This window comes from Trachypithecus francoisi, unplaced genomic scaffold, assembly GCF_009764315.1.
Source record: "Trachypithecus francoisi isolate TF-2019V2 unplaced genomic scaffold, Tfra_2.0 Lachesis_group13, whole genome shotgun sequence".
In the NCBI taxonomy this organism is placed as follows: domain Eukaryota; kingdom Metazoa; phylum Chordata; class Mammalia; order Primates; family Cercopithecidae; genus Trachypithecus; species Trachypithecus francoisi.
In genome coordinates this window covers 24,441,282-24,558,357 of record NW_022681458.1, presented here as the reverse complement: position 1 = coordinate 24,558,357, position 117,076 = coordinate 24,441,282, and the positions used below count along the sequence as shown (strand labels likewise).

General features: G+C 48.5%; 4 protein-coding genes across 5 annotated transcripts; 1 reads left to right on the top strand and 3 right to left on the bottom strand.

The window, feature by feature from the left end:
* Positions 1 to 6,687: 6,687 nt before the first annotated feature.
* LOC117094167 lies at positions 6,688 to 14,968 on the bottom strand. The gene is made up of 4 exons (XM_033229397.1): positions 14,873 to 14,968; positions 11,513 to 11,647; positions 6,984 to 7,287; positions 6,688 to 6,764 (listed from the first exon to the last, which is right to left on the bottom strand). The coding sequence occupies exons 1-4, from the start codon at positions 14,966 to 14,968 to the stop codon at positions 6,688 to 6,690; spliced, it is 612 nt and encodes a 203-aa protein (XP_033085288.1).
* A 16,657-nt stretch (positions 14,969 to 31,625) lies between these two features.
* Positions 31,626 to 32,364, bottom strand: LOC117095317 (proteasome subunit beta type-3-like). The gene has a single exon (XM_033232098.1). The coding sequence runs from the start codon at positions 32,324 to 32,326 to the stop codon at positions 31,682 to 31,684; it is 645 nt and encodes a 214-aa protein (XP_033087989.1). The 5' UTR covers positions 32,327 to 32,364; the 3' UTR covers positions 31,626 to 31,681.
* A 22,366-nt stretch (positions 32,365 to 54,730) lies between these two features.
* Positions 54,731 to 85,774, top strand: IGFBP2 (insulin like growth factor binding protein 2). 2 transcript variants are annotated; one of them, XM_033230328.1, is made up of 4 exons: positions 54,731 to 55,288; positions 81,877 to 82,106; positions 83,177 to 83,317; positions 85,281 to 85,774. In XM_033230328.1, the coding sequence occupies exons 1-4, from the start codon at positions 54,847 to 54,849 to the stop codon at positions 85,443 to 85,445; spliced, it is 978 nt and encodes a 325-aa protein (XP_033086219.1). In that variant the 5' UTR covers positions 54,731 to 54,846; the 3' UTR covers positions 85,446 to 85,774. The 2 variants fall into 2 exon arrangements, with proteins under 2 accessions (XP_033086219.1, XP_033086220.1); XM_033230329.1 differs by lacking the exon at positions 54,731 to 55,288 and adding an exon at positions 80,812 to 81,065.
* Positions 85,775 to 93,436: 7,662 nt separating this feature from the next.
* Positions 93,437 to 115,210, bottom strand: IGFBP5 (insulin like growth factor binding protein 5). The gene is made up of 4 exons (XM_033230327.1): positions 114,066 to 115,210; positions 100,168 to 100,397; positions 99,434 to 99,553; positions 93,437 to 98,211 (listed from the first exon to the last, which is right to left on the bottom strand). The coding sequence occupies exons 1-4, from the start codon at positions 114,400 to 114,402 to the stop codon at positions 98,080 to 98,082; spliced, it is 819 nt and encodes a 272-aa protein (XP_033086218.1). The 5' UTR covers positions 114,403 to 115,210; the 3' UTR covers positions 93,437 to 98,079.
* Positions 115,211 to 117,076: the final 1,866 nt, after the last annotated feature.

Sequence of the window (117,076 nt, the reverse complement as noted above, 5' to 3'; positions counted from 1 at the left end):
GAAGGCCCTCTCAAGGTGCAGTCCTTTCATCTTTAAGAGGAGAGATTGTGTTTCTCATAAGATAATCTTGCTTTCTCTGATTTCTGCAGTAGGATGTTTTATGTGCTATGGAAAAAAAAAAGTAATACAATCAGGAACATATCAAGGTCATATCAAGACATACCAAGGTCATTCATACAGGCCCTCTTACCTTCAGTGGACTGGAGATGGACTGTCAGTAGGTGAACTCCTCAGAAAGTCTTCATGGACTCTATTCTGTTTCCTTTTGTGGGTCCTTAGGAAATACAGAATGCTAGAATAACTACATTCTAAACCTCATAGAATAGAGATTAGGGATAAAACAGAGAAGGAAAAGAAGGGAAGCAGAAAAAGACCAAGGTACAAATGATATCTTAGCAACAAGCAGATCACACATGTCACTATTCAGTATCTACAGTTTTCTTTCTTTCTTTCTTCTTTTTCTTTCTTTTTTCTTTCTTCTTTCTCTTTCTTTCTTTTCTTTTTTTCTTTCTTTCTTTTCTTTCTTCTTCCTTCTTTCTTTCTTTCTTTCTTTCTTTCTTTCTTTCTTTCTTTCTTTCTTTCTTTCTTTCTTCTTTCTCTTTCTTTCTTTCTTTCTTGCTTGCTTGCTTTCTTCTTTCTTTGTCTTCTTTCTGACAGGGTCTTACTCTATTACTCAGGCTGGAGTGCAGTGGCACAACTATGGCTTACTGCAGCCTCAACTTCTGGGCTCAAGTGAGTTCAAATGATCCTCCCACTTCACCCTCCCAAATAGCTGCATTGCAGGCATGACTCACCATGCCTGGTCATTTTTTTGTTGTTGACCATGCGGTCAAGAAAGGCATTCTCCTTCTTGAAGACATTTTCCTTAGCAGCCTAGACAAACTGAAATTTTTCCTGAGATGAAAGTTCTGTTTTTCTCAGGAGACACACCCCAACACACACACACTAGAGGCTGAAGGTGACTTTGCTCATGCCTTTATTATATCCCCACAGGTCCCAGCCCCAAGGATGGAAGAGAGCAAATGAATGTAGACATTTCCCCTTGGATAGAAAAAAAAGAGAAAAAAGGCTGAAAGTTTGTTCTAGTTTGAGAGAAAAAGAATTAACAGTAGGGGAAAGGAGGGGGTTTTGCTGGGATGTGGAGAACATGCAGGAGGTTGTTTATAAGGTGTTTCTTAAAAACGATCTTTCAACAAGCTGCTCATCTATTCTGTGTAACAACCCACTTCAAAACTTAACGGCGTCAAACAAGCACGATTTATTAGTTTTCCCAGTTCTGTGGGTTTACTGGACAGGCCTTCTGTTGACCTCATGGGGCTCCCTGTCCAGCTGCATGCAGCAGGCGGGTTTGTGCAGCCGACTGGGCCTCTGTCTCCTTTATCCTGAAGGAGGCTAGACCTCACCTCTAAACATGGCAATGGCAGTGTCCCAAGAGAGTGAAAGTAACATCTGCAATGCAAGGTCCCTTAAAGACTAGCTCAGAGATTCACACAGTGACATTTCCGCCATATTCTATTGATCAAAGCCAGTCACAAGGGCAACCCATGTCCAAGGGATGGAAAAATAGATTCCTTGTCTCAGTACATGCCCCCGTAAACTGACAGAGTGAAGACAGGAGGGCACAGGGGAAGCATGATTCATCAGTGGCCATTATTGTAACAACATATCACATGAGGCAGTTGTTAGATATTAGAATGTTGGAGCCAAAAGAGACCAGGACAGGAACCCAGGACTCTTGATTTCCAGTCCAAGCCTCTTCCCACCACGCGTTATTCCAAGCAATAATTAGCCCTCTCTCAACTGCCGCGAGATTCAAGCACATCATGCTGCTAGATATGGCTTCCAGCATCAGCTCAGTCAAATGTGGAGAGCCATCTTCTGCCCTAAGCAAGCCTGGCTTCTTCCCACCCTTCCCCAAGCTTCCCATACCATTTTTATACATGCCATAGACTCAAAACATTCTTCGTACATTTTAGCAAGTTGGTGAGGAATTTCTACAGTGGAAACTCTTTTTCCTTTTGCAGCAAAATGGAATAACAGCAAACAACATCGGAGGAGGACGTGTCTGGGAGAGCAGCCATTTTAAAGAAGAGCACGTTAAGTCACAAACAGTCGCAGCTGATCTAGTTTGCAGTGTCGCCATACATGCCTAACTAAATATTGAAATCCCAGGAAAAACTCACTGTGCATCGTGTTCCAGAAACTAGCTTTGCAAGCAGTCTTCAGATGTGTACATTTTGTGTATTTGAGGCACATAATACATATATTTTCCTCCATGCTTACCCAACCTTTACTCCTATATTTAATTCAGCTGCGATGCCATACAAGCATTTCTATAAAGTACTTAATTTCGGGTGAGGCAAAGCAAAGAGAAGCCCCCAGGCCCAGGCTCTCCCTCTAGGAGACTAGTTTACTATTGGGGGTGATTTTTCCTCCTCACCCCCACCCCACATCTTTGGGGACATTTGTCAATGTCTGCAGCACTTTTTATTGTCATGACTTGAAGGAGAGGTACTACAGGCATCCAATGGGTAGAATTCAGTGATGCTGCTAAACATCCTACAATGCATGAGACAGCCCCCAAAATGAAGAATGACCTAGCCCAAAATGTCACTAGTGCCTCTGTTGAGAAACTTGCTCTAGGAGCTTGCAGTTATGACACTGGGGCTGGCCTGATTTATGTTCAATGAAAACGTGGTTGCAGATCTCTATTTAAATCATTGCTTGGGCTGGGTGCAGGGGCTCACACCTGCAATCCCAACATTTTGGGAGGCAGGGGCAGGTGGATTCCCTGAGCTTAGGAGTTTGAGATCAGCCTTGGCAATATGGTGAAACCCCATTTCTACAAAAAATACAAAAATTATCCAGGCATGGTGGTACATGCCTGTGGTCCCAGCTACTCAGGAGGCTGAGGTCGGAGGACAGCTTGAGTCCAGGAGGTTGATGTTGCAGTGAGCTGAGATTGTGCCACTGCACTCCAGCCTGAGTGACACAGCGAGATCCTGTCTCAAACAAACAAACAACTCACTGTCTCCCTCTATTCAAGTGTATTTTAAACTCTAAAGAAGAAAAGGGACATGGAAATACATTTTTGGCAGGGGTTAAGTCATGAAATACACAGTTTAGAGAAGAGATTATTTTCCATAGTGATTAGGCATTCATCACAAAGGAGGGACAGCTGACTATGTTAAAATATAATTGCCAGGTAAATATTTTCTTGACTACAAAGTGATGTTATAGGGTATTACTCAGAGAGGGAGGCGTTCCAATTAGCGGCTAATTTTTCATCATTTTTCCAGTTCTGATCTGGAGACAGATGCAACTGTCACTGATGTAGAGCCAAGGTTTTTGGGACCTTTTCTTGTCACTGATAGGAAACTACCCTCTTCCCCCAAAGGGCCGAGACTGGCAGGTACAGTGAGCCCAGACAAGATTGGAACTCGTCAATTTCTCACATATGTAGTTCTGAAATCAAAACCTCTCTCCCAGAAGTCTCTCAGTGATGGAGAGCCCGGCAAAGTGATGGGTAGATAGTCTTCTTGTATTGCATGGACCAAGGGACTCAGGATCAGGGAATTTACATAATTTGCCTAACAACACACAACTGGTAAGAATTGGAACCAGGCTCTGAAGTCCCATCTTCTCTCTTCTAGATTGGATTGCTTTCTTATTGACTTGGTATGCTGAAAAGGGCACTTGATTGGGAATCAAAAATGGTATCAAGTTTTGTTTTGTTTTGTTTTCTTTCTTTTCTTTTCTCCTTTCTTTTCTTTTCTTTCCCTCCCTTCCTTCCTTCTTTCCTTCCTTTCTTTTCCTTTCCTTCCTTCCTTTCTCTCTCTCTCTCTTCCTTCCTTCCTCCCTCCCCACACTACTACCCTCCCCTCCCCCTCTCCCCTCCCCTCCCTTCCCCCCTCCCTCTCTCTCTCCCTCCCTCCCTCCCTTCTTTCCTTCCTTCCTTCCTTCCTTCCGCGTTAACTATATCAGCCCTTAGTTTATTCTGGACAAGTAAGAAATAGTTTGTTGCATTTTCTCCCCCAGATTCTAGTTATGATGCTAACTTTACATTCTTTTAAACATGTTTTTAACATCAAGTTCTCTGTGGTTTTGGGCAAGTATTTTAATATCTCTAGACCTAAGTCTAGAGATGTTAAAGGAGGATCTAAGTCCTCTTCTGTAAATTGGGATAGCAATGATGTCTGGTATGTCCACAGCCCCTCACAATTTCCATAATCTCGTTGGATCTGGACTTCCCTCACTAGGCTCCTAATAATTCCAGTGTCTTCCATTCACAAGGAGCCATGAGGCCATTGGTGAGTGGATGGAGGGTGAGGGATCGCAGGTGCTGTTGCTCAACTCAGGTTCTCCTGCCCCAGAGTAAAAGAGGCAGAGAACAGACAGGGTGTGGTGTGAGTATAGGCCATGCAGGATGGTGGGTAGATTGGGACTGTCATGGTAGCAATAGCAGCAGAGTCAAGCTAAAGAGAACTGGACAGAGCAGAGCCCTGAAGAGCATCTTCTTGCCTTTCCTTCGGTCTGTGTGAAGTGCCATTTACTCATTCATCCATCCATCCATCCATCCATCCATCCATCCATCCATCCATCCTTCACTGAGTCCAAACTGTGCTTCAAGCACACAGGAGAGAGTTAAAGTTAACTAAGATAAGATGGATCCCTCCCCTCCTAAGGTGTCAGAGTGGGTTAAGGGTGTAGATTTGGGTACCAACAACCTGAGTTTGTCCTCCAGGTCTGTCACTTCTTTGGGCAAACTCTTTAACCTCTCTGTGACTCAATTTCTCTCTGTGTAAAATTGGAATAATAGCAGTCCATATTAAAGGGATGCTCAGAGGATTAAGCGAACTAATTTAGGGAAAGCACTTAGCATAAGGCATGGCACAGAATCAGTATTCCGTAAGCGTTAGCTATTGTGTTACTGTTAAGTGATGAGGCAGATACGTCAATGATTCACTGTTAGCTGACCTGGAGCCCTGGTAGATGGAGTCCACTGAAGGAAGCTGGAACATTCAGGCAGGAAACAGGCACCAAAAAGGAAAGGAGAGAAGATGACCCAAAATGCCACCATAGCATGTGTATCTTTTTTTTTTTTGCCTTCTACTTGGGCAGAAAAATAAACATATAGAAAAATTCCCATGAGAGGAGAATTCAGATGCCATGAAAATGTAGAGGGTACTCACACAAAGCCAAGCAAGTCTACTTGTGACCTCCCTCCATCTTTCAAAGAAGCCTCTGAGATAGGTACTATCTACCACCTGTGCTCTAGCTTTCTGGGGCTGCAGCAACAAATACCACAAACTGGGGCTGGCGGGGGAACTTCAAACAACAGAGATGTATTTTCTTGCAGTTCTGAAGCCCAGAGGTCTGAAATCAGTATTGCCCAGCTGAAATCAAGGTGTGGGCAGGTGTATCTGTTTGTTAAGGTTACCATAACAAAGAACCACAGACTGGGCAGCTTAAAAGATGGAAATTTACTTTCTCACATTTCCTGAGGCTGGAAGTCCAAGATCAAGGTGTTGGTGGGGCTTTTCTCCTGAGGCTTGTCTCCTGGGCTTGCAGGGGGCTCCTGCTCACTTCTTTGTCCTCACATGGTCTTTCCTATGTGTATACACATCCCTGCTGTCTTTCTTTTCTTTCTTTCTTTCTTTCTTTCTTTCTTTCTTTCTTTCTCTTCTTTCTTTCTTTCTTTCTTCTTTCTTTCTTCTTTCTTCTTTCTCTTTCTTTCTCTTTCTTTCTTTTTCTGTCTTTCTCTTTCTTCTTTCTCTTTCTTTCTTTCTCTTTCTCTTTCCTACTTTTTTTCTTTCTCTTTTCTTTCTTCCTTTCTTTCTTTCCTTCTTTCTTTCTCTTTCTCTCTCTCTCTCTCTCTTTCCTTTCTTGCTCTCTCTCTCCTTCCTTCCTTCTTTTCTTTTCTTTCTGTTTTTTTTGTTTTTTGTTTTTCTTGAGATGGAGTCTTGCTCTGTCACCCAGGCTGGAGTGCAGTGGTACTATCTCAGCTCACTGCAACCTCTGCCTCCCAAGTTCAAGCGATTCTCCTGCCTCAGCCTCCAGTCCCTTCCTCTTCTTATAAGGACATTAGTCCTGTTGCAGCAGGGCCCCACCCTCACAGCCTCATTTTAACTCACACACTTCTTTAAAGACTTTATCTCCAAATATACCTACATTCTGAGGCACTGGGGGTTGGGACTTCAACATATTACTTTGGGGGTGGCAACACAATTCAGCCCATAACAGCAGGACCATCCTCCCTTGGGAGGCCCTGAGGGAAAATCAGTCCTGCTTCTTCCGTGACTGCTGGCATTCTTTGACTTGTGGCCACATCACTCCAATCTCTGTCTCAAGGGCCACTTTGACTCCTTCTTCTGTCTATGTAATTTCATTCTACCTCCCTCTTACAAGAACATTTGTGATGGCATTTGGGATCCACCAGGATAATCTTTTTATCTCAAGATCCTTAACTTAGTTATATCCACAGAGACCCTTTTTCCAAATAAGGTAACATTTGCATGTTCCAGAAATTTGGATTTGGATACCCTTTGGGGGGGCATTTTTCAGCCCCCCAAAGCTGAGGCTCTGCAGGATGAAAAACCTGCCAATGTTATGGAGAGAACAGAGGCAGAGGCAGGTTTCCAAACACAGGGGATGGAGCTCAGTCCATGGTTCCTTCCAGTCCATCTATTAATAGCTGCACACCATTGAAAGCAGGATGAGAGACATACCCTGGCTAAGGAGGACGCCCTCACCCAGAGTTTTTCCTGCAGAGAGGAGGAGCACAGAAGCTCAGCAGAGACCGTGGGACCACAGAATCATACTTGTGGTCAAGCAAGTTCCTAGAAGCAAGGAATGTGACATAAGTCTCAGATCCAGAGAAACAGAATTTATCTTGGAGAATGACTCAGGTGCAAAGGGCCAGGGCTGCCGGAAGAGCACCGGGGTGGTGACTCTGGGCAGGCTGCAGCTGAGCTGGTGTTTACTGTCTTCAGAGACCTGAGAGAGGAGAATGGGCATTGATGGCCGAGTCTGAGACAGGAGAAACATCTTCAGGTTGTTGTTCATGAGCAGGTAGTTTGAGCTGCATGGAGCTGCAGAGTGGAGCTTGGGTGGAAGCTGATTCATGGGCTCCTTAGTGGAGGCTCCACAGATGGGAGTGGACTCGGGCAGCAGGCAGGGCTGAGCTGGGTGAGGAGGGAGGTCCTCAGCAGATTGGCTAGAGGAAGCAGGGGTGAAGCCAGGAAGGGTCAGCAAAGGCCAAGCAGTGGAGCGGTCAGAAGATCCCGCCTGGATGTTGGAAAGAGGAGGGGAGAGCAGCAGAGTCAGTAAGGAGAGGTGAGAGACTCCTGGATGAAGAGGTAAGTCAGCACAGGGCACTAGTGAAAGTCCCAATTATGGGCTGATTTGTTTCCCCCCCGAAATTCATATGCTAAAGACTTAACCCCAGTACCTTAGAATGTCACTGTACTTAGAGACAAAAACCTTTAAAGAGGTGATTAAGTTAAAATGACGTCATTAAGTCAAGCCCTAATCCAATTAGACTGGTTTTTTTTTTTTTTATAAGAAGAAGAAATGAGCAGCCTGGCCAACATGGTGAAACCCCATGTCTACTAAAAATACAAAACTTATTGGGTGTGGTGGTGTGCTCCTGTAATCCCAGTTACTCGGGAGGTTGAGGCAGGAGAATTGTTTGAACCCAGGAGGCGGAGGTTGCAGTGAGTTGAGATTGCTCCATTGCACTCCAGCCTGGGTGACAGAGTGAGACTCTATCTCAGAAAAAAAAAAGAGAGAGAGAAAATGGGGACATAGAAATGTACAGAGGGAAGAAGCTGTGAAGACACAGGAAGGAGATGGTATCTACAAGCCAAGGAGAGAGACCTCAGAAGACAACAACTCTACTCATACCTTGATCTTGGACTTTCAGCTTCCAGAACTGTAAAAATAAATTTCTGTTGTTTATACAACAGTCTTCTGACCTCGGTCTGTGCTGTTTGTTACAGCAGCCCAAGCTGACTGATACAGTCCCTTACTTATCAGCATATGTTGAGTTCTTCCCAGCACCTATTTCTGGGAACATTTTGCCTGATCAAAGTTTTTTTCTTCTTTCTCTTTATTTTCTTTTACATATTAAAATTTATTCTTTTAAATAAAATTTAAATTTTATTTTCTTTTAAAAATGCATATAAAGACTATTAAATATAGATGTCCTTGGTATGCAGAATAAACTGTAAAACATTTTTCTCATTTGTTTCAAGCGTTTTTGATAAAATAATTAAACATTTCGATGATAGTTAAAGTTTGACCACAACCCTCAGCCCTTTCCTTTTCTCTCTTTCTTTGGAGGCAGTCACTATCAAGGAACTGATATGGATTCTTTCAATCCACGTGTCCATGAACAGCATTTGGTATTGGTTTGTGTGGGTTTTATTTTTTTGCATTCATGATACATATGTTGTGAACTTTGACTCTATCACTTTCAAACCTCATGTTTGGTACTTCCCAAAGTCTAGCAGGCAAATCATGGTACAAGAGATGTTAACTGGTACAGGACAGGCAAGGCATTAAAGAACACTGAATGGGTCAGGCACGGTGGCGCATGCCTGTAATCCCAGCACTTTGAGAGACCGAGGTGGGAGGATCACTTGAGGCCAGGGGTCTAAGACCAGTCTAGGCAACAAAGGGAGACTACATCTCTACAAAACACACAAAAATTAGCCGGGTATGGTGGCATGTGCCTGTAGTCTTAACTACTCAGGAGGCTGTGGTAGGAGGATTGCTGGAGCCTAGGAGTTGGATGTTATAGTGAGCCATGATCACCCACTGCACTGCAGCCTAGGTGATGGAGTAAGACCCTGTCACCAAACAAACAAACAGACAAAAAAACATTGAATTGAATAATGACATATTATTCCCTGCAGATTAAGTCTCAGGGGGACTAAGTATTAAACACTTGCTAATTTCCTTCCGTAACAAAGAGGAAGTACAGACTCTAAGCTAGCCAAGTTATCTGGCTAGATTTTCATGCCACTGTCATTTTCTATGTGTTTATTTATTTGTTTACTTATTTTTTGAGACAGAGTCTTGTTCTGTTGCCCAGGCTGGAGTGCAGTGGTGTGATCTTGGCTCACTGTAAACCCTACCTCCCAATTCAAGTAATTCTCGTGCCTCAGCCTCCCAAGTCACTGGGGCTACAGGTACCTGCCATCACACCTGGCTAATTTTTACATGTTTAGTAGTTGGTCAGGTTTATCTTGATCTCTTGGCCTAAATTGACCCACCCATCTTTCCTTTTCTTTTTCTTTTTTTGAGACAGAGTTTCGCTCTTGTTGCCCAGGCTGGAGTGCAATGGGGCAATCTCAGCTCACCGCAGCCTCCACCTCCCAGGTTCAAGCGATTCTCCTGCCTCAGCCTCCCGAGTAGCTGGGATTACAGGCACGTGCCACCACACCTGGCTAATTTCGTATTTTTAGTAGAGACCATGTTGGTCAGGTTGGTCTTGAACTCCCGACCTCAGGTGATCTGTCCACCTTGGCCTCCCAAAGTGCTGGGATTACAGGCATGAGCCACTGCACCCGGCACTGCCTTGGTCTTTCAAAGTGCTGGGATTATAGGCGTGAGCCACTGTGCCTGGCCCATGCATTTATTTTTATGATTACTTTCTACTTAAGATGAATAATATTTGTCTTTCATTTTTGACGCTAGAATAAAGCTACCCTATAAATGTATTAAAGCGTAAAAATTAGCTAGTTTTAAATTTAAAATATTAAGCCAATAATGGTATACATGGCAGGTGAATGTTGAAAATTAGTGAAGGGCATTCATGAATATGATTTTGGGAAAAGCTGATACCTACATTTATTGAGTACTCTGACTGCCACTGGCACTGTAGAATTCTATATGCAATTTGTTGTAATCACACAACAACCCTGAAGAAGGGATGATTAGTCCCCTTTGGCAAATTAGGAAACTGAGGCCCATGGGGGGTGATGTAAGTGGCTGAGCCCACGTTTGAACTCTCTGATCCGAGACTCCTGTGCCTAGGCTACGTGTAATGTCTGAACTCTTGTCTGTAAGATGAGGCTTAAGGCACACCTGATCCAATGACTTCAAAAGGCTGCCTAGGGGGGCGCATAAGGCAAGGATGCTGTCGTGCTTTGAAACATGTTAGAGTGGCTTCATGGCACATGCTAGTGCAGAAGGGTCCGTGCTTGGGTTTGATGCTCTGCTATTGCCTCCTTGAGAATCTTAGTACTTTTTCTTTAGCTGTGTTTGTATTTCAAGTCCAATGGGATAATGCACAGGAGACTTGAAGCCTCGTCTCACCTGCGGTCTACCCCCGACTGTCTCCCTGGGATGGGTTCTCTACAGCCCACTCTGGCCTCCCTCTCCCCACCCCCAACTCCATAGTGGTGGCTCCCCTCTGCCCAGAGTGTTGATAGGCCATGTTCCACTACTAGTCATCCTGGCCTGGGTGCAGCCACAGACAGGGCTGGAGTTGGGCATGTTCTGCAGTGTCACACATGTGGCGAGGTTATGTCCCTCCCCAGGGTTGCAATGCTGTGACTTTTGCAGTGGACATCTGTGTATGAGCCTCTCATTCACCCTCATGCCAGGGACCCTGGTACCCTGGCATCAAGGTTGCAACTCCTGGGGAGATCGCCTGTCCTCTACAGGTTGAGGCAGTGGCTCACCCCCAGGAAGGGGAGATCTACTTCCCCACACCCTGCCAGGCTCCACTTCCCATTTTGCTTTTGGCCTCACAAATGATGTAGTCAGCCCTGAATGCAGTACAAGTATAAGGAAGTGTGTCTGTGTGTGCACCATGTGTGTCCATGTGGAAAAGCAAGAAGACAAACGGTAAAGCTCAGGAGGAAGGAAAAGCCTTCTCTTCCCTCGGGACACCTCCAGGGCAGGGGAATCCACAGAGATATAGCAGAGCACACACGACAGATGCCCCAAACAGCAGCTCTCTTCTCCAATCCAGCAACTTGCTATGGGCCTCTGTTTATGCATCAGCAAAATGAGGGGTCTGGGAATGGGATGGAAATGGGAATCTATGGATTCTCTCCCCAGAAAAATGGAGATGTTACGTGTGACTTCAAACCATCACAGCTGCCCCACTGACGTGCCTGTGAAACTCAGTGGTGGGCCCCAGGGGCTCCAGGTTAGGAATCCTGGGACTGGAGGGTTTCTGACGTTCCTCCTGGCATCCAACTGGGCAGGAAGAAGCAAGCCATCTAAGAAGGCTGGCTGAGTGGGTGGGAGACAGGCTCAAGTGTCAAGGCCCCATCCGAGACAGAAGAGAAAAGCTGAGTGAGACCCGTGAAAAGGGCAGAATAATGAAGATGGCAGAGTGAGAAGGTTATAAAAGCCCCCTGGGAAACGAGGCAGTCAATTAAAAAGAAAGCAAATGAGGAAAGACAAAGAAAGTCCATCTCCATAGAGCAGAAAATGACAGGTTAGCAACGCTGGCTCATGAGATGTGCGCACTAACAGCCCCTGGGGACCTTACCTGAATTCCATGGCGGGAGTGACAGCTCTGCCAGCTTGCTCTCTGATGGGCCACTGGAAGATTTCTGGGGCCAGCTGGCCAAAGCTCTGGAGGGAGTGAGTGGACACCAGCTTCAAAGAAAGCCACTCCAGGGCCCTGGGGTAAAGTAGCGGAGAATAGAGATTTGAAGTGAGTGAAGAAACGGCATGACAAAATGCTTAAATTCAAGAAAGGAACCCCAGTGTCTGGGGAAATGAGCAGGTAAATGACCCAGACAGTGGAGGCACCAGACACAACATGAGAAGGGCCAGATGGAAAATCGGAGGAATTTCTGATATTCACAGAGATGTGATAAGTGGATGTTTTTGTTTGTGGGAGAAGACATGAAGGCCTGTGTTACACATTTCGTAATTTAATTGCATAATTTGTGCAAAATTTAAAACTCACACAAAACAGGACCAAATGTTATTCCCGGATACCTAGATTGCAAAAGAAGATTCTGCGAGGAGTGGACCAGGCTGAACACAGGAGTGGAATTATTTTTTCCAGAGCATAGGTCCCCGTGAGAGCCAGAACCACAGGTCGGGAAGAGTGTTTGGTCTCAGCCCTGGGTTTAAATCTGTCCTCTGCCACCCTGAGCACTGTGATTGTAGTTATTTAAGTTATTTAAATTGCAGTTTCATTGTTCATCAAAAGGGGAAAGTAATATTTGTCATGCCTGTGCCACAGGATAGTTTACAGGCTCTTATGGAAAAAATGTGTGTGTAATAGCTTTGTAAGCTGTAAATCACTTCAAATGTAAGACATTATTGCTTTGCTCATTTATTTGTTTATTACCAGTCCAAGTACTCCCATTATCCTAGCTAAACACAGTGTTTTCACAAAGTTAAACAAAGTTAAAGTACTGTAATAATTCAGTCCATTCTGTCCTTCATTTTATGACTGTTATCAGGGGAACATGGGCTGGAATGGGGCTTTATCCAGTCATTGTTTCACTTCTTTTTTCTTTTATTGGATCCATCATTCATTCAACACACAGTAACTGAGGCCCTGCTGAGGGACAGACATCCCACAGCTCACTAGGGCAATGGAGGCACGTGGCATTGTCTTTCTCGGGGGAGCTTGTTGGCTAGTGAGGGTTTTACATCCCATCAACGGAAAGGAAGGAACTCTCCCCACCTCCATTCACACTGAAGCTCATCTAAGTTCTATTTTAATTTTTGCCAAGCCAAAGCAGATTGTCCTCTGTTTCTAGAAATTAATTTGACGTCTGCCTGGGCCTCTGCTAGCTTTCCTCATTTTAGTTTTCCTGAGACCCGTCAGTTTTCTGCGTGGTGTGTAAATTGGCTTTCGAGACTCACAGGCTTCAGGCTTATTCTCAGAAGTATAGTCTTCGTCTTCAGTATGTCTAACCAAACAAATTCCTCACTCCTTACGGCTAAACTACTGAAACCATCCTTGGAAAGACTACTTTTAATTTTTTGATTTGTCACAGCTATGGAATATGATATCCTCTCCTTAAGCTGTAAACTCCTTAAAGACAAAGGCTTGTTTCTCCCAAATTGTCCTAGCCTCTAATTCCCACAGCTCAAAATATGTTGAAGTGCTGGTCATGGGGGTCTGTCTTCTCTCTGGGGGAACCGACACTCAGGAAGGATGCATTCACATTTCTCCTTAATCTGCTGCTTCCTTGGGGTGACTCCCCAAGCCAAAGCTGGGAACATGAAAAGCTGAGTCTCAGCCATGGTCATGCCCTCTGGAGGTCAATCACAGCCAGCTGGAGAAGTTCACCCAGGGGCTGTAGGAAGTACTGCCAAGAAGTGGAGGAGTGGAGCATCTGTCCGTGTGGGACGTGGGTACAGTTCCAGGGGAGGGTGTCGTGGGTTTCTTATGGCCACGTACTGTGGAGCACAGCAGAGATGATACTTAAAATGAGAGTTAGGTCTCGATGCCTTCTCTAAACTATTTGCTTAAAAAATAATAATTTCTTAGCAAGGCCCGGTGGCTCACTCCTATAATCCCAGCACTTTGGGAGGCTGAGGTGGGCAGATCACTTGAGGTCAGGAGTTCAAGACTGGCTTGGCCAACGTGGTGAAATCCTGTCTCTACCAATAATACAAAAATGAGCTGGGCATGGTGGCGGGTGCCTGTAGTCCCAGCTACTTGGGAGGCTGAGACAGGAGAGTCGCTTGAGCCTGGGAGGTAGAGGTTGCAGTGAGCCGAGATCACGCCACTGCACTCCAGCCTGGGCGACACAGTGAGGTTCTGTCTCAAATAAATACATAAATAAACAAACAAACTCACTCACTCACTTTCCTGGTAACATCCGCCATGCCAGCTCCACCCCAATGCATATCTCATCCAACTAAGCCCCTCCCCACAGCTCCCGCCCATGGTTTCCCCGCTTCTCTCTAATCCCTTCCATTGCTGACATCTTGAGGTTTCATTTTTTTTTTTTTTTTCTAAGCAAAGACTCTCCTGCAGCTGGTTCCTTTCCCATGCATGCTCAGGCCCATCTATCCTTCCACTTACCCCAAACACTTGTGCACCAGGAGCTGTTCTTCCCTGGAAAACTCTACCTCCCCATCTCCGGAGACAGAAGGGGCAGCCAGCTTATGGCTCCTCTGTGGTCCCAATTCTGTATTATTTTTCTGCTACCATCAACTAAATGCCTTTTCTTGGTGGTTGTTTCTTGTGGTAAAAATAAACATACCATAAAAATAAGTTGCAGTGGCCATTAACTTGGGTTAATGGCATGCTCGCTCCACAAATATCACAGAGGCTATAGGCAGGAGACCAACAGGGTCTCAGTCCTGGTCGTGGATGACTGGTTCATAGAGACCAAACTGAATTGATATACCATTTCTGAGCGTGACTCTCATGATCCCACGTGGGCAATGCCTCACTCTACCCTATTCCCAAACCCTGCCCCAACCCCAGGCAAGTGACAAACCATCAGAGAGTGAGCGTCTACCCCTCATGATGTCTTACCAATGTGGGAAATGGTGAAAAGGGGCACATGGGCTTCTGGGGTTCAGTGAAGCTCAGCAGATTGGCTTTCGAGACTCACAGGCTTTAGGCTTATTCTCAGAAGTATAGTCTTCATCTTCAGTATGTCTGACCAAACAAATTCCTCACTCCTTAGGGCTAAACTACTGAAACCAAATATTTCCTCCACACGCTATTCTTCTGCAACGTATCAATGACCCATCTGTTGTTTGGTAGGGTCGTCTTGCTTAACCACTCTCCCCATCACTCAGCTTTTTTTTTTTTTTTTTAATCGCCTTTATTTCTTTTCTCTACTGTCATGTTTCTTTCTGTCTTTAACTTGTTGGGAAGGAAAATACACCTTTCCTTGAACCTGTTCCATAACCTACTAACCTTCCCTCCACTCGGAAGCGTCTCCCTGGAATTGTGAAGGCTCTTCACCTTGGCATGACCTACCCATTCCTCTTTCCTTTGTGACCTGGTTTCCATTCATGTCACTCTGGTAGTGCCATGGCAAGATCATCACTGCACCTGATTTTCCAGATCCATTAGCCTTTTCTTGTCCTCATGATATTTTTCTTGACTGTTTGTCTTTTCCCTCACTTTAACCTGTTAGTTATACTTGGCATTGGGTAATATTGTGAAACTCCATTGCGATCACATCACTCTCCTGGTTACAATTTTTTGAGAGCTCCTACTGGTAAAGGGATTAAAGCTGTTTTCCTGATTCACACATTTCATCTTCCATGGATGACCTCTCGCTTTTCAGCTCGTTTTGCAAGCCCTCCACTACAGGTAGTTGGTCTACTAATGAGCCTCCAACTATCCAATAACCATTTTTGCCTCCTAGAGTTCCCTTAGGCCAAAATGCCCTCATTTCTTCTTCTTACTTTTTTTCATGTCCCCACCCAGGACAATTTTATCCTCATTGACAAAGTGTTTCCCATTTTCTCCCAACCCTGCTTCCTTTATCTAAGCCCTCATGGGCATTCATTGCCTTGGCCTATTCTTTTGTACTTTCATATTTCCTTCTTCAAGTGTGTGCCCTTTCTCTTCAATAAGACAAGGACTGTGTATAACCCTAGGGCCTGATCCATGGCATTCCATGTATGTTTGCTGATGATGACAAAGATAAAATAGAATGTATAAGTCGGCATCAAAGAAGTCATATACTGCCAGGTGCGGCGGCTCATGCCTGTAATCCCAGCACTTTGGGAGGCCGAGGCAGGTGGATCATGAGGTCAGGAGTTTGAGACCAGCCTGACCAATATGGTGAAACCCCAGCTCTCTACTAAAAATACAAAAATTAGCCAGGTGTGGTGGTGGACAACTGTAATCCCAGCTACTCGGGAGGCTGAGGTAGGAGAATCGCTTGAACCCAGGAGGTGGAGGTTGCAGTGAGCCAAGATCATGCCACTGCACTCCAGCCTGGGTGACAGAGCGAGACTCCGTCTCAAAAAAAAAAAAAAAAGGTCATATACTTGTCCTCCTGCAGCTTAGCCTCTGGCAGATGGAAGACTAAAGAGCTTCTCCCATTAGAGGTGGCTGGAACACAGTTGTGAGGGTGTTATCTTTGGAGCCTCCTCCCTCTTCCATCCTTGAGCATCACCCCAGGCTCCCACCCTAGGTTTCCTCTAGCAGAGCCTGGTCTCAGCCTATTGTTTATCAGTGGTCTCAGCCTATTATCTCTTTGGGGATTTTTGGGAAGGGTGAAAACCAAATTATCTTTTAAAAAACTTTATTTTTATTTTTATTTTTTGAGGCAGAGTCTCACTCTGTGGCCCAGGCTGGAGTGCAGTGGTGCGATCTTGGCTCACTGCAGCCTCTGCCTCCCAGGTTCAAGCAATTCTTGTCCCTCAACCTCCTGAGTATCTGGGATTACAAGTGCCCACCACAATGCCTGGCTAATTTTTAAATGTTTTTAGTAGAGATGGGGTTTCACCATGTTGGCCAGGCTGGTCTCGAACTCTTGGCCTCAAGTGATTCACCCACCTCAGCCTCTCAGAATGCTGGAATTACAGGTGTGAGCCACCGTGTCTGGCCCCAAATTATCTTTTGACAGATGTACCCCAAGACCCCAGGGGGGAAAGAAATTTGCCCAAGGCCACTGTGCTAATAAGTGGCAGAGTCAAGACTGGAATTCCCCCCTCTCTTATATCCCAATCCAGGCGGCGTTTTCACAGACCTGGGTGAAAATTGAACTTCACCCTGTGCGGGAGGAAATAGGAGTCTTCGCATTATCTAGGCAAAGACTACAGCTTTGGAGGCAGCTGGGCCTGTCACTTACTAACTCTTTGACTTTGGGATAATAATTTAATGTTTTAAATCCCAGTTTTCTCATGCATAAAAGTGGGCATAATAGCATCTATCTCAAAGAGTTATTGTGAGAATTAAATTAGATGGCATATAGAATTTTACATTGGGAGGAGATATGGCATTGTGTTGAGAAAAGACAGGCTTGCGTTTGATCCTTGGCTTTGTAATTTCTTGGTAGTATAACCTGGGGGAGTTATTTGACTTCTGAGAGCAGGACCTCAGTTTCTTTATAGGTAAAATGAGGATAATAATAACTATACTTCATGTATAGGAATAAAGGAGATAATGTGTATCCAGTGCTCAGCACAGTGCCTGGCACATGGGGAACCTTCTGCTCTTATGGATGATCACACTATGTCAGGCGCATGGCAGACTTCCAGAGAATGTTAGTTTCCGCTTTCCTTCGCAAGCAAATACTATAAACAGGATAATGGGAAACACATTTTAACAACGAGAGACAGAGACAGAGAGAGAGAAATGTTTTCTGGGACTTTAGGGCAACTTAGGCAACCACTGTTCCTAATTACCAGCCCTGTTGTGTTATTTGTGTTTGTGCTTCTCTCCTGCACTAACCTATGAGCACCCCCAGGGTGGAGTCATGGCTATTTATCTTTGCTTTCCCAGCAAGCAAAACAGTATCATGTACGTGGTGGGCGATCAAAAATGTTTGCCGAATCATTGTCATAATTGGCTTTTCAGGAAAAGTAATGGAAGCATGACATGAAAAAGGAAATGCAAAACAACATGAATATGTACTTGGTGGAATATAAATATAAAATAGTAACATCCTAGAGAGCTTTCTGTTTGTCAGGGACTGGGACAACTACCTATGGTTGATGTGTTCAGTCCTGGCCCAAAATCCTACAAGGTGTGTACTATTATTATCCCCATTTTATGAATGAAGAAATTGGGGCACAGAAAGGTTAAGAAGCTTGTTGGAGGTTATATAACTAGTGAGCAGTAGAACTGGACTGGAATCCGGGTGGCTTGGCTGCAGAGCCTGGTCTTCTAACCAGTATTCCGTACTCCCCTCCTTCTTGCGATTAAGCACTAAATTAGCCTCGGGCAGTTGTGAGGGTTAAATGAACGTAAACCACAGTGCTCATCACATAATAGATACCCGGTAACCATTAGCTCCTTACCAAAAAAGTCCCACCTACCCACATAGCTCAGGCCACCAGAGATCTGGCAAGCTTGTAAGGCCAGAGGGATTAATTCTGCACGAGTGTTTGCAATAGTAACAGGGATTCCTTTAAAAAGCAGTTTTGCTGACTAATTGATTAACTGAACTCCCCTTGCACCTTCTACTTCCGTCTCTGCGCCTGTAATCTACACCATCTGGCAGTATGGTTCTTTGTGTGGATATCTGTCTCCCCAACAGGACAGAAGAGATCCGATCATGTCTCATTAATTTTTCCATTTCCTGCCGTGCCTAGGACAGTGCTTGGCACAAAATAAGCATTCCATAAATAGTTGTGGAATTTTTGAGCTAAATTAAAACTTCACAGTGGAAAAACAGAAATGAAATAGTCCATGAAAAGGCAGAAAGTAATCTGTAGCATCACAGTGCCAATGATTTATAAGATTTGATGCCTCCTTTTCATCAGGCAAATAATATATGTCCATGGTAGGAAAATGAGAAAATACAGATAAGCAAAGAAGAAAATGTCGAAATTGCCAGATTCCTTTGTTAATACCTTAGTTCATTTCTTTCTAGTTCTCTTTAATGATAGGCAAACTCTTACAGGCTCGGGGTTCAAAGAACGATTCCCTTATAGGCAAATGCTTTTTCTTTTTAGAATAACTTTATGGAGGTGGACTTACATACCATTATGTTCACCCTTAGGGAGTATCCAGTTTGATGACTTTTATTATTTACTTATGTATTTATTTTTGAGACAGCGTCTCAGTCTGTCGCCCAGGCTGGAGTGCAGTGATGCAATCATAGCTCACTGCAGCATCAGACTCCTGGACTCAAGTGATTGTTCCATCTCAGCCTCCTGACTAGCTGGGACTATAGGCTCATACCTCCATGCCTGGCTGACTTAAAAAATTTTTTTTGTAGACAGCATCTCACTATGTTGCCAAGGCTGGTCTCAAACTCCTGGCCTCAAGTGACTCCAAAGTGCTGGGATTGGCTGGGCGCCATGGCTCACGCCTGTAATTCCAGGGCTTTGGGAAGCCAAGACGGGTGGATCATGAGGTCAGGAGTTTGAGACCATCCTGGCCAACATGACAAAACCCTGTCTCTACTAAAAATACGAAACTTAGCTGCGGGTGGTGGCACATGCCTCCAGTCCCAGCTACTCAGGAGGCTGAGGAAGGACAATGGCTTGCCCCGGGAGGTGGAGCTTGCAGTGAGCCGAGATCATGCCACTGCACTCTAGCCTGGGCAACAGAATGAGACTCCATTTCAAACAAACAAACAAAAAACAAAGTGCTAGGATTACAGATGTGAGCCCCTGTGCCTGGCTGACTTTTCGTATAATAAATTGATACATCTGTGCAACCATCAACGCGATTTAGTTTTCAAATATTTCCATGCCTCCTAATGGGCAAATTTTAAAATTTAAGCATTTTAGATAAGCTTAATAGAAGAGCGCCCTGTAAGCTGAAACCATCTTTCCGCAGATTCATATCTGACTTTCCCAGCAAGGTGGAGCACTGTGTGCCAAGACTGGGAGCCAGGAATCCTGGGCGGCTGCATGTTCTGAATTTCTCCGTGTCCATAGAAAGTGGCTTTACTTCTCTTCGTACATCTTCCTGGGTCCCCATTAGGGAGGCAGAACTTCCCATGTCCTGACTTACCAGGTAATTTTAATTTTTGCATTACATATTCTTTTCTCTCTACTCTTTTTTTTTTTTTCCCTTCTCCACTTTCTCTCCCATCCCCCATGGCTGAGACAGGTTGCAGCAGCTCATCCATTGGGCATCTTTGGGCATCTCTGGGCATACTGTCACTGAGACACCAGCTCCATTTTCTTCCACTCTGATCTTCCTCGATTCTGGTCTCTACCCTGCAATCAGAAGGAGCCTAGTCCAAACCTCATCAGAGCCTGTCACTCCCCTGCTCAAAGCCCTCCCATGGCTTCCCACCCCACCTAGCATAAAATGCAGACTCGTTGGCATGACCTTCAAGATACCTGCCCAGTTCACCAACCTCATCTGCTAGCACTCTCTTCTCTGTTCACTTTCCCTGTCACGCTGGTCTACTTGTAGGTCCTAGAACACGCCACACTTGTTTTCACCCACGGCCTTTGCACTTGCTGCTCTCCTTCATTTCCTTACTTTCTCGTTTCACTGGTCTCTGCTCAAATGTCAGCTCCTTGGTGGAGGCCTTCCTTGGCTACTGATGGAGTGCAGGACATGCTACCCTTGCAGGAAATGCGCGGTAGCTACAAATGCTACATCTTGTACATCTACACCCCCATGCTACAAATGCGGAACCTTGGAGGTCACTCTCTGACCTTCTACCCCCCCCCTTTTATTTTTCTGAGATGGAGTTTCACTCTGTCACCCAGGCTGGAGTGCAGTGGCGCGGTCTCGGCTCACTGCAACCTCCACCTCCCAGGTTCAAGTGATTATCCTGCTTCAGCCTTCTGAGTAGCTGGGACTACAGGCGCCCACGACCACGCCTGGCTAACTTTTTTATTTTCAGTAGAGATGGGGTTTCATCATGTTGGCCAGGCTGGTCTTGAACTCCTGACCTCATGATCTGCCCGCCTTGGCCTCACAAAGTGCTGGGATTATAGGCATGAGCCACCGTGACCAGCCTTTCCCACCTTTCTGTGTGAGAGCTGGCCATTAAATAATTCCCTGACCTACCTCCCCTGAAAGTAGGTCATAAGACCCTCATGTGATAGGTGTCCTGCCCTATACCCAGAGAAAAGGAATGAAGACAGAGAGATGCCAAGAAGAATCTGAACAAACCGGCCTTGCTAAGACTCCCCCACTTTCTCATCATTAGCCCACACCATCTTTGTCCAGTCATAATTTACACAACTGTCCATTCTTCATCAAACGTAAGCGTAAAAATACAGAGTTTTTTCTGTCTTTGGGTCTTCACTTCTGAAGACTCCTGTGTCACATAAATTTATATTAAATTGGTACAGTTTTCCCCTTGTTGATTGTTCTTCTGTTATAGGGGAGTCAGCCATGAACCTTGCAGAAGGTGAGGAAAAGCTCTTACTTTTCCTCCTCACACTACTCTGTCTTAGCATGGCCTAGTCCTCCTCCACCATCACTCCCTACCCATTTGCCTTACTTGCTATGTTCCTTTTTGTAGCAGGATCTGCAGTTATATCATAAGCTCAACATTCATTGAGTGAGTGAGTAATTGGTTAACACACAATTTGCTTTGACTTATGAAGATACACGCATTAAAAACCGTGACCCAGCTGGGTGAGGTGGCTCACGCCTGTAATCCTAGTACTTTGGGAGGCCGATGTCAGTGGATCACCTGAGGTCAAGAGTTCAAGACCAGCCTGGCTAACATGGTGAGCCCTCGTCTCTACCAAAAATACAAAAATTAGCCGGGCATGGTGGTGGGTGCCTGTAATCCCATCCCAGGTACTCAGGAGGTAGAGGCAGGAGAATTGCTTGAACCCAGGAGGCGGAGGTTGCAGTGAGCCAAGATCATGCTGTTGCACTCCAGCCTGGGCAACAGAGCAAAAATACTCCATCTCAAAAAGAAAAAACAAAGCATGACTTGAAGGATCTGAATATGTGACAGTGCTGTATTTAGAATGTTTGTGTCAGTGTTCATGTCCCTTCCAACACCCATGTTGAAACTTCATCCCCAATGCAACAGTATTAAAGAGGTGAGGCCTTCTGGAGATGGTTAGGCCCTGAGGGCTCTGACATTTGTATCTTGCAAAAGGGCTTGAGGGGGCAAGTTTGTCCCTTTCACCATGCGAGGACATCGCTTTTGTCCCCTTGGAGGATGCAGCAACAAGGTACCATCTTGGAAGCACAAACTTGGCCCTCACCAGGCACTGAATCTGCCAGTGCCTTGATCTCGGACTTCCCAGCTTCCAGAACTGCAGGAAATACATTTCTATTCTGTAAAAGTTACCCATCCTCAGATATTTTGTTAAAGTAGCACAAAAGGACTAAGACAGATATAGGGTGTAAGAAGAAGGCTTGCACAGGGGAGGTGGTTTCTGGGGTCTGTCTGCCTGGCTTCAGATCCACCACATAATAGCTATTTTCATCTAAAATAAGTGCCTACTTCATTCATTTATTATCATCATCATCACTCTGTCAAAATAGGGGCCTAGAATCTCAACGATGCCTCACGACAAGTGGCTTTGGCAGCATGTAAGGAATAACATGGCGGTGGTGTTGGTATTCCTATAGTATAGGGCAGTGGTTCTGAAAGTATGTTTCCTAGGTCAGCTTCATCAGAAGCTGATGCTCCATCAAGCAGAAACTCTGGGAGGGCCCAGCAATCTGGTTTTGTTTGTTTGTTTGTCTGTTTGTTTTTAGACAGAGTTTCACTGTCACCCAGGCTAGAGTGCGATGGTGTGATCTTGGCTCACCGCAACCTCTACCTCCTGGGTTCAAGCGATTCTCCTGTCTTAGCCTCTCAAATAGCTGGAATAACAGGCACGTGCCATCATGCCTGGCTAATTTTGTATTTTGAGTAGAGATGGGGTTTCACCTTGTTGGCCAGGCTAGTCACGAACTCCTGACCTCAAGTGATCCATCTACCTCGGCCTCCCAAAGTGCTGGGATTACAGGCATGAGTCATGGTGCCCGGCCACCAGCAGTCTGTTTTAACAAGCCGTTTTGGCTGATTCTGATGCACACTCATGTTTGAGAACCACTTGGATAAGGTAGAAAACTGGTACCTACAGGTCAAGTCAGACTCACAGACATTTTTGCTTGCCCTGCATGATGATTGGACATTTTGAAACTATGTGTCCACGTTTACAATTTTGGAGATTTCACATAAAATCACAGATTTTCAGCTTCTTTGTCTGGAATGTAGTAGTAGCTGCCCCTTGAGACACAGCAAGGATTCTCCAGTTTGCCATATCCCTGCTATGGCCTGTTGTTACACCTAGCAAGGTTTACTTGTTCCCTTTACCTGTCTGCCCCCCGCAACCTGTTACAGAACTCTTTATCATCAAGGTCAATGCTATTCCGTAGAAGCCCTTCTTTGCACAGATGAGGAAGCAGAATCCCCACTAGGGAGGTGGCTTGGTTGCCCGTCATGGCCAATTCCAGACAGAACCCAAAGCCAAGTGACTCCCAGATCTGCTTTCTTGAGGGAACTGAGGCCAAGATGGGCCGAGGCATTAGAGCCTCTCAGGGACCCAGTCCTGCCAACCCTGCCCAGGACTTCAGTGTGAAGCCACTGAGACACTTTCAAGGATAAGACTCTGGAGGATGCAGAAAATGTCCCTTTTGTCTTGGAGTTTGGGTGTGAGGAGAGGGCCGGTGAGCTGGTGGAGTGGTCTGTTCATTTTCTCAGCTCTCAGCCTGACAGAAGGGCAGAGGAGGTGCTGTGTACAGAGGGTCCTGGCTGTCTGCAAGGCCCCGCCCAGACACTGGGCTTTCTCCTGCAAAGCAAGCATCCCCCAGACACTGCCAGGGCAGAAGCTGCAAAGTTTGAAGCCAAGGGGTCCCCTGGCTACAGTGATGGTGGCCACAGCTAGGTTGGCTTAATCCTGAGCAAGCTATTCCTGATTTTGTGAGGTTCCAGAGAGTTCCCTCAGTGAGGAGGAGGGCCTTGCAGGGTGAGACGGCCATCCAGGAAAACCTCTTCCGCAGACTGAGCCAGCTGTGTTGCTGAGCTGAGCCCCTGCCTGCCCGAGACATCACTTCCAGCCTTTCCAGCCTTTCCTTCACCTGCACCCAGGCCGCTTCTCTTCCCCAGCTGGCTCCTGAAGAACATTCCTTGCCTCCTGTTTCGGGGACTCCTCTCCAGGTAGTCTTTCAGTTCTCTCTCTCCTCTTCATCCTCCCTCCAGCTTAATCCCTCTCTCCCCTCAGGAACGTCTTTCCCTCACAACTGACCCCAGGCCTCTGATTTTGCTTTGTACCTAACCCGGAGCATGCTCTGATGATAAAATGCCAAACCGCATCCCTTGGCCGCCAGCTCTTTTCCTGCCAGCCCCAGCCACCACCAGCATCTGTGGCAGCTCCCGGGCTCCCACCTTGTCTGGCACCCAAAGCACCTTTCTGGCACCCTACAGTGGGAGGGTTGGGGAGGAGAAGCTGGGCTTCCAGGGAGAGAAAGGCCGAGCAGTTCTGATTCTCAGAGGCAGGGAGGGTGAAGGAAGGGGTGAATATAGTGCGAGGAAGGGGAGGAGAGGAAGGGGAGGAGGAGGAGGTGGAGGAGGGGGAAGTGGTGTTTGCTCGAAGGTCAGAGAGGAACTGGAGTGTTGAAAAGCATGAAGGGCAGAATTATGGGGAATGGTGATTTAACCTAAAGCAGTGGTTTCAAATTTCTTGGACTATGACACCCGGTAAGAAACACATTTTACATCACAACCCAGCAAACTACACTATGTGTGTGCACACATGTGTACACACATACACCATACAGCCTGAAAAATCAAGTTTCACATGAAGATACTTATGCTTACTACATGTGATACACTAATATTTCTATTATATTCTTTTTTCCATATGCTTATCTTTTGTACATAATTATAAGTAGTCATTAAACACGAATATGATTATACCTATTAAAGTGATTTCATAATCCACTAATGATTCATAAACCACAGATTGAAAAACGATAAATATAGGCAGTGAGAATGAATTTATTATTGGCTTCTAAATCTATGAAGGGTGATTAAAAAATAATGATATTTATAATAATGAAAGCAAATAGACATAGTTCTCAGCAGTTTTACATGCATGATTTTATTCAGTCTTACAAATCTATTAGGTACTATTATTATTCCCATTTTACAAATGAAGGAACACACATGCCGGAGAGTTCATATAACTTTGCTCAAGATGGTAAGTGGCAGAACCAGGATTCAACCCTCCCAGCCTGATGCAACAGCCACGGTCCAATATTCGGACATTCCTGCTGTTAAAGAAAGACATTGGCTGGGCGCAGTGGCTCAAGCCTGTAATCTCAGCACTTTGGGAGGCCGAGGCGGGCGGATCACAAGGTCAGGAGATCAAGACCATCCTGGCTAACACGGTGAAACCCGGTCTCTACTAAAATAAAATACAAAAAAGAATTAGCCGGGCGAGGTGGCGGGCGCCTGCAGTCCCAGCTACTCGGGAGGCTGAGGCAGGAGAATGGCGTGAACCCGGGAGGCGGAGCTTGCAGTGAGCCGAGATCGCGCCACTGTACTCCAGCCTGGGCGACAGAGCGAGGCTCCGTCTCAAAAAAAATAAAAATAAAAATAAAAAAAAAAAAAGAAAGACATTATTCAATGATATTTGCTAAACCAGAGTAAGGAAGACTTTACTCAGGACTATCCCTATACGTTTAGGGACCACTGCAATAAGGTCTGACAGCAGGGACGAAAGACCAGGCTCACCTGGGCAAGTGGGGATTTGTAGCTAAGGAGCAGGGTGGGGGTCAGTGGATGGAAAATTACTGAGAGTAAACATTAGGGGTAAGGGGGAGTCTGGCCAAACAGAGCTAACAGGATTCTTGCTGAAGACAGGCCAGGGTGATCAGACAGCACCTGGGGGATGGTGGAGGATGAGGAACCTGATTAGCTAGAAACAGTGTCCAGATCACAAGGATCGGGGACCTTCTTGCTAAACTGATTTAGCAGGGCTCTTTGCTAATACTGGATTTTACAAGAAAGAATCTCCGAGGAGATTCAGAAGCCGAATTGAAGTTTGTCCCAGCAAAGAATCTTTGTCACTGCACAAGGTGACCTGTACACGTTCATCGAGTCATTCATTCAGAGCTTTGAGCTTGGTGCTCCAGAGTGACAAATGACTGATTGTAGCTCCTGCCACTTGGAGAGCTGTCAGCAGTAAAAGGGAAGCAGATTTGGAACACAGAAGTGCTGACATCACAGAACCTGAGGAATCACAGAGCAAGGGCAGAGATCATCAAAGCCACCCCTCACTTCACAGATGGGAAACTGAGGCCTCAGGACCCGCAGAGCTAGAGGCTGAGCCTGGCGTGAACCCAAGAGCTCTAGACAACCAAATCCGTTCTCTTCCCTCCAAGGGCCTCCCTGCAGGGTTATGAGAAGCCAAGAGAGTAAAGAGATATTTGTAGTTGCCATCTGGAGATTCTTGTGGGCAACATCATGAGTTCCTGGAAAGAGAGGTGAGCAAATGCCCAGTTCTGCCCTGCTGTTCCCCAGCACCTGGCACCATGCCAGGCACTCGTTACCTTCTCTGAGCATCACTTATACTGTCCATTTTCTCTTGGTCGTGTGCACCCTCCTCACTGTTCTGTGAGACTCTTCCTGAATTTACCATTCACATCTTATATTTTAGTTAATTCTCATTGCATTTGATAACTTCCCAACAGAGTAGATTCATAAGTACCTTGAGAATGTGGAATGTGTCTGCCTTCTATACTACCATCTACTCAATTGCCGAGGACCACGCCTGTCTCATAAGCAGATGTTGAATAAATAAATGAATGAATGAATGGGCATTGGGGAACCATATCCTGAACTTCCCAACTGAAGCACTTCTCCTGGATTCTTAGTGGGGAGCTTTGTGCACAGAAGCTGCTCCACACACGCATTCATGTCTGCGTCCTTGGCAGCAAGCAGTAACGACTTATTCATGGATCAGAGTAGGGAGAGCAAGAACCTCAGGGATAACACCACTGAACCTGCAGCTTCATTTCAGCCTGCACAGAAAATACAACTGCGGCGATTGGGCCAGGCAGGTCCAGCCTTCCTGGATCATCTAAAATGACTGCATGCTTGCTCTTCAGTCCTTTCCTTGCATCTGCATTTCTGAGGTGCCTTTGCCCTCTGGCTTCCAGGTAGCCATGGCTGATTGGAGGAACTGGTAGGTCACTGGAGGGCCACCAGAAGGAGGGGAGAAGCTGGCCATTCCTCCTCCTCCGGTCCCTCCACTTCCTGCCTTGTTGGGCAGCAGCTGTGTCTCCTTTATGGCCCCAGCTCCCTTGGGGGCAGCCCCCACCATTATTCTAGTGCCTGCTAGAATGTACAGCGGCTAAATTTTTAAAATAAAATACAGGCCACCAGTTAAATGTGAATTGCGGATAAACTGGATACTTTCTTTTCTTTTTTGGAGATGGAGTCTCACTCTGTCACCCAGGCTAGAGTGCAGTAGAGTGATCTCAGCTCACTGCAACCTCTGCTTCCCAGGTTCAAGCAATTCTCCTGTCTCAGCCTCCCTAGTAGCTGGGACAACAGGAGTGTGCCATCACACCTGGCTAATTTTTTTGTCTTTTTAGTAGAGACAGTGTTTCACGATGTTGGCCAGGCTGGTCTCGAACTCCTGACCTCAGGCGATCCACCCGTCTCTGCCTCCCAAAGTGTTGGGATTACAGGCGGGAGCCACCACGCCCGGCCCAACCAGATACATTTTTATATTACATTTTTGATTATGATAAAGTACACATAACATAAATCTTACCATTTTAATCTTTTTAAATTATACAATTCTGTGGCATTTAATGCATTCTATACTGGCTTTTAAAATACTAGCAATTATTTGTTATTCATTTGAAATTCAGATTTCACCGGTGTCCTGTATTTTATACGGTGACTGTTGCTCCTGGGCTCTGAAAAAGCACCTCTTCTTGTCACCCCTCCAGTCCAAGGAAGTTTTTCTAGTACCTCTGTAACCAATTCCCTCCATTAAAGTCTCTGAATAAGACTTAGCGAGCGAACTCCCTCCCTCCTGCTTCCCTGGCTGGACCCTGACTGTACAGACAATAAGAAGTACCCACCCTCCAATCACCAAGAGCCCAGATATCACAATAACGTCCTGGAGTAAGCTCCCATGTGATTCCATCCCGCCCAGCCTGCTCCATCATCAACCCCCTTCCTCAGCAGCTCTCAATCCTCCCCTACTTCAGAAAGCAGGCCAGGTGTTTCTGTAATTCTCAGGTGCACCTCCACCCCCTGCCTGGGGCGATTGGTTCCATGTGTTTGTCTGCGGGGCCACCCGGCCCCCTCCTGGCCCCCCTACCCACCTTCCGCCCACCTGCCTTCCTTCCTCACAGCTCCGCTCTCGCCTCGCTGAGCCCTTCCTGTCGCACGTCTGACACGTCCCCTGCGTCTGCGGGCTCTCCTGCTCCCTCCCTGCCCCCTTTCAGACAAGACAAAGGAAAGAAAAGGGTGGCTCTTGTTGCATTCACTACTTTTATTAATGAATCCAAGAACAAAAACAGCTGGCCCTGCAAACGTACTGCTGAACTGGGGTGCTGTAAAAGGAGATGGAATCCTAGCATTTTGGTTTTGAAAGGGACTTGAGGGGCTAATTAATCTCATTCTTGTACAATACGGGGTGGCTCTCCCAAAATCACAAAAACCAGAAACACGGCGCGAGAGTCATGAACCCATGGAGGTGAACAGTTCAGCCGCTGGAATATAGACAAGTGGTTCCCAAAAGTACTTCACATCTTGAGAGCCTGAGTGTGTCGTGAGATGGACTGGCACAGCGCTACCCCGGGTGCCTGTGGCTTGTGCTGCTGGGGTACTGTGTTGCTGAACCACAATGTGATAAGGATAGAGACAGAGAACATTCAGAAACTTCGGGAATAATCTGACATTGCTGCACCTTCCAATGCCTAATTGTTTTGCTAGTCATTCACTTTATGATTGTATTTTACAAAAGTGTCAGTCTGTGATGAACTAGGGTGCAAAAACGGGTTCTTTGCCAGAGGTGATTTGAAAGGCACTCTTTCGTAGCAGCACTCAGGAGTTGAGTCCAGTTTTGGAAAGAGGATAAATGTCTGGAGGCAAGTGACTTAACCTCTATGGATCTGAGTTTCTCCTCTGTAATAGGGGGACAATCTTGACTCTTACCTCATGGGACTGTTGCAAGAATTCTACAAGTTCACGACGTAAGCACCGTGGGGCACCAGACACACAGTCGGGGGGCGTGTGTGATTATTTCTAGATGCTTCTTGACTTGAGTCGACCGAACCAAAATCACTGTCCACTGACACTCTTTCTGGGAATCTCTGAGGACACAGCTTCTATTCCCACTCTTTGTTGGCTGTTATAATTACTGATCTTAAAGTTTGCTTCTTTCCATGGTGATATTTCCATCCTCTCCTCTGTCTTGACTCACGGGACCTATAAGATGAAACCTGGAATCTTTGCATTGGACCCGAGCACTGGGTCCACCCTGGGGCCAGGTTGGAGTTGATGAGGGAAGCCAAGGGCAGTTATGGGGGTCTGAAGAGAAGGTATTAAGCCATGAGAGGGAAGGGCCACAAAACCAGAGTCACAAAATAGGCATTAAAATGAGGACTCTACAAGGGCAGCAGAAGGCAGACCATGAGAGAGAAATGTGGGACAGTGGGGCGTCATTGTGTTACTGGTAAAGGAGTCCCAGTCCAGACCTCAAGAGAGGGTTCTTGGATTTCATGCAAGAAAGAATTCAGGGTGAGTTCACAGAGTAAAATGAAGGCAAGTTTATTAGAGAGATAAAGAAACAAAGGAATGGCTACTCCATAGGCAGAATAGCCCCAAGGCTGCTGGTTGGCTATTCTTATGATGATTATTGATCATATGCTAAACAAAGGGTGGATTGTTCATGAGTTTTCTGGGAAAACAGGGCAATTCCTGAAACTGAGGATTCCTCCCCTTTTTAGACCACATAGAGTAACTGCCACATACAATGAGCAGTGAGGACAACCAGAGGTCACTTTCCTTGCCATCTTGGATTCGGTGGATTATGCTGGCTTCTCTACTGCATCCTGTTTTATCAGCGGGGTCTTTATGACCTGTATCTTCTGACACCAGTCCTGTCAACCTCCTGTCTCATCCTGTGACTAAGAATGCCTAACCTGGGAATGCAGCTCAGTAGGTCTCAACCTTATTTTACCCAGCCCCTACTCAAGATAGAGTCACTCTGGTTCGAACGCCTCTGAAAACTGCAGCAAGCTGTTGGCTCACTCATAGCATCTTTTAAAAAAAAAAAAAATTATGTTTATTTATTTATTTATTTGATGGAATCTTGCTCTGTCACCCAGGCTGGAGCGCAATGGTGCGATCTTGGCTCACTGCAACCTCCACCTCCCGGGTTCAAACGATTCTCCTGCCTCAGCCTCCCGAGTAGCTGGGATTATAGGCATGTGCCACCACGCCCTGCTAAGTTTTGTATTTTTAGTAGGGATGGGTTTTCGCCATGTTGGCCAGGCTGGTTTCAAACTCCTGACCTTAGGTCATCTGCTTGCCTTGGCCTCCCAAAGTGCTAGTATTACAGGCTTGAGCCACCACATCTGGGCTACAGCATCCTTTAAAGTGTAGGACATGCTTCTTCCTGATATGTGTCTGGAAAGCTGAAGATATTCTCTGATGTCTGATAACCACTATTCATACCTTAACACATCTCCCTCACTCTCGGAGGGAATGTTGTTGCAGACCCTGTCACGTGGTGGACAGGAGACACCACACTTTGTCAGCAGGTAGGCAGCTGTGGTCCTCGTTGCACTGGTGTGCCCTGCCTGTGTCTCCCTTTCCTTCGTATACCTCTACTGTTAAAAAAAAAAAGTCTATGCAGAGGACTCAGTACCAATCCTATATTCACGTCTAGCTTATCAGCATGCTGGGTGTGCTTTATACTATGTTTTTCTTTTCTTTTTTGAATTTCGAATTACTCGCCAACACTTTCAATTTGAGAGAATTCATGGAAAAGTCAGAACTAATTTTGCTTTGAAATGAGCCCCTTTGGCCGGGCGCGGTGGCTCAAGCCTGTAATCCCAGCACTTTGGGAGGCCGAGACGGGCGGATCACAAGGTCAGGAGATCGAGACCATCCTGGCTAACACGGTGAAACCCCGTCTCTACTAAAAATACAAAAAATAGCCGGCGAGGTGGCGGGCGCCTGTAGTCCCAGCTACTCCAGAGGCTGAGGCAGGAGAATGGCGTGAACCCGGGAGGCGGAGCTTGCAGTGAGCTGAGATCCGGCCACTGCACTCCAGCCCGGGCTAGAGCGAGACTCCGTCTCAAAAAAAAAAAAAAAAAAAAAAAAAGAAATGAGCCCCTTTAGCTACCTTGGACCTTCATTCCTGCCAGGCCACAATCAGCTGGAGTTGAGCAGAAGCTGACCCCTTCAGATGTATATGGGCTCTCCCCTTGGCACAGTCCCCACCATTCCCGATGGTCAAGAAGCATCTATGTACGAATCATCACAGCTCTCTGCTTATCTAACTGATTAATACACCCTTTCTGGTATATATAGACATCTGAGTTTGCAAACCCTTGCCTAAACTTTGGACTCTTAAGAAGTTCCTAGGGCTAGGCACAGTGGCTCACGCCTGTAATCCCAACACTTTGGGAAGCCGATGCAGGTGGCTCTCCTGAGGTCAGCAGTTCAAGACCAGTCTGGCCAATATGGTGAAACCCCGTCTCTACTAAAAATACAAAAATTAGCTGGGTGTAGCACCTGTAATCCCAGCTACTCAGGACCTGAGGCAGGAAAGTCGCTTGAACCCAGGAGGCAGAGGTTACAGTAAGCTGAGATCGTGCCATTGCACTCCAGCCTGGGCGACAAGAGTGAAATACCATCTCAAAAAAAAAAAAAAGTCCCTAATACAATTATTCTCTTAACTAGCTGTTGGGATATGCTCTTTTTCATTTCCATCCTCTACTCCATCCCCTACTCCATTCCTCTGCCCCAATCTCAGCTCAGCTGGCATTACCATTTGTCCAACATTTTTCTTTTCTTTTCTTTTTTTCAAAGAAAGGCTATTTTATTTCCAAAAAAAGTATTCTCTGGGAACGGGGTTAGTCCATTTGGGCCTTCAGTGTCCTGGTGGTGATTTTGTCCTTCTCAGTGATGTGGATTATGACTCCCATGCCTGACCCTGCATCCCAGTCCACAGCATTCAGCATGGCTTGGGAGATGGTTTCAAACAGGTGTTCTGGATCCATGTTGGGCTCCCAGAGGGACTCACACATTCTGTACATTTGTTCAGCATAGGTGCCACTGACCACAAAGTCATCAGTCACCACGGGGCAGCTGATGAGGTCTAGAGAGCAACTGAAGGGCTTAAAGGTCTTCGGGTCCAAACCAGCAATGACTGGCTCAGTGTAGTAGGGGCCAAAATGTTTCTCATACAAGAGGTTGGCCATCACACTCGTGAAGGTATAAGGTTTGATCTGCTGACCTTCCTTTAACTCATACAAGTTCAGCTGGAACTTGAGGTACTGGGCAACTGTCTGGACATCAGTGACAAGCCCAGCCAGACCTATGTACAGCCGATCACCCATGGGAAAGATCTCCTGGAAGTCCGTGGTCACCATCTGGGCCTGAATCCCAAAGTGCCTGTCTTCAACAATGGCCACACAGTTCTTCTGCTTCATGGCCATGATGGCTTCTCCGTTATAGGACATAGTAGACATGATTGTGGTGTATGAGGACCCCTCCATTGCCGGAGCAATTCCAGTACTCTGGGTGTAGCCTTCATTCCTGCCCATCATTTCTGACATTTAGACTCTACATAGAGGGTCCTGGGATTTCAGGCCTTTACTCATCCTGCATCCCCTACTTACTTGGATGAATATTAAAATTTACAAAAACAGAGAAAAGTTCTCCAGAATGTCTGGCAGATGAAAGAAGTTAAATAAATGGAAGGTGTTGTTATTGTTTGTACCATACTCTAGTTCTTCCAAGGACTGCCTTCTAAACCTTTCCTGAACATCTCTCTTCTGATGTCTCCTCTACAACTCGAGATCATGCTCTTGCCACTTCTCCGTGAACATGGTAACTGCTTTCTAACTGGTTTCCCTGACCCTCCTTGGTCCCCTTCAGATCCTTTCTGCCAGCATGGTGATCTCCCTGAAATGCAGTTTTGTCCATGGTACTCTTCTGCTGAAAACCTCTGATGCTGCTCTATTGTTTCAACATGAGAGAGTCTGAGATTCTCAGTAGGACTTAAGGTTTCTCTGTGACTCACACCCTCCCTACTGCTCCAGCTCCATTTTTACCTGGACCAGTTTTACTCTGGACTTTCCCAGGAACACAAACTACTGGTGGCTCTGTTTGCCTCCATGCCCTTGGCTGTGCCATTCTGATGGCCTGGAAAGCCCTTCCCAGCCCGTGCAACGTCTTCCTCTAAACTCAGTTCCTGAGTCTCTACCACTTCCCATGCTGAGCAGCTGCCCTGCCACACTGCCCTGGGTGTCCTTAGCACTGCCCATGCCCTATAATCCTGCATGGCCTGCCTGCTTTGTTGGGGTGTCAGATTTTTGAAGATAAAACTGTATCAATCTAGCTCACTTTTACATCCTTAAAACTCAGCCCACAGTAGGCGCTTAATCAATGCTGATGAATAAATAAATCACATCTCTGATTAGACAGTAACTTTCCTGGTCCAGTACTATACCTTTCTTAAAAAGAGATGAGTAGGCGATATTGAGCAGAGCTCTCAGGTGTGCAACTCCAAGCTTTGTGAAGCTGGAGGGCTTCTGCTCGCTGTTTTCCTAGGGATAGGCTTGGCTAGAAACTCATTTTGCCCCATTCCAGGTTTGAGTGCAACGGCGCGATCTTGGCTTACTGCAACCTCTGCCTCCCGGGTTCAAGTGATTCTCCTGCCTCAGCCTCCTGAGTAGCTGGGATTACAGGCATGCATCACCACGTCCGGCTAATTTTTGTATTATTAGTAGAGACAGGGTTTCACCATATTTGACAGGCTGGCATTGAGCTCCCGACCTCAGGTGATCCACCCACCTTGGCTTCCCAAAGTGCTGGGATTACAGGCGAGATCCACAGTGCCTGGTCTGGGTTCTATTTTTCATCACAGTTGCAGTAACCATATGACCTGGACTTTCTGAGGTCAACCATTCTGTCTTTGGCCCTATTACATGCAGCTGCATTGTGAGACCACAGTCCTGATTGGAGGTTTAGGTGCTGTGGCTACCTTGCCCACAGCTCTGGATCCCCCGCCCTTTTCATTCTATGGAAAAGGGAGATTTGCACAGATCAGATGAGAAGACCATGGGCAGTATGGGGTGGAGAGAATGATGGTGTGTCAGGCATTTATTCAGCACATTGTGCTGTACCAGGCCCTGTGAGGTTCTGGACACACGGTGGGGAGTGCAGCAGACTCATTCCTTATGTGTAAGGAACTTACCGTTCAGTACAGAAGACACACATTCATCAGAAATTCGCACAAATCAATGTGAAGCTGTACCTATGAGAAGTGTGGCAGATCCATGGAGTTGGTAGGGAGAGTTTGATGCAGGGAGGACAGGTCTTCCATGAGAAGACAGTTGAAGGAGGAGTTGAACAGTAAAAGCGGAGGGACTGGAAGAGATTTTGATGGGGGAACTGGTTGTGGAATGAGGCTTGCCAGGGGCAGAGATCCTATGCAAGACCTTGAAGGCAGGTCTAAGGTGTGGGAGCTTTATCTTAAGAGCCATGGGAAGTCACCGAGGGCTTTGAGCAGGGGTACGAGTTGATCACATTTATGTTGGGAAAAGAATCTTCTCTGGCGACTATCTGGAAAGCAGATTGGGGCAAAGTTTTGCTTTCTCAATAAGAAAGCAGTGAGCAGAAACCTCTTAAGAGTGTTTGCTAGTCATTTCTGCTGCTCCCCTCCCCCTGTAAGCTACACCAGAGCATAGGGAATTGTCCGTTTGGTTCACTGATGTATCCCAAGCAACTAAAATTATGTCTGGCATGTAGCAATTGCTTCCAAAATGCATGCATGCTTCAAAAATTCCCAAGAGCTTCAGGACAGGTTTACATCAATCTCAGATCCTTGACTGACAGACTAAGGCATCAGTCATCTTGATTCATTTGACCAACTTGTACTGGGACCTAGCAAGTGCACAAGAGGAGGATACAAGGGATCCCATTGCCTCAAGGGGACGAGACAACAATCAAGGAAGTGGCAAGTGCAGGATAACAATAAGGGCTCAACTGTCCACAGTGCACAATAATGAGTTCATCAAAAATGGATTTGTTGGACATTCCTTGATCAAGGTCAGGAGAATCTCACTCAGTATCTGTATTAGTTCATTTTCACGCTGCTGATAAAGACATACCCAAGACTGGGAAAAAAAAGAGGTTTAATTGGACTTACAGTTCCACATGGCTGGGGAGTCCTCAGAATCATGGCAGGAGACAAAAGCTACTTCTAACATGGCGGCAGCAAGAGAAAATGATGAGGACACAGAAGTGGAAACCCCTGATAAACCCATCAGATCTCGTGAGACTTACTCACTATCACGAGAATAGCATGGGAAAGATCAGGCCCCCATGATTCAATTACCTTCCCCTGGGTTCCTCCCACAACACGTGGGAATTCTGGGAGATTCAATTGAAGTTGAGATTTGAATGGAGACACAGGCAAACCATATCAGTATCTGCTTTTGGTAAGCTGCATGACCTTGGGCAAGTAGTTGTAACTTCTCAGAGCATCACTTTCCTCACCTGAAAAGTGGAGATAATAAGAGCTGCTTTGTAGGGGTTTTGTGAAGATTAAATGAAGTAATTAAATGAGATCACTTTTCAAAATCACTTTGCTAAGAGGCTGGCACATAGTGGACTACCCAGCCATGCCACTGGTCTCTTCCTCCTCCTCCGTTCTCCTTCTCCTTACTATTCCTCCTCCACTTCCTCTCTTGTTGTTGCTATTATTATTATTATTATTAGCTAGCCAGGCTGCCTGTATTTCTCCAGAAAACCATTCGCCGCCTGTATTTCTCCAGAAAACCATTCCCTATGGTTAAAAAAATCCACCTTGGCCAGGCATAGTGGCTCACGCCTGTAATCCCAGCACTTTCAGAGGCCGAGGCAGGTGGATCACAAGATCAGGAGACCCAGACCATCCTGGCTGACATGGTGAAATCCCGTCTCTGCTAAAAATACAAAAACATTAGCTGGGCGTGGTGCTGTGCGCCTGTAGTCCCAGCTACTCGAGGTTGGAGAATGGCCTGAACCCAGCAGGTGGAGCTTGCAATGAGCCGAGATCAGGCCACTGCACTCCAGCCTGGGTGACAGAGAGAGACTCTGTCTCAAGAAAAAAAAAAAAAAGAAAAGAAAAAAAAGAAAAGAAAAGAAAAAAAGAAAGAAGGAAAAGAAAAGAGAAAAGAAAAAAAATCCACCCTTGCTTCTACTCTCTCAGAGGTATATAGAGTTGCCCACATGAGAAGCAGCTCAATTATGATTGTTTTGAGCTCACAGTTTTGAACTCACAGTTGAAACCATGTTTGTCATCTCTGTCCTCCATGGATTAATATGTGCAGCCTGTCTCTCCTAATCAGCTGTCACTGTGGCCTCTCATGGTATCCCCTGAGTAGTCACTCTTTCCAGAGAATGGCCACCCCTCCAGCCTTATGGCTACCCGCCTACGGGCCAATTCAAAGGGAGTTTTGCCTACTCCTCATAGCCTATATTTTAAGTCAAATCATTTGAAACAAGCCCTCCAAACTGTGTGGAAAATCTCTCTAGGCATTTTTATGTGAAGTGGAAACAGAAAATCTTACTTTTATAGAAAGATTCCTCTGGGATCTCACTATCTAGTAGAGAAGACTGGGGCAGCCCTGAGGTTTGTGTTACAGGAAAGGCTTAGGAGGGAAAGGCGTCTGCCAGCCTCCTGGGAAGGTCACCTAAATTCCTGCTTAGCATTCAGCGTAGGCTGAGGGCACACCTTCAGGAGACAGGAGCAAACAGACTCCCGCTCCTCTTCCATATTCTTCCAAAGCAGTTTTGGTGAGTACCAGGACCAACTGCTGTTGAAATGCACACCCGCTCACCTCACAATGTGGCCCAGAAGGAACCAGAACTCAATAGGATAAGGGCAGAGTTATAAACAACTCCACTGGCTCCATCACACTGTGCTTATCGCTGCAAATATTGACTCTGGAGGATCAAACAAGTGGCCAAAAAAACAATAATATTTTCCCCAGAGAGAAGGTCTTGTTCCAGACAGCCAGGATCAAGTCGAATGGGCAGGCAGTGACAGATGGCACAATGCAAGGTGAAGGTCTCCATGCAAGGGTGCTGCTGTCACGTGGTGGGTCCTCTTGGAACTGCTATGCCCAGGGAAGGAGAGGCCAGACTCAGGGTGCCATCAGATGGTCTTAAAGAACACAGGGCATCCCATATCGTGGATCAGATTTTTCAAAGTCAAGAGATTGCTCCAAGAGGCAAATATCCATGGCAAAGACCCAACTCCAGGTTTGGCAAACATTGACCTGAATCCCTTCTTTGGGTCAGACATCCTGCAAGAAACCTCCAAGAATAATTCCACATAATCCTTACAAAAGCCTCATGAACTAAGTGTTCTTATCCCATTTTGCAGATGCAGAAACTGAGGCTCCTAAAGGTGTGATGACTTGCAAAATAGGTCACATTGTAGGTTATCTGGCAGAGCTGGGACAAGGACTCCCCAGTAAGTGCCTCTAAAGTGTGCTGTGCTTGCTCTGGTTGTTTTGAGCTCTGAGTTCTTTTGTGTTACAACTCAAATGCCCCTTACACAGGGAAAGTCCAGAGAGCAGGATTCTGGACAAAGAGCAGGAACTGAGGTCATTGATTGGCTAAGCCTTGGGGTTGTTTACTATTTTGTAAAGATATGGATAGAAATAATTATTGATTCTGCATTCTGGCTCTTGGGCAGAAGGCACAGTTTTGAAAGTATCGGCAAGATGCCCAATGTTGCACCCTAGCCATGCAGCGTGTGTGTGTGTGTGGGTGGGTGGGTGTGTGGGTGGGTGTGGGTGTGTGTCTATTGCAATTGTGGTTGAGGTTTCATTGTGACCCTCTAAAACCTCCTTTCTGCCCAACCCCCAGACAATGATACCTTAGAGCAAGAGCAAGCTTGTCCAGCCTGCAGCCCAGGATGACTCTGAATGCAGTCCAACATACATTCGTAACCTTTCTTAAAGCGTTATATTTGTTTGCAATTTTTTTTTTTTTTTTTTTTTTTTTAGCTCACCAGCTATCATTAGTGTTAGTGTATTTTATGTGTGGCTGAAGACAATTCTTCTTCTTCCAATGTGGCTCAGGGAAGCCAAAAGATTGGGCACCCCTGCCTTAGAGTCCCTTGGCCACTGATTATTATTATATTATAGCAGAGTCACCTCAGACTCTGCTCTACAGAAGGAAAGGGCTGGGTCATAGAAGGAGGCCTTCAGTGGATCAGGCATTCAGGGGATTAGGAGGTGGTGGGAGGATGAAGATAATACCAATGGAGGAAAAAGAGCCATAGAACACAGAGAAAGAGAGAGAGAGGGAAAGAGAGAGAGACAGACCAACCCCAAGATAAGCTACAATGTGACAGGGAGAGACAGCAATGTAAGAGATAGAAATAGTTGCACTGTGACAAGTTGCTGAGAGGAGAGAAACACTTTACAGAAAGTGAGCAAGAGAAGTTTCACTGGAGGCGGCAGTGGGAAAGATTTCAAGTGGGAAGTCAGTGCACATGGAGAGCTGTGGATGAGAGGGGGTGATGGATGGCCGTAGAGAGGACTCGGAGAGACTGTGGGTGCTGGGCACTGTGGGGTACTGCAGAGACATGGTGCTGCTGCTACCCATAGCCCCGAGGCCCTGCCAACCACCAACAGCCTCCAGAAAAACCATTTCCAGCAGGCACCTGTTGTCCACGGCTGAAACCTAAGGGGAATGTGGAGTTCAGATGTGGGAAACAGAAAAAGGATCCCAGAAACACCTTCACGACCGAGGAGACAGAGCTCTGATTTCTAACACCACCTCCAGGAAGTCCTCCCAGCCCACAATTTAGGCTGCAAGACTGCAGAATTCCCCATGATTCATCTAGAGGCTCATCGTCCCTTAGCGTTGCCTTCATAGCTCTGTAGAATTATAATTAGGGTTATAATTCTCTATAGGCCTTTTTTATTTGTGTTTTTCCTGTGGGTGTGTATTGTTTCTTTTAATAGTCTGTACATTTCTCTACTATTTCTATCTCCTTAGCAGTATCTGGTGCAGGGCTTCTGTTCTTTTGGGTATGTATAACACTCCACTTCTTCCCCTTTAGCAATTTATTCGTTTACAAAATTCCCAGTTTATTACATCTTATGCCATTCTCCTGGCCATGTTCTTTGTTAAAAATCCCCTTCCTACTTGATAGCTCTTTATACTGTCCATTGCCCTCCATGAGGTATTTATTATCTCATGAAGGCAGAGCAGAAGTTATGATTCCTATTTTATAGATGAATGGACTGAGCCTCAGAGACATGTCTATCACTTAACTTGGCCAAAAGATTAAAATATTTTCCACATTGTGTAGCAACATACAGCATACAAGCTGATTTTAGGTGGGATTAGAAGGAAAATCTCTTATTTAAGTTATGTATTTTGTCTTTATGTGTAATAGGAAAACAATATATTAAAGCTGTGTTTTGGGGCATATTATTACTTGCAGTGTTTTTATTTCAATAAAATATGTGTGACCTTGTGTGGTGGTTCACGCCTGTAATCCCAACACTTTGGGAGTCCCTGGTGGGCGGATCACTTGAGCTCAGAAGTTGGAGACCAGCCTGGTTAACATGGTGAAACCCCGTCTCTACTAAAAATACAAAAAATTAGCCAGGTGTGGTGGTGGGCGCCTGTAATCCCATCTACTCGGTAGGTTGAGGCAGGAGAATCGCTTGAATCTGGGAGGTGGAGGTTGCAGAGAGCCGAGATCATGCCACTGTACTCCAGCCTGGGTGACAGTGCGAGATGCAGTCTCAGGAAAAAAAAAAAAGAAAAAAAAATTAGCCGGGCTTGGTGGCATGTGCCTGTAATCTCATTTACTCGGGAGGCTGAGACAAGAGAATCCCTTGAACACTGGGGGCAGAGGTTGCAGTGAGCCGAGATCACACCCCTGCACTCCAGCTTGGGTGACAGAGCAAGACTTTGTCTCTAAATAAATAAATAAATGAGTGATTTAAACATAAATGTTAGAGAAATAATAATCGAAAGATATTCGGTGGTTCAAAGATAACGCACGGAGTAGGAAGAAGTTCTTGAATGGCTGATGTTTGGGAAATACTGCTTGGTGTCAACCCTGAACACAATGGTGCTGAATTGTGTTTTCCTCCCTGGCCACAGTCAGGATGAAAAGGCGGGAATGCCAAATAGAATGGCTGTTGCTTTGGGAGTTACAGGATCCCAAATACAGTGGCCCTGAGGGGTGAGCTTCTTTTCCTCAGGCTGCGATTCTTCCACCTATGCAAAAGAGAATCACCAAGACTGCTCACTTGGTGGCATAGCAGGAGAATGAGAATACTGTAACCTCTCTACCATAGGCAACGCCAGGCAGGAGGGCTGTGGGGAGATGGATGAGACGGGTGAGAGGACGGGGGTACAGGAATCAGAGAATACCAGTCTCTGCCCTCACTGAGCTTTCAGTGTCATCAGGGAGAGGGAGGTAGGGCACAAAAAGAAACACAAAGCAACCTAAACTCAGATCTTAGGACAGCTTTGAGGGGGGCTCCACAGCTGGTGTTAGGAGCGAGAAACAGGCTAGATGAAGTTTGCCTCACCTTCAGGAAGGTGCTCTGCAAGGACTGAATCAGGAATCATTTTAGAAGAGAGTCTTCCTCCCACAAAGCATGTTTCTAATCCCCAAACTGCCCTATAAAGAGTCTCCAAATTGAGGGTTCTACTTCTCCCCTAGGGAGGGATTCTTTGCTACCTCCACCCCGCAATGGCTGTTTCCAAACTGGATTATTTCATCATTTCCCCCTATTCCTTCCCCTATTCTCCCTCTGTCTTGGTAGAGCAGTAACAGCCTCACCACCCGGCTTCTGATTAGAAACGAGAGGCAGCGGTTTAATCACAGAGCAACAGAGAAACAGAGAAACAAGGCCTGTCTGTGAAATTGCAGCGTGTAGTCTATACATCCTTCTCCCAGGCAGAAGAGTTGGGGAGGCAGAAGGGTGCAGTTCAAACTCATTTCTCACCACCATCCAGCAGCAATTTCATCAGAAATCAGATGTGCCTACAGCAACTTCTTGCTTTCCATGACGTGACTCTCTGCTGAGGCAAGAGATTTCCTGGAAAGGGGAGTTAGGACAATGAGCGTCTGCTGCATTGAGGGAAGGGAGTGAGGAGACTGGGAAGGGGAGAGGGCTGTGTGCACATCTGGGCACACAGGGTCTGTAGCCTGCATTGCAGTACGTCTCTGCGGGGTGTGTGTGTGTTGTGTGTGTGTGTGGTGTGTCTATGGGGCAGGCTGGTGTCTGTGGGGCGTAAAGACAAGCTGATCAGTGAGCTTGTAATTTCCCATTGCCAGGCCCTTGGAAATGCTGGCTGGGTGGCTTCCCATCCTTTATTTGTTTAGCTTTGCCTGCTACTCAGTGGCCTCAGGAGGGTGAGGGTGGGGGGTAATGGGGAGATGAGATAATTGTGGGGGCCTGGACGAGTTTGCTCAGACAGTATTGTGTGGCTGAGACCATTGAGCTAGTGAAAGAGAGAGAGAAACCACCAAGTACAATAATACCAAAAGTAAACATGAAGGCCGGGCACAGTGGCTCATGCCTGTAATCCCAACACTTTGAGAGGCCGAGGTGGGTGGATCACCTGAGGTCAGGAGTTCCAGACCAGCCTGGCCAACATGGGGAAATCCTGTCTCTACTAAAAATACAAAAATTAGCCCGCCATGATGGTGTGTGCCTGTAATCTCAGCTACTAGGGGGGTCTGTGGTAGGAGGATTGCTTGAACCTGGGAGGCGGAGGTTGCAGTGAGCCGAGATCGTGCCACTGCACTCCAGCCTGGGCAACAGAGCGAGACTCCATTTCAAAAAAAGAAATTAAATTAAATTAAATTAAAAAAAAAAAGTAAAAAAGTAGACACGAAGACTCCAAAACAAGGATCTGTTAGTGTTGAGAGGAGCCGAAGGTGGCAAATGTGCCGTCTTTGTCCAAGTCGCTGGCTAGGGAATGGGGTGAGCAGGGATTTGCTTGGAGGGGAGGGGGGAGCCAGCAGACAGATTTAGGATTAAGAAGTCTGCTGCGTTTCAGGAGCTCCCCCATTGGAATAAGATGGGCTGTTGTTTGCCAGGCCTGAAAGGTTTATTTAACGATTCCAGATAGAATATCGCCAAACAGATGTAGTCTTGTTCCTCGAAAGAAAAGCTGCAGCAGGAAGCGGGGGCGGGCCGTCCAGTGGAGGCCGCAGCGCCGCTCGCATTGTCCACAGACGCTGCACTCTGCTTGAAGCCTTTCCCAGGCCCGTTCTCGCGGCATCTGCTTTGCTTCCTTCTGCCGCCTGTCTCTCTTCCTTTCTCCAAGAATTCTCAGGGTGCACGTCTGAATCTTGTCCTGACTGAACAGAGAGGGCCTGCCAGGGCCTGGCCAGGGCTGGGCTGAGATTCTCCTCTGGGGACGCTGGGGACTGGGAACACCTCACCCTGGGATCCTGGGAGGGAGTGGGGACCCTGGTAAAAAACTTGACATTTGTGGAGCTGGCCTTTCTCACAGGCATTCTAGGGCTTTCTTGGTGTTACGCGGATGGCTGCTCTAATGGGGGTCAGTTGGATGCAGGCTGGGAAGTGATCCTTCAGGCCCTATGTTATCTCTTGGGCATGGACGCCTTTGAAAATCTGCTCTGTGAAACTGAGGAAGCCCTTGAGCAGGGGTGGACCAGCTACAGCCTGTAAGCTAATTCTGGCCGCCATCTGTTCTTGTAAATAAAATTTTATTGGAACACAGCCTGCTCATTTGTTTAAATATTGCCCTTAGCTGCTTTTGGGATATAATGGCAGAGCTGAGTCCTTGCGACCCCATGAAGCCTGCAAAGCTTAAAATATTTACCACAGTGCCCTTTACAGCAAAAGTTTGCCAACTTCTCATCTAGAAAATTCTGGCTGAGGGATGCTTTGCTCAACACCCCTTTCTGTCAGATACAAAAGCCCCCGTCCTGAGCCATCAAGGATTTCCACAACTCCTTGACCCCAATGCAACCGTCCAAAAGGGGAGGGAAAAAACTTCTATTTGTTTGTAATGTGTTTAATGGGAACCGCCTCTACCCAAGGCTTGGAGCTCTGTCTATAGTGCTCTTTGTAAAACTGTGAGCCCCAGAAGCTGTGCAGGACTCCTGGCCTGGTAGAGGGTTGACTCATTTATCCAAATTGGCCTGCCTCTGGAGAGCAGCAGTTGGCCCTTGCTTCCCAGGGAATGCCCAGCAGTCGGAGGAGACAAGGGTGAGTGGAGTTGCCCCTCAACTCCTTGGAACAAGGCCTGGCTTCTATGCAGATGTCCCGTCAGTGAGGAAGTGTGGCTGCTGTGCCAATTACGCTTTCCAAAGATGGCCTCCACAATATCTCTGTCTCACTCGTTATTTCTCCACCCCCTTGAACATGGGCTGACCTTCCGTGTGTCTAGTAGGATGTAGGGGAAGTGATGCTATGGGACTTCTCAATGCCAAAAGGACTTGTAACTTCTGGGGCCAAGGATGGTGGCTCACGCCTGTAATCCCAGCAACTTGGGAGACCGAGGAGGGTGGATCACCTGAGGTCAGGTGTTCAAGGCCAGCCTGGTCAATGTAGTGAAACCCTATCTCTACTAAAAATACAAAAATTAGCTGGGCATGATGGCACATACCTGTAATCCCAGCTACTCAGGAGGCTGAGGCAGGAGAATCACTTGAATCTGGGAGGCAGAGGTTGCAGTGAGCCGAGATTGTGCCACTGCACTCCAGCCTGGGTGAGACTCCATCTCAAAAAAAAAAAAAAGACTTGCAACTTCCATCTGGTCTCTTGGAGCACTCATTCTTGGGATACTCCCTCTCAAAACCCAGACCCAGCCACCATGCTCTGAGCCGCCTGAGCCACAGGAGAAGCCAGGTGCAGGTGCTGTCGTTGACCAGCCAGCTCAGCTCGCAGCCAGCAGCCGGCACCCACTGCCCCCAGGGGAGTGCGCAGCCCTCTTGGGTGTCAGCTGAGCTGGGCTTTCAGATGATGACTCCAGTCCCAGACACCGTCTGCTATAACCACATGAAAGAGCCCACATGAGAACAGCCCAGCTGAATCCAGTCAACTCACAGAACCACAAGAAGTAAAATAAATGGCTGTTTCAAGACTTGAACTTTGGGATGGTTTGTTATACGGGAAAGATCATGAGAACAAGGCAATGGCAGTGTGAGCTGTGAGTGGAATAGGGGATGAGGCTGGCCATCTGGTTAGTCCCAGGTGGGGTTCCATTGCTTTGGTCTGGAAAGCTTCTTCTAGTAGTAGAATATTTGGACTTTTCCCTTCCGTGCCTTGGTATCTCCTTTTTAAAGGGGAATCATCATAAACTCCCTACCTACAAAATATAAATCAAGAAGGGATTTTTTTTTTGAGCCTACAACATGCCAGGTGCTGAGCTCACAGTATCTTCACAACTACCCTTTGAGGTAGACATTATTGTTCGCATTAAAGATAAGGAAACAGAGGCTCAGAAAAGTCAGATGACTGGCTTGAACTCATCCAACAAGCAAGTGGCAACGTCAGGATGCAAACTCAGATCTATTGTTGCATGTTTGAATATTAATTGAAACTGACAATTTCTATTGCTACTGGAAAAACATCCTACAAAATAAATGTGATAAATAATACTTACATAGTACTTAAATATTTTAGATGTTGTTTTTAAGTCTTAAGTGCCTAAAATATTGTTATTTATATGCTCACAACAACCCTATGAGGTAGGGATTATCAGTGTCTCCATTTTATGGATGAGGAAACTAATACACAGAGAGGTTAAGAACCTTGGCCGGATGGGCCAGGCGGGGTGGCTCACGCCTGTAATCCCAGCACTTTGGGAGGCCAAGGTGGGCAGATCACCTTAGGTCAGGAGTTCAAGACCAGCCTGGCCAACTAGAAACACAAACATCAGTCAGGCATGGTGGCACACGCTTGTAGTCCCAGCTACTTGGGAGGCTGAGGCAGGAGAATCACTTGAACCCAGGTGGTGAAGGTTGCAGTGAGCCAAGATCACACCACTGTACTCCAGCCTGGGTGACAGAGCAGGACTCCATCTCAAAAAAAAAAAAAAAAACTTGCCCGAGTTTACACAGCTAGTAAATGGTTGCATTAGTCAGGATAGACTAGCCTATACTACAATAACAACCTTCTCAAATCTTAATGGCTTAAAACAACAGAGGTTTAATTCACACTCATTAGCTATTCAAGGCAGGAGGCTCTAATCTCTAATCCATACAGTCACTCAGGATCCAGGCTGGTGGAGACTCTGCCATATTGCAGCCTCACCATTTAAAACATGAAGAAGACAGAAACTGAGGAGTCATGTAGGTTTTGTTCCGTTGCCTCAGACTAGGACTGACACGTCACTTCATCTCACTCACAGCTCACTGCCCACAGCTAGTCACTTGTGACTGTGCGAGCTAAGCTTCTGTGTGTGAAGGAAGGAAAAGAGAATGGGATAAAGGTGAACATCAGCAGGCTCCACCGCAGTAGTGTGAACCAAGACTTGAGCTAGTCATGCGGCTTCAAAATCCTTGCTCTTAATCACACCAAACTGCCTCTGTGAATCATCATTTCCTTCATCCAGTGCCCAAGAACATGCAGTCCAATGCCCTCATCCTTCAGAAGAACTTGAGTAAACTCAAGAGAAATTGAGTAGAGTGCCACAGCATGCCCAAGGCCACACACCCTGAGGTTGGCAGTAGGTTCTGAGTTAGAGTTGCCATTTCTTGGCTCCCTTGGAAGTAGTGGAAAGGTAAGGTTTTGACATACTAGTTGGATGACCATGGGCAGGTCACTTAAATTGTCTAAGCATCATTTGACACTTGTAAGAATTAAATGAAATAGCACCTGTAAAAGTATCTGCATGGACTTAGCGGTGCTAGTTTTGTTCCTTTTTTCCTGTTGTCACTGCACTTCCCTGCCTGTTACCCAGGCCATGCAGACCAGCCAGGCCTTCGACTTAAGAGTGCGGATAAGATTCCAAACCCTGTGGCTGGTTTCCATGCTTTCTTCCAGGCTTCCGAGGACCCTTGTGCTCTGATTTCTTCTATTTCTTTTCTGTTACTTTTCTGCTACTCTTGAGCACACTTGCTGGAAGCAATATGCATCTACTTCTCCCTCTCTTTCCTCATTACACTTTGGGGAACAACTCCAATCCCTTCCAACCAAGTAGTCCTTTGAATTTCTCCTTCCTCTGCAAACATCTTCCCATCTTTACAGAGGGAGGGACGTAGTGCTTTCCTGACCTCACCCTAAGGAACTCTAAACATCATACCCTACTCCTGCAACATGCCAAAAGACATGGGCGCCTCTCATTTGCCTAACGCAATCATAATGGCAGGACTGTCTCTGGCTGAGGGTTGTATACCAGCAGTGGGTTAAGGATTTCACCTTGTTTTATTTACTCTTATTTAAAATTTTTGTTATTTTTTAAAATTAGAGGCTGGGCGCGGTGGCTCACTCCTGTAATCCCAGCACTTTAGGAGGCCAAGGCGGGTGGATTACAAGGTCAGGAGATCGAGACCATCCTGGCTAACACAGTGAGACCCCGTCTCTACTAAAGAATACAAAAAATTAGCTGGGTGTAGTGGCGAGCGCCTATAGTCCCAGCTACTTGGGAGGCTGAGGCAGGAGAATGGCGTGAATGCAGGAGGCAGAGGTTGCAGTGAGTCAAGATCATGCCACTGCACTCCAGCCTGGGCGACAGAGCGAGACTCCATCTCAAAAAAATAAAAATAAATAAAATAAAATAAAATAAATAAAATAAAATAAAATAAAATAAAATAAAATTAGAGACAGGGTCTCATTCTGTTACCCAAGATGGAGTACAGTGCTGCAATCCTAGCTCACCGTAACCTTGAATCCCCGGGCTCAAGCATCCTCCTACATCAGCCTCCTGCGTGGCTAGGACTGCAGGCACCCTCCACAATCCCTGGACAATTTTTTAATTTTAATTTTTTGTGGAGATGGGGTCTCGCTGTGTTGCCCAGGCTGATCTTGAACTCCTGGCCTCAAGCAATTCTGCCTTGGCCTCCAGGATTGTTGAGATTATTGGTTGAGCCATTGTGCCAAGCCTAATTTACTCTGTTTTGTTGTTGTTGTTGTTGTTGTTTTGAGACAGAGTTTTGCTCTTATTTCCCAGGCTGGAGTATAGTGGCACGATCTTGGCTCACTGCAACCTCTGCCTCCAGGGTTCAAGTGATTCTTCTGCCTCAGCCTCCCCAGTAGCTGGGATTACAGGCGTGCACCACCACGCCTGGCTAATTTTGTATTTTTAGTAGAGATGGGGTCTTATCATGTTGGTCAGGCCAGTCTTGAACTCATGACCTCAAGTGATCCACTTACCTCAACCTCCCAAACTGCTGGGATTACAGGCATGAACCACAGTGCCCAGCCTAATTTACTCTTTGCAACAAGTCTCTGAAACAGGTACTATTATCACCCCTTATTACAGATGAGGAAACTGGGGCTGAGAGAGGTTAAATAACTGGCTCCAAATTACATAGCCAGTAAGCAGAGGAGGTGGACATGAATCTAGGCAGCTTGGTCCCAAGGCCCTTTCTCTGCTTAACTCCTACCGGCCTCCAGGGCCCACATTCTATTCTGCTTCTTTTCTTTTGTGTCCTTTCCATTTGGTCGCTGTGGAGTCATCCCACCTGATCAGCAACTTCTAGATGGCAGGGCGATACAAAGCCTAACCTATCATCTGGGAGGAGGCACTTGGTTAAGATTTTCTGAAGACAAAGATGATGACTGTGATCGATTGCGTGGTTGACCTGCCACTTGATGCTTGTTCAGAAAATCACCACAAAGCACATTTTCCATTCTTCATCTTTTCCGTAATGATGTTCCCCAGATTTCCATTAGGGAGTTTCTTTCCAAGGATCTGGGCCAGAAAAGCCAGAGGTCCTCACCCCTGTTCATCTTGTTTCAGGGTTCACCAAGGAGGAGGCTATGCTGGTCTTTGGCAAATCCCAGGGGAATGTATAAAAACTAGAGGACATTTCCTCTGCTCAAGCAATGCTCTTATCCTTTTGTGCTTCTTCCCTTCCTCTCGAAACAACAAGTAAAACTCAAACTCAAAACTCCCCCATGAACAAAAAAGTATATGAGCCATCCATGGTGGCATGTGCCTGTAATCCCAGGTACTTGGGAGGCTGAGGCAGGGGGATCACTTGAGCCTAGGAGGTTGAGGCTACAAAGTGCTATGACTGTGCCTGTGAATAACCACTGCACTCCAGCCAGAGTGACATATAATAACCCCATCTTTAAAAACAAGTATGATGGCTGGGCATGGTGGCTCACACCTATAATCGTACCTAGACATGGAATTTCTGGGTCATAGGGTACACGTGTTCAGCTTTAGTAGACACAGCCAAAAAGTTTTACCAAGTAAATGTATGAACGTATACTCCTATCAGCAGTACCTGGGGTTCCACTTGCTTCCTATCCTTGCCAACAATTGGCACTTTTCATCTTTTTTTTTTTTTTTTTTTGAGACGGAGTCTCGTTCTGTCGCCCAGGCTGGAGTGCAGTGACGCAATCTCGGCTCACTGCAAGCTTCACCTCCCGGGTTCACGCCATTCTCCTGCCTCAGCCTCCCGAGTAGCTGGGACTACAGGCGCCTGCCACCACGCCCGGCTAATTTTTTGTATTTTTAGTAGAGACGGGGTTTCACTGAGTTAGCCAGGATGGTCTCGATCTCCTGACCTTGGGATCCACCTGCCTCGGCCTCCCAAAGTGCTGGGATTACAGGCGTGAGCACTTTCCATCTTTTCTCAATTTACCAGTTCTGGTTGAACACCTTCTTTATTCACAGTGGGCTATTCACAGTGGGGTTTATATATGTATGATAATATGGGAGGAATTTTTAAAATATAATTTCAACTTTTATTTTAGATTCACGGGGTGCATGTGCAGGTTTATTATATGTGTTGTGGCGTGATGCTGAGGTTTGAGGTATGAATGATTCCATCACCCAGGTAGTGAGCCTGGTAGCCAACAGTTAGTTTTTCAACCCTTTCCCCCTCTGTCCCTCTCCATCTAGTAGCCCCCATTGTCTGTTGTTGCCATCTTTACATCTATGAGTACCCAGTGTTTAGCTCCCACTTATAAGTGAGAACATGTGGTATTTTCTGTTTCTGTGTTAATTCACTTGGGATAAAGGCTTCCAGCTGCATCCATGTTGCTGAAAAGGGCATGATTTCATCCTTTTTTTTTTTTAATGGCTGCATAGTATTCCATGGTGCATATATACCACATTTTCTTTATTCAGTCCACCACTGATGGGCACCTAGGTCGACTCCATGTCTTTGCTATGGTGAATAGTGCTGCAGTGAACATATGAGTACATGTGTCTTTTTGGTAAGATAATTTATTTTCTTTTAGCTATATACCCAGTAATGTGATTGCTGGGTCGAATGGTAGTTCTGAGTACCTTGAGAAATCTCCAAACTGCTTTCTACAGTAGCTGACCTAATTTATATTCCCACCAACAGTGTGTAAGTGTTCCCTTTCCTTTGCAGCCTTGCCAACATCTGTTGTTTTGTTGACTTTTTAATAATAGCTATTCTGACTAGTGTGAAATGGTATCTCATTGTGGTTTTGATTTGCATTTCTCTGATGATTAGTGTTGTTAAGCATGTTTTCATATGTTTATTGGCCACTTGTATGTCTTCTTTTGAGAAGTGGCTGATCATGTTCTTTGCCCACTTTTTAATGGAGTTATTTGCTTTTTTGCTTGTTGAATTGTTTCTGGACATTAAACTTTTATCAGGTGCATAATTTGGAAATATTTTCTCCCATTCTGTAGGTTGTCTGTTTACTCTGCTGATAGCTTATTTTGCTTTGCCCAAGCTTTTCAGTTTAATTAGGTCCCACTTGTCAATTTTTGTTTTTGTTGCTGTTGCTTTTGAGGAGTCATAAATTCTTTCCCAAGGCTGACGTCCAGAATGGTGTTTCCTAGGCTTTCTTCTAGAATTGTTATAGTTGGAGGTCTTATACTTAAATATTTAATCTATCTTGAGTTCAATTTTGTATATGGTGAGATGTAAGGCTCCAGTTTCATTCTTCTGCATACGGCTAGCTAGCTATCCCAGCACTATTTACTGAATAGGTACTTTCCCCACTGCTTATTTTTCTCAACTTTGTAACATTACGTCTGGGTTTTCTACTCTGTTCCATTGGTCTATGTGTCTGTTTTTATATTAGTGTCATGCTGTTTTGGCTCCTGTAGCCTTATAGTATAGTTTGAAGTCAGGTAATGTGATGCCTCTGACTCTGTTCTTTTTGCTTTAGGATTGCTTTGTCTGTTTGCACTCTTTTTTGGTTCACGTGAAAAATACAACAATTAGCCGGCCATGGTGGCGGACACTTGTAATCCTAGCTACTCTGGAGGCTGAGGGAGGAGAAGTGCTTGAGCCTGGGAGGTGGAGGTTACAGTGAGCCGAGATCGCACCATTGCACTCCAGCCTGGGCAACAGAGCGAGACTCTGTCTCAAAAAACAAAACAAAACAAAAAACCCTGCTTATTGTAAGTTTTCATTTATGTGAAAACTCATCCACACCAGTAGAAGTCAGGACAATGTTTATTCTTGCAGGACATAGGAATAATAACCAGCAGGGGCATGAAAGGGTTTCCACATGCTGTTAATATTCTTTTCTTTATTATTAATTTATTTAGACAGCATCTCACTCTGTCATCCAGGCTGGAGTGCAGTGGCATAATTACAGCTCACTGCAGCCTTGACCTCCTGGGCTCAAATGACTTTCCCACCTCAGCCTCCTAAGTAGCTGTGACTACAGGCATGCACCACCAAGCCTGGCTTATTTATTTTTATTTTTATTTTTATTTTTTTGTAGAGACAGGGTTTCACCATGTTGCCTAGGCTGGTCTTGAACTCCTGGGCTCAAGTGATCTGCCTGCATCAGCCACCCAAAATGTTGAGATTACAGGCGTGAGCCACTGTGCCTGGCCAATGTTCTTTTTGATCTGGGAGCTGGTTATATGGTGCCGTCAATTTTTGGATATTTATCTAGTTTATCTACTTTTTTTTGCATGTGTATTTTAACAAAATATTTTTTAAAAACATTCCTCTCCTGATGACTTGGAGAAAATCTCAGCTTGGGTCGACTTAACTTGAATGCTTCTTTTAGATTGTCTCATCTTTCTTAACTTGGGGAGAGTTTACCAACTTCAGAAGTTTCAGCAGGCAACAGTATCCAGCTCAAATCAAATAACATTGTTTTGTTTTCATTGTGTTTATTTTTATGGTTACCATCTATAGATGACCATCAATACTGCATTTCCATTTATGGTAGTGATACAAAGTTTCTTTTAAAAACGATCGTAAGCAAAAAAAAAGTGAATTGCCTTACTTTAAAAAATTATGTAAATAATAGTACAGATGGTACCTAGTTACAGTAAACCATGTAAGGGTGGGGTTCATAAAACATGGTTGAGATGGAAAAAGGCAGGGATTAAGGGGAAGGGAGAAAACCAGTCTTAGCCTGTCCCCATCTCTCAGCCAGTCCTCACTGCTGGGCACAGACAGGCTCTGAAGCCTGAGGACATACCTTTGCAGAGGACTCATGAGAAATCTGAAGTGAAGAATGCTCCAGGAACAATGGGATGGGCAAAGCAAGAGACACGGAGCAGAGAACCTGGATTCACTCAACAAATATTCTTTGAGCATCTCTGTGCAGGCATTGTTCTAGCCCTGGGCCTACAGTAATAAGCAAAATGGTTAAGTTGTAGGCCAGCCAGTAACCAGCTCTGGGTCCTGGGCTGAGTCCTGCTACTTCTTTAGGCTTCAATGGATTGAGGATGCTCTATGATTCAAGCCTCCGTAGCAGCTGGCCTGGCTCAGGAGAGGTTAGGAAAAGCTTTAAAAAGATGGGATTATTTTGTTGTGTGTTTGTGTGTATTCAGGGTGGGGAAGGGTAAAACTGGCCATTAATCTGGGAACTAGGAGAAAAGAATTGGGTGTGGCCTTCAGGCTCATTAGAAAGTGAAATCTCATTGAGTACTTTGCATTTGTCAAGTCAGCATCACTTTGCCTGCTCATCTCCACTGCTCTTGGCTAAAAGATCAAGAACTTTAAAAGGAGGTGGAAAGAGAATGAATCTCAAAAGGTAAGTGAGCAGCTGCATGTGAATGAATGAATGAATGAATGAATGAATGCCAGCCACTCTTAGCCTCTTAATAGACTCATCACAGCCTTTCATCCCCAGCTCCTGAGCATTGCAATTAAGACAGAAAGAGAATGAGGGGCCCTGCCAGGAATATTTTGAGAGATTGTACTTTTCATTTACTCAACAAATATTTATTGAGTGCCTACCTAGTGCCAGGCAGTATTTAGAACTGTGGGCTGTCCAATTTGCTAGCTACCTGGCCACACACGGCTATCAAGCATTTGAACTTTGGCTACTTCAAACTGAAATGTACTGTATAGCATACACATCAGAACTTGAGGATTTAGTATAAGAAAAGGAATGTTAACTCTCATTAATTTTAGTGTTGATTACACACTGAAATGATAGTATTTTGGACATACCGCCAAATTAAGAATATTATTAAAATAAATATCACCTATTTCTTTTTACTATATTTTAATATGGCTACTAGAAATTTACAATTGCACGTGCTCAAGTTTGCGGTTTGCAGTAGATTTCTATTGGACAGTGCTGTTCTAGACCCTGTCCCTACTCTGCAGGAGCTCAGTGGGTGGGGCCAACAGAAACATCTTACAAAGCAGGCAGGAGACACCAGGGAGAATGAAGCTGGAATGATCACGATCCTTCCTGTGTCTTTTTCATTTTTATTTTTTTCAGATTGGTACTGTACATAGTGCTTTTTACTTTTTTACTTTTTTTTTTTTTTCAGATCGGCACTCTACATAGTGCTAATGATTTCCAGAAGTCCAGCTCCGTCCATGTCTTCCTCTGCTCAAACATGGATGCTGTATCCTTACTGCCCAGCATATTAAGCCAAACCTCCATACAGTCAACTGGATTTTCCTGTCACCCCGCTGCTCTCTGCAGGCATCCTGCACTCTGGCTGAAGTGGACTGACTTTCTGATCCCCAGCCTCATTTTCCCATTTGTGTGTGTGTGTGCGCGCGCACGTATGCGTGTGTGTGTGCGTGTGTGTGTACGTGTGTTTTGAAACTGATTCTCACTCTGTCGCCCAGGCTGGAGTGCAGTGGTGTGATATTGGCTCACTGCAACTTCCAGCTCTCAGGTTCAAGTGATTCTCCTGCCTCAGCCTCCCAAGTTGCTGGGACTACAGGCGTGCATCACCATGCCCAGCTAATGTTTGTATTTTTAGTTGAGATGGGGTTTCACCATGTTGGCCACGGTTGGCTAGCTGGTCTTGAACTCCTGATCTCAGGTGATCCACCCGCCTCGGCCTCCCAAAGTGCTGGAATTACAGGTGTGAGCCACCGCACCTGGCCCCATTTCTGTGTTTTTGCTTCAGGTGTTCCCTCTGCCTGTGCCCTTGCTAATGGTCCATTTCCTCTGGTAGAATTACAGGCTTCAATTTCAGTTCCCATTCACCCAAGAAACTCCCCTTTCCTCAACCACCGCATCACCTCTCTACCAAAATATTTCTTTTATTCAAAGCCTCTGATAAACATTTATTTATTTATTTATTTATTTTATCTTACCAAAGTCTTTCCCCATAACTCTTCCCAGCTTAGTGTCTTAAGACCAGGAACTTACCTTCCTGGAGGCATCTAGGTCACCTTCAGAGCCAGGTGGCCACTGGGTTAACTAGCTGTTGAATTGAATCAAACAGGCTCTGAGCCTTAAAGTTAGAAAGAGCCAGAGTGGAGGGGTCTGGTTGGGGAAGAGGGGCGCTGAGGTATAGGGAGATTAAACCTGTGGTGGAGGCAGCTTAATGGTCCATCTCTCACTCAGGGAATCTCTCTGACAGGGGTCTTTGTTAGGGTCACAACCCAGGAGATGGTTGATGATTATGGCTGAGTCCAGTCTGGAATGATGGGGGTTGGGGGTGGCTTGGGTAGATGACTCAGTAAATCAAACAGAACAATGAAAGGAGGTCATCCTTGTCCATCTGCATTATTGAAGACAGCCATAAATGGCCTTACCCCAGAGCAGGTCTCTCACACCTGGAGAGCTGATTGACCTCTCCAAGACCCCTGCAACTGGGTGTTCTGGGCTCTGTCCTGCAACAAGTGCCTCGAGATTTGTAGGTTGGGGCCCAGGGTGCTAAGGGATTATTTTAGCAGGCGGAGAAGGGAGGGGGTCTGGGGCAGAGGAAGGGGGCAGGTTTTGCGGGGCATTGCACTTAGGGTTCTCATAGGTTGTAGTCACGAGCTCCCAGGTTTGGAAAACTGCAACAGTCACTAAGACCATTCGGGGCTGTTTGGGTCTAGCCTGGTCTAGACGGGTCTGAAACTCCGCAGGAACCACCCAACAACAAGTCATTGTTCCAAGCCACGTGTCAGTGGCGGGTGACACCAAGGGATGGAAGGAGTTGGTGTGAACCGACTGAAATCTACTGGAAGGTCAAAACGGTGCCGTAATGTCCTTTGTGTTCCCCAGCGGTTAGCCCAGTGCCGGCTCCATGGGAAGTGCGCAAACGAAGTCCTAGCGAACTGAACTGAGAGCAGACAAAAGCACGCGCTCTTCTCCACCGCCACGCCGGTCCTACCCAAACCGGCGAGTTATCCGTATTCTCCTCCAGGAGTCAGAGTCAGGGCCAGAAGAGTGTGGAGGGACGTTGCCCGGGAAGAGTAGGCGACCCCCAGAGACAGCAGCCAACGCGGGGGTGGGCGAGTGGGCGTGCGCGCACACACTTGCCGGCGCGAGGGAGTGTCGGGGGGAAGGGAGTGGTCTCCAAAAGGGGGAGGGGAGAAGGCAGGGGGCGGGGAGAAGCCGGCCCTTTAGGACCCGGCTGCGGCGGCGAGGGAGGAGGAAGAAAAGGAGGAGGCGGCTCCCGCGCTCGCAGGGCCGTGCCACCTGCCCGCCCGCTCGCTCGCCGCGCCGCACTGCCGACCGCCAGCATGCTGCCGAGAGTGGGCTGCCCTGCGCTGCCGCTGCCGCCGCCGCCGCTGCTGCCGCTGCTGCTGCTTCTGCTGGGCGCAAGTGGCGGCGGCGGCGGGGCGCGCGCGGAGGTGCTGTTCCGCTGCCCTCCCTGCACACCCGAGCGCCTGGCCGCCTGCGGGCCCCCGCCGGTCGCGCCGCCCGCCGCGGTGGCCGCGGTGGCCGGAGGAGCCCGCATGCCATGCGCCGAGCTCGTCCGGGAGCCGGGCTGCGGCTGCTGCTCGGTGTGCGCCCGGCTGGAGGGCGAGGCGTGCGGCGTCTACACCCCGCGCTGCGGCCAGGGGCTGCGCTGCTATCCCCACCCGGGGTCCGAGCTGCCCCTGCAGGCGCTGGTTATGGGCGAGGGCACTTGTGAGAAGCGCCGGGACGCCGAGTATGGCGCCAGCCCGGAGCAGGTTGCAGGTAACGCGGGCTGGAACAAGTAGTTGGGAGAAACTTGGAGGGCAGCGGGGAAGCCCGACGGGCGGCTGGACCTCACGGACTGTTTTAAGGGCGGCAGAGCGGAGACCTTGGACCAGATCAAGGGGGACTGTTGCGAGCGGGACCCGGAAGTCAGGCCCAGGGAGGGGAACTGGAGTTAGAGCAAGTGGAAGAGCCGTGGCGACTCATTTGGTGGGGATGAATGGGGAGAGGAAAGGCATCCCTGTTGCCATAGTCTTACCCGCGTGGAACGGACCCAGACTTCTATTCTGGAGGAGGGATTTGCTGAGAAGGGGGACGGTGGTCAGATCCATGGGAGTAGGAACTCGAATCTTATTTGGGGCACTACTTGAGGACCCAAGGGTCCTGGTGGGATCGCTGCTGGGAGGCCGAGGCTGCGGGGTGCCAGTGACACCAGGAACCTTGGAAGAGGAGGTAAGCTAGGAGGAGGCACCGGCGTCCCAAGGGACCCTTCCTTAAACTGAGGTTGTGAGTTAGAAAGAAAGGACTTGGTACTTTGTAGGATGGGTCGCTTAGGAGAAAAATGAAAACGAACACTACTGTTTCTCCATAGGGAACGAGCAGGGCTCTTGCTACCACGTTGAATGGAAAAATAAAAGGGAGGCATTTGGTAGGCGAGGGGTCTCCTAGCAGCTGAATCAATGTAACTTAAGCCGGATCGCCGGCTGCATTCCCGGGACGGGGGCAGCCAGGTTGTGCAGTTTCGCATCTGGGCCCCAGATCGAAAGGCAAGAGAGATGCGTTGCCACCCCCACCCCCGCCCGTATCCTAAATTGAGGGACCCCTTCCTGTAGGATAGAATGGGGACCCGATATTCTTTGTTCGGGGGCCCTCATCCCTCCCAAAAAGTTATTTGAGGGACACAACCAGTCTCTAAGGAGGTCACTTTTTTTTTTTTTTTTTTTAATTACGAAAGTCTCCTGCCCCGGTGGTCGGGAGGAAGCTGTAATTATTTTCTTTCCTCTTGGAGACAGTGGTGAAATGTGTCCGCTGCCTGCTGCTGTTGCTGAAAAAGCAAGTGAGTCTAAGTTTATCAAACTTAAAAAGAAAAAGTGAAAACAAGAATCTTGCTTTTTAGCTTCTGAGGTCTTCGTAAGCCCCCCATCCCATGCACCAGCTCGCCTCCCTTCTCCTGGTCTGCTATTGTTTTTTCCCCTGTTCTCCTTGAGAATGGAATTAGGGGTCAAAGGTGAAATCTTTCTTCTGTTTCTTTAGCACATTTTGCTCTGGAGTACAGAGCAAGTTAGGGCTTCCTCTGAGTGGAGCCTCTCAGTCCCTTTCTTCTTCCTCGGCTCGTTTCCTTCCCTAGCCTGCCTGCAAGTTAACCCTTCCCTCCTGCTTCTCTTAGAAAGTAACAATGAAAGGAAAAAGCCCCCACGAAATCCTTTCACTGCGGGGTGCCTGTCCCCCAGTCCTGCGTTCCTCCTCATCAACCCCTCGTGGTCCACCGGGGAGGTGCTGTGCAGTTTCTGAGCTGAACTCTGACAAACTAAACATCTTCCTCAGCAGGGTGAACTTTTTGAAAGGCCTCGAAGTTCATAGGATGGTTAGGCTGCTGACGGTTTTAATAAAGTGTGTGATGCCTTTCCTTCTTTAACGTTTTACTTTTTTTTCTTCTACTCTTCCTTTCACTCTAGGCCTGAAAACCAATTCTACTTCCCAAATCCCTGAAGCCGGTTAGGGTCTTTAGCCAGGAACAGATGCGGCAGATTTTCTCCCATTCACTTTTCCCTGGAGCCTGAAGGGGGTGGGGGGGAGTTGTCAGGGGAGGCCAGGGACAATGGGGTGAGTTCATGGGAAGAATGTCACTCTGGATTTTCTGCCTGGTTATGGGACTCCCTTCCGCCAGCTTGCCCCAGCTGCCTTCTCCTCCCCAGTGCCCAGACGCCTTCCGCATTTTTGTGCACCAGCCTGGGAAGAGGGGATGTTAAGCAGGGGTGGAAGGTGGGGGGCGGGGCTGGAAGCTGAGTGGGTGCACTCAAAAGAAGTGACCAATGTCAGGGGTGCCTGAGAAGGAGTCGGGCTGGGGGAGGGGAGCACTTTGGGAAGGAGCCTGAGGGTGCAGGAGGAAAAGGGGTCAAGGTTGGAGGCTTTTGTGCGGGAGAGGGTCTTAGGCTGGGGCAGAGACTGGGGTCACTGGATGGAGAGTGCTGGGTCCGAGTTGGGTGGGGCCTGGCCCAGACAGAGATCTTAGCGCTGAATCCTCTGCCTCCCATTCTATCTCCTGTCCCCTCTTCTCTCCCCTCCGAAGAATGAGCACCCCCCTCCAGCCTGCATTCCTCTTTGAGCAGGTTGCTTTTGAGAATTTTAAACATACCCTCTTATTTCGAGGCAGCGAACCTCAGCAGTTCCGGCTTTGCTGTTAGCTCTTTTGTCTTTGTTCCCGGGACTCAGGGGCTGTGTTGCTGCTGGCTTCCTGGGGATGGCAAGGATGCAGGGGTGGGGGTGGGCACATCAGTGGGTGGAAGGAGTGGGTGGTGGTGAGCCTGTATCCCACGGGGATGGTGGGCTGGGGCTTGTTGGTTCAAAGAAACTGAGAAGTCAGACTTGGGGGAAGGGGTGGGTAGGCCTAGAAGAAAAACCGAAAGGAGACCCTGAGATCTGCTTGAAGTTGGGACTCTAAAAGCATGTGTATGTGTTTGGTGGTGGAGAGGACAGAAGTGCCTAGAAATGTCAGGGTCGAGGAGGGAGCAGGGTTGGGCCAGGCCAGGCCCTTTCAGAATTAAGGCTGGGCTAGACCGGTTCCCTCAGTATCTCCCCAGCCTCCTTCCCTACCGTGTACAATGCAGGGGATTATACTGAGGGGCGGGGCTGCCCGAGTGGCCGTCTGGCCCGCTGCACATATAAAGGTGCTATAGAAATGTGTAGTCATTCAAAGTCCCAGGGCGGGCAGACAGGCAGGCAGGCAGGCAGGCGGGCGGGCGGGCCTGGGGAGGCTCTGCATCTGCAGTTGCCTGGGAAGAATAAAGGGGGGAAGAGGCGAGCACTGATTTACAGTGGTTCAGTGCAGCTTCAAAAAAAAGGGGGAAAAAGCAACGGGACTTCTGGCTCAGAGTACTGCTTTGCATCTCGTCTTGCATAAATTTGCATACTGAGTTCAAAGTCGTAAAATAGACTAGGGAAATGAGTGGGATCTACTGTCACTGATTGTTAACACCACTACCTTCCACCTCCCCTCCCCCGATCTGGACAAAACTCCCAGCGCTAGTTCTGCTAAGCAGTGCTGCCTGAGTCACCAGTCACCACTGTTCATGAAAGAAGGAGATGGGGAAGCTCCTGTCTAGGAGACCAAGCAGGGTGTGGCAGTGTGCACCCTGGCCTTGGAGGCAGGGCCTCTCTGAAAGGTGTGGCCCGACAGATTCTGGACCAGTGAGGCAAGTGGCGTGCTTTCTGACGCCTGGGGCTGCCGTTGCCCATGGTGGACTGCAGTTTGAGGAAGCTGCAGAATCCGGGTCCTCTTTGTTTGAAATTTCCCTACTCGCCTTCCACATACGCCCAAAACATTTACTGTGATAGGTCCCTTTGTGTGGTCGTAATGACCCACTTCTTTAGACAAGATATTTGGGCTGGGTGCGGTGGCTCAAGTCTGTAATCCCAGCACTTTGGGAGGCCGAGACAGGCGGATCACGAGGTCAGGAGATCGAGACCATCCTGGCTAACCCGGCGAAACCCCGTCTCTACTAAAAAATACAAAAAACTAGCCGGGCGAGGTGGTGGTGCCTGTAGTCCCAGCTACTTGGGAGGCTGAGGCAGGAGAATGGCGTGAACCCGGGAGTCGGAGCTTGCAGTGAGCTGAGATCACGCCACTGCACTCCAGCCTGGGCGACAGAGCGAGACTCCGTCTCAAAAAAAAAAAAAAAAAAAATGATAGATATTTGAGGAAGGTTTGAGAACCGAAAAATTCTATGTAACATTGTTAAGGAATCTGGGAAAAATGGGGCACAGGAATCTCTGGGTTAGAATAGGTAGTAGAGCCTGGAAGCAGAGAAAAACCCATCTGTTGTATTCCCGAGGGTCTGTCTACACAATGGCTCTTGGCCAAGTGGACTATTGAGTTTCCTGTCAGGCAGAGGGAAGAGGGAGGCTTAGCTAGTACTCACTATTGGCCTACTTCAATACTGAGCTTTAAGACTTTCAGGCAAATCATTCCTTCAGGCTTGTGGGTGGAAATTAGTTCTATAAAAATGCCATGGGGCTGGGTGTGGTGGCTCACGCCTGTAATCCCAGCACTATGGGAGGCCGAGGCAGGTGGATCACTAGGTCAGGAGTTCGGAGACCAGCCTGGACAATATAGTGAAATCCCTTCTCTACTACAAATAGAAAAATTACCTGGGCGTGGTGGAGCATGCCTGTAGTCCCAGCTTCTTGGGAGGCTGAGGCAAGAGAATTGCTTGAACCCGGGAGGCGGAGGTTGCAGTGAGCTGGGATTGCACCACTGCTCTCCAGCCTGGGCAACAGAGCAAAAAAACTCCATCTCAAAAAAAAAAAAAAAGCCAGGTTGACCAGGCGTGGTGGCTCACGCCTGTAATTCCAGCACTTAGGGAGTCTGAGGTGGGCGGATCACCTGAGGTCAGGAGTTTAAGACCAGCCTGGTCAATATGGTGAAACCCTGTCTCTACTAAAAATGCACGTGCCTGTAGTCCCAGCTGCTTGGGACTCTGAGGTAGGAGAATCGCTTGAACACGGGAGATGGCGGTTGTGGTGAGCTGAGATGGCACCACTCCACTCCAGCCTGGGCAACAAGAGTGAAACTCCGTCTCAAAAAAAAAAAAGCCATGGGTTACCCGAAAGTAGGAGCGTATCCATTCACTCATTATCTGACCTTTGAGAGCTGACTTGGAGAGAACTGTTCTACAGTCATCAGGTGGCTTCCAGTTGGTTCTCAGCTGGGCTGTTCATTCTCATAGAAAATGGGAGGTACAACTGCTCAATTTTTTTTTTTTGAGATGGAGTCTCGCTCTGTTGCCCAGACTGGAGTGCAGTGGCACGATCTTGGTTCACTGCAGCCTCCACCTCCTAGGTTCAAGCGATTCTCCTGCCTCAGCCTCCTGAGTAGCTGGGAATTCACGTGTGCACCACCACCCACAGCTAACATTTTTGTATTTTTAGTAGAGGCAGGGTTTCACCATGTTGGTCAGGTTGGTCTCAAACTCCTGAACCTCAAGTGATCTGCCTGCCTTGGCCTCCCAAAGTGCTGGGATTACAGGCATGAGCCACCGCACCTGGCCACAACTGTTCGATTTTAATATGAGGAAGTTCTGAAAATTCTGCACCAAAGGGAATGGAGAACAGGTAAATACCTACGATGCCTAGCAGGACAGGACAGGGGGCTGCTGAAAGGAATGAAGGAGAGCAGAACAGAAAGGGGCTGTGAGGTCACGTCCACTTCTGTTTTTGTTGTTGGTCCTTCCCATGTACTAAAACACTGTACCCAAAAAAAAAAAGCTTAGTTTTTTTTTTGTTTTGTTGTTGTTGTTGTTGCAAAGAGTCTGTGTATCTGGGAATTGTTATTTTCATTTGTATTTTTCTTTATTTTTTTATTTTGAGATGGAGTTTTGCTTTGTCACCCAGGCTGGAGTGCAATGGCACCATCTCGGCTTACTGCAACCTCTGCCTCCAGAGAGTTCAAGTGATTCTCCTGCCTCAGCCTCCCAGGTAGCTGGGATTATAGACACCTGCCACCATGCCTGGCTAATTTTTGTATTTTTAGTAGAGACGGGGTTTCACCATGTTGGCCAAGGTGGTCTCGAACTCCGGACCTCAGGTTTTCCTCTCACCTTGGCCTCCCAAAGTGCTGTGAGTATAGGTGTGAGCCACTGCACCCGGCCTATTTTAATTTTTTAAGGAGCTCTGTATCCGGGGAGTACATTTTGTCTCAGCCTTTCTATGTTCCCGACTCCCTCTTCCCTCTCCTGCCTTCTCCATGCTGTCCTCTTGGTCCCTGCAGACCATTCTTTCCTGTCCCACACTTCTCCCTTCCATGCCTTTCCCACTCCAGCTCAGCTACAACACCTGCTTGCTAGGTAGGTGGGCGGGGCTCAAAAATGGTGTGGAAAATATAGTGGTCTCAACCTCAGAGATCCATCCAATCAGAGGGATATTATGTAGGTGACTGGAGACTATAATGCTTGAAAAAACTGGAATCCTTAAATGAGGAGGGTGGTTGACTGGCCTTTGAGGGAAAGGACTTCTATAGGCCAGGGAATGGGGATTCTCTCCGATAAGGGTTAGCACTAGCGTGGCTTCCGCTGAAACCAAGGCATAGAAGAGCAAGGTGATGCCTTGAATTCATGAGGGGAGTTGGTGACCTGGTTGGCAGATATTCTAGACCCCTCTGCTTCTCCTGTCCCTGGCCAGCATTTCACTGAGATGGCAGGCAGGTGCCAGGAGATTGGTGGTGCTCGCATTTGTCTTCACCCTATTATGAACTGGCTTCTGTGCCTACTTTGTCTCCTGTCTTCCACCTCCCTGCGAGGGAGGCCGTTCTACCTCCTTTTCACAGGTGTGGACACTGGGTGACTCAGTGATACCAAAGTGCTGAGAGGCTAACCTGGGTACCTTCCCATTGCACCCCTCTACCTCCATGGCTGGACAAGGAGTTGTGCTGTTGGCGGAGAAAAGCTTTTGACTGTATTGGCCAGCAGTTTTGTTCCTGGACAGCTGCCATGTGCAGGTGATGTATGGGGTACAGTAAATTTCTGTCAGATTTCAATTATGTAGATTCCCTTGACTCCATGGAGAGTCACAAGTCCTGGAGCTTGGGGACCTCACAGTTGTAAGTAGCCAGCATACAGAGGTCAGTCAAGAGGGACAAAAAAGTCACAGGGTGGGCCTCTTGAGAGAAAAGCTGCTGGGTAGCAGATGATGGCACAGGCAGCCTGGCCTTTGCTGTCATATTGACCTGGGTTCCATTGCAGACCCGTCTCTTAATACTTCAGTAGTTAGTAAGGCTCTTCCTCCAATGCCAGTTCCCTGTTGGTAAAATAGCAATGATTTTACCTCTTTCCCAGGGTGCGTGTTAGGGTGGCTGTGATAATGGCAAGTACCTGGCACATAGTAGGTTCTTGTACATGTTAGCTGCCTTAACAGTCTTGGCAAGCGATGTCTCCTCCTTGACAGTTAGCTAGCCTTTAAAATGAAAGCCAAACTGGAAAGGTCAGGCAGGCCACTCCTTTCTGGAGGTTCAAATCCCAGGTGGTCTACCATGTACTTATCACCCAAGGTAAGAGATTTCTTCTTGCTAAGCCTCAGTTTTCTTATTTGTAAATCAGAAATTGGTAGTACTTCATTGGGTCAACTACGCAGATGTGCGTAAAGCTATAAACTACATATAAAACCTAAGCTCTTGCATTTTGGTGATGAGTCACTTGATTTCTATCTCTTCACCTATGAATGGAAATATCCATACCTCTCCAACCTACTTTCACGGGGCTGTAGCGAGGCCGCCTGTGGAAAGGGCAATGAAACTGTGCTTTAAATGCAATATAAATGCAGTTGATAAATACAATAGAAATGCAGTTGAAAAATACAATATAAATGCAGTTGACAAATACAATAGAAATGCAGTGCATAAATGGTTGGAGGCCATCAGGCTTGCTTTTTTTTTTTTTTTTTTGAGATGGAGTCCTGCTCTGTCACCCAGGCTGGAGTGCAGTGGCACAATCTTGGCTCACTGCAAGCTCTGCCTCCTGGGTTCATGCCATTCTCCTGCCTCAGCCTCCCCAGCAGCTGGGACTACAGACGCCCGCCACCACCACACCTGGCTACTTTTTTTTTGTATTTTTAGTAGAGATGGGGTTTCACCGTGTTAGCCAGGATGGTCTTGATCTCCCGACCTCGTGATCCACCCGCCTCAGCCTCCCAAAGTGCTGGGGTTACAGGGGTGAGCCACTGTACCTGGCCAGGCTTGCATTTTTAATTGATTGGTTGGGCAGTGCTCTTTGGATCCCATGTCCTAAGGTCTAGGACTGACTGTTTCTGGTACGGGAGCTTCTCTCTGCAGTGTCTAGAATGGGGGTTGGAGGGACTATGGGGAACAGACGTGGCCCCAGAGCTTGGACACCTGGGTTCTCATGCTGGCCTTGCTGTTCATAAGCAGGTAACCCAGGACTGAGTTCCTCCTTCACCTGGCCAGCCAACCTGGAAGACCTAGGCTTCTGGCTATCAGTGTCCAGAGAGCTCTGGAGAATCCCTGAGACTAAATCTCCTGGTGGGGGAAGGTCCTCTCTGTATAGATGGCCCTCCAGGGGAAGTCTGCAAGGATCCAGACTTCAGAATAATAGGTTAAGTATTAGCGAATCCAAGTGGTCCTAGCACATTTAGCACATATGGCATGCTCAAGGGTGTGCAACTGTGCAGTCATCAAAGCCAGTGAGGACCCCCGATGCCACCCATTTCCTGCACCAGGAAAATGAACCTTTCACATCTCCGAACCTGGGAGGCCAGAATGCACTGAACTTGATCCTGGCAGAGAAACTGGAAGCTCTTTCCAAAAAAGTGATGTTTTCTTGCTACATTATCTCCAGAGTTTACTCCTGAGTTGGGGAGCAGCATCTCATTTTGCAAGCGGCTGATGGATTCTCCATAGAAACGCTGGGTTGGGGGAGTGTCTTCTGAGTACTGGGGTTCTACCTAACGTCTGATTCCATCTGTGGTACCAAAAAGCCCTCTGAATGGCAGCCTGTCTGTGCACAATGATGCCGAAGACTTTCTTTTCCAGCATCTAATGAGGCAAGGCCCCAGGAAAGCAGAGAAGGCAGATGCTTCAGTCTCTGAGGGTCAGAATACATGGTGAAATCAGGGCTGGGGACAAAGCACAGTACTGCCACTGGGAATCTGGGGTGGATGATCATGTTAGACCAGGGGTGTCCAACCTTTTGGCTTTCCTGGGCCACTTGGAAAAAGAATTATCTTGGGCCACACATAAAATACACTAACATTAACCATAGCTGATGAGCTAAAAAAAATTGCAAAAAAAATCTCATAATGTTTTAAGAAAGTTTATGAAACTGTGTTGGGCCACATTCAAAGCTCTCCTGGGCTGCATGTTGGACAAACTTGTCTTAGACTCTTGGAGGGCTTTCATGATGGAGGCAGGAAAGGAAAAGCCCCTTTTACAGATGGGATAGTAGGTCCAGAGAAATGTGTTGGTTTTCAGTTCCAGAGTAATTTCATCTGCTCCCACCCTCCACACTCACAAAGAGCAGGCTGGATGGGATGTCGATTTTTTTTCTTCTCCTGGAGAATGGACCATCTCCCTATGCCTCTCCTCCTCCTTGGCTACTAACCCCTGACTCTTCCCTCCTCCTTCTCTGGCCACTCCTGTTCCTTAACAAAGCCAGGGAAGATCTGGGCTGGCTCAGCCCCTGGGTGTCAGTCAAGACTCAGAGGGAGACTTTGCTCAAAAAGCCAGCTCTCCCGGAAAGAAATACAGAGCGACTGTAGTCAGGAATTTTTCTCTTTCCTTTTTTCTGTGGGCGGGGGGAGGGACACTTGGCAGTCCTTGGGGCCCTTCTGGCTGCCAGCCCCACATCTCTTCCTGGCTGTTGGGAGGCAGGGCAGGAGGGAAGATTGGGGAGAAGGGGGCAGGGGCTGGCAAACCACCAGCTGCTGGGCAGTGGAATTCGCCCATAGGCCCTGGTGGAGTTGGCCTCTAGTGAAGCCTGGGGAGGTTTCTAATTAGTGGAGGACTGTGAAGGTGTGGCAGCCTGTGTTCATTCAAGGAACTGAGCTATCTGAGCCAGGAAGTCAAAGGGAAGAGGGGGACTGAGCCCCGAAAGTCCTTGATAGGTTGGAGGTAGGGAGGAAGTGGTGCCTACTCAGTGTGTTCCATTCTATTAGAAGTTGAGAAGAGGGGGGTGTTTCAGCTGGAGGGATTCAGGTTGGTCTCTGGGGGTGGAGAGAGTCAGTCATTGGCACTAAACAAAGGGTGCCACCTCAAAGAATAAGTGATATAACAATGATAAACAAAATGACTTTTTTCTAAACATTGTGTTTCTACCAGAAAGCTCATTTTGGTTTTTTTGTTTGTTTGTTTTATATTGCTCCCCCCCAACTTCCTGCCCCAGCTCTGTTTTAGCCCCGATTCTCTCCACTTAACAAATGAAGAAATCAAGGCTACATTCAGGTTCAACTGCCAAGGCAAGCACAGACCAGATTGTAGTCTGGGTCTCTAGATTCTTCTTCCAGCTCTCCATTTCACCAGCCTCACACATGCAGAAAAGCAGTGAATTATATACTGCTTTCTCGAAAAGCTCCTTTTCCCTGGGAGGTAGTAATTAAGGCATATCTTCTCAAAAATGTTCCTTTATGCCACTCTCTAGGAAGTTTCTTTTAGGTCTATTGTCTTTACTTCTGGATGGAGGTGCCAAGTTGCCTCTGGGTGGTGAACTTGTTTTCTAAAATGCCCAAGGCCAAGAAAAAAATGAAAATGGCAATTCCCTTGTGCCCTGTGCCCTGCCCCTGTGACTTCCTGATAATGCTGAGCAGTTGCTATAGCAACAGTGGCAGGAGGTGTGTCAGGCAGGATAAAGGGGGTGGGGTAGGACGGGTTTACTGGATCAAAGAGGCTTTTGCGGTTGGGCAGGGCTGCTGACGTGACTGATAGCCTACTTCTGGGGAAAGATTGGGGTCCCATGGAGATGGGGAGGGGAAGAAATGAAGCCCTGGGGCTAAAAGGTCTTGCCTGAGAGTCTTTCCTTAGGTGATGCTAAGTGACCAGGTGCCATCTGGTTGGTTAACAACCTGGGCTTGGTTTTGGCCACTGGCTACATGACTTTGTGCAGTTGGCCTCCAGTTCTCTAGCTCATTTATCAAGTGTGAGGGGGATAAGAAATTATCAACCTCATGTGCCTGCTTGATAATAACGGTAAACATGCAAGCCACGTAGCACAGAAACTCGGATAATCAAATGAGGTAGTGCAGGTTCTGATTCTTGAAACACAGAATAGGAGAATGGCAGAAATCTGATTTTGGATGTTTTCTGATTGGTCATTTCAAGAATCCTGTTAGCAGGTGTGACTTATTCCCTTGAGTGTGACTTACCTGGACAGCTGCCACTTTGCTTTGGAAAGCCTTCAGTGAGTCCAGAGAGGAGTCAATATTTGAGTTTTCCAGGGAGCAGTCATGACCATTGTGCCTGTGGTTCTACCAACAGCTTAATGACCAACCATGTCCCATTTATACCCCAGAAGTTAGGACTCCCACTTGAGGCTCTGCTGGTTGTCTCTGGGTTGGTTCACTGCCTCTTAAACCATGAGAGCATAGCCAAGGAAGGTGATTGATGTGATATACTATCAGACAAAATTAGTGAACTTTAGTTGAAGACAGAGAAAAGCATGGTGACCTATTTAAAGACACTTATTTATATTCAAGACACTTCTTGTGCTGGTCTGAGAGTGGCCAGCAATCCTGGACATCTTTGCAGGTTTTACATTTCTTTTTGCATCCTGTGGGTTCAATTTGTCAGGCCTGGAATATCTGAGAGCAGAGTTATGGGGATGGAGAAGAGGACAGTGAAAGGGGAGGGTGATGGGAAATGTTGGTAGGATTCAGCCTTTGTTACACTATGGGAGTGGGGCTGTGGGACTGCATCATCGAAACTGAGTTGTTTGAATGTGGGTCTTGGGAGAGGCCTGTGTCCTTCCCATCCCATCTCATGGTTCTACTTGCTCACTGCCTTTCTTGACTCTTAACTACTCTTGCTGATATGGGCCCTAGGTGGTGAGGCAAACACCAGAAGAATGAGAAAAAAACTTAATGTAACAGGGTACTCTTGGGCAAGTGCTAGATGCTCTTTGATAGTGTATTAGCCTGTTTTCACACTGCTGATAAAGACATACCCAAGACTGGGAAATTTACAAAAGAAAGAGGTTTAATAGACTCACAGTTCCATGTGGCTGGGGAGGCTTCACAATCATGGCGGAAGGTGAAAGGCACATCTCACATGGCGGCAGACAAGAGAGCTTGTGCAGGGAAACTCCCCTTTATAAAACCATCAGATCTCATGAGACTTGTTCACTATCACGAGAACAGCATGGGAAAGACCTACCCCCATGATTCAGTTACCTCCCACTGGGTCCCTCCCACAACATGTAGGAATTGTGGGAGCTACAATTCATGATGAGATTTGGGTAGGGACACAGCCAAACCATATCAGATGGTCACCTTTTCTAATGTGTAAACATTAAGTATATGCTGTGTGTCAGCTGGGAGACCATATGATAAAGCAGTTGTCATACCACGTGTAACACATGCTTCTTCATGCTGGAAGGGGACAAGAAAAGCATTTTAGAAAGGTGAATAAAGAAGAAACCAAGTCAGTAGAGATGTATATACATCCTATGCAAATAAACAGGTAGCTCTTTTAGTCTTTTGACCAAGGCTGTTGGGAAGAGCTTGATGTTAAACAATGAAGTCCCTTCATGGTGAATAAAGTTACGAAAGTAGGAGAATCAAGTTGGACAGGCTTCTCCTTCTTCAGTCTTGGAAGAAAAAAGCACGGTGTCTTCCTTCCAAAAATGTAAATTGAGGACACGGAATGTCTTCTCTCCTGTCCTCCATTCACTAAGTATGGAAGGCTGTATGGAGGCTAAGATCAAGTTTATGTCTTCAGGAAGCTTCCATCCTTAGAAGGACTAAGAGAATGCACGGACCTACAGCTTTTTGGCATTGAATTCAGGCTAGAGTGCTGTGAAGAAAGTTGGGTCAAATTACCAGAAGACTTTATCCAGCAGTGCTTTTCTTTTTAAAAATTTTTTTAAAATTTTATTTATTTTATTTTATTTTATTTATTTATTTTTTTTGAGATGGAGTCTCCCTCTCATGCCCAGGCTGGAGTGCAGTGGTGCGATCTCGGCTTACTGTAAGCTCCGCCTCCCGGGTTCTCATCATTCTCCTGCCTCAGTCTCCCGATTAGCTGGGACTACAGGCGTCTGCCACCATGCCCAGCTAATTTTTTGTATTTTTTAGTAGAGACAGGGTTTCACCGTGTTAGCCAGGGTGAGACTCGTTAGCTTTGGCCTCCCAAAGTGCTGGGATTACAGGCGTGAGCCACCGTGCCAGGCCCTTATTTATTTGTTTTTTTGAGAGAAGGTCTGGCTCTGTCACCCAGGCTGGAATGCAGTTGCACCATCTCAGCTCACTGCAACCTCCACCTCCCAGGCTCAAGCCCATCCTCCCACCTACAGCAGTGCTTTTCATCAATGCAATCTAGTGGCTTTTGGCCACTTGGAGGCCATATTGTTCATCCTTCTTCCTCCTCAAAAGGTTTCTCCTAAGTTATACCAGAGGGAGTCTGTGCAATTTCTTCCCATCTGCAATTTATCACTTGTTTTGTTCTTTCTTATGAAATTCTTGGATGGCTTCTAACTTGGATCTCTCCTGTTTTAGTTTAAGGCTGTTTTCTCTCTCATCCTTGGGGAGACAGAACAGCTCTTTCCCTTCCCTTGGGTTTTCGTGGTCCTTGGACACCTCACCTCCACTACTCAGCACCCTCTGGCCGCACCGGGATGGACTTGTCCCTTGGCTTTCAGTTGTCAGGCCTGAGTCATCTTGATTACTTCATCTTCCCCTTCTTAATTCTGTGACCCTCTTCTGCTATCTTTGGGTCTTCTTTCTGACTCATTTCCAAGTTCTTCATGGCATAGAGAACTGGCCAGGAGCCCAGGGCTAGGTTCTGACTGGTGGACAAGTGACCCTGGTAACACCATTGCCCTGGCCAATGAGAGTGGTGGTGATGTCCACCATGTCACTATTGTTTGGTCCTCTTCCAGTAGGGCTTCAGGGACACTTGAGGTTACTGATAGCTCTGCTTGATGAGGAAGGTGAGGGGTGGTTGGTGTGAGAGGTGACTTTATTTTTTTGAGACAGAGTCTCACTCTGTCACCCAAGCTGGAGTCAGTGGTGCAATCTCGGCTCACTGCAACCTTCGCCTCCTGGGTTCAAGTGATTCCGAGTAGCTGGGATTACAGGCGTGCGCCACCACGCCTGTCTAATTTTTGTATTTTTAGTAGAGACAGGGTTTCACCATATTGGCCAGGCTGGTCTTGAACTCCTGACCTCGTGATCCACCTGCCTTGGCCTCCCAAAATGCTGGGATTACAGGCATGAGCCACTGTGCCCGGCCCTAAGAGGTGACTTTTTTAAAAGAAGATTTAAAAAATGCAGAAAAGTACAAAGAACAATGTAATAACACAAGTCTACCATCCAGAACTGGGAGTGGTTGATATTTAGCCCACTAGCCTGCAGTACTTCATGTTTATCTTTCTTAGCTAAGCACATTTGCATATGTATGATGGATGAGTAATATGCCTATGTTTCCATATATTGCATCTATATGCATATATGTGATAGAAGACCAATATTGTCCAATATTGTGAAAAAAATTGAAAATGTACATGGAGGTTTTCTTTTCCCTCTTTTTTTTTTTAATTTTTTTTTTTATTATACTTTAAGTTCTAGGGTACATGTGCATAACGTGCAGGTTTGTTACATATGTATACTTGTGCCATGTTGGTGTGCTGCACCCATCAACTCGTCGGCACCCATCAATTCATCATTTATATCAGGTATAACTCCCAATGCAATCCCTCCCCCCTCCCCCCTCCCCATGATAGGCCCCAGTGTGTGATGTTCCCCTTCCCGAGTCCAAGTGATCTAATTGTTCGGTTCCCACCTATGAGTGAGAACATGCGGTGTTTGTTTTTCTGTTCTTGTGATAGTTTGCTAAGAATGATGGTTTCCAGCTGCATCCATGTCCCTACAAAGGACGCAAACTCATCCTTTTTGATGGCTGCATAGTATTCCATGGTGTATATGTGCCACATTTTCTTAATCCAGTCTGTCACAGATGGACATTTGGGTTGATTCCAAGTCTTTGCTATTGTGAATAGTGCCGCAGTAAACATACGTGTGCATGTGTCTTTATAGCAGCATGATTTATAATCCTTTGGGTATATACCCAGTAGTGGGATGGCTGGGTCATATGGTACATCTAGTTCTAGATCCTTGAGGAATCGCCATACTGTTTTCCATAATGGTTGAACTAGTTTACAATCCCACCAACAGTGTAAAAGTGTTCCTATTTCTCCACGTCCTCTCCAACACCTGTTGTTTCCTTACTTTTTAATGATTGCCATTCTAACTGGTGTGAGATGGTATCTCATTGTGGTTTCGATTCTTTTCCCTCTTAATATTAGATGTCTGAGATCTAATGTTGACATCCATAGGTCAGAGATATTCTTTTTAACTGCCATATATTGTTCCTTTGTATTACCCTACTGATTTTATTTATCCATTCAGCCGTTGAAAGACTTTTGGATCTGGTTGCTAATAGTGTTTTTACAACTACAAATAATGCTGTAATGACCATTTTTGTATATGTGTCCCTGTGCACATGTAGAGAGAAGTAGAATTGCTGGGTCAGGCACATTCTTCCCATTCCCACAGTCCCTGGTTCAAGTTTGAATCAAAGCACAGTCTACTCACTTGGGCCTCAGCAGCTAGGTCACCTTGCCAGGTTCCTGGATGGCTTTAGTTGAACCCGAGGAGAGATGTCTGGGACCCGTGGAAAGGCGTGAAAGCTGATAGTGCTGTTTGCCATCTTGATATCAATTTCTCTGGCTCTTCAAGGACAGCGTGGCTTACAGGGCCCCAGAGGACCTTGGCTGAATTTGAGCATGTTTTTGTTTTCTCTAACTGTCTGCCTCAGCCCTGACCCTCCCCAGGTCTTTGCAATTCCAGGAATGACCCTGATGTTTATAAAGGAGCCCTTTGGAGAGTGCACACGCAGGGAGGCTCTGGAGAGGCTTGCTGTTTCTGCTCACTCAGGGGGAGCCCGAGATGAGATGGCAGCATGAGAGCATGCTCTAGAAACCTCCATGACGCCTGGCCAGGAGAGGCCCCTCTGCATGTATCCAAGCAAGCATATGTGTATGTTTACAAACCCATGAGTGGATGAGCTCACAAGGCTGTGTCTCTGCAAAGCGTGTACCTGAGACCACCTCTCTTGAAAAGAAGAGGCATTGTTCTCTCCTCACCAAGAAGTTCTTCAGGAAACCCAGACAGAACAGAGAGAATCACAAAGGCATGGGGGCCTGGCAATGCCAGAGCTTGAGAGGAGAGGTATCACTCAACATACAGATTCCTTAGTCCTTGCCTCTTTCTGGGGCTGGGGTCCAGGGCTCTTATTTTTAGCAAGGTCGTCAGATGATTTCTGATGAAGAGCTGTGTTTGGGAACCTCTGACCTGGTCTAATTCCCTGAATTTACACACGAGTACGCTGACACCTGCCCAAGTTCAACACCCTGCTTAGCATCACTCAGAATCCTAGGGGTGGTGGCCAAGTCAGGATGGAACCTCAGTCCTTTCTCCCACACTAGGACTGCTTGGCCAAGACTTCAAACCCAAAAGCTGGTGCCCCAGAGGAAATCCAAAAAGAGTTTGCAGAGTGGTTTGATGTGGAGGGGATTCATCAGCCCGGTGGGGCCTCTCTGCCCTCCCTTGGTGCTGCATCATCTCCTGTAGGTATTCTGTCTCCGTGGAAGGGCAGTGGCCAGTGCCTCTTAGGCTTGCCACTCAACACAGAGGTCACTGAGCTCTTCAGCACTCAGCTGGGTGATTGGCCTGTGGTAGCTCCAAGTGGAGGGAGATGATTCTCAGAAGAGAAAGGCCAGTTCTTGCACTCATTTAGTCTTCTAACCTAGGGGACTTGTGGATCTGAAACATCTGAAAAGGCTGTTTGCAGTCATTTACTACCACAAAGGAAACTGGGAGAGGAGGGACCACCTGTTGTTGGAAAACCATGCTCAGGAGTGACTGGCATCTTGCTGAAGGATGGAAGGATGTCAGGTGTTGCATGGCTGGCTCCCTTGCAGGAAGGAAGGGCTCAGGGGGTAAGAAGGAATAGGAAGGGAGTTTACAGTGAATGAAAGTGGGTATCCTCAGGAGATAGAAGGATCAATCGGGAGGATGTCATTAACCAAGCTGGAATGTGTCCTGGGTGCCAGCTTGTACCATGACAGACATCTGTGCACACTATTCAGAATTCCAGTGTGAGAGGCCACTGCTCCCTCTGACCTTTAAAAAAAGAGTCAGGGGAAGACACATGAACAGTGTTACTCACCCACAAAGTCTCAGGACCTCAGGTTAAACTTTAGCTAAAAAAGTAACAAATAGAACCCCCATTTTACTCTTCCTTTTTTCTAACTTCTGCCTCCCTCTCTACCTCTAGCATGGCCTGAATTACTAATCCCAGCCGGTTGGTGGGCTGTGCTATTGAACATAGTGGCCACATGATAGATGGAGTTTGATGACCACCATTAGCCATCCAAAGAGGACTGGCTTTGAATTCTCTCCAACAAAAGCTGTTTCCTGTATGTGCTGGTGTGTTTATGAGCCCTGTCTCAACTGAGCGTGCTTGGTGATAATGAGCCACTGCCTGGCCTCCTTCCCGTTATCCCTTCCCCTAAATTCTGTAAACAAAATTAAAGTAATTTAGGCAAATTCATTCTTGCTTAAGGACTTCCATCAAATGGCAGAGAGCTTTGATATTTAGCAATATATAGAATTTATGCAATCAAAACCAAGCTTTAGAAGAATTATGCAAATAGATCATATTGCAGAAATCTCTCGTAACTCATTTTTTCCATGCATTTGGCCATTCTGCGGATCAGACATCACCTAGCCTTCTAGCCTTCTGCTCACATGGCCGATATACCTTTTATTTACCCATTCAAGAAATTGATTGTCCACACATTTCTTTTTTTTTTTCTTTTTCTTGAGACAGGGTCTTGCTTTGTTGCTTAGGCTGGAGTGCAGTAGTGCAATCTTGGTTCACTGCAAGAAGTAAACTCCGCCTCCTGGGTTCAAGTGATTCTTCTGCCTCAGCCTCTCAAGTAGCTGGACCTCAGGCATGCGCCACCACACCCAGCTAATTTTTGTATTTTTGGCAGAGACGACAGGTTTTTGCTGTGTTGGCCAGGCTGGTCTTGAACTCCTGGCCTCAAATGACCTGCCCACCTCAGCCTCCCAAAGTGCTGGGATTATAGGCATGAGCCACCATGCCCGGCCACCACAGATTTTTTTCTAAAGCTTGGTTTTGCCCAAAATGAGAGTTTGAGGGGTAAAAATATTATGTCCTATTTAATAGCAGCCATCATTTTAGCAGAATTGTTAATATCATTTTTCAGACTTGAGAAATTAGAGCTCAGAGAGGTTAAAGGTTCTGACTCGTGAGTGAATCTCAAGGGGCAGCACTGGCATCAGGGTTCTTGATTGCTGGTGTTCACTGCTCATTCCAGTTTGTTAATGAATCGTCCACTGCTATGGATCTTAGTGGAGTCGTCTAGAGAGCAGGGGGAGGAGGATGGTGGTTAGTATTTATTCTATTGCCCAACATATGTCACGGCTAAGTGCCTTTTGGGAGAAATTAACGAAGACGGAGCCATATGAGTTTTCTGCCCAGCTAGGGTGGAACCAGGAAGCTGCCGCCAGCCTTCATTCCCCTGGCCCATTACTCAGAATTAACTCTTGAAAGGCTTGGAATGCTATTACCTGTTGCAAGAGGTGAACACCACTGGAGGAATGATAGGTTCAGGGTTGGCTTAGATCATCTCTGTGGTACTCCTCTTCCCCAACCCTGCTCTTTTTTTTTTTTTTTTTTTTTTTTGAGACGGAGTCTCGCTCTGTCGCCCAGGCTGGAGTGCAGTGGCCGGATCTCAGCTCGCTGCAAGCTCCGCCTCCCGGTTTACGCCATTCTCCTGCCTCAGCCTCCCGTGTAGCTGGGACTACAGGCACCCGCCACCTCGCCCGGCTAGTTTTTTGTATTTTTTAGTAGAGACGGGGTTTCACCATGTTAGCCAGGATGGTCTTGATCTCCTAACCTTGTGATCCACCCGTCTCGGCCTCCCAAAGTGCTAGGATTACAGGCTTGAGCCACCGCGCCCGGCCAACCCTGCTCTTAGATTTCAAGATAATGATGAGATAGGAGGAGAAAGTCATTCTTCAGAATAAAGAAAAGAAGAAAGAAGGGAGACACATTGAACTGTTAGGAAGATGTGATTGTTCTAGGTAGGGAAAAGCTCTCATTTCCTCACCAGGTCTGGATAAGGACTGAGGCCACACACTCTGAGCAGGAAGGACCAGGGAGATACTTTTAGATTCTTGGGGCTTAGTTTCCTAAGCAAGCTTTTTCAGGTCTCTCTTAGATCAGGAATCACCAATTTCCAAATACAGCACTGAGGTCAGAACGTTGTGCTAGGAGAAAATGAGATTTTATGGCAGTCAGTTTCTATCGAACACGAGTTGGATGAGTAAGATCATTGATGCAACAAACAGGATTACATTGGAAAAATGGGCTATGCCAAAATTAAGTCTGAAAACCTGGGTATGAATGCATGGAAGTGAACAACAAAGGCTCTTTCTCTTGGGCTGTCAGCTTCCAGCTGCTCTCCTTGGCTAAATTAGTAAGGGTGGGCCAAAAGACAATGTAGGGACCCCATGATAATTGTGAAGCACTGCTGATACGGCAGAGAGGTTGTGTTTGCTCCTGTGAATTCAGATGGTAGTCCATCTGGGCTCAGGTTTGCCATCTGTAAAATGGGACAACGGTCCATTTCTTTTCATCCCATCTGCCTTCCTCATTTCCAGCTCTCCTCTAGGGGTCTTAGGTAGAAAGGTATGGCAGTCTACCCAAGGCAGGGGTGGGAGTTCTCCCGTGCCCTTCAAGCCTCCAACTAATGGCTCTGGGGTTGTCTGTCATCTCCCTGACTTCTCTTTGGAAAAGCTTAACCTACTGTATGTGGAATCCCTTGCTTCTGTGTTGACCTGTTTCCCCAGATGCTATGTAGGGGAGAAGAGCTAATGCTTACTAATCTACAGGGAAAGTCTCTTCAGGGGCCTTGTAGGTTTCTATCAACCATTTCTAAGCCCGTGAACCTTTTCCATTGATGTCATTTGGGTTGCTAAGAACCATTTCTTATAGTGACCTTTGCACCATAGCCCATGGAGTTGCATACATAAGTGGTTGCTTAATAAATATTATTCTGAACTTAACTCTCTTAGGCAGAAAAAAAAATACAACTTGGTATTTTTGTTCTGAGGGCAAATTCCATCTCTAGCTGGAGTTCAACATCTGGAATGTTTTCCTGTGGATTGTTCCTGCAGCCTATAAGAGGATATATGGGAAGAACTTGGTAATGTGTGATGATGCCCTTGTCTGACTAGGGGGGTGGGGTGCTATGTGGGTACTTCCCTGGTAGGCAGGAAATGGAAGTGGCTAAGAGCTAACCCCATGCGTGCCTAACTGTGCGCCAGGCCCTCACTGTAGATGCAGGCAGCATCTCTTTGGATCCTCCCAGTGGCCTATAGGAGGCGCATCCTGTTTGTCCTCTTTTTACAGATGAACAATGGAAGCACAGAGAGCTTAGGGAACTTGTCTGGTGCTGCACAGCTCAGTAGTAAAAACTTGAATTCCAACTCAGGCAGTTAGATTTTGGAGTTTGAATCTCTTTGGCTAGGAACAGTAACAAGGAATGAAGACTTTTCTCAGCCTACAATGCTTTCTGATCTCTGCCCAGTCAAGTCTTTCATTTCCCTTCTCTGGACTTCTACTTCAAGATGTGGAGTTCAGATCTGGCCACTGAATTTGAGTCCAGAAGCCTTTTCCGGAGAAAGAAACAGATGCTGATGCATGGTCTTGTTAAACCATCTTTAAAAGACCTTGCATAAGCAAACCAGGCCTGTGGATTTCTTCATCTTATTGGCATGTTCATTGGCACTGCTGAGATCAATAAAGAAATGGAATGAAACATACCCTTGAATCTAGGTGGCCTCTGGGAGGGTGGACAGACTTGACCTTCACCTCAGAGAGGTTGGGACATCTCAGGACAGGAAATCAACTTTGTCCTCCTGGGGGAACACTGCCAAGTTGACCCCCTGCCTCCTGGGACCTGGAGCCAGGTTTGCATATGACATCTGTGGGTTATTTTTCATTTTTGAGACAGGGTCTCACTCTGTCACCCAGGCTGGAGTGCAGTGTCATGATCATGGCTCACTGTAGCCTCTAACTCCTGGGCTTCAGTGATTTCCCACCTCAGCCTCTCAGGTAGCTGGGACCACAGGTGGCACCACCATGCCTGGCTATTTTTTATTTTTAGCAGAGACAAGGTGATATAGTTAGGCTTTGTGTCCCCACCCAAATGTCATCTTGAATTGTAATCCCTGTAATCCCCACGTGTCAAAGGAGAGATCAGGTGGAGGTAACTGAGTCATGGGGGGCGGTTCCGCCATGTTGTTCTCATGATAGTGAGTGAGTTCTCATGAGATCTGATGGTTTTATAAGGGGCTCTTCCCCCCTTCGCTTGGCACTTCTTCCTGCCACCTTGTGAAGAAGGTGCCTGGCTTCTCCTTCGCCTTCTACCATGATTGTAAGTTTCCTGAGGCCTCCCCAGCCATGCTGAACTGTGAGTCAATTAAAGATCTTTCCTTTATAAATTACCCAGACTCGGGCAGTTCCTTATAGCAGTGTGAGAATGGACTAATACAGTCAGGCGTGGTGGCTCATCCCTGTAATCTCAGCGCTTTGGGAGACCGAGGTGGGCCTCCCGTGGCAAGGAGTTCGAGACCAGCCTGGCCAACATGGTGAAATCCCGTCTCTAGTATAAATACAGAAATTAGCCAGGCATGGTGATGCATGCCTGTAGTTCCAGCTACTTGAGAAGCTGAGGCAGGAGAATTGCTCAAACCCGGGAGGCAGAGGTTGCAGTGAGCCGAGATCATGCCACTGCACTCCAGCCTGGGCGACAGAGCAAGACTCTGTCTCAAAAAACAAAAAACCAACAAAAAACCACATTTTATAACTTGTTTAATAAGTGCAAATATATTCATATTATATATTAAGACTTTTTAACCTAAAAGTAATTTTTTTTCTGATGTTAATAGAAATAAAAATATGTCCTAGACACTGTGCCTCCAGAGCCTAATGGACAAGTTGGCCCTACCTGGCGCCTTCAGGCCCCAGTGCACATTTATCTGTGTGTGCCCCTCTCCTTTTTCAAATGTGTTTCCAGAGATTGCAGAGGGCCTTCTTCTGAGGATTAATGTTGGGTTGACCTCTAGGATGCAGCCAAGGGATGCTTCTTTGGCCACTGTCTGTGGTACAAGAGGGCTTAGTGAAGAGGGGGAGCTGCAGGCTGAAAGTCCTCTGGGAGGCCCAGGGAAGACCCTGTGCCCTGTCCTCAAGAAACTGTGGGCTAGTGTGGCTGCAGACGGAAGGGTAGCGGAGGGGTCTTAGCTGTGGATGCGGAATATAGTGGAGCTAGTCTTCCTTTTTATGGGGCCTGGAGCCATTTCAGCAATTGGCTATCAACTTCCAGATGTTGGGCTAAAAGCCTGACTCCAGAACAGTGATTCTCACCCTGGGCGATTTTGCCTCTCTGGGGCCATTTGGCAATGAATGAATACATAATTTTTGTTGTTCCAACCTGGGGAGGGTGCTGCTGGTTTCTGGTGGGTAGAGGCCAGGAATGCTGCTCAACATCTGGAGTAAACAGGTTAGCCCCCTGCAGCAAAGAATTATCTGGCCCACTATTAGTAGTGCTGAGGTGGAGACCCCGATCCCAGAGGATGTTCCAGGCATCGAGTTTGGGTGAGCAGAGCCTTCTCAGAAGCTCCTGGATAGAGCTACACATGAGCTACCTTTCCCTTCTCCAACCAAACAACATGTCATTCATTATAGCCATAATAGAGACTGGCTGCTTTCACCCAAGCCACTTCCCAAAAGGGTAGAGCCAGGTGAGCCTCTGAGCGTCACAGACTTCATGTCCCAGAGTGGAGAGTTCCAGAAATGGTGGCAGGGTGCAGTACCAGCAGACTCCCAGAGCCCCTGTCTTCTCTAACACCCTCTGAGCAGAATGTGGTATCCAGGTCTCCAGAAATCCTTCCTGCCGCTGTGGGCACAAAGCTGGGTAGGGTGCAGTAAGCAGGGTGACGCCAAGGGTGATCTCAGCTACCAAGGGCTCGGGTGACAGCGAACTGGAAGTTCCCACTTCATTTTGTCTTTCTCATTTTGATCCTGAGTAGCTGGGATGGAGGCAAAGGGCTCTTCTCTATGTTCGGATGCAGGTGTTGAGAGTGGGGAGACTTTCTAGCTACTTTACTCTCCTCCTGTGTTTTTGGTGCCTAAAGAGGGGAGGGGCAGGGAGCCTGAGATGGTCCCACTCAGGTCTGGGGACAGAACCCTGTCTGGGAAGGGCAGCAGAACAGAGGCAGGGAGGCTGGGGATGAGTGCGTGCGCTGCGCGGGCGTCTGTGTGCTGTGTTAGAGGTTAGTGTTGAGATGGAAAGTTGACTGAACCTGACCTCTTCTGTTTGTTGTCCAGGTTTGTCTGATCTCAGACTTTTCCCAGCCTTTCTCTTTCACCCTTTTGTTCCTGACCTCTGGGGTCCATCTGAAGAGGGAAGGGGGACTCTTCTCCATGGTTGCTCCCCCCAACACCACCCGTCTAGGAGGGTGTGGACCTGCTGGCACTGAAGAAATCTGTGCTGCACGATGGGGTGACTCAGTGTCCCTATTTTTGGGAACCTGGCAGGCAGCTGAGCAGGGGGACTCACTCAGCCTGCTTCTCTGGGCCCCTGGGTGTCTGCTGCTGTCCATGTGGAGGAGCACAGAGGGCAGGGCAGGATGGATGAGGAAAGCTGTGGGCTGGTGCCTGGGTCTGATTAGACATGGTGGGGCAGGACTCCAACCTAGCCTGAGGTGCACGCTAAATCGACCTTTTCCTGCTGGTGGGGCTGGGCTGCCGGGCTGCTGGAACAATTTAATCTGTGCTGGCTTCATTTATGGTGCAACCCAGGCTCCCCAGAGCCCCGGTGGGAATAGCCATTCTAAATAAAAGAATTTTCCAGGTTTCAGAGGTTTTTTATACGTTTAAACGTTTCGATTTTTTTTTCTGACGTTCAACAATTTTGGATAAAAGTCTTTTAAAATGATGAATAGGTAGACTTTTAATTCCCTCCCGCTTTTGATGTCCCAAGATCATCGTCATCAACATAATTCTTGTTTTGGGCTATAAGACATGGAAATCCCCAGGGGTCATTGAGGGGTGTGGCATTCATTGTTTGCCACGCATAAAATGTACCCGGAGCTTGTGTGTTTTGTTTTCTTAGTGTTCTCTTTCCTCTCTGCCATTTGATCCTTCTTGCCACCGTCCACATGCATTCCTTCTTTGTCCCTTCAATTTTGTTGACTTTCTTCCGCGGCAGCCGTGGAAAACAGACATCCAGAAGTCAGGCTTCCTGGAGCAGCACTGTTGTGAACTGTCAAGGCTCTTCACAGGATGATTCTCCCCTCGTCTTGAGTGGAGAATGCCAGCATTTAAACATGCCCAGCCACGGACACGGCTATGAGGATGTTCAGAGCTTACTTTCCTTGGTTTCCCTGTTCTCGGTTGGGTCCCAGGCTGCTGAAGTAGTAGATAACTGGGGCATTCGTCATCACCATCAGCGTAATAGCCACCAGCAGCATGCATATAAAATTTTTGTGTTCCAAGTCGTTATTTATTTATTTATTTTTGAGCAGTGTCTTGCTCTATTGCCCAGGCTGGAGTACAGTGGTGCGATCTCAGCTCACTGCAACCTCCACCTCCTGGATTCAAGCGATTATCCTGCCTCACCCTTCCGAGTAGCTGGGATTACAGATATGCGCCACCATGCCCGGCTAATTTTTTTGTATTTTTAGCAGAGGTGGGGTTTCACCATGTTGGCCAGGCTGGTCTTGAACTCCTGACCTCAAGTGATCCACCTGCCTCAGCCTCCCAAAGTGCTGGGATTACAGGTGTGAACCACCGCACCTGGCCTAAATCGTCTTTTAACTGCTTTTCTTTCGTCATAACTCTAAACAGCTCTGTGAAAAAAGAATTGTTATTATCCAGCATCCTACAGTTAAGAAAGTAGAGGCACAGAGAGGGTCTGTGCAGGGGAGAACATGTGCAGCTGATATAGAAAATGGCAGAGCTGGGAACCTAACTACACCCCTTTAACCAGTGCTGCTACCCTGGGGACGGCGTGCTGGCTTCTAAAGGATGCTGCTGCATTGCAAGTGAAGACCGATTAGTTATCAGGCTCGGAGGGAGGGGAAGGGACGGGGCAAACCTCCATCAAATGTTCCATATGCCGGGGCCTGTGCTGGACACGCCTTGACAGCAGGTGCTGCTGGAGTGCCAGCACCCGGTGCCATCCCCGGCATGGAAGAGGCGCCCCCTCCTTTAGTTGGTGAGTGAGTTAATACCCTCGTATAGAATAGGAGTTATTCATTTGTGTTCTCAGGGCTGTAAGTTTTTGAAGATGCATTAATGGGGAAGAGAAAATGTGCAAGATTGGTTGAAAAACACCCCTCTGCACCCACCCAGATCGTGTTGGGACCTGCAGGAGAGCAGCTGTGGGTGGGATGGTCTGGGGCTGTTTGCTGTGTTCCAAGGGGCTGGGGCTGGGGCTGGGCAGTGTGAGGCCCTGCCCTTCTGGAGCTTGCTGGGGCTTGTCACCCGGTTACAGCTCTGCTGTGCGATTCAGATCCCCTCTGCCTCCCTTGGCTGGACGTGCCTCAGCCAGAGTGAGACCGTGGCAGGCTGGAGCTACTTTCAAGGCCTCCTTCACCTGGGCTGTGCACATAAAAGGTTGAAGAAAGTCTAAGGGGACTTAATGGATGCTTCTTGGACAGACATCACGAAGCTTTGTGCCCTGTAGTAAGCTGAAGCTATGAAGTGGAAGGAGTCATAGTCCCTGTTCCTGGTGCTCTCAGTATAATGGGGTTGGGGTGGGCTGCATAGACAGACTTGGGAACAAGGGAACATCAGTGGGGCAGAGCTGTAGCTGCTTCGGAGCAGCACTATGGGACCTCACGCGGGGCCAGGTGGGCAAATGCAAAGTGACAGCAGGGAGGGTGCTGGGACCAGGTTCTGGGTGGCGACGTGGCCTTCCACCTTCTCACTTCTTTGCCATACATGCTGCAGCCCAGTGATGTCTGTGGCACAAGTTTTAAAAAAAATTCAACTAATTGGTGCTCTTCCAGACCAAAAACGAAGAACTTTAAACTGGGGGTTATGGTAGAATCTGGGGGGGGTCCCGAAAAGGACTTAAACCCATTCCATGGTCAGGGCCTTTCGAATACATTCGTCCCTCTGTGCGCCTCTGTTCTGCCCCAGCCTTGTAAGAGGGTCCCTGTCATTCTTCTAGAGCCAGACAGCCTGAGTTCAAATCCTGAATCCATCACTTTTCAGATTTGTGATCTTGGTCAAGTAACTGACCTCTGTGAACCTCAAATTCTCCGTCTCTGAAAGTTGGTGAGGCTGCTGGTAGTACCCACCTAAGAGTTAGGGTGAAGCTGAAATTGATCATCCGTGTAAATTGCTCAGCATGGGCCCTGACAGGCTATCAGCACTCATTAGCCGTGCATTATCTCCACCCTCATCATCGTTACAGTCCAGGTGGCTCCCGGAGGGCACGTCTCTCTGGGAAACTGGACCTGGAGCTCTTCTTCCCTTCCTGTCTCGGCAGACAATGGCGATGACCACTCGGAAGGAGGCCTGGTGGAGAACCACGTGGACAGCACCATGAACATGTTGGGCGGGGGAGGCAGTGCAGGCCGGAAGCCCCTCAAGTCGGGTATGAAGGAGCTGGCTGTGTTCCGGGAGAAGGTCACTGAGCAGCACCGGCAGATGGGCAAGGGTGGCAAACATCACCTCGGCCTGGAGGAGCCCAAGAAGCTGCGACCGCCCCCTGCGAGGGTCAGTGAGGGTCAGGCCTGGTGGGAGGGGTGGGAGGACAAGGAAAGTGGGGTCTCAGCTGGAGGAGGGCATCCCAATAGGACCCTCGTCTGGTGTGACCTGTAGGCAAAGCACTTTTCTTTCCACAAACATAGCTGTGGAACATAGTGACCTTTGGGGCAATCAGTATCTCTGGCTGTGAAATAGACTGGACGTGTGGTTTCTTGATGTTCTTTCCTTTTAAAACCTCCACATTTCTGTATGGTTTTGGAACATAGACAAAGAAAATGAATCCCAGAGATGAAGACAGAGTCCCTGAAACTTGCTTACTCTTTTTTTTTCCCCCTGAAGTGGGGTCTCACTCTCTTGCCCAGGCTGGAGTATAGTGGTGCCATCACGCCTCACTGCTGCCTCCAACTACTGGGCTCAAGTGATCCTCCTTCCTCAGCCTCCTGAGCAGCTGGGACTATAGGCGTGTACCACCACACCTGGCCAATTTTGTAATTTTTTTGTGGGAATGGGAGTCTCACTATGTTGTCCAGGCTGGTCTCAAACTCCTGGACTCAAGCAATCCTCCCACCTCAGCCTCCCAAAGTGCTGGGATTACAGGTGCCTGCCACTGCACCTGGCCTGAAACTTAGTCATTCTTGTTGCCATATGCTTCTCTCACTGAACTACCTCCTCTCTTCTTTCCTTCCCATCTCTGCCATCTTGGGTCCTGGCCCTGGTTGGTTTTATGGAAAGAAATGGAGCTGGGGCATGGGGTGGGGGCATAGAGACTCTGGAGACAGCCACTTGGATCGATATTTGGAGGTAGAGCCCATTCTGACACATGAAAGACACAGTCACAGAACAAGGAGAGGAGTGAACATTCTCATCCATACAACTTTCTTTAGGGGCTAGGGTTGGGCACCCAGCATGGCAGGGAGATTCCTGGGTAGGCTGTCAGAATCCCTGTGCCCCCTGCTGGCTGTGCGACCATGGGAAAGTCCCCTCCCCCTGCAGCACCTTCTCCCTGAGCTTGCGCCTGGCGCATGCTTCGTGGGCCTGCTGTCCTCACTCCAGGCGTTCCCTGCTGTCTGTGCGCGCAGACTCCCTGCCAACAGGAACTGGACCAGGTCCTGGAGCGGATCTCCACCATGCGCCTTCCGGATGAGCGGGGCCCTCTGGAGCACCTCTACTCCCTGCACATCCCCAACTGTGACAAGCATGGCCTGTACAACCTCAAACAGGTAAGTGTGGGGCCAGTCCATGCCAGGGCGTCTCCTCCTCAGCCCTGGGCCCCAGATGTGCCTTGTTTCTGCCCCACCCACCTATAATCCTCTGAGGTCTGAGCTGAGTGAGAGACTCAGACTCCTGTCACCATGGGAATTGGAGTGCCAGCTGCCAGGCCAGGGAGGGTGTGGCTTTTCTCCCTGCCTGCGATGGGTCAGTTGCTGGCTCCACTCGCCCAACCACCCACCGGCCTCACTTGGAGTCTGGGTTAGGAGGAGGCTTTTGGAGAAGGGAAGTGGCTTAAACCAAGCATCTTAGCTTTGATCGGACATTGGCATCACCTGGAGCTCTTCCTGGGCCTGCCCCCAAATTGCCATGTGGTAGGTCAGGTTTGCAGCTCTAACAAGCCTCAGGTGAGGCTGATAATCTGCGAGCCACACTCTCACCATCATTGATTTCAACCATTGGCCGAGTTGCCTTCATGGTTTCGAAGTATCTCAGGGAATGAAGAGTCAGGGATGGAGAAATGCTGTTGGAAAGATTTTGAAAAGCCATCTAGAACAACATTGTAAATACATTGGAGAAAATGAAGTTTAAGTAAACTACTCAGGAGCCCTTCTCCCTCCTCTTTCCACCTTCTGTTCATACACATTTTAATAGTCAAGTGTGCATATGCAATATTTTCCCTGTAACATACTTTTCTTTTTCTTTTTTTTTGAGATGGAGTCTTGCTCTTGTCTCCCAGGCTGGAGTGCAGTGGTGCGATCTCAGCTCACTGCAACCTCTGCCTGCCATGTTCAAGCAATTCTCTTGCCTCAGCCTCCTGAGTAGCTGGGATTACAGGTGCCCGCCACCACGCCTGGCTAATTTTTGTAGTTTTAGTAGAAATGGGGTTTACCATGTTGATCAGGCTGGTCTTGAACTCCTAACCTCAGGTGATCTGCCCACCTCGACCTCCCAAAGTGCTAGGGTTGCATTCATGAGTTGCCACACCTGGCTGGGCATTGGGACTTAATAAAGCTGCCCTGATGGTTCTCATGGCAGTCTGGGCTGACCTATAGTGTGGATGTGTGGAGCCAGAAGGTGGGAACCGGGCTCTGCTGATGGCCCAGGGGTCTCACCTCTCCACCCTCTTCACCATCCCGGCACCTTGACCCTCTAAATATTCGTTAGTATTAAAAGCTGTTTGTATACATGCCCTCTAAATGTAAGCCAGCTAACTCCATTTGCAGCTCAGAAGAAAAACATCTTGATCACTTCTCATGGAAAACAGGCTGTCTGCTGCGTCTTTGGGTAACTAATGTGATTTGCAGGAGTAGTTAGCTTATGCATCAAACACAGACCTTGGAGTGGGAATGCCTGGGGAATACCTGGCTTCCATCTCAGCTATGCTTCTTACCAGCTGTGTGACCCTGGGCAAGTTGCTTACCCCATCTGTGCTTCAGTTTTATCATCTGTAAACCAGGGATAATAATGGCATCTAATTCACAAAGTGGTTGTGAGGATTAAATGACTGTATTTGTTAGAAACTGAACGAGCGGTGTGTCTTTGCTCACACAGTGCCTTGCACACACTGATTTTGATCGCAACATGAGGGTTTTCACCTTACAGTGTGACTAAGCTTCAGCAGGCTGGGTTCCCTCCACTGGATAGGACCTCCCTTGAGACTGGGGACTGAGTCTTTTCGTCTTCGGGTGTCCTGAATGGCCTTGCTAATCAGAGGGGTCCCTGGGCGGGCAGCGTCAGCGTCACGTTGGAGCTCGCTAGCCATGCAGAATTTCCAGCCCTCCAGGGACCTCCTGAATGGGAATCTGCATTTCATCAAGGTTCCCTGGCGCTTATTTGAGGTTGCAAAGCTCCACCTGGCAGCGCAGCGTGTGGGTAGCTGCAAGGGGTGGCTGCTCAGTGGATGCTGGGTTGAGGGAGGGAAGGAAAATTGCTGGCTGCGGGCTCCTCCACGCTCTTCTCCTCTCTCCCCAGTGCAAGATGTCTCTGAACGGGCAGCGTGGGGAGTGCTGGTGTGTGAACCCCAACACCGGGAAGCTGATCCAGGGAGCCCCCACCATCCGGGGGGACCCTGAGTGTCATCTCTTCTACAATGAGCAGCAGGAGGCCCGCGGGGTGCACACCCAGCGGATGCAGTAGATCTCAGCCAGCCGGTGCCTGGCGCCCCCGCGCCCACCCGTCTCCAAACACCGGCAGAAAACGGAGAGTGCTTGGGTGGTGGGTGCTGGAGGATTTTCCAGTTCTGACACACGTATTTATATTTGGAAAGAGACCAGCACCGAGCTCGGCACCTCCCTGGCCTCTCTTCCCAGCTGCAGATGCCACACCTGCTCCTTCTTGCTTTCCCCAGGGGAGGAAGGGGGTTGTGGTGGGGGAGCTGGGGTACAGGTTTGGGGAGGGGGAAGAGAAATTTTTATTTTTGAACCCCTGTGTCCCTTTTGCATAAGATTAAAGGAAGGAAAAGTAAAGTGTGTGTCTTTTGCTTGAGTCTTTGGGGTCTTCTATGGAGAGATGCGGAGCCTGGCCTAGGTTGGCCTACCCACCAGCGTCCAGCTTTGCCCCTGGCTCCTAGGAAAATGGGAAAGGCCCTGTCTCCGTTTCTCATTCATGAAATGGCAATAAGAAAGAATGGGAACCTCATGAATCCAGATCAAACCCTCCAGTGCAGCCCTAGGACTCTCAGGTGAGGCGTCTGCCCCCATGCAGCCCCTGCCTGGCACTTTACAGGGGCGGCATGAGTCATGGGGAGACGTGGAGCATGGGTCCAGCTTCCTCCCTCCCACATTCAGATAACACTGCAGTGGGAGATAAGGAACAGGAAATGTTGGAATTGGGGTTGTCTGGCCCCTGAAATAAAGGAAGCTCCCTCCTGCCCAGGGTGAGATATTTCTGTTCAGCCCCTAAAGAAAGGGAGTTGGGCTGTGGTTAACTGGCTTATTCATAAAGACGACACCACTGAGAATTCAGGCGACCAAATGATTTGGTCTCCAGACCAGCAAATATCAATTGAAACAAAGTGCTGTGATTTGTCAAGGTGTGCAGGCTGAGGGACTGTGGAAGGAGACACAGAATGTGGCCTGTTTCCTTAGCAGAGTTCCACATCAGAGCTCACCTACCTCTGCCACTCTGTTCTGGCCTCTCAACTCAAGTGAATTCCAGGGGGCTTATGCACCCCCACCCCTGCCTTTGCAATGGGCCATGGGGGGAGAAAGCTCAGCATTCGAGGCCCACATTCCCTGCCCCCTAACCTTCCTCAGCACATGGCCCAGGGCCTGGCCTCTCCTGTCACTCCCCTCTCTTGTGGCTGGAGTCTGATCCCTTCCCACAGAGGAGGGGCTCCCCAGGGGCCTGGCCCAATCCACTACCTTCCAGACCTTCCATCTGGTGAGTGTGGAGAGGCGGAGGGATGGCCGGCCCTTTACCAGGTGTGACATAAGTGTAGCTGGAATGCAAGACAGCTTTCGGAAGTGGCACAAGATGAGCTTTCTTGGAGTGCGGGAAAACCAGATCCCCAAGAATAGATGGAGTCCTGCCAGGAGGGTGTGTTCTAGGCTGCACCGGGCCAAGGCCAGCACTTGGCCACTGCCCCAAAAGTATTCATTCAGCGGATCCTTGTGCATCCATGAAACAGGCACTATTGTTAGTTACACTTTACAGATGAGGAAAGGGTCCCCAGAAGTGCCCAAACTCTCCTGCCCTGGGTCTGGGGACCCCTAACTCCAGCGCGTGGCACCCACCCACCCCTGAATTATACTAGCAGGCGGGATGCTTGGAGAGGGCCTAGAGGGCTCTGGGCACTGGATGGACCTGGGGCCTGAAGCTCAGCAGTCCCTGCGTGGGGTCTGACTGGCTTTCATTCAGCTCATGCGTGCTGCTGCTGGCCCTTACCCCGGTCCTCTCAGTTGCTGCAAAGAGCAGTCAGCACCGTGGCTGCTGTCCCCGGGTGGAGCTGCTATCCCCGGGTGGAGCAGCCCGTGCCTGCTCTCCTGGGAAGCCTGGTGTTTCTCAATCTTGGTGAACATTTGACTCGACGGGGGCACTTAAACAAAAACAAAAACTCATGCCAGTACCTCAGCTTCAGACATTCTGATGTAACTGGTCTGCCACGGAGCCCAGGCAGGTTCCTTCTCCTTTCTTAGGTTCCATGGTGATTGTGGACCAGGGATAAGGCAAGAAGAATGCCGTAGTCAGGACACCTGGGCTTTACTTCGTTTTCCATCGCCTGGGGCTGTGCCATCCACCTTCTCACATCTGTCTGTTGGGGATGTTATCAGCCTCAAATAACAGGGTGGTATCAGTGTGAGACTAGATGTGAAGGTGCTTTGAAAACTATAGGACTGTATAAAATGGGAGGGGTTACTATGGGACCATTGTTGGGTCAGCTGTTTGCCAGACTTCACGCCCCACGGTTGCCACCTTGTCCATTCTTTGAACTTTTGCAGAGGGCTTCTGAGGATGCCTCAGCCTCCTTGCCCATTTCCCCTCCATTACCCTAACTGCTCTTGTACCCAACTCTCTGAAGAGGTAGCTTTTATGGGTGAGTGGGTGAGCAGCACCTCTGCTGTGGCTCTAGCTGCAGGAACCACACTAACTGATGTGCAGTGCGAGCTAGAAACCTCTGCCGAGAGGAAGCATCATTGCATCCATGTGGGCAGATGGCTGGCTGGGCAGGGATCTTGCAGATGTCAGGTACATCTGCCTCTTTAAAGGTTAAGCAAACACCGGGGCTATACTGCCACTGTGTGGCAAGATGCGGAACTGCAGCTGAGCATACATCGGGCCTTAGAGAGCCTGTGGCATTGAAGAGGAGTGGTCCAGAAGGAGTCAGCTGGAGACCTTGTTACCACTGGCCCTATCCCAGACCCCCTGAGTTAGAAGCTCGGGGAGGGGCCTGGGAGTCTGCATTGAAACTTGCTTCCTGTGTGGTTCTTATGGAGGACTGGTTGACTTCATTTATAGGATCCAGGGCAAAGTAAAAATACGGAGTCCCTTATTCAGAAATTATTAAGAATGTGAAGACATTAATAGCAGAACATTAAACCAAGTGCCAGCCCTGTGTGACTGCACAGGTCATGCCCATGGGGCTACCCCTCTTCTTATGCCCTCTATATTTGGACAGTCACCACTGTCGTCCCTGAATCTGTTCGATGTGTCCTGAATACTAGCTGCATAATAAGATGTGGTGGTTAAAAGCGTGACCGTGGAGGTGAGGTGGTCTTTGAACAGAATTGGACTCTCTTGAGTTATGTGCTTTTGGACATATTTCTAATCTCTGTGAATCTCATTTACTTCCTCTTTAAATATTGGGATAGTTTCTATCTCAAAGATTTGCTTTGAGAATATAAAATCATTTCTGTCACATGGTAAGTGCTGCCTAAATATAGCTCTCGACCTGGCGTGGTGGCTTACACCTGTAATCCCAGCACTTTGGGAGGCCAAGGTGAGTGCATCACCTGAGGTCAGGAGTTCAAGACCATCCTGGCCAACATGATGAAGCCCCATCTCTACTAAAAATACATACATACACACACACACACACACACACACACACACACACACACACACAAATTAGCTGGGTGTGGTGGCGGGCACCTGTAGTCCCAGCTACTTGGGAGGCTGAGGCAGGAGAATCACTTGAACCTGGGAGGTGGAGATTGTAGTGAGCTGAGATTGTACCACTGCACTCCAGCCTAGGCAACAGAGTGAGACTCCATCACACACACACATACATACACACACATACACACACACACACACAGTAGCTCTTACTGTATGCCAGGCTCAGTGTTAGGATGTCAGGCTATGAAGATGATGAAGATGAAGAAGATTATGGCCTTTGTCCTGAAGGACTGAGATTCTTGTGGAAGGAAACAGCCCTGAAACCCAGAGATGGCCCTGCATGGATGGTGGCACCCCTCCAGCAGGGGATGTGGGGCAGTTAGGAGGAATAGTTAAGTCTGGTGTCAGGGAAGGTGTCTCAGAGAGGGTGAAGGCAGAGTTGGAAGGAAGAAGCTGAGATTGGGGAGAGGAGCGGGAGGATGTGTGTGCATCACACATGCATGTGTGTGCAGGTGTGGGTGTTGGGGGCTGGGGTTCAGACAGAGGGAGCAGCATGTGCAGAGACTTTATCTTATTTTCATGTCCATATTTATTTATTTTTAGAGACAGGGTCTTACTCTGTTGCCCAGGTTAGAGTGCAGTGGCATGATCATAGCCCACTGCAGCTTTGAGCTCCTGGGCTAAAGCGATCCTCCCACGTACCTCATCCTCCCAAGTAGCTAGGACTACAGGTATGCACCACCATGCCTGGCTAATTTTTATTTTGTAGAGACAGGGGGGTCTCACTATGTTGCCCAGGCTGGTCTCAAACTCCTGGGTTCAAGTGATCCTCCCACTTTGGCCTCCTAAAATGCTGGGATTACAGGAGTGCACCACCATGCCTGGCCTGCAAAACCTTCAAGTCATGAGCTGGACGATGACCCTGGACACCAGTGCATGGCTGGGGATACGTGTGGTGAAGGGAGGCGACAGGTGGAAGAGGAACGAGAGGAAGAGGAAGCCAGGGCACATCAGGAGAGACTTGGGGTGTGTTGCTGAGGGATTTGAACTCTGGACCAAAGGTTAAGTACCAAGGAAGGAAGTTAGGCAGAGGATGGGCATGATTGGATTGGTGTTTAGAAAGTGAACTGGGCCGGGCACGGTGGCTCATGCCTATAATCCCAGCACTTTGGGAGGCCGAGATGGTGGATCACTTGAGGTCAGGAGTTCAAGACCAGCCCGACCAACATGGTAAAACCCCATCTCTACTAAAAATACAAAATTAGCTGGGCATGGTGGCACTTGCCTGTAATCCCAGCTACTTGGGAGGCTGAGGCAGGAGAATCGCTTGAACCCGGGAGGCGGAGGTTGCTGTGAACTGAGATTACACCATGGCACCCCAGCGCGAAACTCCATCTCAAAAAAAAAAAAAAAAAAAAAAAAGAAAGTGAACTGCAACTGTGATGTCCAGCGTGGAGGACAAGACATGGAGTGGGAGTGGGTGGAACATTCCTACAGGAGAAATTGCAAGGATCCAGGGGAGAAGTGAGCATGATTTGAATGAATCAGGGCCAGGGAGATGGAGAGAAGGCCCGAGGGTGAGGGTGGTCCGTGAGGTCACCGATTCCTGGCACCTGGTGGCTTATTGGATGGAAGGGGTAAATGAGGAGGCAGGACTGAGGCCGGGGGTTGGGCTTGGATAGCTGGGTGGATGCAGTGTCGTTCTCTGAGACAGCAAATAGGAGGAGGAGGAAGAACGGGGAAGAAGAGGAGGGGGCTAAAGAAGAATTAAGAGAAGGAAGAGGGATGGCTTAGTGGGGAAGATGATGAGTTCAAATTGTGTTGTTATTGAACCTCTACTTTATAAAGCATACGATAAAATGATAAGAGAGGCCAAGTGCCTGAGCTTATAGGATGAGTTCAACATGGAACAAATTGTATTTGAGTTGCTTGAGGGACACTGGGTGGAGAAGACACCCCCGACTTTTCCTCATTCTCATCCGATGTCAATTCTTGAGCAAGGTCCATCAGTTCTGTCTGCAGGCCATGGTTCATCTCTATTCCCTCCTCCCCCTTTCCTCTGTCACCAACACAGGGGAGATGGGATGGTTGGTGGGTGGGGGGCCAACCAGCAGGTGGGGAGCGCACAGGAAGCGGCTGTCTTTGGGAACAGAGGAGGACTGGCAGGGGAGGAGACAAGAGTGTGGTGGGTGGTTTTGTGGGTAGCTTTGTAGGGGTTGGGATGAGGGGATGGGAAGGTTCCCACCTGCTGGCCTTGGTTTTCTCTGATAGGGAGAAGGTAAGGGTGTTTGCTAGGAATGAGGGAAGGTGGTACAATGCATTGGAGAAATGAGGGCAAAGTGGGGGAAATCATCTGATTGGGGCCTCTAATAGGTTTCCCAGGCAGGATGTGGGGCCCTCTGAGCCTGGGGATTCTGGGGTGATGTCAGCTCACCCAATAGTGGCACTTTTCCCCGTGGGGCTCAGCAGTGCCGTGCAGGAGGGACAGTGCTGACCGGACAGGGCTGAGGTGCTGCAGGGCAGGGGAGCCCAAGACAAGCTGACACCGAGTGTGGAGCTGTGGGCTTCGGTCTCCTTAGGCAAAGCAGCAGAGCCAGAGAGGGCTGATGGATTGAAAACTCAAGCAGGGGCGAGCAAAGGCTCTCTGTCTCTCTTAGGTAAAACCGTCTCTTCTCTCTTGCCTCATTCTTCTCAGTCTCATAGTAGACTACGATTAGAATGGGAGAGTGGGGTTTTCAGATTTTAAATGTGGAACCTTGGGGGTCCCAGAGCTTAGAGTGTGGCTTAAGTGGATGGAGGGAAAGGCAGATGGTATGTGGCAGCGCTGGGACCAGCAGCATACCACTGGGGAGAGGGAGGGAGACAGAGTTTCTGGGCTGCTGAACCGCGGGGACCCCAGGGGAATGGTGCTGTCGCTAAGGGGCTCTGTGGGTTGTCCAGCTGAGCACAGGTGGTGCAGGGTGGTGGGGGGACAAGGGTGGAGTAGTCCGTCCAGAGCCTTAATCCTTGATGGCCATGGGCTGTGAGCAGGGATTCACAGATGTGGGTTACATGTGTAGGAGGAGATGAAAGGGGAAGAGAGGACCACAGTGGAGAGGGATAGGGTTGTGCGGGGGACGGGGTGTGACAGCCTCTGGGGAGGAGCAATGGGGAGAAGGATCCCGGCTGGCACCTGCTCCAGGCAGTGTGCGTGCAATGGTAGGGTGAGCAGCTTCCCCTGGAGAAGCCAGGAGACAGTCTGGGGGCAGGAGGTGCCACATGGGAGGCCTTCCTGTAGTTCCTCTTGCTGTCCCCCTACTCAAGGCACCCCTGGAAAGGAAAGCAGAGAAGGTGCCTGTTCCCTCTGTGCACCTCCCAATGCATCCTCCACCTCCTCCTCCTCTACCTCCACTGCTGGGCCCTGGTAGCCTGAGAGAGCGGCGTGGGAACCTCCCTGGCTTCCCAGGTGACTGCAGGGCGGGCTGAGTGACAGGCGTCCAAACGCCGTGTCTTTGGCTGGATAGACTACTCTGTGAACTTGAGGGACCTGGTGCTGACAGGTGTCAGGCAAGTGGCTCAGCCACCCCAGAAGGAGGTGTGCCTGGTGGCAAATCAGGCCACTGGCAAGGCAGGGACTTCCCGGTGACTCGCTTGTCCTGTGACTAGGACAGGACGGGACACATGGTTTCTGGGTGGCCTCAGCCATTGAGCTGGGCAGAGTGAGGATGCCACCGCCTCCGTCTCCCCTCTGTGCTCCTGGGCCTGAGGCTCTGGGGGGTGTGGTCAGTGGGGTGCCTAACGGGCAGTGTGCTATGCAGCTCTGGGAACTGCGAGGAGCCGTAGGGAAAGAGCCTCGGGACGAAGGGGCCTAGGAGGGAGGAAAGCAACAGGGTGAGGCAGCAGAAGGTCAGAGGGTGTAAGAACTGTGCTCTTCAGTGCCCAAGGGTTGACATCGTGGTGCCATCTTGGGTTTTCCTCTTCACTGGGCACAGACAGCGGTGGAGGTTGGGTAGGAACCAGAGGGAGAGTTTATCTTGGCCAGAGGTTCCCAGGAGTTATGAGTTTACAAGGCAGTGGGAGGAGGGATTGAGGAACATTCTGGAAATGCCTTCCTTAAAATCTTCTCCAAGGAGCAGAAACTTCTCAGTTGTCTAAGGGTGGATAAAGGCCACTTGACTTCATAGCAAGGGCTGAGCTGGAAAGATGGCGATAATCGTTAATAGAACAGTAGGGGAACACGTGCCGAATGTTTCCAGTTCTCAGGGCTTTGGGGACATTAACTGGCCGAATCCTCACAGCAGCCCTATGAGGTTTTACCCACAAGGAAATGGAGGCCTGAGGAGGTGATGTAGGCTGCCCTGGGTTCCACGACTGTGGTGGCTTTCCAACGGGTGGGGAAGGGGCCGCTGGAGCGCCAGTGGGTGGGCTTGTCTTGGGGGATGGGGGGTTCTCTCTGGACGGAGCAGTCCCTCAGCCCGGATCCCGCCGGGGGCCTTTCTCCATCCCCTCCCGGCTGTGGCCTGAGGAGAATCGGGGGCTCGCGTCCCCCACTGCCTGCCTTCCCTGAGCCCTCGGAGGAAGCTGACGTAGGCTAACTGAATGCATAACTTTATTAAATAAATGCTTTGTCATGACAAAAGACAAAGATCAAGGAGTAACATAAATTATAAGTTGAATAAATAGTATACAGCAATCTTCACTTTGTAAGAAAATGTGAGAGCCTTTGTTGGTTTTTTATTTCCTTAAGTACAAAATGCTAAACAGGAGCCGAGCTCAAGCTCTTCCGCATTCAGATGGTTTTTTCGTGTTTTTTTTTCTGCTTTTTTTTTTTCTTTCTCACAAACTGGTTGTATTTGTTGATTTATTTTTCCATCCTTTTCACCAGTAAAGATTATCATCATTTATTTTTGTTTTTAAAGTTGAAACCAAAAAAGAGGAGAGAACAGAGTTATGGTATGAATGTATGTAAAACTACAGAGAACTACAGTAATATGTACTGTGGTTATTGCTGTCTTCAAAAACAAAACAAAACAAAACAACAACAACAACAACAACAAACAACCGGTAGGCAACTCGGAATCTGAAGGAATCTTGTCTGACAACTGTGCTATCCATGTGGGCTACTGTGTGACAGTGGCAGTGGAGACTCTGGCTGGTGACTGGGGACCGGTGGAGTGGGGTGAGCGGGCACAGGGAGGCTGGGGTCCCCTTCCCCTCGGACCGCCCCCACCTTCCCTTTCCCCATCCAAAAGGATTTCAGGAGAGGAGGCCAGAGTCTGTGAAATGACTAAACTATATACTCCATTAGAAAACCAAGAAAGTATGTTTTAAAATAGAAACAAAAGCCTAAGAGAAAATAAAAAGCGGAGAAACAGTGCAACATAATTCTTGCACTTTAGTGGTTTTAAAAACACAGACAGTACAAGGCCCAGGTTGCTGGTTGGTGAAACCCCTGTCCCTCATCCCTCCTCCACTTTGCAAAACGGAGCCTCCTTTCTCTTGGAAGCCAGACGTGTCCTCTCTGACGCTATGGGGTTTCTTCTCCTTAGAGCTCTTCTCTGAGGTTCCCATCCTGGGCCGGAGCCCTCTCAGGGGTGAGTGGATGGGTCCGGGGTACTGTCCCACCTTCTGGGGGGCTTGGCGGTTGCCGTGGCAGCCCTGTCTCGCTAACCGCTGGGTGGTGGGAGCAGGGTGGTTGAGGCCCACCCTCTAGGGGAGGCCAGCCCTGTGGGGGTACCATGGAGGCCACAGAGGTGGTGGTGGGGAGACGGGGTGAGAGAGAAGAGCCATGATCAGAAAACGGCCTCCCTGGACCTCGTGCGCCTGCCTTTCTCCCCATATGGGGCCAGTGTCCCCAGGCCTGTCTGTCTAGGCCTGGCTGTCAGAAAAAGGTTCCAGTCTCTTCCTCCCCATGTGCCCTGCTTTGCCAGGTGGGTCGGGGCAGGCTGGAGGAAGGAGGGTGAGTCCTGGCTGGACTTCCCTATCTCCTAGCAGTCATGGGAAAGACAGAGGATCTTCACCACTGCTGGAGTGAGGCACGAGTCTAAAGGGGATGGGAGAGACCTTCTGTGGGTCTCTTCTGTGGGTGTGAGTGTGGGAGTGGGCAGCACTTAGACCCAGAGCCATGGATAGCCCGGAGTCCAAGGTCTCTGGGTCAGCAGGCAGTCGGCCAAAGGCCAGCCTGGAGTCAAAGAGAGCCCTGCTTAGATTGCCATGCCCACACCATTCCAAACCTGCCTACCTTGCACCCTGCCACGGGGGAAGAGGTGCTGTCTTCCTCCAGTGCCTCCCTTCCCAGGGTCTCCCCACCCTGGGCCCAGCCAGACCTCCCATTTGGGAGGCTTAGTTCCATGTGTCCACGAAGGCCCAGCTTCTCTAGGGAGTGACCAACTGCCCATGAGAATACCCTGCATGCAGAAGAGACTCACAGGTTTGGGTTACCAGGCACGAACTTTGGAAACCAGAAGAGTCTGGCACACTCACACCAGGCTCTAATCCCCCACCTGATGGCTGGCAGCAAAAAGCCAACGCGAGGGGCAGAAGCCCGCCCAAAGTCCAGACACAGTGGGCGAAGAGAGAGCCCCTCTCAGGTCCAGGCTGGGAGGAATGTAGGGGGAGATTGTAGTTCCTGGCTCAGTCTTTTCTTAGGGGAGTGGCACCCCAGTATCCACTTGGCAGATCCTAGTTGGATAACTGCTCAAGATGCAAAAGAAGAATAGGTGGAAAGAACAGTGACATGGAAGAGGTTTGGGATACTGGCCTAAGACACACAGAAACGTGAGTTGGGTTTAGGGGACAGCTGTGCAGAGAGATGGGGCGTGCTGACTTGGCAGGTCAAGTCCTTGTGGCTGCTGGCCCTATCGGGCCCCTTTGTCTCATGAAGATCGAGCATTTCTCCTGTCCCCAGTCCGCTGTCCTGTCCAGGGGCATAGGGGATAGCCCCCAAGTTCTATAGCTATAGGGTTCCCATCCGTTGAAACAGATTTGCTTTTCACTATTCCTCTTCGTAGCCCCAAATTCGTTGTTGGAGGCAGTCTCCACTGTGTCATGCCATGAGCAAAGAGTGAAGAGAGCTGTGTCCGCAGCACAAAGGGGTCTCCTTGGCCAGTGTCCAAGCCCCCTTTCCTGGATATCTTCAGCCTTAAAGAACAGTCACAAGGCTACCCACTGGTTGAGGAAGTCATTGGAGAATGGGAGTTCTCTTGGTTCAGAATATGGCTGCCGAGTGACAGCATCCCTGAATCATGCGTTCCCTGCTTGTTCCGGCCCTCCTTCCATCCTCCACCCCAGGGAGGACGCAGGGACTGGCCAGAATGGAGGAAGAGCCGGAAAGACTCGTGGGCCTCCATCCCTCCTTGCAGGCTGAAGGTGGGCAGCGGAGCGCATAGTCTTGTCCCTTCCAAAGCGTGGCCAGTTTCGACTGATTCTTCCTATCTGTCTGGCTTCTAAAGTCTAGCATCCTCCTAAAGTTACCCACCTTCCCTGGCTCTGTGGCCTGGATTAAGTTCATTTCTATTTTGCAACCCATTCCCCCATTTTCCTCTCTTTCCTCTCGAATCCCAGAAAACATACAGGGTGGGGAAGCTAAAGAAGTTTCTATCGGCTTTTTCCCCTTTCTGCTGCTTTGTGCCAAAGCTAGAATGGAACAGTCCCTTCAGCCCTCTGTTCCTCCCCACATCTACTCTGGCCGGAACCGTCAATCTTACTGTTCTCCTGCATCTAAACCTTTTTGCCACCATCTCCCTCTGCCATCTCTTACTTCAGTCTCCCTCCTGCTCTGCCAGTGTGGAGAGTGAGGGAGGCTTCCAAAAATGCACGTTCTGTTCAGACGAAAGGAAAAGGCTGGGGCGGGACTGGTGGATCCGTCATGGACCTGTTGGGCTCATGTGGTGTGATGTCCGGAGACTGTGATTTCCTGAGGGTTTAAAGACTAAAATGGGATGGACTGAGGCGCACGCTGTTTGCACCACGGAGGACTGGCCTCTGCCTGGCTCGGTGGGTGCAGAAGAATATATGTGGGGAATCACTGTCAAGTCCAGCACTGTGCCCCACAAAAAAGCTGAGTTTATTGCTCACGGGAAACTCTGCCTCGAGGCAGGCAAAAATGCTATTACAGGTTGTATTAGGAGAATATGGGTTTTCTCAGTTTTCCCAGCATGAGGAAGTCCTCAATGCCCCTATAGGAACTACTTTGAAAAGTTAATGCAAACTTTTGAAAGAAAAGAAGAAAGAAAAAAACAAAGAAAAAATAGATTTATATGCCTATATATGACTATATGGAGTCTTGTAGATTAATACAAGCCCACTTTTTTTTTCAGCCTATCCTCCCCCACAGAGGCTGCTGTGCTACTTGTAAATTGAATTAAATGAGGGCTGAAACCGTACGTATCAGCATGTACTGTAGTCACCCTGGAAGAACAAGTCTTTCCGATTTTGGGGCATGTATTGATTTCTAAAAAAGTCTGCCTGGGGAATGAAATATGCACATGAATTTCATATTCATAGTTCTGCTTCCAAAAACCTCTCTATCTAATATCACTCAATTATGAAGCTGTTTTGCTTTCAGAGGAATGGAATGCATTTTTGTTTTTATAAATCTGGGGAGAGACAACACTCTGCCCAGGTAAGAGGAGAGGAAGTTCAGGGGTCCAGGTGTCCATACTGCTGGCTAGAGGAGGAGACAGATCTGGGAGAGGTCCTGGCGTGGTTTGCCTTTTCCTTTCTCCCCCTGACCAATCCATACTGGGAAACCCCAAGAGTGTCATTGAATGCCACATCCTGGGCTGCATCTTCTAGCGCCCACCTCTCCCGACCCTAGGCCAGGGCTGGACGTGAACGTTGGGCCCCTCCCTGGTCTCGGTGCCTTTCCTTCCCGCCTACCTGCTTGTCCTTCTCTTCCTAACTCTATTTGTCTTTCTCTCTCCTCTACACAAACATTTCCTTCCCTTCTCTTCCTCTCGTTCTTCCTCTCTTCCCTTCTCTGTTCATCCAACTTGCCTCAAAAAGAAAACCATTTTAAAGGGGGGGTGTCTTTTTAGCTTTTTGCATCTCTGTTGTTGCCATTTCGAAGTTGAGCCCTTGCTAGAGATTCCGAGGTCCTCAGTTTCCTCAAATAGATAGATATATATTTCCCTTAAATGAGATGAAATGAGTGGCGTCCTGGGGTGGAGGGAGGCGCTGGCTGGAGTCGGGGCCGGGGGTGGGAGGGGGTGAGGGAAGGGTTCGGGGGGACGCATCACTCAACGTTGCTGCTGTCGAAGGTGTGACACTGAAAGTCCCCGTCGACATACTCCATGCCTGGCAGTTTCATTCCATACTTGTCCACGCACCAGCAGATGCCACGCTTGCGGCCACGGGAAGGTTTGCACTGGGGTGAGTAGAGCAACAGGCTGTGAGGACGCCGCACCCCGGGGCTCTGCTCCTCCCTGTCCTGCCTCTTCTCTGCCCCAAGACAAGACTCTCATCTCCAGAGAGTTGAGGGCGCTAGACCCGACCCTTGGGTTTCTAGTGTCCCCGTTTCACGGAAAGACCCAGGGAAAAATGTGAATGTAGGCAGCCTACCCTTGGCTAGCTCCTTCAATCCCTTTCTTTTCTTCTTTTTCAGAGATGGGATCTTGTTATGTTGCCCAGGTTGGTCTAGAACTCCTGAGCCCAAGTGATCTTCCTGCCTCAGCCTCTGGAGTAGCTGGGATTACAGGTGTGAGCCGCTGTGCCTGGCTTACAGTCCCTTTTAAAATATTACCCATTCGAGTCTCCCTCAGCCTGAAACTCTGCAGATTCTCAAGAGAGTTATGATCCAATAATAATGACAATGGTAATAATAATAACAGGAGGAGGCATCATTTGTGGTGTTATCCTGTACCCACCACTCAACATTTGGTATGCAGTAGGTACTGTTCTAAGTGCTTTACAAAGATCAATCACTTACTCCTCATTCTCCATTTTACACAAGGGTCTGGAGGCACAGAGATATTAAATGATGAGTAAGGGGACACAGCTAGTAAGTGGCAGAGCCACGATTTGCCCCAGTGTGGCCTGGCTCTTACATTTAGATTATGGGTGCCCTTAAAGCAACATCACGATCACCTGTCCACCCCAGAGTCCACCCCAGGTCTAATAATCAGAAACTGCAGGGGTGGGGCCCAGCCTTCAGCCATGCCCTCCAGGGATCGGATGCCCTTGGAAATCTGAGAACCATTGCCCAAAGGGGAGCCTGGCTGTGAAGGGACGCGAGCTGATTTCAGGTGGTACACAGAGAAAATACGGCTTAAACTCCTGAGTGTGTGGTACACCAATGATCCATGCTGTGCGATAGTGTTACAGAATTTCCTCTTGCAATGAATTCACCTAGCTAAGGTGACCCGTGGAAAGCATAGTGGATTACAGCATAAGAGGGAATGAGGGAATGGATTGCAGCCTAGTAGGGAATGTGGAAAGTCATGATCGTGGTATACGAATGGGTATCTGAGGCCTGGGAAACAGTAAGCGGTTAACGGTGGAAATCTTAGGCACTTGCCCAAGGTGGAGTTTCCTGGCAGGTGCCATTTTGAGAGCCATGTGAGCCTGGGAGCTCAGGGCAGGGGACGTACCTGCTTTCTTTTGTAGAATCCTTTGCGGTCACAATTGGGCAGGTACACGGCACGGGGCACCATGCGTGGGCTGGCTTTGAGCTCCTGCAGGGAAGCCTCCATGTGTCTGCGGCAGGGGCCCTGTGTGGACAGGAGGGTGAGAGCCATGGCGAGACCAAAGGAAAACCACCCAGCTGCGCTGACAAATGGCCCAGGGGGTGGGGGCTGAAGGGCCTCGGGAGGAAAGTCACCACCTTTGGTGCTAATCATCTACTGCCAAAGCTCTTTCCTCTCTGTCACCTGTCACGTGCGCTGGGATCACAAAGCCTGCCTTTGGCCAGGTATCCATACTTTCTCTTTTGTGTTCCAGGTCACTCCCTCCCCTGCAGCTTTTCTCTTCTGCTGAGTAACCATGTCCAGAGGTGCCCATGTCTAGATGCTCTAGGAGAATACTCAGTCTCTGCCTCAGACTGGACACAGCTGCAGGGCCCAGGTACCTGGCGCGTGGCCACTGGGCTGGCACACACTCTCCTCAAATGAGCACTGCCTCTATTCCCACTTACTAGCACAAGCCCTTGGCCCTGACAAGTGTATGCTCTGGAAACTCTCCTCCCACCTCCTAAGCTGAGCCACCATGGTTTGCTGCAGGTCCTCTGCTGGGTCTAGCCTAAGCACCTCCTGCTGCCATGAATGTCCATTTAGACGCAGGGAAAGGTCAAAAGCCGGGAGGGAATGAGGGAATCCCCGAGACGTACCTGCTCAGACTCCTGTCTCATCTCAGGTGCAGAGATGACCCGGGGGTGGGCAGTGTTCTCGGCTCCCCCTACAAACTTGGACTGGGTCAGCTTCTTTCTGCGGTCCTTCTTCACTGCTTCAGCCTTCAGCTCGGAGATGCGGGTGTGTTTGGGCCGGAAGATCTTGGGGGAGTAGGTCTCCTCGGCCATCTCAGAGGTGGTGGGCTCCTCGTGCTCACGGGAGTCTCTCTCTGCAGGAGAAGGAACCAGAGGGTCAGCCCCTGTGGGCCAAGGTGCACATGGCCAGAGCCCAGGGCTGGGCAGTTTGGGGTGAGGGGAGTAATAAAGGCTGAAGCAGATGTGTCTCTGCCCTCCTGGGGCACACCCTGAAAGCAGGGGGATAAGAACCAGGAAGCAGAGTGAATGCTCATGTTGGCGGGAAGTTTCTGACATGCTTGGAGTCACGCAGAGCGTGCAGGCAGACAGACTTCACAGAGGAGAACTGAGAGACTGACGGACGGATGGGTGAGTACAGAGTGGACCTGCTGGGGCAGGAAGGAGGAAGGGCAAGGAAAGTGGCCCCTGCAAGGATGAAGGTGGTAGTGAGTGGTTTGCTTGCTGGGGGATGGCCAAGTAGATGGGACATGGCTGGAGGTGGGGCTGAGAAGTAGGAACCTGGGAATCTGGGTCCACGGAGGAAGATGACACAGCCAGGGCGTGGACGAGAAGGGCCAAATCTGTCCTGTTAGTGAGATCTTTGCACTTTCAGAGCTGCTGGATGTCGAGGTCTCTTTGGACTTGGGGAACCTGGGAGGAGGGGTTCCTGGGGTCTGGAGCAGCAGGGTGGTGAGGACCTTCATACACAGCAGGAGGAAGGGAGGGGAGGGGAGAGCCAGAAATGTGGGCCCGGAGCGGACTGGCATGGGGCCAAGTAGAAGTCAGAGGCCTCGCTCCCGCTCTGGCTCAGAACTGGTGCCGTGCTCGGGGGCCTGGGAGGCTGGGACGTTACTCAGCTCCGGACTGAGAGAGGCTGACAGCTGGCTGAGACCAGGACAGTTATATATAGGAATGGCTTGGTGACAGTCTATACTTAGCTGACTTTTGACCTTTAGAGAAGTAAGACTTTGTTCATGTATTTGTTGATCCTTAATTCTACCCGTCTGGCCTTTTCTTGGTGCGCAGATTTCCCCTAAATTCTTATCTCATAGGCATCCATCCCTGGGTCCCCTTCTCCTCTCAGCTCCTTGACCTCACCCAGCCTCAGAGGAACCAGAGTGGGGGAACTTTAGATTGTTGTTTCCAGGCAGGCGGGGTGTGGCCACAATGCCCCACAGTGGGACCAGGTGCAGGGCTGAGTGGAGGTGGGGGTCCCTGTCTTCATTGCTTCCCTCTTTTTTCAAATACTGGAAAGAGAAAATAGAGCTTTGAGTGATATTAAATAACCAAAATGAGATGAAAGAAAATTCTGTTCTCCACCCACTCCATGATTGCTGGGATGCCCAGGAAGAGTGATCGCCAGACATCTGGGATGGGGAACAGAAGAAGTGGGTAGAATTCAAGGAAGGGGGGGTGGGGAAAAGAGAAGCTTTTTGAGAAGACACTGTTTTATGCCTCTGGACAGGTATAGAACCCGACTTCTGAGCTTGCAGCCCTGGGCAAGTTCCAGGTGTGAGTTAGGAAAGGCATTTGAACACCTGGCCTAACCTGGTCAGGATGGCAGGTGGCAGGAAGCAGCCAAGCATCTGTTTCTCTCTTGGCTCAGGATTTGTCAAGTCTCATGAAATAGGTATTTGATCTTTAAGGCCTTGGCAGAGAAGGTCCCTGCCCTAAAGAAACCTCCAAGGGTTTGCAGCATTCCTGGTGGTGAGTTGCTTTGGGTATTTATTCACAGGAAAGGAAGGGAGGTAATTACTGGAGAGGAAGATCATGACTCGGAGAAAACAAATAACAAGGTGGTGGGTGGACTCTCCCCGAACAAAATTCAACCTGAGATTCCTGGCACCCCTTCTGGCCTCTCACTCCCTCTTCCCAGTCGTGTCTTGATGTCCCAGTACCCCGATTCTCCTCTATCAAACACTGCTGTGACGACTCATCAATAGGGTGACATCCCTGGTGGGTGGAAGGCAGGATTTTAGGGATTAGTTACAAGGGTCATGTTCTGGGGTAAACTGACTTTTCTTGGTTGTAGAGCAAGTGAGATTGGCAGGAGGAAGGGAGAAGCAAGGCTGGTTTGGGGACTCTGTACAAATGGAAAGGCTGGGGTTCCGTTATCTAGTAACACAGATCTCGCCTGGAGGCTCAGATCTTGGAGAAGAGGGAGTAAGGAGAGGGAGCGCTAACCATCGCACAGAAGGGCTTTCGGGCCAGTCTTATTGAGGGACTGGAGCCGCACCACTCAACCTCAGCATCACCAAGCATTCTAATCCTCAAAAAGTAGTTGACTACTGTGGGGGGAGGAGCAGGCAGGAAATGGTGGCTACTGAAAGCCTGGGGGCACGGGTGTTCAGATTGGAGAAGCCCGGACCCCTTCCCCAAACAAGATTGTAACTGGATCAAGTGAGGGCAGGTGGGGGAGTGGGCTGGCTGCTGACCAGCGCACACACGAGTCTCTGCATCTCCTTCAGTGGGCTGCCCCAGCCCGGCCCAGAGAGCCAGCACATTGTCACCTCTTCAAGGGGAGAGAGCCTGGGAACCTGGCTCCTCTCCTGTGGCTGGTGTAGCAGCTCCTGGAATCCTTTCTGTAGGCCATTTAACCAATCTCTCCGTGTCCAAGCAGAAATAAGCATCTATCGTTCTAGTTCTTAAGGACATCTGAAATGGGGGTGCCATTCCATCCTCCTCTGGCTACCTGTTGGGGGAGGCTCTGTCCATTTGGTCAGAGGGTGCCCTTCTCCAGCTGTCATTGCAGCTTACTCTCTCTCTTTGGCCTTGGTGGACACAGAAGCATGCTGGCCCACAGCCTTCCCTCAACAGCTCTTCTCAAGACCCTTCACATTTTGGGACTTTTTCTAACTGCTGTGGGCTGTCCTTACCCTTGAGTCACCCTTTCTGGGAGGGGGATGGGGCTGTTGACAATGGTTTGACAAACCTTGGGGTAAATTTATTTTGACCTCTCTTACTCTTTTCTTTGAAAGTGTTCAAGTACTGCCCCGGGGCCAAGCAACCACGATACTGGCATACAACATGTAGATTCTGGTATCTCTCTTCATTTAAGGAACTAAAAACGCTTTTGCAAACTCTCTCCTTTACCCAGCCTCCCCAAGATGAGTCTCCTGAGGGCACACCTTCCCCAGCTTGCAAGCTTTTTGGCTGCTTCTGAAGAGCAGGCTTAACATTTTGATGTGCCTCCCGGTTTCTGGTGCCACTGAACCCCATGGGACCTATTCCTTAGGCAGCAGCAGAGTCCAGGGTCGAAGATACTAATCAGGGTCTTGTGGTCACCTGTAGGCTCCAGAGAGACAGCGGAAACTTGGAGGGGAGCCAGGGCAGAGCCACGGAGATTAAAGGGCTGGAAAGTAAGACCGGAGCTACGTGCCAGAAGCAGCTAGCCCGACTCAGCTGCTCTGTGGCTGAGTCATAAATAGGCTTTCAATTTTGGAAGGGTTTAAGTTTTAGATAAAACAAGAAGGAACAAGTAGACTGGCTACTCTTGAGCTATTTCATCAAGAGAAAACGAACTGAGGTTGCAGAAGGGATCTAGGCAGGATACCCAGGAGGACTTCCTGGTGAAGATTGTTCTGCACGTGAACAGCAAAAAAACTCAACAGTCAGCACTGGAACCTGTTTGACAAACAGGTCAATATCTCCATGTGGCCAGCAGAGGGCGTGGGAGACTGACACCCACACAGCATGGGCTCACTTCCAGGGACTGGAAGCGTTTTTAAAATCTGGAATTTGGAATTAAGCGTGGTGGCTCATCTCTAGTCCCAGCACTTTGGAAGGCCAAAGTGAGTGGATTGCCTGAGCCCAGGAGTTCGAGAACAGTCCGGGCAACATGGTAAAACCCCATATCTACCAAAAAAAAAAAAAAAAAAAAAATACAAAAATTAGCTGGGCCTAGAGGCGTGTGCCTGTAGTCTGAGAAACTCAGGAGGCTGAGACCAGAGGATTGCTTGAGCCTGGGAGGTTGGAGGTTGAGGTTGAGGCGAGCCATGATTGCTCCACTTTGATAGCTCCACTGCACTCTAGCCTGGGTGACACAGTGAGACCCTGTCTCGAAGAAAAAAAAAAAAATCTGGAATTTGGGTGCCTCCCTCTCCTACTTCTGTAATAATCACTCGAATCCCTTCCTTCATTTGTGTGTCTGCAGCATATATTTAAAGAGCCAGGGAGACAAACAAGCGAGGCCTGGAGAGAACCATGTGTGGGAGAGTGAAGGCAGGTGAGGGAGAGGGGAAACAGGGTTTCTTTCTGCATGGCATTCTGCTGTTTCTGTAACCTGCAACTGGAAAATGATCCAGGAAGGAAGAGAGACATATTCCAGGCTTCCCTGCCCATGAGATGCTGTTCTGAGAGGGTTTTGCAGAGCATGGGAAATGTGGAATGCTCAGCATCCATTTCTCCTGCTGGGAGCTATGGAGGCTGGACCTTTACCTTCATAATCCTATTCAGTGACTAAGGGAGGGGATGATGATAATATTATCTGGATACAGTATTTACCTTTGGGGTGGGATCTAAATCTCTGGCTTCTATATAATACCTCCAGTCCTTCCCACTGGCTCTCCAATGCCTCTAGCCCCTGCCACTTTTGGGTGGCCAACTCAGTTCCTCTTTCATTCGTAAGGCATTCCCCATTCACCCCAGTGCAGCAGCATCCACAGAGGCACACACGGTACATCGGCCTCTCCCCACGGTAACATGAACACGTGCTTAAGGACTGCACCATTCTCTATGTCCTGGCAAACACAGAGAGTGTCATGGTGCAAGTCCAGCTGCTACAGACCCAGAGGCGTCTTAGGGTGAGAAATACTACAGTCTGCACATTTGCACAATGCATGTACCGTGCCCAAGCTCAACCACTTTCTCCAAACCTGCCCTTTTGCCACGGCTGTTCTCTTTCAACAGAGGCAGGCACATGGTCTTCTGAAGGGTTCTGACTCCACCTTGCTTGCTAGTCATAGCAATGGATGGATCCAGGTGGAGACCTGCCTGCCTAAAATCTGAATCCCCCACCCCCGGACCTCTTAGTCACACCCCAGTGCCATTAACAGCCTGCTCCTGGGCTGGTGTTAGTTTATCACTCTATCTTGCTTGACCTAATAATCAATTGTAAGAGAAAACTAGGTGACCCAGATATTGTGCCTTAGCTTACAAAAATCGAAGAAACAGAGGCATCCTTGAAATTCACAGTCCAGGAAGAGTGTCGGGCTTTGCCAGGCCACCCAGACCTGGGGAGATTCTCCCATCTTTTCTAGACAGAAGATAAGATGAGGATGCCTAGAATCTCTCTACAAAGAATGGAAAAGGGATCTGAATTTCTTCTGGGTTTCATTCTAGTCCCCTCTGTGGAATTTAAATAGCCAACTTCTTAAGGGCAGAGCTTTGTCATTTCTCTTTGTCTCACCAGCATATAGTATTCAATAAATAATCTTTAAATGGAGAGATGTGTAAATCTGCCCAAGAGGCAAAGAGAAGTAGGTCTGAAAGTATTTCTGTAATATAAGCTGGGGCTTAGAGCCCAGTGCATGCCTTGGGAGGTTATCTCATCCATGCTCCTGCCCTGAAGCAGGATAACCCTGCCGCAGGGGACAGGGAGGCAGACAGATGAGCTTCAATAGTGTGGGAAACAGCAGGGGTGCTCCTGGATTCACTGGGCTTCTCTTTGGCCTAAGGCTGCTATATATTAATGTACTACTTAGGCTGGGCATGGTGGCTCACGCCTGTAATCACAGTACTTTGGGAGGCTGAGGCGGGTGGATCACGAGGTCAGGAGTTTGAGACCAGCCTGGCCAACATGGTGAAACCGTGTCTCTACTAAAAATACAAAAATTAGCTGGGCATGGTGGTGTGTGCCTATAATCCCACTACTCAGGAGGCTGTGGCAGGAGAATCACTTGAACCTGGGAGGCAGAGGTTGCAGTAAGCCAAGATCGTGTCACTACACTCCAGCCTGGGCAATAGAGTGAGACTCTGTCTCAAAACAAAACAAAACAAAACCATATATATAATATATATATGTATATAATGTATATATATGTATATAATATACATATATGTATATAATATATATATATGTATATATATACATATATATGTATATATATATATGTATATACATAAAACCATATATATATGTATAAAATATAGTAGTCACTAGCCAGTGTGGCTATTTAAATTAATAAATATTAAATAAAACGAAAAATTCAGCTCCTCAGTCACTCTAGCCATATTTCCAAGGACTTCGTGGCCACATATGGACACTGCAGACCTACAACGCTTCCATCATTGCAGAAAGTCCTAATGGTCAGTGCTGGCCTGATGGCACTGGCCTCTGCCTGGGTATGGATGAAAATACTGAGGCCCAGTCTAGAATGTTCTGTAGTCCCCCTCCTCCCTTGCCAACCCTAAGTCCCTAGCCAACTTGCAGCCACCAGCTCCTCCCTACAACACAAGGCTGGTGGAAGCATGAGGGATTGGCTGCTCACTGTTTTAAAAAATGTAAGACTTGTCTCAGTCTCTTGAAGTCTGTTTCCCAGCTGTGGATGTCAAATGGCTCTTCTGCGCTTGTGTGTGCATTTGCAGAAGGAGAAAGGCCACGGGGTGATGGGGGGCGGCGGGGAAGGCGCTGTGGAGGCTTCCAGGTAAGCGGCAACATCATCGCTTTTCCTACCCGTCCCATCTCTGACCAGCATCTGCCTGGTGCCAGTCTCTCTCAGAAGACACTGTTTTTTTGTTTGTTTGCTTGTTTTTTGTTTGTTTTTGTTTTTACTCTATCATCAGAAACAGACGTGCATGTTCTGGGTTCTTTTTAACCTGAATTATGGGCTGAGGAGGAAATGAGCACTAACCTTCCAAGAAAAAAACAAACCCCCAAAGCTATCATCCTAAAAAGCAGTTGTAAGAATGGAGGAAAGCCAGGAGGAAGACCCTGGAGGGGAGGTGAGCAGACCTAGAGTCCTACTGACTGGATGATGAGGGCTATAGGTGTACCCAACTGAGCCCCCCTACCCCATTTTAGGCCAGGAGAACTAGCATGGTTAGGTACTCTAAACCAACAGCAAAGCTGGCCAAGCTGGGAATATAATATCTCTATCCTTACCAGAGAATACAGACACCATGTAGTATAGTGGATAACCGTTCAGAATCAGGAACCAGACTACCTGGGTTCAAATCGCAGCTCCTCTATTAAATAGCTACAGCAAACTGTGCCACCCTAAACCTTCAGTTGCCCTTTCTGGGAGGAAGATGAAGCTGTTGACAATAGCTCAGTAAACCTTGGTGCAGCTTTGGCAACACAGCAAGACCCCATCTCTACATAAAATAAAATATTAGCCGGGCGTGGCAGTGTGCACCTATAGTCCTAGCAATGGGGAGTCTGAGAAGGGAGGATGGCTTGAACCCAGGAGTTGGAGGCTACAGTGAGCCATGATTGTGCCACTACACTCCAGCCTGGGTGACAATAAGATGTTGTTTCTAAAAATAAATAAATAAACAAACCTTGGTACAGATTTACTTTGACTTTTTTTTTTTTTTTTTTTTTGAGATGGAGTCTCACTCTGTCGCCATGCTGGAGTGCAGTGGCACAATCTCGGCTCACTGTAACTCTCTCCTCCCAGGTTCAAACGATTCTCCTGCCTCAGCCTCCTGAGTAGCTGGGACTAAAGGCACGCAGCACCACACCCAGGATGGTCCCGATCTCCTTGACCTCATGATCCACCTGCCTCAACCTCCCAAAGACCTTACTGTCTTCTTCTCTCCAATTCAGTTTTCTCACCTGAGTTATGGGGAGGATAGCAATGGCCCCTTCTCCATTATATTCTGAGGATTATTCAGGGTGATGTGTGCTAATTCACTCTCAGCACAGGTCTCTGCCTTTGTAGTGCTCCGTTACCTCTCACCTCCCTAGTTCCAATCATCAACTAAAAATTTGGTTGCTACGGCACCTGGTTGACAGACACCTACTTGTAGACCACAAGATCTAAGGCTCCTTGGACTGCAGGAAGGTCTGCCAGAAAGTGTTGGCTTGACCCTTGTCTCTGGGGGTCTGTTGGCCAACACCAGGTGAGAAGGACTTGGCAAAGGTGCTCTATGGACCCGTCTCCACTTAGAGAGCTCCCCCTGGGAGTCCTTCCTCTGCCTAACCCCATTCTTTCATGCAGCGTTAAGGGGACTCAGTCTCCTTCCCTAAAGATATATAGAGAAAAGGGGGCCCACAGCCTATCTTATTTGCCTCCTTCCTAAGCATCCCAGAGGAGGAGCTGCCACGGCCTCCAGGATGTATTAGAAAGGCTCTCAGCACTTCCTGCAGCAACTGGAAGTCCCCAGCTGCCCTCTGGAAGCACATCTCTCCTCTCCTGCTGAAAGATCTCAGAGGCACCTGCCCATGAAAGCCAGGGGGCCCTCATGCTCTCTTCCTTATCAACTTTGGTAGTGCATGGTTTTCCTTCTCTCCTTCGGATGCAGAAATTCCCTAGTTACTGCACTCACCCCATCCAACTGCACCCTCCCTCAATCTCTGCTTTCTGTTGGCACCACGTGAGGACTGTGCTGTTGGAAGCAGGCCACTTCTGCACCCTGTTCTTCAAGACTACAGGCCGCTGCACAGCCCAGAGGCAGCCAGGGCCTGCCTGCCTCTCCACATCAGGAGAGTTTCCTGTAATGTAGAAAATGAGGTTTGGTGCATGGACCTGAAAGCTGGACTGAACACCCATCCTTCACACCCTCCAGGTCCTCTTTCCCTGACAAACCACAAGCCTAAGCCAGGCTTGTATGCAAGACTGTGTAGAAAAAGGGACAGAAGTGAGTGTGAAAATAAGAGAATGTGGCTCTCTCTCCTTTGGGGAGGGCTTTGGGGCTGCTTCACTCCTTTTCCTACTGCCCCTAAAACAGCGCCTTCAGCTTGTGGATTATGATGTCATGGGGTGATAGCATCTGGCAGTGTTTGCCAAAGGCCTCACTGCAGGTTAGCCCAGGCCCAGGCACGAGCCCAGTGAGAAAGCCAGGAATGGCTGAATGCAGTGCTGGAGCCCCTGCGGGGAAGAGCTGAGTCCCAGCCCCTTTTCTGCCTCTAACTCTGCTGCCACATCTTGGGCAAGTGACTCCCCACTCAGTGCCTCAGTATCCTCATCCTAAAACGAGGACCTTGACTGTGATGATGGCTGTGGGTTCCTTCCAGCTTTAACATTCTTTGGCCAATACCCAGACAATTCCTGGAGAGACACTAGGACTGAGCTAAGCTGAGTGGCCAGGCACTAACCAACCTGGTTAGGTGCTCTAAACCAACAGCATAGTAGCCAAGGTGGGAGTATAACCTCTCCCCCTCCCAGAGATGTTCAGTCACTCCTCTGGATTTATATTTTTTAAAAAAAAAGAGAGAGAGAAATGACATCATAACAGAATTTATGGAAATAAATGAAACTGGAAATAAAAGGGGAGGTTTTGCTGGTATTGTAGGGGGCAGGGGGTAGAAGCCTACGCTGCCTTCCTTGTTTATTTGATTATTTATTTTTGCAAATATGTAATCAATGTGTAATCAGTCTTACTGTTTTGAATAACATGTCCAGATTGCAATTTAAGGATGGTATCTGGGAATTGCAGCTTTTGGACCAACTGTAGAGAAAAAGCAAATGTAAAACTAAACAAACCCCTCCAAACCCCCTGCTTGACTCAGCGCAGCCATTCTCCCGCCCTCTTTCCTTCTGCTCCGGCTCCTGGTTGGTACCTGCTCTTTAAGATCTTCTTCCAGTTTCTGGATGTAGTGGGTCTGGAGTGTGGTGATCTCTTCTCCAGAGTTTTTGTTTTCCACACACTAAATATCTTAAAAGTTTCATAGGCATTGCTTAGGTACAAAGTAGAAACTTTACACAAGTATTACCTCCCCTTCCCGCTGGCTTCTTCTTCGCTCCATTAAGGGGGCCAGGGCTTCTGCAGGGAATTCCTGCTCCCATGCCCTTTGCTGTAACCCTCACGATGACCTCTGGCTCCTAGGGTCAGCCTGGTCCTCCCTCTGCAGCTGCAGGCCCACCTGCCTGCTCAAATCCAGACCAAGCCCCGGACTAACTCACAGCTGCTCTGACTTAAAACTCAAGCCCTCAGGGGATGTCTTAGAGTTGGGGTGGGGGTTGAGGGTTGGATAGAGAAGGGCGGAGGAAAGAGTAGGAGGGAGGGGCGAGAAGGGGGAAAAAGAGAAATGGAAAGAAAATGAGATCTCACTAGGGCTAACTCTGCTTGTTCTTCCAGTCTGAGCTGACACAGCAGAAAGGGGTGGTGGTGGGCGGAGGTGGCAAGAAAAGTCCAGTTAAAGCCCCATCTCGTCTTCCCGACTCCCGTTTTGGTTGGCTCAGGGTATGGCCATCCTCTCAAAGACTTGTTTCAGAGGGAGGGGGTGCGGGTGGGAAAGGAATTTGGCTCCTTCAGTTTTCCATGATCTTGCTTAACCCAGACATAAATTTGGCCAATAAACCTAACTCTGGAACTTGACTTCAACATGGCATTTTAGACCAAGCTTGGAGTTGAAGCCAGGGTGATGGAGGCCAAACCCCTCAAAGTAGCAAAGGCTGAATTCATTTTTATTTAGGTAATGCTTTTGCTTTCTTTTCCAGAAGTCTATTTTTTGTCCCACGGTGTCTCATTTCTTAATGACAGAACAGAAACCCAGAACCCACGGTTCCCTACATCTCAAACTGAATGTCTCACCAGCACAGAGGAGACCTACCTGAACCCCAGTATCTATGCTGGGGACCAGCTCATCAAACCTCATTCCCCACCAAAAATGCCGGAAAGCAAACCCAGCATTTCCTTGACTCCCTCCACTCACCTCTATTTACTGAGCTTTGCCCAACAAATAACTCCCGTCTATCATCTCCCTCCAGCCTCACACACATTCTTTTTTCCATATCTATCTCTGCTCCTGAACTGGTCGGAATGAAATGCAGAGCCAGGCTGGCTCTCAGCACCCGGCTCTCCGGCCCACTCCCTCTACAGTTGCTCAGCAACAACCTAGCAAAACACCCTCTCCTCGCGCTCCCAGAGGCTTTGGCTGCCTGCCACCTCACTCTCCTCTGCTCCCCATTTCTGATTCCAGAAATGCACTTTTTTGGGTTCTACATATGTTTGGTTACATATAAATATATATCATATAGTATATACCATATATACAATATATAATACGCATTATATAGATATAATATGTCGTGTGTCTGTGTATGCTGCAACTGCAGGAGGGAGGGGGCGAATCCATATCTGCAAGCTCAGATTTTGGCGGGGCGGGCGGGCGGGGGGAGACGAGGGAGGTGGGTTGGGAAGCAGGAATTTTGGCTAAAGGACCAAAAGGGCACTCTCCCTCTCTCTGTCCACTTCTCTCTTCTTAAGAACGGTCTGTACACCATCTCCAACTTTTTGGGGACCCGCCCAATGGTTGTCCGGCTAAAACGCCCTTTCCAGGAGCGCCCACTCCCAACCCATCTGTTCGGGACGAAGATGTCGGCACCAGCCGCGGTGGAGCGCAGCCAACCCGCAACAGCAGCCTGCCGGGCACCTGCCTTCGGCGGGGTGGAGTCGGAGAGGAGTGCTGGGGAGGGGGCGGGTAGAAGAGGCTGCTTCGGGTTGGCCCAAAGGCACTCAGAAGGTGGGGGTTGGGCAAGGGGAGGCAGGGAATTCTACAGGGGATCTTGCTTGGGACTGAAGTGTGTGTGTGTGTGTGTGTGTGCGCGCGCGTGTGTGTGTGATGCGCCCTCCGTGCTCGCCTAGCAATTGCGCGCGCGTGCGCCCTGCGTGCACACCCTTCACACTAGCCACATCACACTACACGCTTGGCAAATAATAAGTGGAGCCAGGATGCTGCTGAGTGACACCTTACGTACTTTCGATGTGACTGGATTGTTACCCAGGGCGGTCGCTTCCAAGCCAGGAAATCAATTAATGTTTTCCGCCTCCGCTAGGCTTTTCCAAATCCACATCCCCCAAGATGAAGGCGGGCAGGACCGCCTTTGAAAAGTGGATCTTAATGAAAATAACCTCACAAGCCGGTCTCTGGGGTTCCCAGGGCCTGCGCGTCCTCCTCTTTTCCTCTTTTTGCAGGCTGCAACCTGGAGATCGACTACCTCTTGCAAAGCTGGAGGGGCTGGCGCCTGCGTCACTCAAACCCTGCAGGGTTTGCGGGGACAGAGGCTGAACACAGGAAGCTCTCCGGCCTCCTGGCAAGAGCGGACGCACTCCTCTCCTGCACTATAGTGACTGAAGTTTGCACTTCAGAAAACTCATGTTAGGGTGCTCGTGAGTAATGGAAAGGGACAGGGAGGGAGAAGGGGATTGCCCCCGTAACTAAACTGTCCCCCTAACTAAACTACGCCAATTAAACATTGTTTAGCCAAGTTTTAACCCCTTTTGGAGAGAATCAATAGCCAGTTTGACGTCTTAGAACCCAGACTTTTATGTAGTTTAACTTTTTTTTTTTTTAACTAAAGATCAGGTAACTCTTTCCAAAAAGAAACTCAGTCTAAGGGGGTAGAACTGTTCTGATTGAACAAGTAGCTGTGTCAATCATTTCAACCCTAGACTTCTGGCGCCGAGAATTTGGGGGCGGGGCAACCAGGAGGCGGGGCAACCCGGGGGCGGGGCAAGCGGAGGCGCGGCTCCCAGTGCGTGGCTTTTCTGTCTCCGCCCTCTGAATTTTGCATTCTGCGTTTCCAGGGCCGCTCATGCACTTACTGCACACCCACTTCTGATCTGGTTTAGGAGATTGGGGAGGGCGGGGTGGGGTGGGGGATTGCGGAGGGAGGAATTGCGGGGCGGGGGTGGAGATGGTGGTGGTGCCGGGAATCTGCATAGGCGAGGAAGTTGAAAGGTCTGTATCTCACATCCCCTTTTGCCTCCCAGCCCTATGTCCACCTTTCATCCTAGGTAAAATCTGAATTGGAGAGGGGGAAAAAGAAATTAGATTCAGAAACGAACACCAGGCACAGAATACCAAACCCTTCCTTCCTCCTCTTCCCCATCCCCACCCCGCACCCCTGCGCTCCTAAAGCATTTTTTCCTTTCCTGGGATAAAATAAAAGTCATTTTGCAGTTAAGTATGTTTTACCATCTACCACAGGCAATCATCTTCAATCAAAAGCAATGGTTATGCACATGGGAGGGGCTTCACGGCTTCCACCCGAAAGGCATTAGTTACCAAGAATGTGGGGTGCTTGTGGTGTGTGTGTAGGGGTGGAGGGATAGAAACGCCTGGAGGCACGGGGGTGGAGAGGCCAAAAGGGACAAAGGTGGAATTAGCTCAGGAGATGGGTAACGCCTCTCTCTCCAGGCCGCAGTTAAAATAATATTTTAACAAAAGAGATTTTTTTCCAAGTCCAGAAAAAAACGTATGCGGGGCGCGAGGTGGGTGGAGGAGGGAGTTGATAATGTAACATACACTCTTTCAGACTGGAGATAGGGTACCAGGGGATTTGGACCTTGTGACCGAATGGGAACTCAGAATCAGTATTCGGACAGAGTAGGGGGAGGGGGTGGGGGAGGGGGCGGGCAAGGTGTGGGTAGGAGGAAGGAGAAAGAGCGAAAGCTGGGATAGACTTGGCTAGACAGTTCCCCAGGGTAGCAGGATCCTCCAAGGCTCCAATTCCGAGGTGCAAGGACCCTCCCCGACTACTCCCGAGCTGCACCCCAGCTCGAAGCCACTTGCTACGCAAAGCGCGCGGGCCCAGCCGGTCCCGTGTCCCCCGCCCGTGCGCCGCGTAACTGACTGGCACACTGAGCGCGCTCACCGATCTTGACTTGCTCGCGGTAGCTCTTTTCGTTGAGGCAAACCCCGCGGCCGTGCAGCAGGGCGTGCAGCGGCTTCTCCTCTTCCTGCCGGGGGAGGCAGCGCAGCCCCTGGGCGCAGCGCTCGGTGTAGACGCCACACGACTGCCCCTCGGCCAGGGCGCAGGTCATGCAGCAGCCGCAGCCCGGCTCCTTGACCAGCTCGCAGCCCAGGGGGCTGGGGGGGCACATGGAGAGGGCTTTCTCGTCGCAGGGCTCGCAGTGCACGAAGGAGCCCAGGCTCTGGGCCGGCCCCGCATAGGCGGCCAGCAGCAGGAGGACCGCGGTGAGCAACATCATCTTCTCTTAGTCGCCCCCTTTACCTCGGGGTGGGGCAGGAGAGCGAGAGTGCAGGGATAAAGGGGCCAAGAGGGCGCCCAGAGATTTTTTTGTTTTTGTTTTAAAATTTCTAGCAGGTAGAGCAGGTGCCCTCCCCCAGACACTTGCAAAAAATGTAGAGAGAGATGGAGGACTGGGGTGCCCGCGAGCAGGTCCCAGCTGCAAGAATTAAAGCCTTGCAACAGGTTGGGGGAAGCAGGGCAGCGCCAGGTGCACGCAGTGAGCGGAGGCCGGAGCGGGTCAGAATTATAGGGGGAAAATAGCCACAAAATTGTTCACCCCCAAGCAACCACCGAAATAATGACCTCGGAGGCAGTGGAGATGGCGTTGGGGTTGGGGGAGAAAAATGGATTTATCTTTAAAATTTTTGCTTAAAATCTAAAACACACCCCGCTCCTTTCTAACCCTCAGCTGCCGGCGGTGCGCGGCGGCGCGGAACAGGTAAGAGGCTTTGGCTGCAGCCGAGAGGGTGGGAGAAAACGTTGAAATCAAGAAATAAAAAAACAAAAAACAAAACCCAAAACAAAAAAACCCCAAATCCTAACACTTCTTGTCTCCCACTTTGCCACCTCCTCTTCGAAATTCGCAGGTTCTACGCGAAGTCCGGAGAAGGGTGAAAACGGAGGAGGGGTAATGGGGTAATGAAAAGGAGCAAAAAAGGAAAAAGCCCACACGGCTTTGCAGCTCTTTCCTAGCTCTTTTCCCCTGCAGAAGTTTCCAAAGAGACTACAGGCTCCGGGCGAGCAGGCGCTTTTAAATAGCCGGCCCCTGGCTGCCAGCCAGTTTGTAGCTGCAATTTGAGCTTCCCAACACCCAACTCAGGCAAGGATGCCAAGGAGCTTTGCAGTACAAACTCACACGGGGTGGGGGTGGGGAGAGGCCTTCTAGACACAAGGGGGCTCCCCTTCGCTCCCTGAACAGCGCTCTCCTCTCCCCTGAACAGCGCCCTCCTCCCCCCGGAATGTAAGAAAGGGGCAAGGGGGACAGGCTGGGGCTACCGAGTGTGGGGAGGAGGTGGAGGGGCCAGTGGAAGACAGAGTTCTTCGGAGCAGGGTGAACACAATGAGGAGAGTAACTTGGTCTCCCCCTCCCTACTATCCCTTAACTAGTCAAGGCACAGGCTGAAGGGAGATGTATTTTCTTATTAGCCAACCGGATATACCATGCCCAAGAAATCTTCCTAAGCTTCTGCAATTGACTGTATGCTGGTGTCTGTTTCCATGTGGGGTGTGTGTGTCCATGTGTGTGCTTGGGGGACAGGTACTGTAGGATGGCCAGTGATGGCTGGTGAGCTAAAATTTTTTTTTATAAAAGAAGAAAAAATGAATTTCTCCACTAAAGGTCTGGAGAAGAGGATTTAATCAGGGGGTTTCTGTACTCATGATGAAGAGGTGACCACTTTCCTTCAGCTACATTGGCCAGGGAGGTTCTCTCTCTCTTTTTCTCTCTCTCTCTGTGTGTGTGTGTGTTGTGTACCTGCAAGAATGGACGTTCATACATTTTAAGAGCAGTGAGTTGCAGAGATGGACACTTTGCAGGAAATGCTAAGTCTGAAAACCTTACATGGTGGCCTAAAGTGTCCTTGTGTGTGGGGTTCTTACAGGGAAGAAAGGTGGATTGGAGTGACACTTCCCTCTCTGTCATTTTGCAGAGGTATTTCTATTGGGCAGGGCCACATCCCTGGAGGGAGTGGGTGGCAGAGTAGCGGGAGGAGACCTTGTGATAGGTTAGTTGGTGCTTGTAGGCACATCCCAGGAATATGAGCTGACGAGGCCACAGGACCTGCTGGGAAGAGGTCCTGACTAGGAACCGAATCGTGCCACTAGACCTCTTTCTTTAATAAAATGAAAGAAAACTAAGGCCTCGAAAAAACGAACGTGGTGGTTTTCGCTTTTTTTTTTTTTTTTGAAATTGACACGAGTGGGCCATGAACCTCATAGGCAGGTCAGAGAGAAATGACCATTGTCACTGCGCCTGCTGGGTGGACTTGGGGTGGGCTGTTACACCTTTCACACTGTGCTTCCTCCCTTGAGAAGGATTTTAACTCTCCTTTAGAGAAGGGGCTGCATTTCATGAAGTTTGCCACTAGACTGCACCCTTATCTATGATAAGAATTCTTTCTGGAGGACTGCTTTTAAGAAAGTATTTTTTCTTGCTTGTTCAGTTCAGGAGCATCTCACTTTATGCCGTTAACACCCCCAGATCCTGATCTCTCTTCTCACTTACCTATTTGCCGAAAGGCACGTTTTAAAACAAGGCTAACGTTTAAAGTTATGTCTTTGCCTGTATTGCCAAGGGGATTTAGATGGTGGCTGGGAGAGGGAGAATTGTGTGTAATAATTAAAACAAAAAATAGCAGCAAGGCTCATCTTAATTTCTTCTTTTCTCTGTCTGGGGGCTTGGTAAGGTGTAGGAATAAATCAATATTCAAAACTTTGATGGAAATATTTTACAAGTGAGGGAGATCATGTGTTATTTTCTCATTTGTGTCAAGTTCAGACTACAAGAGTGGCAGCAGAATGTGTGCAGTACGTTCTCTTGCCTGCTCCTATTTCTTTCTGCACACCCTTAGCAGCTCAGCCTGCCCCAGGCACACTGGTAGCTTTTAAGATGATTGGGGGAAATTGTGGTACCC

Coding starts and splice junctions, on each gene's coding strand:
- LOC117094167 (XM_033229397.1), bottom strand. CDS start 14,968: ATGGAAACCAGGTCACAAAGGAAAGAGGAATGGGTAGGTCATGCCAAG. Junction 11,648..14,872: donor CGCTTCCGAGTGGAGGGAAG/GTTAGTAGGTTA, acceptor ACTTTACCCCAG/GGCCCTGGAGTGGCTTTCTT. Junction 7,288..11,512: donor ACTCCCGCCATGGAATTCAG/GTAAGGTCCCCA, acceptor TCCAACATCCAG/GCGGGATCTTCTGACCGCTC.
- LOC117095317 (XM_033232098.1), bottom strand. CDS start 32,326: ATGGAGGGGTCCTCATACACCACAATCATGTCTACTATGTCCTATAAC.
- IGFBP2 (XM_033230328.1), top strand. CDS start 54,847: ATGCTGCCGAGAGTGGGCTGCCCTGCGCTGCCGCTGCCGCCGCCGCCG. Junction 55,289..81,876: donor CAGCCCGGAGCAGGTTGCAG/GTAACGCGGGCT, acceptor CTGTCTCGGCAG/ACAATGGCGATGACCACTCG. Junction 83,318..85,280: donor GCCTGTACAACCTCAAACAG/GTAAGTGTGGGG, acceptor CTCTCTCCCCAG/TGCAAGATGTCTCTGAACGG.
- IGFBP5 (XM_033230327.1), bottom strand. CDS start 114,402: ATGATGTTGCTCACCGCGGTCCTCCTGCTGCTGGCCGCCTATGCGGGG. Junction 100,398..114,065: donor CCGCGAGCAAGTCAAGATCG/GTGAGCGCGCTC, acceptor CTTCTCCTGCAG/AGAGAGACTCCCGTGAGCAC. Junction 99,554..100,167: donor TGAGACAGGAGTCTGAGCAG/GTACGTCTCGGG, acceptor CTGTCCACACAG/GGCCCCTGCCGCAGACACAT.